This window comes from Ranitomeya variabilis, chromosome 1 (genome assembly GCF_051348905.1).
Source record: "Ranitomeya variabilis isolate aRanVar5 chromosome 1, aRanVar5.hap1, whole genome shotgun sequence".
NCBI lineage: Eukaryota > Metazoa > Chordata > Amphibia > Anura > Dendrobatidae > Ranitomeya > Ranitomeya variabilis.
In genome coordinates, this window is record NC_135232.1 from 1,065,269,130 (window position 1) to 1,065,413,308 (window position 144,179).

Genomic DNA, 144,179 nt, shown 5'->3' on the forward strand with positions numbered 1-144,179 from the left:
CTGTGTACTGCTCGGCTCTGCGCTGTGTACTGCGCGGCTCTGCGCTGTGTACTGCGCGGCTCTGCGCTGTGTACTGCGCGGCTCTGCGCTGTGTACTGCGCGGCTCTGCGCTGTGTACTGCACGGCTCTGCGCGGTATACTGCGCGGCTCTGCGCTTTATACTGCGCGGCTCTGCGCTCTGTACTGCACGGCTCTGCGCTGTCTACTGCGCGGCTCTGCGCTGTGTACTGCTCGGCTCTGCGCTGTGTACTGCGCGGCTCTCCGCTTTATACTGCGCGGCTCTGCGCTTTATACTGCGCGGCTTTGCGCTGTGTACTGCATGGCTCTGCGCTGTGTACTGCGCGGCTCTGCGCTGTGTACTGCACGGCTCTGCGCTGTGTACTGCACGGCTCTGCGCTGTGTACTGCACGGCTCTGCGCTGTGTACTGCACGGCTCTGCGCTGTGTACTGCGCAGCTCTGCGCTGTGTACTGCACGGCTCTGCGCTTTATACTGCGCGGCTCTGCGCTGTGTACTGCGCGGCTCTGCGCTTTATACTGCGCGGCTCTGCGCTTTATACTGCGCGGCTCTGCGCTGTGTACTGCGCGGCTCTGCGCTGTGTACTGCGCGGCTCTGCGCTGTGTACTGCACGGCTCTGCGCTTTATACTGCGCGGCTCTGCGCTGTGTACTGCACGGCTCTGCGCTGTGTACTGCGCGGCTCTGCGCTGTGTACTGCACTGCTCTGCGCTTTAAACTGCGCGGCTCTGCGCTGTGTACTGCACGGCTCTGCGCTGTGTACTGCGCGGCTCTGCGCTGTGTACTGCGCGGCTCTGCGCTTTATACTGCGCGGCTCTGCGCTGTGTACTGCGCGGCTCTGCGCTGTGTACTGCGCGGCTCTGCGCTGTGTACTGCACGGCTCTGCGCTTTATACTGCGCGGCTCTGCGCTGTGTACTGCACGGCTCTGCGCTGTGTACTGCGCGGCTCTGCGCTGTGTACTGCACGGCTCTGCGCTTTATACTGCGCGGCTCTGCGCTGTGTACTGCACGGCTCTGCGCTGTGTACTGCGCGGCTCTGCGCTGTGTACTGCGCGGCTCTGCGCTTTATACTGCGCGGCTCTGCGCTGTGTACTGCGCGGCTCTGCGCTGTGTACTGCGCGGCTCTGCGCTGTGTACTGCACGGCTCTGCGCTGTGTACTGCGTGGCTGTGCAATATACTACGTGGACATGCATATTCTAGAATACCCGATGAGTTAGAATCGGGCCACAGTCTAATAATCATAAGACTACGGATAGTGGTTTGGAATTGTGCTGTACTGTCACTTTAAGAGCTGATATTATCTGACAAAACTTGTGACCTGGTGAGCTGATGTAGATTTCATAGGAGTTGGCATAGTAACTGTGTCTGACTGCGCATATCAATGAGCTAATCAGCCAGGTGGCAGTTATTTTTAGAAATTGCCTCAGAAACCAGCCCATTATAAACGTATGGGAAAATTTCTCCATTGAAACGCATTGAAAGACTTTTTTCAAACACAAATTGCGCAAAAACTACAAATCCGATCGACACGAAAAATACTTAGCACACCTCTTGGGGACGCTGGCTTCGAAATGACACCTCACTGGAGTCTGTGAGTTTAGCGGTTCGGGCCGCATTACGTGCGGACTGAATAATAAGAATAAGAAGAAGTTTACCACGGTGGAATAACAGTATAGTGCTTTGTTCCAAAGCACTATAATAAGAAGAAGTTATCCACGGTGGAATAACAGTATAGTGCTTTGTTCCAAAGCACTATAATAAGAAGAAGTTATCCACGGTGGAATAACAGTATAGTGCTTTGTTCCAAAGCACTATAAATATATACAGAGAGAGAGTATGCCCATATATCGCAGCACATTCTCTAGTGGTTAACATAGACATCAGATAGAAGATGCAGACTTACATAGTAATAATGCGGAGCCCTGTTAGGTGTGTAGCCCTGTGCTCCAACTCGTGTTTCACCCTGCTTCATCAGGGTGCGTGAAATGATAAAATACTGTAGTACAGATGGGTGCTGAAAATCCAAAAATGATACAAGTCTGACTGCTGGGAGAAAACTGTCAGAACAGAACAGATCAGAAGATGCCCCCGACACTCATATCTGTGATGTCCAGTTACTGAACATGTGTGCATTCACTATAGGGGAGGAGTAGGAGGCTCCCAAACTTGCAGCCTTTGATGTGGAAAAGTGGGGGCTCAATTCATGGCTCGTCTCCACCTCTGTGACAATGAAAAGGAAACCTATCTTTCAAGGAACTGAGGGGGGATCCGAAGAAGACGTATGGAGGATAGGGCATACTTCTGTATGTGGCTCAGGTGAGGTTCTACTGTACTAACATCAGGGTAGCATGGTATATGGCAGAATCTGTTCAGATCTGTGTGTAGGTCATCAGGAGTCTCGGTGCCTTAGTGATGCCATAGACAACCATCTTATCATTCCATCCTACTGCATATGTATACGATGCTGGAGCGACTTTGGCCGTCACACATCCAAAAGATCATTTTATGCCACTGCTGCCTCTCGGCACAACGGATGTGGCTGCATTGTGCTGGTATCGTGAATTGCAAAAAAAAAAAAAATACAACTGGTTCCAGCTTCTATCACTTTGCCGGAGGTAATGCGACCATTTACTTGCATTATGCTGTGATGTAGCAGCGGTTTTGAGTGATTTTTAGCTACAACAGCTGTGTTGTGGCCAAAGTTGTTGTGCAGCCCCAACCTATGTGATAAAGCAACAAGAACTATAAATCACACAAACGAGAAAACCACAGGATTGTCTTCTGTGAAACTGACTTTAATGAAGCTTCTCATATAGTTACAATATTATACAAACCAAAGTACTGTTAAGACTATATACAGAAGAACGCGGGGAAGAATGTAAAATAAAGTACACCTGGGAAAAGTGCTAAACAATCGCCAGAAAGTAGACTGAATTGTATATACTAAAAAGCTAGGTGTGTGGAGTCCTTCCCTACGACTGTACACTTTACGGGAAGACTCCTCATGGTCTGCCAGTCTTCTGCACGGTTCAATCCCGTTCCCGGATCTGGTCTGGCCGCAGTACTCCTCTGTCTCGTACTTCACTTCTTACTCTGCTTTTTAGCTTTTGCTTTACCTGGCTTTTTGTCTCCACCTTTTTCAACCTTAGAAGACTTTGAAGGTTTTGCTTTTTTTGTCTAGAAATGAAAAAAAAAAAAAAAAAGTTATTTTGTATCTTAAAGACATCTCCAAGCAAAATCTATGAGTTTGCTTTAAATCAGCACATGAAAAGCAGCTATCCTGTGAAGATGCAGAATGACTGTGTATTCCTATGCATGAAAAGTCCTGTGCAGTAATGGCACAGCGCGCAGATGCCGTGGTGGCAAGTGCTCTTTAGTGTCTGCTGCTGTCATTTTCAGGCTAATGCATAGAAAATTATATAAAAATTATCTCAACAGTCTTTGGACCCTCAAAAGCTCAGATTTTGTGTTAGTCAGTGATGGTTTCATGTTCTCTCCTCCAACACGCTTATACGCTAAAGTCTCTTCATCATGCTTTCTCCATTATTGATTATTAACACTCCATCCGTTTTGTTCTATTTGACATTTTTGGATCTTTAAAGCCAATCTAGATAATTTTACAACTACACAGAACATTAGATTAAAGATGGCCAAAACAACCAATTTTGGCTGTATTTGCCAACCATGTAATGATCACGAACGAAGTTTCCAACTTTAACTAATTAAAGCAATTTAACAACTTAATTTAATACCCATTTATAATGCATGAAAATAAGTAGATTTTGGTTCTTACTGTAAAATCTTTCTCGGAGCCTTCATTGGGGGACGCAGCACCCATGGTTTCCTGTGTCCCCCAATGAAGCGATAGAGAAAAGCAAGTTTGCAATTGATTTGCTTTCTCTATCTGCTGTTATTCTCCTGCAATGAGAGCTTTTGTCTTACATAGTATACAGCTGGTTTCCATGGCACATGGCCACTAGACCTTGGCTGAGACTGCGCAATAGTTACGTGAGTGAGGTTTACTCAACATCCCAGTCAAGTTCTCTCCAGTGCACGGATTTCTATACAGCAGCTTACAAACATGGAAAAAATATAGAAGGGCTTCACTCACTGTTTCCTGTGGTTAAAAGAAGTCCTTTATTTCAATTCATACGGACATCCAAAGCGGCCCTTCTATATTTTTTCCATATTTGTATACTAGTTGACTACTGCACCAAAAGCATCAAAAGTTTCCTGTACAGCTGTTATTGGTTTTTAAAACAGTTTATCCACTGGTGCGTACATATTCCTCACCTGTTCTGAATCTATACAGCAGTTAGCTTCTCACTTCCTTCCTCATCATCTTCTGAAGAGATGCAGTTATAAATCACCAGCCCCACAGTTTTCAGAGCAGGTCTCCCAATCACAGCTTTACCTCTCTGTTCTCCTTGTCAAGAGCTGTGAGCTTGTACAAATATTATCTCTATGTGTACATACAGTGATAACCGTTTACACTCCAGAATAAACCACTAATAGCTGAAGTTCTATTCACCAGAGCAGTCAGATGAGGAGGAGAGCCCACCCTGCTAGAGATCAGAAAGTGACACAAACAGGACAGCTGTGCTGCTCAAGAGACAACTTGAGAATAACCATTAAATCGATGACAGATCTCAGGGTAATGAAGGTTCAAGCATGTGCGATTCTTTTAATCACAGAGAAAATAAGCCACCACCAGAGGTGACCGACAGTTGCATAACCCTCTCCTTATTAAGAACACATGCATGCTCAGTTGAGCCAAATGGGCACGTGTATTGGAGAAAGGAAGGGTTGGGGGTTTGGGAGGGATATTTGGCCAGTTGAACAGAGGGTATGGACAACTTTGGGCCACGTGACTGGATTAATGAGAAACAAACCAGGCATGGCAAAATACAATGCTCAAAAAAATAAAGGGAACACTTAAACAGAACATAACTCCACGTAAATCAAACTTCTGTGAAATCAAACTGTCCACTTAGAAAGAAACACTGATTGACAATCAATTTCACATGCTGTTGTGCAAATGGAATAGACAACAGATGGAAATTATTGGCAATTATCAAGACACCCTCAATAAAGGAGTGGTTCTGCAGGTGGGGACCACAGACCACATCTCAGTACCAATGCTTTCTGGCTGATGTTTTGGTCACTTTTGAATGTTGGTTGTGCTTTCACACTCGTGGTAGCATGAGACGGACTCTACAACCCACACAAGTGGCTCAGGTAGTGCAGCTCATCCAGGATGGCACATCAATGTGAGCTGTGGCAAGGTTTGCTGTGTCTGTCAGCGTAGTGGTCCAGAGGCTGGAGGCGCTACCAGGAGACAGGCCAGTACACCAGGAGACGTGGAGGGGCCCGTAGGAGGGCAACAACCTCCGCTTTTGTGCAAGGAGGAACAGGAGGAGCACTGCCAGAGCCCTGCAAAATGACCTCCAGCAGGCCACAAATGTGCATGTGTCTACACAAACGGTTAGAAACCAACTCCATGAGGATGGTCTGAGTGCCCGACGTCCACAGATGGGGGTTGTGCTCACAGCCCAACACCGTGCAGGACGCTTGGCATTTGCCACAGAACGCCAGGATTGGCAAATTCGCCACTAGCGCCCTGTGCTCTTCACAGGTGAAAGCAGGTTCACACTGAGCACATGTGACAGGCGTGACAGAGTCTGGAGACGCTGTGGAGGGAGATCTGCTACCTGCAACATCCTTCAGCATGGCCGGTTTTGCAGTTGGTCAGTAAGGGTGTGGGGTGGCATTTCTTTGGAGGGCCGCACAGCCCTCCAAGTGCTCACCAGAGGTAGCCTGACTGCCATTAGGTGCCGAGATGAGATCCTCAGACCCCTTGTGGGACCATATGCTGGTGCGGTTGGCCCTGGGTTCCTCCTGATGCAGTACAATGCCAGACCTCATGTGGCTGGAGTGTGTCAGCAGTTCCTGTAAGATGAAGGCACTGAAGCTATGGACTGGCCCGCCCGTTCCCCAGACCTGAATCTGATTGAGCACATCTGGGACATCATGTCTCGCACCATCCACTAATGTCACATTGCACCACAGACTGTCCAGGAGTTGGCAGATGCTTTAGTCCAGGTCTGGGAGGAGATCCCTCAGGAGACCATCCGCCGCCTCATCAGGAGCATGCCCAGGCATTGTAGGGAGGTCATGCAGGCACGTGGAGACGCCACATACACTACTGAGCATCTTTTCCTTGTCATGAGGCATTTCCACTGAAGTTGGATCAGCCTGTAATTGGATTTTCCACTTTGATTAGTGGGATTCCAAACCCAGATCTCCATTCGTTAATAAATTTGATTTCCATTGATTTTTGTGTGATTTTGTTGTCAGCACATTCAACTATTCAATGAGAATATTTCATTCATTCAGATCTAGGATGTGTTATTTGAGTGTTCCCTTTATTTTTTTGAGCAGTGTACATCCTAAAATGCCATTGTTAATTACTTGAGGACCTGCGTGCATAACTTGGAGCAATATAAAGTGAAGTCAAAGGTTAAGCAGGAAGCTTTTAAAGGAACATCATCGCTCCCCCTCCTCTCACCTCAAGCCAAAATTACACATTTATTTCCAGATGTTTTAGCTAAAGAAGCAGCAATTGATTTCCCAACGGGGAGGGAGCCATTTTAACTCTGAATGTTATTAAAAAAACTAAACAGATCGCTACAGGCACAGTAAACTAATTACTGGCATATGATAAGGAAAGAGATATCTAATAAACATTATTTCTAAGCTCTGTGCACAGTAATAACCTGCTACATATCAGACCACATGGAGCTTTACCACTTATGCTATGTGCACACGATGCGGATTTAGTGCGGATCCGCAGCGGATTTTTCCGCGCAGAAACACTGCAGATGCGCACTGTGATTTACAGTACAATGTAATGTAATGGGGGAAAAAAAGCTGTGCAGATGGTGCGGAAAAATCAGCGCGGAAACGCTGCGGATTTAAAAGAAGTGCATGTCACTTCTTTTGTGCGGATCTGCAGCGTTTCTGCACCCTTCCATTATAGAAATCTGCAGGGGTAAAAAACGCATGAAATCCGCACAAAATCCGCATCAATTCTGCATAAAAAACGCACAAAATTCGTGGCAAATCTGCACCTGCGGTTTCTGCCAGGAGATGCGGATTTTGTGCAGAAAATTCTGCACCCCATTCCGCAATGTGTGCACATAGCCTTAAAGGGAAAGTGTGTGCAAATGAAAAAAAAAGTTAATTTTCACGGTTTTAATGTTTGAAAAATAAATATTTCGGAGCGGAACAGACGTGGCCGACATGAGCTCCCCAGATCTTGTTACCTGGGGACCCCAAAACCGCTTCCAAACCCCTTGGAACCCTCCAACTTCGAGCACAGGGAACCCCCTTACCGGCGCCACCTGAAGCCTGCTCCGAGGGAGACATTTCACGGCGAGGACGCCTGCACAGGCACCCAGCGCCATACCTGGACGGTGCCATCGTTGTTCCTCCGTGGTGCCCCCTGCAGTGAAGGAGCGGCAAACGGCAGAAACCAGGAGCGGACACACTACAGAGAGGCAAAGAGGGGGATTGCGGCGCATCGCAGCAGATCCGGTGAGTCGGGGATCGTGAGCAGCACGGGGGAGGCCACCCGTCACCCCCCGCAACCAGCGCTGCCCAGAGGTCGCGCGGCTCAGTCCAGTCATAAGGAGGACTCCCACGCTGCCCATCCCTGTCGTCCCCTCGCACTCACCGCTGCCTCCCAGGCTCAGGAGAAGAGCGGAGGTCTGTGAGGGGCTGGAGCGGAGTTAGTCCTCGCTCTCCCTCTCCCCCCCTCGGGTCCCTCATTTTGGCGCCAAACGCCGCCATTACAAGCAAGCAGGAGCGGGAACAGCTCCTCCACAGTGACGTTACACCACCTCTGGTCACAGTTAACCTGGAGAGTCTGCCCTGCACTGGCAAAGCCCCGGTTTAACCCCCAAAACCCAAAAAAGGGGAAGTCTTTCTGGGGAGGGGTTCTAGCTGAACGGGGAATGGGATACGGCATGTAGTCCCGCGGATCTCCTGTGTGCCCCCCTCGGCCATTTATCAGCTTATAAAATCATTTAAGTTCATGGGCAAACCCAAAAAACGCCCAGAGGTACTCCTGGACTCTGCAGCCCACTCCTCAGACATGGATCGCTACTTAACCAGTAACAAACAGCACAGAAACACCAGGTCCCAGTCCTCCATTAAGGTCTCTGGGGATCGTTCGTCCTCACAAGGCTCACTGACCCCTCACAATTCACCTGAAAGAGCATCTGAGGAAGGTGACGACAGCAATGATCTCCTCGATGATATGAATGTGCAGGACCTTAGCAAATTAATAACAACCCTTCCCACCAAAATAGACCTGGAGAAATTTGCCTGTAGAATAGAAAATTCCTATAAAAAGGAGCTCCATGCCTTAAAATCAGAATTCACAACAAGAGTGGAGGAGGTAGAGAAAACCCAGGATATTGTACTACAAGAACTACAAACCCACAGAGAGGTCATAACAAGTCATACACTGAGACTGGAAGAACTAGCAACCGGAATGGAGGATCTAGAGAATCGTAATAGGCGTAATAATATCAGGATACGTGGTTTGCCGGAGTCCATAGGCCCAGCTGAACTAGACCCCACAGTACAGAAGTTATTTCTTGAAATATTAAATGAAGCTGAGTCGGGCTGCATAGAATTTGACCGAATCCACAGGTCCCTCGGCCCGAAACCACAATCAGACTCCAGACCCAGGGACGTCATCTGCAGAGTACACTATTATAAAGCTAAGGAATCTATAATGCTAGCGGCTAGGCAGAAGGGCACAATTCATTTTTGTGGAACACAGATCCTAATACTATCAGACTTGTCTAGACGGACCCTGCAGCTGAGAAGAGCTCTACGCCCACTTCTGTCCCTACTCCAGGGAAAGGATATCCCTTATAAATGGGGTTTCCCATTTCAATTGATTGCCTTCAAAGGTGGGAAAACAGCTACCTTCCGCAACCTGGGGGACCTGCCCAATTTCCTGGTACTTTTGAACTGCCGATGACTGCCCTACCTGACTGGCCTAGCTCTCCTCTGCTTCCTGATATTTCACCGAGATGGTCAAGGGTCCAGTGAGCTAAGCAATACAAGAAACACGATTTGTCCCCTGACCAGACCTGAGAACTTTCTCTGGATGTTCTACCTACCCTTATTGCGATTCAAATTGTTCTACTACACTCCATTTAACCTCTACTCCTGGGCTTTTATGCTACAGGAATTAACCAAGTTTCGTTATATAATTTGTCTCCACATAAGTTAAATTTATTTGTCTACTATGAATGTTTCATATAATATTGGAGTTTAATTAATCTAATTCCTTTCTGCACCAATTATACCTTCTGGTTAGAGTTCCAGCTTAACCTAAATGGGTTTAGTTACTAAATACTTGATGTTTGCTTTTATATAATGTTACACAACTGTTGATTTACCCTTTAGGCCGGGGGGGTGCCCTGGAGACCGGGCCTCGCTTTTGGCTCCAGCTCACCCAAATTGGTGCGAGCGGTGATATCTTGGTGCGCTGCCCCCCCAAGACTTCCTCATCTAGGTGTTCAATTTCTATCCCCTCATTCTCCTTTCTTGACCTACACTCACCGGCCACTTTATTAGGTACACCATGCTAGTAACGGGTTGGACCCCCTTTTGCCTTCAGAACTGCCTCAATTCTTCGTGGCATAGATTCAACAAGGTGCTGGAAGCATTCCTCAGAGATTTTGGTCCATATTGACATGATGGCATCACACAGTTGCCGCAGATTTGTCGGCTGCACATCCCAAAGATGCTCCATACAAGGCAGGATGGATCCATGCTTTCATGTTGTTTACGCCAAATTCTGACCCTACCATCCGAATGTCGCAGCAGAAATCGAGACTCATCAGACCAAGCAACGTTTTTCCAATCTTCTACTGTCCAATTTCAATGAGCTTGTACAAATTGTAGCCTCAGTTTCCTGTTCTTAGCTGAAAGGAGTGTTACCCGGTGTGGTCTTCTGCTGCTGTAGCCCATCTGCCTCAAAGTTCGACGCACTGTGCGTTCAGAGATGCTCTTAGGCCTACCTTGGTTGTAACGGGTGGCGATTTGAGTCACTGTTGCCTTTCTATCAGCTCGAACCAGTCTGCCCATTCTCCTCTGACCTCTGGCATCAACAAGGCATTTCCGCCCACAGAACTGCCGCTCACTGGATTTTTTTTCTTTTTCGGACCATTCTCTGTAAACCCTAGAGATGGTTGTGCGTGAAAATCCCAGTAGATCAGCAGTTTCTGAAATACTCAGACCAGCCCTTCTGGCACCAACAACCATGCCACGTTCAAAGGCACTCAAATCACCTTTCTTCCCCATACTGATGCTCGGTTTGAACTGCAGGAGATTGTCTTGACCATGTCTACATGCCTAAATGCACTGAGTTGCCGCCATGTGATTGGCTGATTAGAAATTAAGTGTTAACAAGAAGTTGGACAGGTGTACCTAATAAAGTGGCCGGTGAGTGTATACTATATAGGTTCCTCTCTCCTCCTTTTCTTGGTCCTCTTCTGCTAATCCTCTACCCCACTCTCAGCCCAAACAACACACATGGATCCCCCATGGGCCTGGTTTCACTGTCCTCACGGTTGGCTGTTTATCCAACACCTTGATTATGGCTAGAATTAAATTTTGCTCCTTTAATGTTAAGGGGCTCAACATACCGGAAAAAAGAAGACAGGTACTATACTCTAGCCATAAGCAACGTGTCTCAATATTATTGCTACAGGAGACTCACTTTAAGTCAGGAGTGACTCCTAATTGTACATCGTACCACTACCCAAAATGGTTCCACAGCACTAATCCCCACTCAAAATCTAAAGGGGTGTCTATTGGTTTCCATAAGTCCTTCCTCCCGGAGATCCTCGACTCCATAGTTGACACAGAAGGGAGATTTATCTTTTTGAAACTGGCTTGGAGATCTCGTGAACTCATATTGGCAAATGTTTATTTCCCTAATCAGGGTCAGCACAAATTCGGCTCCACATGTAAACAGCTTCTAGAAAAATTTGCTGGAGGTGCACCGATAATCCTCAGAGGTGACTTCAATCTCCCAATGAATCCTCTACTTGACGTGTCGTCAGGTAAGTCCTCATACCCTGTATCCTCTATCAAAAAAGTGAAGGGGCAGCTGAGTGATTTGCGGTTGATGGATGTGTGGAGGGCGCTGCACCCAGGCGTGACGGACTATAGCTTCTATTCCCCAATGTACTCTACATATAGTAGAATTGACTACTTTTTTGTCTCTCACTCCCTGCTGGATAGCGGGGTGGAGGCTGACATGGGGTCGATCTTGCGGTCTGACCACGCACCCATCTACCTTACGGTGCAACTGGATCCCTTTGCGAGATCCAGATTCTCCTGGAGATTAAACGAAAATCTCCTACAGGATCCGACCTGTGTTTCAGAAGGGAAGCGTTCCATTAATGGATTTGTGGTGGACCATGTTAACGATCCCACGTCCCCCTCGATCAAATGGGAGACTCTAAAATGTATCTTAAGAGGTGTGTTTATATCACATGGTGCTCGTCTTAAAAGAGAGCGCACCGCAGAAATTGCGGAGCTGTCTTCCCAGATTCACAAACTCGAAGCAAAACACAAACAGGACCTTTCCCCGTCCACTCTGTCGGACCTGTCCACGGCTAGACAAAAACTACTTACTATCCTAGATCAGAAGTCCCGGTGCTTGAGAGAAAAGATAAAGAGTCGCTTCTATCATCTGGGCAACAAAAGTGGCAAATTTTTGTCAAGGGCCCTACATCCCCGAGGTCCCCAAACATTCATCCCATACATTAAAAACGCTGGGAATAAAAAAGTTTACAGTACACAAGACATACTCGCTAGCTTTCATGACTATTATAGCTCTCTCTATAACTTAAAGGGCCATTATAATGATCTCTCCCCGCACTCACTTCGAGATAAAATTAAATCGTATATCCAATTAAATCGGCTGCCTACCGTCTCGGAGGAGTGCTTGACGAGATTGGAGGACGATTTCTCCCTAGAGGAGATTTCCTCGGTGGTTGGGGACCTGAAGCCGGGTAAAAGTCCTGGACCTGACGGCTTCACAGCTAGTTTTTATAAACAGTTCTCAGATTCACTGTGTACTCCGCTCTTAACCTCTTGTAACTATGTGGCCTTGGGGGGGTCCTTTCCTCCACAGGCCCTGGCTGCGCATATAACAGTCATCCCAAAGCCGGAGAAGGATCTTGCGCTCTGTAGCAGCTATCGTCCTATCTCACTTATTAATATAGACGTCAAAATCTATGCTAAAATGATAGCCAAAAGGCTAAATAGTCTTTTGCCCCATCTGATTAATCAGGACCAGGTTGTTTTTTTTCCTGGAAGAGAGGCAAGGGATAATACCATAAGATCCATCTCTCTGATTGATAGGATCGCCTCCTCTATTAGCCCTATGTGTATACTTTCAATTGACGCAGGGAAGGCATTTGATAGGGTGGGATGGGAGTTCATGCACGGTGCCCTGGAGGGTATTGGGCTTAAAAAGAAGATGCTGAGGAGTATCATGGCACTCTACGAGGCTCCCTCGGCACAGATCAAAGTGAATGGGTCTCTGTCAAACCCTATACAAATTCGCAATGGTACTAGGCAGGGGTGTCCTCTCTCACCCTTGCTATATGTTTTAACCATGGAGCACTTAGCCAATGCGATCCGCAACAATCCATCCATAAAGGGAATAGAGATTCAGTCAGAAGAACACAAACTGGCCCTGTTTGCTGACGACGTACTTGTGTACATCACCTCTCCTATAACCACCATCCCCAATATCATCTCAGAGCTTCAGAGATTCGGGCTCCTGAGCAATTTCAAGATAAACTCACATAAATCGGAAGTTCTAAATGTCTCTCTCTCGCCCTCCCTGGTCTCCCAATTGAGCTCCTCTTTCCCGTTCAGGTGGCGAACAGATTCACTTAAATACCTGGGCATTACATTGACCTCTAAATCAACACAATTATACGAAGCTAATTTTGGACCGGCCCTTCGCAGAGTAGAGATGGATCTGGGAAAGTGGAATAAACTTCATTTATCTTGGCTAGGCAGAATAAATTCCACCAAGATGGATCTGCTGCCACGTCTCCTCTACTTTTTCCAGACCATCCCTATGGCCCTCCCACCCTCCTTTTTCTCCAGGCTTAAGGCCATGATCACACGGTATATTTGGTCTGGCAAACGCGCACATATATCACACCTACTCTTGAGCAGGTCTAAACGGGTGGGGGGATTGGGCCTTCCAAACTTCCAACTTTATAACTATGCATCCCTGGGTACCTGCGTTATGGACCTCTTCCATCACGCCCGCAACAAAAAATGGGTGAACTTAGAACTTAAACTCTCGGCAACCAATCCTATCACCAACATTTGGCAAAAGAAAAACGCACATGAAAGGAGAGAGGACCTTCCCCTCCTCACAAGAAATTTAGCGCTTTTCATCAAAAATGGTAGCCAAAAACTCAATATCTCATCGATACCTGGTCCCATGACCCCGATTATCGATAACCTAGACTTTCCGGCCGGACAGGGTAAAGCCTTCTTTTTGCACAAGCACAGAGACAGTCATCCGATAGTCTATGATTATATAACCCAATCTACAATAAAAGCCCTTCGGTCCCTCTTTGCTGAATCAGACCCACCTCCTGGCTCATGGCTTTTATATGAACAGATCAAAAGTTTCATTAATGTGATTTCTAGACAGGCCAAAATATTTAGACCCCTCACTCCCTTTGAGTCGGCATGCCTGGGTGCGGGCCCTCCTACGTGTTCGGTTTCATTCTTATATAGGATGTTCCAAGATCATCAGGTATCCGCGTTTGGCTCCCCTGCTTTCTTTGCGAAATGGGAGAATGATCTAAACAAAACTTTATCATTAGAGGATAGATCCAAGTGTCTCCTTCATACTTTCAGATTTTCGCTGTGTGCCGACCACCATGAGAGAAGTTACAAACTACTGTACGGTGGTATAGATGCCCGGACAGTATCCATAGTATGTTTCCATCCACCCCAGATGTATGCTGGAGACGTTGGACAGAAAAGGGAACATATTCACACATTTGGTGGTCTTGCCCCCCCATTCATAAATTCTGGAAGGATGTTTTTGATTTACACAACAAATTATCCTTCTATAGGATGCAGCCGACTATGGAGCTGGCCTTGTTATCGATATGCGATCTCTCCATTGCCAGATTTAAGAGAAGTCTTCTTAGACATTTCCTCACAGCCGCACGAAACCTAATACCTAGGTATTGGAAACAATCCAAATCCCCATCACGTGCTGATCTTGTTTTAGAATTGAACCATATATACAGAATGGAGCAGTTGATGGGGCAGGATACAGGAACCCTAGACAAAGTGCTGAATATATGGTCTCCGTGGATCATGTTCAGAGAGACTTCAGATTTGACTTCTTGGATAGGGCACGGTTGACCACGGACGGGAAGCCAGGAACCCAATTCCCCCCTCTTGTTCCCCCCATCTTTCCCTTTTCTCTCTTCTTTCTCTTTCCTCCTCTATATCTTCTTAAACATAATTAAAGTTTAAGCTATCTCATGGCTATCACTCGATGTTAAGTTATAGCTATCTCGGCTCTTAAAACTCAGTCGATTCCATGTGCTTATTCAAGGACGTTAGAAATAATTGTATTACTCAAGTTTCATCAAACCTTAATGCATTTTATTGTTTAAAATACCTACATCAAAAGTTATTTACTTGCATTTATGTCTATTAATGATTTGAACTATAATGAATATATGTATACAATTTGCTTCAATAAAAAGATTTACACAAAAAATAAATATTTCAATGGTATAAAATATGAAAAATAAGTTAAACACCTTTGATATTTTCCACTTTTAAACACTAGTGCAAAGTGATACAGACATGTGGGACATTGTCCCCAAGGACAGACAACAGCACGGATTCTGTTAGTTGGTGCTGTTCGCAATATCACGGGCTGGGATTAGATACGCGGACTGTGTCACAAACTGGGATTAGGTAAGTGGACTATCATGCGCTGGGATTAGATATGTGGATTATGAGCTGGGATTAGATACGAGGACTATCCCAAACTAGAATTAGACACATTGACTGTATCAAGTGCAGGGACTAGCAACGTGGACTATCACGTGCTAGGATTACATACGCGGACTGTATCACGCGCTAGGATTAGATACGCGGACTGTATCACGCGCTAGGATTAAAAACGCAGACTGTGTCACGCACTGGGATTAGATACACGGACTATCACAAGCTAGGATAAGATACGCTGACTGTATCAAGTGCGGGGACTAGAAATGTGGACTGTATCACGCACTGGGATTAGATACGCAGATTGTCATGCGCCGGGATTAGATACGCGGACTATCATGCACTGGGATTAGATACGTGGATGGTATCACGCATTGGGATTAGATACGCAGACTATCATGCACTGGGATTCGATAATGTGGATTGTATCATCATGTGCTGGGATTAGATACGTGGATTGTATAGCGTGCTGGGATTAAATACGCGGACTATCATGCACTGGGTTTCGATAACGTGGATTGTATCGCGCTGGGATTAGATACGCAGACTATCATGCACTGGGATTAGATACATGGACTGTATCACGAGCTGGAATTAGATACTGGGACTACGTCACGCACAGTGATTAGATACTAGGACTGTTTCAAGTGCAGCGATTAGATGCGAGGAATGCATCACTTGGTGGGATTAAATATGCGAACTTTATCACACAGGATGGGATTAGATACAGGGTGTAGTGTATCATAAATGATGGATTTGATACAGGACTAAGCAGTGTGTATCACACTAGATGGAGTTAGATACATGGAGTATCACATATGATGCTCTGCTGGCTGTATCACACATGATGGGATTAGATACGCGGCTCTGCAGGCTGTATCACATATCCTTGCATTAGATGCACTGCTCTATGTCAGGGTAAAGCCTCCTTCAGGTGTCTGTAATGCAGGAACAGCTGAATGAGGTTTACCACGATGTAGAGCTCAGGCAGTGATCAGAGCACAGCAGCTGTGCGCCGGTCAGAAGCCTGGTATTGTACTACAAATTTCAGGCTGCAGAGCTGTTCTCATCACTAGTAGAAGTCTCCGCTACCCGCAGTGCTTACTGCTCAGAGCAGCCCTCGGCGGGGACTTCTTCCAGTGGTGAGAACAGCTCGGTAGACCAGTACTAGCCGCATCCCAGCATCTGTCACCACTCACCACTGAACGGTGACAGGGGGAAATTGTAGCACACAGAACAGCTCAGGCCTCAACAGCATGGCGCCCGGCTACCCCCACAGCTAGCCCAGCTCAAGGGTGAGATAGCCACAGTGTAGGAGATGTGTTACATGTGTTTTTGATGTGTTTCAGCTGCGGAACTGAACTAAAAACACACGTGCGTTTTTTACCTGCAGAATTTCCGCACCTAATATAAGTCTATGAAGAGATTCTGCACAGAAAACTCAGAGTACCCGCAAGAGAAATTGACATGTTGTGAATTTGAAAAGGTGAATGTATGCAGCATTAGAAAGCAGCACAACGGGCAGGAGATTTCTATAAATCCCAGACACTTTGCTAGAACTGTAAGACGCTGCGTTTATGATGCAGAATAAACGTTCAGCATCAAAAAATGCTGACAAAAAATAAGACTGTGAAATGAGCGTCCCACGTCCCTTACCTTTATCATTGCGTCCACCGTGTCATCATCTTCCTGATTCTCTTCACCCTGTGTGTCGTCGGTATTTGCCTCTCCGCCATATTCAGACTGCAGCGCAGAAGGAGCATCTTTTTTGGAGGCTTTAACTATTTGCAGAGAGTACGGTGTGAGATGGGTCTCCTTGTTGTAGCCGCGTGTGAACGCTGCTTTCACCTGAAAGACATTTCAGCCTGTTAGTCTTTGCCATGGAGAAGGACGGGTCCCACAAATGCCTAGTGGCCCTTGTTTTGTGCTGCAGTTTCTGGGCCTAGAATTGAGAATCTCTATGGGTTTGAGATACATTTTTTGTCCACAGCTTCTGATGTAAAAGCTCTTGTTTCACCAGGAAGTGTTGTGGTGCCAAATGCTGATCACCGGCAAAGTAGCACGAAACTGGCTCCATTTCAGAATGGGTGAAGGCGCCTTAAAGCTGCCATACACGTACAATAATGGACAGCTGAGTGCTCAGTCGGATTTTGGCGGTCTCTCCCGACTTCCCCATTGTCTTCGCTTAATGTTCATGGGTTTTCAAAGGAGAGAGCAGAGAAAACCGTTGTTAGTTGACGAACAAAAGGACCGGGCACTTAAATTCTAAGTGCCCGACTCTTATCTCCTCCGACATCATCTGTTGGGGAAGAGTCGAGGACCTCATGTATATTAGGCTGTTAGATGATATGTAATGCGTATGGTGGCCTTAAGCCTCCAGAAAACAGTGCGGTGCTGTACAATCAGTAACCGATTTTACAATTAAAGAAGCGACATTCAGAATTGTGTCATTAATCCACAAGGGCCCAACATACCAGATATCTTCAATATACCTTGGAGTCCAGTTTGGAAAAAGAAGTGGGTTTTCCTCCCCAGCTGCAGATGTCCATTATGTTATCATAATCCTCCTTCATCAAGTAGTATGTGTCCATAAGATCCACAACTTCTTGTACGCCGTCTGACCCACGTGTGGCCAATGGCTGCACCAGCTTGTCCCTCATATATGACAAGTAATCCAGGTTCAGTGCGCACTTACTGGTTCTAGTTCTGAGAGAGAGAGAGAATGTGAACCGGGTCAGTATCCTCTCATGTGATCATGCCATACCTACCGTGTTATCCCAAAAAGAATACCTACCCAGAAAATAAGCCCTAGCGTGAATTCACAGGATTTTGGAGTATGTTAGAAATATAAGCCCTACTCCAAAAATGAGTCCTAGTTACAGTCAGGGCCAGCGTTAGGGGAAGTCAGACTAGGTAATTGCCCAAGGCCCCAGTGTTTCTATTCTGAGGTTAAGACTGCTTAAGATCCATTGATGACATCACGGTCACATGATTATCTTTTGAATAAATGTTGATTTTTTTTTGTTCGAGAATAAATGTGGATTGTTGTTGAAAAAATAAATAAATTACACCCTCTGAAAATAAGCCATAACCTAGCTTTCGTAGCAAAAAATAATATAAGACCACGTCTATATTTTGGAGACACGGTAGGCTGGGGCTACATGATGACTTCAGCGGTGACAAAAAATCAGAAACAGACTCACTAGGATTACTAGTACTAGGATTATGCTACGTGTAGCAGAAGCATACATGGATACTTGGCTATGCCACCTGTCGCAGACAAATGAGCCTAACGATAACTACTGTTATGTGACAAAACCGTCTTTCCCGGATAGTCCGGTATTTCAGATCACCGGCTGGTTTGGGTCAATGATTCCACATAAACAGATAGTTTAAGAATCTATGAAATACTTAAAGAAGAGCTCTTACCTAAGGGATGTGTGCATGGCCAGCTCCTGGGTGATGCGCTGATGTTTGCCCGTACTAGAGAATTTCCCCAGCCAACTAGGAAAACTTGGAAACTGTGACATGTAGCCCCTCATCAGCTCTCCAGGAAGGACGCTGGCATAAATCGCCTAAGCAGAGAATTACACAGGCAATAATCAGTATTTGAGTAAGAAGATATTTGCCAAACGTTTTCTCCCAGCCGATGGTCTCAAACACTAACATGTAGTATTCAGCGTCACATTGCTGGCGTGCTCAGGAGATGTGCGAGAACTTGTTTCTTGCATCGGGAGCTGACATTTCTATTTGTACCTTATTGCCATAGAGAACATGTTTAGATCGCTTTTTATTGGCATTTTAGCAGAAGTTTGGTGATCCAAAAACAGCAATTCTGGAGATTAACCTGTTTCTTCATTCTGGTATTTACCGAACGGTTTAAATAATTCTAGATTTTGATAGCGTTTTATGGACATCAAATTTTTTTTTTTATAGTATTTGTGGTTTTATTTTTTAATAAGGAAAAGGGTGTGATTTTTTTAAATAATTTTTGTTTTCTCTATTTTGACTTTATTTTAGTTCCTCTAGGGGACTTGAACCTGCAAGGATTTGATCACATATATATGGCAGTATACAGTTAAATTCGTGTTCTCCAAAGTAGAACCAACATGGCAGCTATGGGGCCTTCAGCACTGGTGGATGCTGGCTGAGTGACACAGCTGGCATCTGCCAGGTATAGTGCAGACTCACTTCCTGTGCCCGCTCCATACACCTCCGGCGCCCATGTGAGATAAGTTTACATTAAATAATGGTACAGGGGTTAAATTAAACGTACATGCAGTCCTTAGAGGTGCCCGTGTTACTGGCAGCTGCATGCAGTGAGCAGGTTCTCTCTTAAATCCTTGTCTATACCAGTGAGTGCTCTGTATCCGAGAACTGGGGCCTCGATTGCATTTTTCCTCTAGTGAACATACTGCTGCGCTTCCACTAGATGGTAAAAACCTGTAGGTGGAATCTTATTCTACAAATCTCTCGTTAAACTTGAATACTTCTGACCCTCATAGGCTCATTTTTTTTGCTAATTTAAAAAGGTGAGCATGGAGTAATTTGCTGTTAAAATAATTTACCTGTGTAGGTAAGAGGCTCCAGACCTGCTTACTACGAATAGCCCTGTCTACAAGATCCCCATCACATATGCTGTCCGCTGCCTTGCTCAGGAGCAGCAAGTGTTTCTTCAGATTTCCGCTAAGAAGCAAAATAAGAGATTAGGCTTGTTAGACAATCGTGTCTATGCGAAAGTCACGTCCAGCAAGTCATCAGATAAGAGGCTCTTACCCGGCAGCTGCAGGTTTCACATGAACATAATTCTCTTGAACAAACAGAGGAGCCATCGAGTAGTCATGGAAGAAGAGATCCGATTTGTCTATCAGGGTCATGTGAGCAGTTTCTTCACCGCTAACAAACACCTTACGCACAACATCAAAAGGACCCTGATAACATCAAACATATATAACCATAATAAAGTACCAGCCAACAGAGAAAAGAAGGACAACAGATACCAGCCAGCAAACAAAAGGAGGATCAGAGATACCAGCCAGCAGAGAAAAGGATGACCAGACACCAGCCAGAAGAAAAAAGGATGACCAGAAAAACCAGCCAGGAGAGAAAAGGAGAACCGGAGATACCAGCTGTGAAGAATATGGGGGTTAGCATTTCATGACAATCAACTGTATCATATCCGGAAAGAGATTATAGATATCCTTCAAAACGTGAAGATGAAACAAAACACATGGCTCAGCAGGTGGTCCAGTTTCAAAAGCTCAAAGTGGAAAAACTCACACCCCTAGCAGCCTAACTGAGAACAAGGCCTTTCTGGCAGGGTGGACCCCTGCTGGGAGCCCAAGCTGCTTAATTGCTTTAAAGAATTCCCCCAGACGGACAGGAGCCGATATTTCATAAGAAGTTATGGAGTTATCGTACATCCTAGCCTATACTGGTTACATTTTCAAGATCTCAGGAACGGGACGAATGCCTGCCGGGGTCTCGGTCCATTTTAGAACCCTGGGCTGAGGGATGTATGTAGAATGGCTAGCAAAAGCCAGGTAGCGGAGCTGTGTTTGGTCTACAAGCAAACAGGGGACCTGGCCGGATCCTGTGGAACCAATATCTACCGTAATTAACCTTGGGCTGCACTTTTATCTTGATCCACGAATCCAGACGTTCGTGTTCTCGATTTAACGTACCATGCTACCGGGGCTGGTTTCTGGCCTGATATAATCCAGCTAATGGACCAGGCTTATATCTAACAAGGAACTTGCGGCTGTCCGACCGGGCTGGCAAGGCTGTTTCACTGGTGCAAGTGAAAGGGGTCTCTCAGCTTGTCAGGGTTATGAGCGACTGTTGTGCCACATGATGGTCGTGTGGGCCACCCTCTCTCACTCCCCGTGCCTGTGTGGACAGGGGGTGTCTGTGTAAATCTGTGTCAAGCTGACATTACATGTCCCTAGGAGGAGCGGAACATCACATAGGTGAAAGTGGGGAGAATGTACCGTGTTACCCCCAACGTATTAAAGACGTCAGGCGTGGCTGTGAGGTATGGTTCTTCACACCAGCCAGCAGAAAAAAGGAGGACCAGAGATACCAGCCAGCAGAGAAGAGAAGGACCAGAGATACCAGCCAGTAAACCAAGCCAAGTTAGACCCCCACTAATAAACAAGTTAATACTTATCCTGTGGATAAATGATAACTTGTTTTAACTGATCACCCCCTTTAATGTACATATTCTCAGATATCTTCAAAGTTTCAAGTAAAATTTGAAGACCATGCTATCCATCTATAAGTGTGAAAATAATCATGTAATAGAAACCCAAAAGAATCTTTATTATTAAAATGAGAGGCAAACCATGGCAGGCAGGTGTCATCTAGGAGCTGGTTGAGGGATTGCTAGCTATATCCCATAGCTTTTAACAGGGTGGAACACGTTTTTTTCACGTTTTTGTTTCAGTTTGGTCACTTTGTGGTGGCATGGTTTGCCTCTCATTTTAATAATAAAGATTCTTTTGGGTTTCTATTACATGATTATTGTGACTTCAAAAACCCAGTAATCCATTATAAACGTTATATTCCATCTATAAGTGTGACCAGTACATGACATATGTAAGGATAATCTCCGTAGCTGCTCACCATTTTAATGTCCTTTTTGGCATTGTTGGCATTACTCTTGGCTTCGTCGTAAGTCAAGGCTTTGCTGCTAGCACACCACATGCTTAAATTATGCAGGACCTTAGAAAAGGAAGAAAAACACATCAGAACAAGAAGTTTCTACATGTAACCCAACACATCATGTGCAATGTGTCTCACCTGCCGAATATCTTGGTTTGCCCCAAGAATGACTTCATTCATAGCTGGTGGAGGAATCTTTAAACCCTCCTTAAATGCTACAGACATCATGGCACCCTGAGAAAAACAGGAAATACTTGTTACTTTAGGTTAAGATCAATGGAAAAAAAAGGTACAAACACCAAAACACCATTTAAAAAAAAAAAAAAATACAAAACTGCACCAATGTCAGGTAGCCTCACCTTTATCTGTTCTAATCTTGGCCTCTGGAAGCGAAGGTCAAAACAGTAATTTGATAGTGATCGTATTTTAGGATGATTCCGGTCATTGCACATGCAGATAATGGGAATCTTTGAACCTTTAATCAAAGAAATCAGCTCCTAAAATAGAATAAATAAAAGTCTCAATGAATTACTGCAAGCAAGTATGGGTGAAAAGGAAAGTGCTGGACAACATACAGTTTTTTTTTTTCTTTTTACTAATTACAATGGTCCTCTATTAGCAGAATGGCATTCTCAGAATTAAGCTGATCATATGCAGACGTTGGCTGAAAAATCATTCACTCCCGATTTTTCCATACAAAGGAGCACTCTGCTTGGTCGAGCGCTCCTGTGTTTGCTATGAAAGAGCTGCTGTCAGACTCCTCTCTGTTTATCTTTTTGCCGGATGAAAAAAAGAATCATTGTAATTTAGCAGGCCGAATCCTTCTCTCCCCCAATATCATCCTTCTGGGGACAGCTGGGATTTTTATTTAAATGTGTATGGGGGGGGTGAAGAATATTGGAGATATATTTTCACGTCAATCATTTGTTTCCCATTTGGCATGGGATTATTAAACCCCCTTCCTTTGTGCAGCTGTAACAGGATACCTGGATCAGTAGGGGGCCCGGCCTTGTCAGATTCAAAGAAATTTACACCCCCACCAGCTAGTATCAAGTTCCTACAGGAAGACTCTCTGTAGATACCATGCGGTCTAATTGCTTTGTAGAGTCATCTATGACTTGATAAGGAGAATATGGACTTATCATATGTCCTGGTCACACAATGGTTAAATTTTTGAGATCTCTGGAAGGGACCAAACACCTTCCAGGGTCTCGATCTATTCTAGCACCACAGGGTGGGGAAATATGTAGAATGGCTAGCAGGAGCCAGGTAGCAAAGCGCTGTTTAATCTCAACGCGTGGAAGGAGTCCTGCTGGACCGCTTCCCTAGGACCATCCATTAAGGAGTTATGACCTATCTTCGGTTTTGGAGTTTTAAGCTGCTAGAGGCAAGGTGAAGGGATTTTGGTTCAGCCCAGAAGGCAGGAGGGGACTGACCCAAAAGAGAAAAAGGCTAGAGTAAGGACATGTGGTCTCTTTTTCTGTTATGCTTGCAGTTCACGTCGAAAGTGGGGGCCACGTCGAGTAACGTGCTAGAAGGAATTAGGAACCAACTGGCAGCCCATGCCCCCAGGGCACACATGGTTGAACATCAAACCGGGAATTGACCTGATCCATCTGCTTATATCTTTTGTACTTCACCCATATTTGCATATCAGACCATTGTATATGTATAACCATTGTGTATATAGTGAATTGTCTAGTGTGCCCTTAAGGCGATTAAATATATAACTTAACCTTGGGCTGCTTTTATCTCGATCCACATGTCCATATTCTCAGTTTAACTTTCCATGCTACCAGGGCTAGTTTCTGGCCTGATATAATTTATTTAGCGGATCGGTCTTATATCTAACGAGGAACTGGTGGTAGTCCTACCGCTCTGGCAGCGGTGCTAGCGAAAGGGGCTCAGCCTGTAAGGGTTGCGAGTGGGTTGCCACCTCAGCGACTGCGTGGGCCACATCCTCTCAATTACCCATTCTCATGTGGACAGGGGGTGTCTGTGTAAAACTGTACCAAGTGTCCCCTGGAGGTGCGGAACGTCACATTGGTGAAATTGGGGAGACCACACTATGTGATCCTTCTGATGTAATAGTGACTTTAGGAAGGGTGGCGAGATGCGGGTTCATGACAGGGGGCCATTAGTATATGGACCCCAACTGCTCAGTATACATAATGAGGGCCATTAAAAATAACTACATGTTTGAAATACGATGCCTTGTGTAATGCAAGTGAGATGGACTTCTATATACCTCATTATGAGAACATCTCATAAAGGGAACACAAAGGAAGTCTCATACAGAAAGTGCACTCCTATGGGTGAAAATGTCCATTCTGTGTGAAGGTGGGCACTTGCAGAACCCCACTACATCATGACTTAGCAGAGAGTAATGTGGGCAGCAGCGTAGGAGGCACTGATGGGCAATGTGGCTTTAGTAGGGGGAACTTGTGGCAGTCTAGAAAGATATGTTGTTCAAAATTAAGCAGTCTATATAGTGAAATATCTGCAGAGGTGTGCCACGGGCTGGAAGAACCCTGATCCTGGCCAGATGGAAAGGGCTGGGCATGAGCAACAACCCCCTATCAGCTTATCCAGTGCCCCACGTCTTATCAGAATCAGGAAATAATGATGTGTAGAAGCAGGAGTAACAATCACTAAATACTTTAATGGTTGGGCAGTGACTGGACTGTAGCCCCCCGTATCAGGGGAACCATTAATGGATATGGAGTACAGTACCAGAAGCAGCGTACCTGTACTCCCCCTCGGTCTTCGTTTCCTGCCATCCCATCCACTTCATCCATGATCAGGACATGTTTAGAGTTTACAACTTTGCTGGTCCCTGGTAAACAAGGTGTAATGAAGTCAGTTTTCTGCCAGAATGTACAATAAAAGCTGGCGTATGGAATAACCTTACCTGAGTAAAACCCTTTAATGCTGGTGTTATTTAAAGACTCCGCCACCACGTCCTTCATGCTGTTTTTGCTGCGAGTGTCGCTAGCGTTCAACTCCACATAATTGTAGCCCAGTTCCTAGTGAACCAAGACATCACATCTTTAGTGGCCCGTTCCCCTTCATGGTCTACTGCATCAACAATCTGCACTCACTGATCAAGTCAGAAATGTACATTTGTACCGACTTCCCAAACTAGCAAAAAAGCAGAAAGCAAGTATCTGGAAACAGGTGCAGGAAAACAAGGAAAAACAGAGAAAAGGGTGGGTAGTGGTAACCCTGGAACACAGCCTAAAACGGGGAACCACCAAGAATGGATCATGAGAAGCACTGCTCAAATAGATCACAATGCGGTCACCCCCACAGCGTGCAGGGGATCTTTAGCAAATAACCCAACCGCTGTAATTATTTTACAAAAAAGGAAAACAATATACTCAGTCCCCCTTTCCTAAGATCCAGCAACGCCTCTGACAGCGTAGTGACATTGTTGAACAATTTTGCATTCCCGAACATGATGCCACTTTTCAAAGTTTTTTTTACGCTACAAAAAACACTGATGAAGTGGGCCACAGATTTTCTATTGAGCTCGTCCAGTGGAGATGAACTTTTTTGTCACTGGAGGCCTCAGGACCTGGATCAGCACCCATCTGTAGGACATTTAAGGGCTAAAAACATTTAAAAAATGAATAAAAAAACAAACATGCATATATCAACAAAAGAATAACTATTATGTTTAAACAGTGTAGGGGTTATCCATGCCAATATCAGAAAGGAAGAAGCACTACTGAAGTTGAATCAATGGCCGTGTGCCCCGATCTGGCAGGTATCGGGCAAGCGTCCAAATCCAAGTACTAGGACAAGAGCACAATACCTGTCAATAACTGGCAGGTGGCCGGTCAATGCCAAGTCAGAAATGTCACATATCAGAAAATCTAAAGAAACAAACACTAATTTACCTCACAAACCAAGACTGCTGTTGTGGTTTTGCCAACACCTGGTGGTCCAGACAGCAGGGCAGCTTTATAGGATGACCCATCGTCTTTGCCCCCAAATTTGTTATACTTTACTGAAATGATAGGATAATGACATTTAGTTGCTGGATCTGTCAAATATAACAACAGGGTAACTCCACCAAAGCACCAGAACAATGTGAAAGATGAGGTTGATGAGATTACTGACCAGCGGTTCATAGAAAAGGAAGATTAAAGGTAAAATTAGCTGTCAATTTGATTCTTCAGGTCAGTATGATTACAGCGATATCAAGCTTAATGAAGTTGTCCTCTACTTGGACAACTTCTTGTCATACCCCTCGCTTGGCCATGATAAAATAATAAAGCTTATACTCCCATCCTGTGCTGGCGTCGTTCCCGCTGCCCAATCGGCGCTGGGGTCACTGTCCCGGCCTCCTGTCGAATTGAGCAGGAAGAGGAAGTCATAGATCAGCTGCAGCCCAGACTTCCTCTTCATGTTCGATTTGTCCGAAGACAGTAACGCCATCGCTGATTGGATGCCGGCATCACGTCACAATACCGCACAGGAGCCCCGGGACCGCGGGTGCCGACACCGCAGGAACCGCGCCAGCACAGGAGGGGAGTATAAGCTTTATTATTTTATGGGGGCCAAACATATAGTAGTGAACAACGCCTTTAAGAGGATTTTTTTGGTATGAAGTTTTGATAGCTTTTAACTCCAATTTTTAAGGGAGGTTTAGAGGACTGAAAAATATGTCAATTCTGTAATTAAAGATTTGTTTTCTTTTTTGGGTTGAAAAGGAACCCATCATGTCAAGATACACAGTTTTACCTGCTGATATAGTGTTAATCTACAGGTAAATGGCATTAAACTCCTGCATGGCTGCCTTACTTGTAGATCAGCTACAGGGAGAAACTAATATCCTCCCTGCAGCCGCTTGTTTCCAGTTATCGGGATGCTGCAGGAAGCAATTGCAGTCAATACTGACTATAAAGTGAGCATGCAGTAATCACTCCGGGCAATGTGGCAGCCCACTCTGCGCATACACACACTGTAGAATAGGTTGTCAGAGTGACGGGTCGCAATTACGGTGCACTGCCTGTGTAGTAAATGGTAACTGTTACAGCCCCTTGCATGCTTTGATGACGGAAAGCAAGCAGCTGCAGGGAGGATATAACTTCATTTTCTCCCTGTAGCTGTGCTTCCATTAAGGCAGCCAGGCATGATTCTAATGCTTTTTACCTGCAGACTAATCCTAGGCACGACAGGTTCCCTTTAATGTACACTTTAACTACACTCCACAACATTGAATTTGCAATACCAAGAAAGAGAAATCGTGGAATTATAGAAGTGACGGTAACAAGTTAAATGTTAGTAAAAGTCTTTTAGGAAAACCATAAGCAAAGATAAAACATGACTCCGAATGTCTGCACAGGAGACAGATAATGGGGGAGATTTCTAAAACTATCGAAAAGAAAAATGGTCTTTGTTGTCCATAGCAACCAATCATTGCACAGCTTTCAACTAATACTGTGTTGTTGAAAAATGAAAGCTGCACTGTGATTGGCTGGCACTGGTCTGGTTTCTCTTAAGACGTTCTAATACATTTTCCCTTATATTTTTACATTGAATATATTCCACATGCAGTATTGCAGCAGACATTGTGTGGATTACCAGCAGGTTTCTTCTCATCTGTCGCGTGGTTCTTGTGCCAGTCTCTTAGCCACCTGATGAGTTTGTTGGCACAGCTCTGTTCTCCCTGCTGTCCTATGATGGCCTTCACAGAGGTCGGCTTGTATTTATCGACCCACAGTATACTTTCTGTCTTGCCGCTGACTCGCACCAAGTCCAATGTTTTAGCAGAGCTGGGCTTTTCTTGTTTTCCGCCCGTCTTCCAGTCATCAGTGGTCTTCTCCTCCACTGCTAGTTTCTTAGCTCTTGGTGACTGTCTCTTTTCTGGGGTTAGCTTCCTCTTTGCCGGGCTAGGCTTTTTGACCACCTTTTCCGGGGTTTTTTCAACTTTTACTTTGGCTTTCATCTGAATAGTGGAAAAAAGGCGACTTGATATTATGGCAGGGCATGATAAATAAGCCAAGAATTCACAATGGCGGCATGTTCCTCTAACCAGAACAAGAGACTAGATGTGTTCTCTCATGATGACGATGGACTGAATGAGTCTGACCAGCCACGCAGGCAGATATGGGGCGTATAAAGCAGTCCTATTCATCTGGCAGCGGCCATTGCAATGGGAAGGTCCAAAAACGTTGGCTCTGGTGACTGATTTATGACGAGAGCCTTGCTACGTCTTAAAGGGACTCTTGTCAGCCCAGAATGACCGTTCCAACCAAGTACAGGCGCTCGGTGCTTCATGGTGGGGCCAATCATTTATATACACCTTCCCACCCCCTAGGTGTCCCTCAGTTTCTGCCCTTCTCTGGCTCTATGAACCAAGATCTGTCAATCAAAGATGAGGGGGGTGGAGATAGATGAAAACCAAGCAGGTGGGAAGGTGTATTTACATGACCGGCCGCGCCATGAAGCCCCAAGCGGTTGGACAAGGATGGGCTGCCATTTGAGAGGGGGACATTTTATTACATTCTTGGAGACCCCTTTAAGTCTATATTTACAAAAATATAATATATACATGAAGGAGACCGCTTACATTATCCAGTCTGCACTAGAATTCTGATAATCTGATTGGATGAAAAGGGCAAATTGGCTTCTCTGTAGCAGCTACATAAAAGATAGGTTAGAACAGCGGTGCGCTTCTGCCACACTTACCTCAGCTTCGACTGCTAGAACATACTTGGATTTTTTCCCAGGTAAAGATCGGATTAAACCAAACAGACCGTCCTCATCAATAACCTTTGTTCCTAAACTTTCTGCCTGTACAAAGACATTAGCAAAAATGAATTAAATGTGAAAACAATTGAGGCATGTAGAATGTAAAGTATTACTCAGAAGCAATGAACCCCTTCAGTCTGCGATGTCCCAGCTCATCATCAAAACCCGTCACCAGACGCCACATTCACACAGGTGATCGATAAACTAAATTTCTGACTGAGACGAAAGGTAAAATAACACACAAATATTCAATTACACATCTTAGAATCTTAAAATATTGCGTAAACATCAGGTATAGTTGTGGGTCCCATGCCCAAACTTGTTGCTCCAAAACAACTTTTTATCAACATTTATATCAGCCCCCCCCCCACACACACACACAAAAAAAAAAAGTCAATGCACAAACTCAAATTTTACAATGTATAAAAGAATAAATCTAAAACCATTCTGATAGCATGCTGGGAGGGTGTCACCTTTTAAACCATATTATACTATGACAAATGTCATGGTCGATTGCTGTGTGACCCTATCTGGTGATTATTAGGGATGGGGGGGACCCGTGGATGTTTAGCTTACTGTACATGTACTTAGCTAATAAATACAGAAATAAAAGGCGTGGAGTCCCCTTTATTTTTAATAGCCAGCTGAGGGAAAGCAGACAGCTGGGGGCTGGGGGCTAGTGTTATTATTTTGGGAACAGGCTAAAATCCATGGAGCTTTCCAGCCAATTAATACAAGCTCACCGCTGTAACATTTACTGGTTATTAAAAAAGGTGGACCTAAAAAAAAATGTAAATAAAAAAATGTGGTGTGCCCCCTATCTTTAATAACTAGCAAAGTCTAAGCAGACAGCTGCAGGCTGATATTAATAGGCTGGGACATGGATATTCCCCCTTCCAGACTAATAACACCAGCCCTCAGCTGCCCCACAAATGGCGCATCCATTAGATGCGCTAATTCTGGCTCTTATCCTTAGCTTTTCCTGCTTGATCTAGTTCATTGGCAAGCGGGGTAATGGTTTTGGGGTTGATGTCAGCTGTGTAGTGTCTGCAGACATCAAACTTAGGGGTTAGTAATGGAGAAGCATCTATAAGACATCCCCATTACTAACCCTGCAGTCAAAAACAATAAGCACACACACAGTCCTTTAATTGTACAAAACGCAGTATTGTGACCGCTTAATAGGGCAGCTGTAACACAATGACAGTAGTGTGTGATTCCTGCTGTTGCAACGAGCGCTGACGTCACTACGCTTATCACAGTTGGTAGCCAATAAACTGCGGTAACCTTAATGACATCACCGTTTGCAGTTACAATTAAAGGACTTTTCTCCGTGTGTCTGTTTATTGCTTTTGACTACGGGGTTAATAATGGGGTGTCTTATAGACACCTCTCTATTATTAACCACTGGGCTTGATATCAGCGGACATTACACAGCGGATATCAACCCCAAAATATTACCCCGCTTACCAAGGGACTAGGGAAAGCAGTAAGAGCCAGGCAAAGCACCAGAATTGGGGCATCTAATGGATGTGCCTTTTCTGGGGACGCTGATGGCTGCTATTTTTAGGCTGAGGAGGGACAAATATCTATGGACTTTCCCACCCTGATTACCAGCATCCAGCTGTCTGCTTTACCTTGGCTGGTTATCAAAAATAAGGGGGACCCCACACCAGTTTTTTTTATTTTTTTATTATTTAACTAATTTAAAAAAAAGTCAAGGGGGCCCCCTATTTTTGATAATCAGCAAAGATAAACCAGACAGCTGAGAGCTGCAGCCCGCAGTTGTCTGTTTACCTGACTTGTTATCAAGAATAGAGGGGACCCCACGTCTTTTTTTATTATATTTTACATATTCTACCAGCCAATCACAGCCATGCCAATACATTGGCATGGTTGTGATGGAGCCGGATGTCCTCACACCAGAAAAGCTTGTTGAACGGATGCACTGCAACAAGCTTTGTTTGGGCCACCGAACCCAAACAGTAACACAGACTTTCGTGAGAAGTCCTTGTTCGGGGTCTGTGCACTGACACTAGGTATCCGATACAAACCCCGAACTTTACTGATTGGGTATGTGTCCACTGTCTGGATTGACGGCGCTTTAGACGGAGCGGAAAACCTGCTCCGCCCAAAGCGCCGCCCCCTTCTGTACGCGCGGTGATTCCGGATGTGTTCATTGCACACATCCGGAATCTCCGCACCCTATACATAGGACCCTGTTATTTACCTTGCGGCGACACTAGGTATACAGACATGCTGCGTTCTAAAAAGACGTGCTGCATGTCCGGAAACGCAGGGCCGCCGGACGCGTGTTCGCACGCATAGTGGAGACGGGATTTCATAAAATCCCCTCCAATATGCTGTAACATCTGGACGCTGCGGTTGTACGCAGCGTTCAATCCGCAGCTAATCCGGCCCGTGGACGCATACCCTTTGGGTTCACCCATCACTAGTGTTTATACATTCTCACCAGCACATCTGCCCTGGAGGTCTCATCTTTGTATCATACCTTCTCACGTTTGGACTCTCCGCCATCACGGCCCAGGATGAGATAGTTGGTCTTTTTGCTGACATTTCCAGTTACTTTGCCTCCATAGCGCTCCACTAATGACTTGGCCTCATCTCGTTCTATGGACTCCATGACCCCAGTGATGACAAACGTCAGACCCTCCAAGCAGTTATCTGCCCCCTACCAAGAAATGAGAAGCATCTCAGGAATCACTGACATGTCACATCTCAGGAATGCGCTCAGAAGTGACATTATTAGACACTGAATAACTTCTACTACACAAATAGTAACCTATTATATATCGATAGTGACTACGGCGGCAGGTCTGGTGCGAGGGTCACTCCTGTCTCTCAGCGGGGATCTACAATACATCAATGACTGGATCTGGTACAAGTAGAGTGCTATAGAGGAGGGTCATAAAATCCACATTTCAATAGTAAGTTAGTGACTCCAGTCAATAGTAAAGCAGAACTATATAGCTGAGGGGTACACAACCTCAATGGTCAGAAGGCTGCATAGTTAGGTGAACTACTTAAAGCCATAAAATGACATAGCATGTGAAGCTGGGAGGAAAAATCAAGAGCGGTATTTGCAGCCGTGATGAAAATATAGCTTTAGGCTGTTTTCACACAAAGCATTTTGTCGTGTTTTTTGTTCTTCTACAGGGTAATATCAACAGCACTACAAAACAATAAAATGTGGTGGTGTATTTGGTGGCTTTTTTGGCAAATGTTTTTTTCTTTGCAAAGCGAAGTATGGTGTTCTTTTAGGTGCTTTGTTAGCATGTGAAAAGATAAAAAAAAACCTTACAAATGTAATGAACTAAGGAAGCGACATAAAAAAGGCTGACATACATGCAATGAAAACCTATTTGAAATTAAAAACAGTTTTTTTCTGCCCCAGAGCCTCTTGTTACATTGAGACATAATTGACCAAACATGAAACCTTTATTTGCGCGAATCTGGTGCTGTGAGCTCTCTAGGTTTTACGTCCCCCACCAGCACATGACATGTCCCATCAGTCAGATCCCACCGATCTGTAAGTAAGTTGTTTTCACAGCTCAGCCCCTTTAAAAGGTCTGATAGCACATTTTTCTGTTTCCATATTCCTAATATACTGCACCTCCACCTTCACTTCTCCTCTGGATAATGGATCATGATTAGTTTGGGTGAGGAGTCTTGGTGATTGGAATCCATGGATCAAACAATTCGTGTGTATCAGATAGCTATTCCATGGAAGCCATTATATTGGCAGTGTCTCTCGCTTACCTGGGGAATCTCCTTGGAACCAAGAGCTTTAGGGCCTTCCCGATTCAGGTAATTCCTATATGCGGTATAATTACCTCGCTTCTTCTCGGAGTCTTCAGGACTGGACTGTGCAACAAAGAAAACTTTCATTTTACAATGTACAATGACAACCAAGACACATATGACAATGCTGCCTCTTCTGCAGATTCTTTTTATTAATTTGCTCAGCAACATGTTGACTTCCTAGAAACAGAAAAGATCATACACTAATTGATAGCGGACGTTATCAAATTTGCATAAAAAGGTGACAAAATGCTGTGGGTCCCACCCTTGGGATCCCTACTAATCTCGCGACCTTGCTCTGAAGCGTCCTGCTTGAAAGAGGCAATGGCTGTGAGTGAACACAATGCTCAACGGACTGAACTGCACTTGGCTACCTTCAGCAATCTTAAGGTCATAAATGGAGCAGCGGTCGCATTCAAGGCATTTGCTCCATTTAAATGGGTAACTTCAGAGCCCGATTGGAGGCTCAACAGTGGAGACTCCCAGTGATCAGCAAGTGATCTGTAACTTTACTAAGTTGGCACAACCCCTCTAACATTTACCTTGGAGTTACAAGGTGGTTTTACCTGGATGGGTTAAAAGTTCTTTATACAAAACCGCTTTATAATTTCCTTAGATGACTAGGCATCGCCTGTAAGCAGCCACCAGTGACTTATGAAAGCGAACCTGTCAACATGATTGTAGACTGGCAGTGTTATATTGATTAAAGTGATACTTGAGGTGAAGAAATTCCTCCTGTAGTTCTTGTGTAATCAGTGTGATAAGTTTTTAGTTAATGATATGCTCGTGGGCAGGTCTTTCCTTGGTTTCTCTGGCTTAGAGCAGGAAGATAAGACTCTGCGTACAGTCCCGCCCAGGAACACGGCATATCATTAATGGAGAACTTCTAACACTGATTACACAAGAACCACAAGACAGATTTCTTCACCCCAGGTATGATTTTAATCAGTTTAACACTGTCAACCTAACAGTGCCTGTAGTTTACTTAGCAAAATCCTGCTGTCAGGTTCACTTTAATTGTGTAAAATTCATACCTCAGATATTTTAGATGTTTTGATAGGAGTGATGGTTTCATTCTTTGGAGATATGACTTTGCTTTTAGTCCCAGGGCTGGATATCTCCTCCTCTTTGTGTAGAGCCTCAGATCTCTTTTTCATTAGCGCTAGCTTAGAGCTGCTCTTCACTGGAGAAGTCTTGTCTTTGGTTGAAGATGAACTTTCAGACTGCGAACGTGAAGTCGTTTTGGTCGCCTCTTCTATATCCTTCTCTTTCTTTGCTGTTGCCTCTGACTGACTCATTGTCCTGGCTAAAAAAGTAAAAAGTCATTTAATAAACACTAGATGAAGATCAATTCTCATTCCAAGATCTCTTTGGACAGTGGGGTCTACTTTTTCTCCGCTTTCTGAAAATCTGGGACATAAAAATACAAACCGAGCTATACTCACCGTCTCTTGCGCTGTTCCCGATGTCGAGTATTGATTGTGGGGCTGACTTCACGTTGACAAGACAGCAACCAGTGAGCTCAACGCTGTGCTTAACCCCTTAAGCCCCAAGGGTGGTTTGCACGTTAATGACCGGGCCAATTATTATAATTCTGACCACTGTCCCTTTATGAGGTTATAACTCTGGAACGCTTCAACGGTTATGGATGATTCTGACACTGTTTTCTCGTGACATATTGTACTTCATGATAGTGGTAATATTTATTTGATATTACATGCGTTTATTTGTGAAAAAAATGGAAATTTGGCGAAAATTTTGAAAATTTCGCAATTTTCCAACTTTGAATTTTTATGCCCTTAAATCACAGAGATATGTCACACAAAATACTTAAAAAGTAACATTTCCCACATGTCTACTTTACATCAGTGCAATTTTGGAACCAAAATTTTTTTGGGGTAGGGAGTTATAAGGGTTAAAAGTTGACCAGCAATTTCTCATTTTTACAGCACCATTTTTTTTTAGGGACCACATCACATTTGAAGTCATTTTCAGGGATCTATATGATAGAAAATAACCAAGTGTGACACCATTCTAAAAACTGCACCCCTCAAGGTGCTCAAAACCGCATTCAAGAAGTTTATCAACCCTTCAGGTGTTTCACAGGAATTTTTGGAATGCTTAAAAAAAAAAAATGAACATTTACGGTAACTTTTTTTCACAAAAAATTTACTTCAGCTCCAATTTGTTTTATTTTACCTAGGGTAACAGGAGAAAATAGACCCCAAAAGTTGTTCTGCAATTTGTCCTGAGTACGCCGATACCTCATATGTGGGGGTAAACCACTGTTTGGGTGCATGGCAGAGCTCGGAAGGGAAGGAGCGCTATTTGACTTTTCAAACCAAAATTCACTGGAATTGAGATGGGATGCCATGTTGCGTTTGGAGAGCCACTGATGTGCCTAAACATTGATACCTCTCACAAGTGACACCATTTTGGAAAGTAGACCCCCTAAGGAACTTATCTAGATGTGTTTTGAGAGCTTTGAACCCCCAAGTTTTTCACTACAGTTTATAACGCAAAGCCGTGAAAATAAAAATTATTATTTTTTTTCCACAAAAATTATTTTTTAGCCCCCAGTTTTGTATTTTCCTAAGGGTAACAGGAGAAATTGGACCCCAAAAGTTGTTACCCAATTTGTCCTGAGTACGCCGATACCCCATATGTGGGGGGGACCACCGCTTGGGCGCATGGCAGAGATGGGAAGGGAAGGAGCGCCGTTTGAATGCAGACTTAGATGGAATGGTCTACAGGCGTCACATTGCGTTTGCAGAGCCCCTAATGTACCTAAACAGTAGAAACCCCCCACAAGTGACCCCATATTGGAAACTAGACCCCCCAAGGAACTTATCTAGATGTGTTGTGAGAACTTTGAACCCCCAAGTGTTTCATAACAGTCTATAACACAGAGCCGTGAAAATAAAAAAATCACTTTTTTCCCACAAAAATGTTTTTTAGCCCCCCAAATTTTTATTTTCCCAAGGGTAACAAGAGAAATTGGACCCCAAAAGTTGTAGTCCAAATTGTCCTGAGTACGCTGATACCCCATATGTTGGGGTAAACCCCTGTTTGGGCGCACGGGAGAGCTTGGAAGGGAAGGAGCACTGTTTTACTTTTTCAACGCAGAATTAGCTGGAATTGAGATCAAACGTCATGTCGCGTTTGGAGAGCCCTGATGTGCCTAAACAGTGGAAACCCCCAATTCTAACTGAAAGCCTAACCCAAACACACCCCTAATCCCAACCACACCCCTAACTCCAACACACCCCTAACCCTGATCCCAACCATAACCCTAACCACACCCCTAACCCTGACATACCCCTAACTCTAATCCCAACTGTAAATGCAATCCAAACCCTAACTTTAGCCCCAACCCTAACCCTAACTTTAGCCCCAGCCCTAACTGTAGCCCTAACCCTAGCCCCAGCCCTAGCCCTAATGGAAAAATGGAAATAAATACATTTTTTAAATTTTATTATTTTTCCCTAACTAAGGGAGTGATGAAGGGGGATTTGATTTACTATTTATAGCGGGTATTTTAGCGGATTTTTTGGATTGGCAGCTGTCACACACTAAAAAACGCTGTTTATTGCAAAAAATAGTTTTTGCATCTCCTCATTTTGAGAACTATAATTTTTACATATTTTGGTCCACAGAGTCATGTGAGGTCTTGTTTTTTCCAGGACAAGTTGACTTTTTATTGGTACCATTTTCGGGCAACTGACATTTTTTGATCGCTGTTTAATTCCGACTTTTGTGAGGCAGAATGACCAAAAACCAGCTATTCATTAATTTCTTTTTTTTTTTTTGGGGCGCATTTATACCGTTCCATGTTTGGTAAAATTGACAAAGCGGTTTTATTCTTCGGGTCAGAACGATTACAGCGATATCATATTTTTTTTTTTAAGTTTTAGCGCTTTTATACGCTAAAAACTTTTATAGAAAAAAAATATTTTTGCATCTCTCTATTCTGAGGACTGTAACTTTTTTATTTTTCCGCTGATGATGCTGTATGGCGGCTCGTTTTTTGCAGGACACAATGACATTTTCAGCGGTACCAAGGTTATTTATATCCGTCTTTTTGATCGTGTTATTCCACTTTTTGTTCGGTGGTATGATAATAAAGCGTTGCTTTTTGCCTTGGTTTTGTTTTTTTTGTTTTTTTTACGGCGTTAACTGAAGGGGTTAACTAGTGGGACAGTTTTATAGGTGGGGTCGTTACGGACGCGACGATACTAAATATGTGTACTTTTATTTTTTTTAATTATTTAGATAAAGAAATGTATTTATGGGAACATAAGAGAAAGAGATTTTACGGTAAGAACCAAAAATCCCTCTTTCTTTCTCACCTCATTGGGGGACACAGGTAAGGCTGGTTTCACACTTGCGTTTTTTGCCGCTGAGTTTTAGTGCTAAAAAACGCATGCTTTTTTTTCTATACTTAACATTAAAAACGCATGCGTTTTTTTGCATGCGTTTTGAAGCGTTTTTGGCAACGCATGCGTTTTTTTATGCTTGCGTTTTGTTGCAGAAATGCAACCTGTAGTAATTTCTAGCTGCGTTTTTTTGCCGCAAAAAACGCATGCGTTTTTCGCGGCAAAAAAATGTATTGTTGTCTATGTAAATGCATGCGTTTCTATAGAAAAACACAAGAAAACACAAGAAAAAACAAGAAAACCCTAGGGTTACTAGGGATCCTAACCCTAAGGTTAGGATCCCTAGTAACCCTAGGGATCCTAACCCTAGGGATCCTAACCCTAGGGATCCTAACCCTAACCCTTAGGGTACCGTCACACATTGAAATTTCCATCGCTACGACGTTACGATTCGTGACGTTCTAGCGATATCGTTACGATATCGCTGTGTCTGACACGCTACTGCGATCAGACACCCTGCTGAGAATCGTACGTCGTAGCAGATCGTTTGGAACTTTCTTTCGTCGCTTGATCACCCGCTGACATCGCTGGATCGTTGTGTGTGACAGCGATCCAGCGATGTCTTCGCTTGTAACCAGGGTAAACATCGGGTAACTAAGCGCAGGGCCGCGCTTAGTAACCCGATGTTTACCCTGGTTACAAGCGTAAACGTAAAAAAACAAACCGTGCATACTCACCCGTCGGTGTCCTTCAGGTCCCTTGCCGTCTGCTTCCTGCTCTGACTAGTGCCGGCCGGAAAGTGAGAGCAGAGCGCAGCGGTGCTGCGATCTGCTCTCACTGTACGGCTGCACTCAGAGCAGGAAGCAGACGGCAAGGGACCTGAAGGACACCGACGAGTGAGTATGTACTGTTTGTTTTTTTACGTTTACGCTGGTAACCAGGGTAAACATCGGGTTACTAAGCGCGGCCCTGCGCTTAGTTACCCGATGTTTACCCTGGTTACCCGGGGACTTCGGCATCGCTCCAGCGCCGTGATTGCAACGTGTGACCGCAGTCTACGACGCTGGAGCGATATTCATACGACGCTGCGACGTCACGAATCGTGCCGTCGCAGCGATGAAAATTTCAATGTGTGATGGTACCCTTAGGGTTAGGATCCCTAGGGTTACGGTTAGGATCCCTAGTAACCCTAGGGATCCTAACCCTAACCCTAGGGATCCTAACCCTTATCCTAACCCTAACCCTAGGGATCCTAACTCTAACCCTTAGGGTTAGGATCCTAACCCTTAGGGTTAGGATCCCTAGGGTTAGGATCAGGATCCCTAGGGTTACTAGGGATCCTAACCCTAACCCTAGCTATTTCTGTTTATAGTGGGTTTTCTAGTTGATTTTGATGATTGTCAGCTGTCACACACTTGTCATCATGCGTTTAAAAAACGCAAACGCAGGAAAAAAACGCTTGTAAACGAGTCAAAACGCCGCTTTTTTTTACCACATGCAAAAACGCATGCGTCTAAAAAACGCAGCGTTTAAACGCGTTTACATGCGTTTTTGCACCAAATGCGTTTGCGTTAAAAACGCTGCGTTTTTAAACGCAAGTGTGAAACCAGCCTAACCATGGGATGTCCAAAAGCAGTCCCTAGGGCGGGATATTCTGCAGAAAAAGAGGAGTTAGGTCGGCCGGTGAGAAACCGCCGCCTGCAGTATCCTCCTATCCAGGCTCGCGTCCGCAGAAGCCTGAGTATGCACCTTGTAGAATTTGACAAAGGTGTGAATGGATGACCACGTTGCGGCCTTGCAAACCTGCGAGGCCGAAGCTTGGTGACGAACTGCCCAGGAAGCTCCCACAGCCCGGGTAGTGAGCCTTCACCCCCGAAGGAGGCCGTTTGTCTTGGACACGGTATGCCTCCAGAACCGCCGAACGGATCCAACGAGCAATAGTGGACTTGAAGGCGGGGAGCCCATTTCGCCGTCCTTCCGAGACGATGAACAGATGATCGGCCTGACGAAAAGAGGCAGTTCTGGAGAGATAAACCCGGATAGCCCTGACCACATCCAACTTGTGAAGAGATTTCTCCAAGGGATGAACCGGGGAAAGGCACAGAGAAGGGAGGACAATGTCCTCATTGATGTGAAAAGCCGAAACTACCTTCTTTAGAAAAGAAGGAACCGGACGAAGAACCACTTTGTCCTGATGCAGGACCAGAAAGGGAGAAAGACAGGATAATGCCGCCAGCTCCGACACTCTTCTAATGGAGGTGATGGCGACCAAAAAGGCCACCTTCCAGGATAGAAGTGAGAAGGAAATGTCCTGAATTGGTTCAAAGGGCGCACGCTGGAGAGCGTCTAAGACGAGGTTGAGATCCCAAGGCTCGACAGGAGGACGATAAGGGAGAGCTATATGAGCGACCCCCCTGGATGAAGGTCCTCACCTGAGGCAGGGAGGCCAGGTCTCTTTGAAAAAGAATGGATAGAGCGGAAATCTGACCCTTCAAGGTGCTAAGGGAAAGACCCGAATCTAGACCCGTTTGAAGGAAACTGAGAAGGGATGGAAGGGAAAAGGTCATAGGAAACATATTGTTGTCCTGACACCACCGGAAAAAGGCCTTCCAACATCTGTGGTAAATACGCGAGGAAGCCGGTTTTCTTGCTCGTATCATAGTTTGGATGACGCTATGAGAAAAACCTGCGTCCTTCAGGACCGCGGCCTCAACGGCCATACCGTTAAATTCAGAGACCGAGAATTCAGGTGGAAGAGGGGCCCCTGCGAAAGAAGGTCCGGAAGATCCGGAAGCCTCCACGGAACGTCCGATAGCATGTTCACCAGTTCCGCATACCAGGCCCTGCGAGGCCAATCTGGAGCTACCAAGAGTACGGGGACACCTTCCGTCTTGATCTTTTTTACGACCCTTGGGATCAAGGGGAGGGGTGGGAACAGATAGGGCATCTGGAACTGGGTCCACGCGATCACGTGAGCGTCGCATCTGACGGCCATCGGATCCCGAGATCTGGAGAAGTACTGGGGAACCTCGTGGTTCACCCGGGAGGCCATCAAGTCGACGTCTGGGGCGCCCCCCCGCTGGCAAATCTGGTTGAAGATTGCGGGAAGAAGAGACCACTCGCCCGCCACGATGCCCTGGCGACTTAGAAAGTCGGCTTCCCAATTGTCCACCCCGGGGATGTGGACGGCTGACCGAGGGAACGTGACTCTCCGCCCAACGCAGAATCTTTGCCACATCCGTCATGACTTGTCTGCTGCGAGTCCCTCCCTGATGGTCTATGGAAGCCACAGCTGTGGCGTTGTCCGACTGAATGCGGACCGGTTTTCCTGAGAGGAGGGACTCCCAGCGGATGAGGGCTAGGAAGATGGCTCTGATCTCCAAGAGGTTGATTGGGAGGCGCGCCTCCTGAGCAGTCCAGAAGGCCCTGGGCCGTGAGGTGGAGAAAAACCGCTCCCCAACCTTGGAGACTGGCGTCGGTGGTGATAACCTGCCAGCGGGGAGGGAGAAATGACCTCCGGCGCAGAAAGGAGGTGGACAACGTCCAAGAGAGAGACTGTTTCACCCTGGGAGAGAGGCGAAACGGGCGATCCAGGGAAAGTGGGTTCCTGTCCCAGGCAGTCAGAAGGGCCAGCTGGAGGGGACGAGAATGGAACTGGGCATAGGGAACCGCTTCCATAGAAGCGACCATTTTCCCCAGAACCCTCATGGCGAGGCGAAGGGACAGAGGATTCGGGCCCTTTAGTGCTCTGACACTCCAACGAAGAGAAAGGAACTTCTCCTTGGGGAGGAAGACCTGAGCCTGAGAGGTGTCGAATTCCATGCCCAGGAACTCCAGACGCTGGGTTGGAATCAAGGAAGACTTCTGGTAGTTGATTATCCAGCCGAGGCGAAGAAGCGTGTCCAGAGTAAGCCATCAAGTCGACGTCTGGGGCGCCCCCCCGCTGGCAAATCTGGTTGAAGATTGCGGGAAGAAGAGACCACTCGCCCGCCACGATGCCCTGGCGACTTAAAAAGTCGGCTTCCCAATTGTCCACCCCGGGGATGTGGACGGCTGACAGAGGGAACGTGACTCTCTGCCCAACGCAGAATCTTTGCCACATCCGTCATGACTTGTCTGCTGCGAGTCCCTCCCTGATGGTTTATGGAAGCCACAGCTGTGGCGTTGTCCGACTGAATGCGGACCGGTTTTCCTGAGAGGAGGGACTCCCAGCAGATGAGGGCTAGGAAGATGGCTCTGATCTCCAAGAGGCTGATAGGGAGGCGCGCCTCCTGAGCAGTCCAGAAGGCCCTGGGCCGTGAGGTGGAGAAAAACCGCTCCCCAACCTTGGAGACTGGCGTCGGTGGTGATAACCTGCCAGCGGGGAGGGAGAAATTACCTCCGGCGCAGAAAGGAGGTGGACAGCGTCCAAGAGAGAGACTGTTTCACCCTGGGAGAGAGAGGCGAAACGGGCGATCCAGGGAAAGTGGGTTCCTGTCCCAGGCAGTCAGAAGGGCCAGCTGGAGGGGACGAGAATGGAACTGGGCATAGGGAACCGCTTCCATAGAAGCAACCATTTTCCCCAGAACCCTCATGGCGAGGCGAAGGGACAGAGGATTTGGGCCCTTTAGTGCTCTGACACCCCAACGAAGAGAAAGGAACTTCTCCTTGGGGAGGAAGACCTGAGCCTGAGAGGTGTCGAATTCCATGCCCAGGAACTCCAGACGCTGGGTTGGAATCAAGGAAGACTTCTGGTAGTTGATTATCCAGCCGAGGCGAAGAAGCGTGTCCAGAGTAAGCTGGAGGCTCTGGCTGCAATCCCGACGGGATGGACCCTTGATCAAGAGGTCGTCGAGGTATTTGATTACCAGAATCCCCTTTGAACGTAGAATGGCCATGACCTTCATAAAAACCCTGGGCGCAGACGCCAGACCGAAAGGAAGAGCCATGAACTGATAATGATGTTCTTGGATCGCGAACCGGAGGAATCTCTGATGCCGTACGCAAATAGGAACGTGAAGGTACGCATCTCGGATGTCCACGGACGCGACCACAGAGTGTAGAGATTCCATCCTGAAGCGCCGAATCCGGAGATGGCGGTTCAGCTGCTTGAGATCCAAAATTGGATGGAGAGAGCCGTCCTTTTTTGGAACCAAGAACAGGTTTGAGTAAAAACCCGAAAACCGCTCGCGATAAGGTACCGGAACTACGACTCCTGATGCGAGGAGCGAATCGACAGCCTGGAGAAGCCCTGAGAGATGAGAGGGCTGTTTGGGAGGACGAGAGAGCAGGAAACTACTTCCTGGGGGCGAAGAAAATTCTATTTTGTAGCCTGACGTGACAATCTCCCTGACCCAGGCGTCATCGACTACCGATAGCCAAACCTCTGAGAACTGAAGAAGCCGGCCTCCCACCCTGGAGGGATTTCCAGGTGGGGGCGACCCGTCATGTATTAGAAAACCTGTGGCCCCGAGGATCCAGATGGTTTTGAGGGGTGGCTCTTAGCTCTCCAGCGCGGGGGAGGCCTTAAAGAAGGCTTCCTTCGGTCCCCTTGTGAGGAAGAACGGTCCTGGTTGGGGTTTCCTGTGGAGGCGAAGGACCGAAAGGGACGAAAGGACTGGGGGCCCCTCCTGTTGAAGGAACGTTTAGGCTTGGACTGGGGTAAGGAGGTACGCTTACCACCCGTAGCGTCCGAGATCATTTGATTCAGCTGCGTGCCGAAAAGTCTAGAACCCTGGAAGGGCAGACCAGTGAGGGATTTTTTTAGAAGCGGGATCCGCATTCCATGCTTTTAGCCAAAGAATCCGGCGAATGGCTACAATGTTGCTGTTAGCCCGAGTCGAGCAACGCGCCACATCAAGGGAGGCATTCATGAGGTATTTACCCGCAAGAGAAATCTGATCCGCTAAATCAGACAGTTCCTCCGCAGGAGCAGAGGCCAAAATGCTTCTGCGCAGGGTTTTGGCCCAGGCTAACACAGCCTTGGCTACCCAGGACGAGGCGAAACTAGGGCAGAGGGAGGCTCCGGAGGCCTCAAAAGCTGATTGTGCTAATGCCTCGATTTGTCTGTCTGTGGGGTCCTTAAAGGAAGCCACGTCCGGAATAGACAGAACTGTCTGAGAGGACAGCCTGGACACAGGCGAGTCGACCTTAGGAGGCTCGGACCATTTGTTGACAAGGTCGGAGTGAAAAGGGTATAACACGTCTAGCCGTTTCCTGCCAGGGAAACGCTTAGCAGGGTTTTCCCAGTGTGTAGAGGTAGTGATGTCGAACTCCCTGTGATTAGGAAAAACCCTAGAGGGACGTTTAATCCGTTTAAACGCAACGGGAACTTCCTGAGAGCTTGCCTCATCTTCCTTAAGTTCAAGCGTCTGAATAATAGCTGAAATACGGCTATCGACCATCTCCTGTGTTCCGGAAGTCTGATCTGCATCAGAGTCAGATTCCGACAGAGGATAGGTCAGACCCGACGTCCGCCTGCGAGGAGGGGGAACGGGCAGATAGGGGAATCCCGGAGTGGTCCAGGGAACCGGAAGAGGATCTAGAGAAGGTCTTTTTTCTGTCTCTTGTCCGGTCTGCCTTTGTGAGGGTCTTGGACAGGTGCGATCGAATCGCCGTGTGAGGCGTTCGTGGCACTGGCGGCATTGGAGAAAAGCGGGATACGTTCAAGTGCCTGGACCAGGGACTGAGACACCTTAGTCAGGTCAGACACTGATTGAGACATTGCAACAGCCCACTCGGGGGGAAGGGGGGATGCACTCATCCCGAGACCTAGGAGCTTCCTGAGGGACTGACATGATGGGAGGAACGCAGGACGGGCAGAAAGGAGAAGGCTCACCTGAGGCCCACTTTTTCTTACAGTGAGCGCAGGCTTAATGGATGGCCGTAGTGGCAAAGGCCGGAGTGGGGTCGGACATAGGTAGAGATATTACCTTGTCCAGGTGCGGAGAAGTACTGCCGGGAGGAGTAGAGCCCGAGAGAGCAGTAGTGCTGAGCCTGGTGACAGGACAGCGACAGCGGAAGCCGCAGGAGTCTGTGCCTGTGTTCCCCCGAGATCCCTCTGTCCACGCGGTGAGGAGACGCTGATGGAGCGCCCCCACGTTAAGGGCAATGGGGTACTCGGTACCGGGTCCCTCTGGGTTCTGGGGATGTCACGGTGGCCTGACCCGGTCCGTGGCCTTTCTGAGGGGCGTCCAATTAAAGGTGTAGTTTGTCTGGTGATCGTGACGCCACCTGTGGCATTCGGTCAGGGTGACCGACGCTGCTAGGGGTCCGCTGGGGTGATGGAATGGCAGCTAGATGGTATACCTTCCCACAGGTGAAGTGTACCCCCAGGGCTTCCCAGATGTGTAGGTGGTGATGGTGGACGATGTAAGGCGCAGTGAATAACGAGGACACAAAGGTTGCAGTCTCTTTACCTTTTACTCAAGACTTCAGCATCCGCAGTCCAGAGGCAAATCCAGAGTTCTCTTATCCAGGTGGAAACCAGTAGCCTTCCTACTAGCGCCTGTGTGTTGTAGTACCTCCCTGCTGAGCACCACGGGATAGTCCTCACAACCTTTGTAGATGTTCTAGATGTTATTTCTTCCTCTCTGTCCCCCAGATGGTATGGATAGGACATACCCGTATGACTGATGGCCTGAGGCTTGTTTATAGGGACCCTAGAGATGCCCCGACCCCCACAATTTGCCACTGTGTCTTCTTAGGTTTTAAGGTCGGGCAGCCAACTTGGAATTGACGGTCCTGCCGGTCTTTGAAGCAATGCGTAGAGTCAATTACTCCCTCGGTATTCCGGCAACCGGCTACGCGCCTCAGAAGGAGGCAGCCTCTTACATGACATAACTCCTTCTGGTGTTGTCTCCTTGTGCTGTAACTTCATTTCTCACTCCCTGCAACACAATTCCTTTCTTGTCCTTCCTTAGGATGCTGCTGCACGTGGGGCAGGCGCAGCTCCGTGTCTTTCTGTCTCGTGCTAGGCCTCTGTCAGGATCCCACCCCTGACAGGGACCCTCTGTCTGCAGCTCCGATGTTCCTCCTCTCCCCCTGTCTGCCTGACAGGTCTTGCCTGGGCCGAGCCCAGTCAGCTTCTCTCTAACTTTCTATCCAGCCCATCAGTTTTACCCTAATGTGAGGAGTGTCCTAATAGATAGAAACAAGGCTCCCCCTGGTGGACCGGCGTGTGAAGTGTAGTGTCTGTTTTGTGATACCTGGAAAGATGAACTCCTTTAGTACCACCAGACGTAATATCACTCCCCCCCGTGCAAGAGCGACATTACTGCAACGACCAGGACTCTGGGGCGCTGCACTGACAGGGAGCAGGAAGTCAGCTGAAAGAGCGCGGGAACAGCGCGACGCCGTGGGCGTGCACAGGCGCCGAAGGGAGAAGCAGAAGAAACGCCCCCGAGAGCACTGAACTCCTAGCCGCAGTAATGCAGGGGGCGTGTAAGCCGGGCGCCGAATGAAGGAAAAATGGCGGGCGCGCGCGCACGCAGGTTTGAGTTAAAAGGAGGGAAAAGAAAAAATGCCTGCGTGCGATAACGAATCCCGACGCCAGAACAAGGAGCACTGCAGCCCACTCCCCTATTAAACAGAGGCCCTGGTAAGCTCTGTGACGAGATCGCTTGCAGGGAGGGAGAGGGAGAGGAGGTACATGTTGCTTGAAGATTCCCTACCTGGAGTTGAGGAACACATCAGGATCCCTGGTAGAGTAGAGGATCCTGGAAGAAGTCCTCCTTCCCGCGACAAGAACTTCGGCGCAGAAGACGGCGTCGACCCCTAAACAGGGGGAGAGGGTCACTGGAAGTGACCGCCGTCTTCCTCTCAGCCCTCTCCGAGGAGAGGGATGAGGAGGGGAAAACGGGCAGGACTGGCCACTGAGAAAAGAGTCACCCTGAACACCCGAATGGGTGACAGGGGACAAAGTCCTGCCCAGCGGGTCCGAGAGGGTGCGATGTGGGAGATACCACACTGCTCTCTCGGTCGCTCAAAGTGGGGAAAACAGGGTGAGAAAACTGCACCCTGTTACCCTGAAGAAATTATCTGAAAATGAAAGGAGAAATGGTTAAGAAACACAACAAATCCCTGCAAAAGAAATGCGGATCTGGTGTAAGATCCAGGTCCGCCTCCTACAGACACTAAGCAAAAACTGAGTTGCCTGGTGGCTGTCGGAGGGTGTATACTGCCGGGGAGGAGTTACTTCTTCTTTATTTGCATAGTGTCAGCCTCCTAGTGACAGCAGCATACACCCATGGTTACCTGTGTCCCCCAATGAGGCGAGAAAAAAAAAGTTCAAGGGGACGTTTTTTCGTACGTCCCATCCGCCATTTCCTACCGCGCATGCGCGGCCGGAACTCCGCCCCCTCCTCCCCAGACTTTAGAATGGGCAGCGGATGCGTTGAAAAAACTGCATCCGCTGCCCACGTTGTGCCACATTTTCACAACGTGCGTTGGTACGTTGCACCGACGCTTAGCGACTGACCCGTACCGACGCAAGTGTAAAAGAAGCCTAAGCCACCTCCCTGCAGGACCCGGAAGTAGCCCCGCGGCCATTTTGGATCCGGGGCCTGCAGGGAGGAGAAGCTCGGTACAAGGTGAGCACATCGCCTTGTACCGAGGGTCTCAGGGAAGCACGCAGGGAGCCCCCTCCCTGAGCGATGCTTCCCTATGCCCCTGGAACGCTGCGATCATGTTTGATCGCAGTGTTTCGGGGTTAATGTGCCAGGAGCGGTCCGTGATCGCTCCTGGCACATAGTGCCGGATGTCGGCTGCGCTCCACCCGTGAACGTGGCCGATTGCATATGACGTACTATCCCGTCACTGGGAATTAAGTCCCAGGTCACCTCGACGGGATAGTACGTCATATGGGATTAGAGCCACTAAACACACAGTTTTGCTGCCGTGTTGTCGATGTGACGTCAGCGACGCAGCCAACACTAGGCCCCAGTAGTAGCACCAAATCCCCCGGAATGGCGAGTGTGTCTTTTTATGTGTAACTAGATGGCAGCCCGATTCTAAAGAATCGGGAGTCTAGAATCCATATATACTTCATTTATTCAAATGTAAGAATAATACAATTAATAAATAATAGTAAGAAAGAACAAAAAATGGCTGCACTCACCAGCTCTTGACAGTACGGCACATTTCTGATTGGTCGCTCGCGGCAGGCGGCAACCAATCAGAAAAGTGCCGCGCACCACGAAGGCATATATCTTTGTCCACCCTGAGCGGGTGTAGGACGCTGGTGACGTCACTTATCTCCGGGCATTATCTCCGGACAAAGCCACGGAAGTTGGCACAAATTGCCGGAAGTAGTATTCTAGGCAATTATATATTAGATTTTAATGTTATCAGTGTTTACCTTTGAACGTTTATATTGTATTGTCCTGTCACCAGCCATGTGTACGATTATCGGCCGAAAGCCTCTCTGGAACCAATAATCACCCCATGTAAAGGTATCTTTATAAGTTAAAGATTCAGAATACTATGACTTTTATCATATCCTGAACAGTCAAGTTTTTTATGAACCGTTAAGGTTTTCTGGTTGAAGTAAAAAAAACTCTGAGTGTTTACAGTTTGAAACCATAAAATGTTGAAAAATTATGTAATTCTTGAGTATATCACTCAATGGTGCTCATAAACGTGTCAAATTTGATCTATAATATACTTTAATATACGTTACTTTAATCTTTAATATACTTAAGAACAGGGCCCCAGACATCACACAGGGGGTCTGAAACACCGCACAGTGGTCCAAAATATCGCTGTGCTCTGCCTGGGGCCCCATATGCTGCCTGGGGCCCCTGTGCTCTGCCTGGGGCCCCATATGCTGCCTGGGGCCCCTGTGCTCTGCCTGGGGCCCCATGTTCTGCCTGGGGCCCCTGTGCTCTGCCTGGGGCCACTGTGCTCTGCCTGGGGCCCCATATGCTGCCTGGGGCCCCTGTGCTCTGCCTGGGGCCCCATATGCTGCCTGGGGCCCCTGTGCTCTACCTGGGACCACTGTGCTCTGCCTGGGGCCCCATAGGCTGCCTGGGGCCCCTGTGCTCTGCCTGGGGCCCCATAGGCTGCCTGGGGCCCCTGTGCTCTACCTGGGACCACTGTGCTCTGCCTGGGGCCCCATATGCTGCCTGGGGCCCCTGTGCTCTGCCTGGGGCCCCTGTGCTCTGCCTGGGGCCACTGTGCTCTGCCTGGGGCCCCATAGGCTGCCTGGGGCCCCTGTGCTCTGCCTGGGACCACTGTGCTCTGCCTGGGGCCCCATATGCTGCCTGGGGCCCCATATGCTGCCTGGGGCCCCTGTGCTCTGCCTGGGGCCCCATATGCTGCCTGGGGCCCCTGTGCTCTGCCTGGGGCCCCATATCCTGCCTGGGGCCCCTGTGCTCTGCCTGGGGCCCCTGTGCTCTGCCTGGGGCCCCATGTTCTGCCTGGGGCCCCTGTGCTCTGCCTGGGGCCCCATATGCTGCCTGGGGCCCCTGTGCTCTGCCTGGGGCCCCATATGCTGCCTGGGGCCCCTGTGCTCTGCCTGGGGCCCCATATGCTGCCTGGGGCCCCTGTGCTCTGCCTGGGGCCCCATAGGCTGCCTGGGGCCCCTGTGCTCTACCTGGGACCACTGTGCTCTGCCTGGGGCCCCATATGCTGCCTGGGGCCCCTGTGCTCTGCCTGGGGCCCCATAGGCTGCCTGGGGCCCCTGTGCTCTACCTGGGACCACTGTGCTCTGCCTGGGGCCCCATATGCTGCTTGGGGCCCCTGTGCTCTGCCTGGGGCCCCATGTTCTGCCTGGGGCCACTGTGCTCTGCCTGGGGCCCCATAGGCTGCCTGGGGCCCCTGTGCTCTGCCTGGGACCACTGTGCTCTGCCTGGGGCCCCATATGCTGCCTGGGGCCCCTGTGCTCTGCCTGGGGCCACTGTGCTCTGCCTGGGGCCCCATATGCTGCCTGGGGCCCCTGTGCTCTGCCTGGGGCCCCATATGCTGCCTGGGGCCCCTGTGCTCTGCCTGGGGCCCCATGTTCTGCCTGGGGCCCCTGTGCTCTGCCTGGGGCCACTGTGCTCTGCCTGGGGCCCCATATGCTGCCTGGGGCCCCTGTGCTCTGCCTGGGGCCCCATATGCTGCCTGGGGCCCCTGTGCTCTGCCTGGGGCCCCATAGGCTGCCTGGGGCCCCTGTGCTCTGCCTGGGACCACTGTGCTCTGCCTGGGGCCCCATATGCTGCCTGGGGCCCCTGTGCTCTGCCTGGGGCCCCATAGGCTGCCTGGGGCCCCTGTGCTCTCCCTGGGACCACTGTGCTCTGCCTGGGGCCCCATATGCTGCCTGGGGCCCCTGTGCTCTGCCTGGGGCCCCTGTGCTCTGCCTGGGGCCCCATGTTCTGCCTGGGGCCACTGTGCTCTGCCTGGGGCCCCATAGGCTGCCTGGGGCCCCTGTGCTCTGCCTGGGACCACTGTGCTCTGCCTGGGGCCCCATATGCTGCCTGGGGCCCCTGTGCTCTGCCTGGGGCCCCATATGCTGCCTGGGGCCCCTGTGCTCTGCCTGGGGCCCCATATGCTGCCTGGGGCCCCTGTGCTCTGCCTGGGGCCACTGTGCTCTGCCTGGGGCCCCATAAGCTGCCTGGGGCCCCTGTGCTCTGTCTGGGACCACTGTGCTCTGCCTGGGGCCCCTATGCTGCCTGGGGCCCCTATGCTGCCTGGGGCCCCTGTGCTCTGCCTGGGGCCACTGTGCTCTGCCTGGGGCCCCATATGCTGCCTGGGGCCCCTGTGCTCTGCCTGGGGCCCCATATGCTGCCTGGGCCCCTGTGTTCTGCCTGGGGCCCCTGTGCTCTGCCTGTGGCCCCATGTTCTGCCTGGGGCCCCTGTGCTCTGCCTGGGGCCACTGTGCTCTGCCTGGGGCCCCATATGCTGTCTGGGGCCCCTGTGCTCTGCCTGGGGCCCCATATGCTGCCTGGGGCCCCTGTGCTCTGCCTGGGGCCCCTGTGCTCTGCCTGGGGCCCCATATGCTGCCTGGGGCCCCTGTGCTCTGCCTGGGGCCCCTGTGCTCTGCCTGGGGCCCCATGTTCTGCCTGGGGCCCCTGTGCTCTGCCTGGGGCCACTGTGCTCTGCCTAGGGCCCCATATGCTGCCTGGGGCCCCTGTGCTCTGCCTGGGGCCCCATATGCTGCCTGGGCCCCTGTGCTCTGCCTGGGGCCACTGTGCTCTGCCTGGGGCCCCATAGGCTGCCTGGGGCCCCTGTGCTCTGCCTGGGACCACTGTGCTCTGCCTGGGGCCCCATATGCTGCCTGGGGCCCCTGTGCTCTGCCTGGGGCCACTGTGCTCTGCCTGGGGCCCCATATGCTGCCTGGGACCCCTGTGCTCTGCCTGGGTGTAGGACACTGGTGACGTCACTTATCTCCGGACATTAGCTCCGGACATTAGCTCCGGACATTAGCTCCGGACATTAGCTCCGGACATTAGCTCCGGACATTAGCACCGGACATTAGCTCCGGACATTAGCTCCGGACATTAGCTCCGGACAAAGCCACGGAAGTTGGCACAAATTGCAGGAAGTAGTATTCTAGGCAATTATATATTAGATTACACAACCAACCAAGTGGGCAGCACGGTGGCTCAGTGATTAGCACTGTTGATTTGCAGTGCTGGAGTCCTGGGTTCATTTCCCACCAATAACAACATCTGCAAGGAATTTGTATGTTCTCCCCGTGGTTTTGGGGCTTTCCTCCAGTTTCCTCCCACAATATACAAATACATACTGATAGGCAATCTAGATTGTGAGTCCCAATGGGGACAGTGCAGATAATGTTTGTAAAGCGCTGAGGAATTAATGGTGCTTTATCAGGGAGTAACATAATTATACTCAGACAGAAGGTGACAAACTAGAATTCAAAACTGCAAACATTAGAAATCAATCTGAAAGTCTGAAAAAGTAACAGTAGTAAAAAAAGAAAATATCAATCTTTAGTAAAACAATTCTGTATAATACAATGGCCATGTGCTGCAGCTTTTAATGGGAACATTAATATGGCCTTAATGGGGACTTTCTAATTTATTCAAGTAGAAAATGTAGACATGACTGACCGTACACATTAATTGTACATACACAATATTTGATACAAAAGGTGCAACTGCTAAGTAAAAGTTTTCTATAGGAAATATATATATCTTGGTACCGTGTTAGCCAGTGGATAGAAAAATACGTAGAATTGAGAGTCCTCAGTGGTTGATACCTTTTAATGGCTAACTGAAAAGATCGTAACAAATTGCAAGCTTTCGAGACTACTCGGGTCTCTTCATCAGGCATAGACTAAAAGAAATTCTGAAGAATCACATATTTATGCACAACACAGCACAGAAATAATGCCATAGACAAGACAGGTGACATGAAGCAGAATTACCATTATGTGAGTGATAAACAGTTATGTCCATAAATATTGGAGGAATGCATAGATAAGGAATGTTTTATTGTCCTCTGATTGGGGTCTGGTTCTGTAATGATGACCCCACATGGTCTGAGGAGCAAATTCCTTAGTTGATGTAAAAGACATAAATCCATGCGACACATTCATTCCTGCACTGAGAGTGTCAAAGGTCATCATCAGCTTATATTCCCAGACTCTTCTGTCTCTCTTAGATTTGAAGTTACCTTTTAATACAAGTAATTTCATGTCCATAATGTTATGATTGGGGAGAAAAAAATGTATTGCCACAGGTAGATCCATTCTTTTTTCTCTTATTGTATGGTGATGAGAGTTCATCCTTGTTCTCAGTTTCTGCCCTGTCTCCCCCACATACAGACCCCCAGTTGGACATTTAGTACAAATAATTAAGTACACCACATTAGAAGTGACGCAGCTGAAGGTACCTGGCATCTTGTAGTACTGATGTGAATTGGGGATCTTTATCTTGTCCGTGGTCATTATAAATGGACAGGTTTTACATTTTTTCTGGTTGCAAGGAAAGGTTCCTGCAGCTGTTGGAGAGGACAGCGAGCTTCTGACAATGATGCTGCTTAGATTTGGGGGCTGCCTAAAACACAGTAGTGGGGGGTCTGGAAAAATGGATTGTAAGAGGGCATCTTTTTGTAGTAAAGGTTGTAATTTCTGTGCAGCTCCCCTTAGCACCTCCAGTTTTGGATTGTAGGTGTCTGGAAATATAAGCTGATGATGACCTTTGACACTCAGTGCAGGAATGAATGTGTCGCATGGAATTATGTCTTTTTACATTAACTAAGGAATTTGCTCCTCAGACTACGTGGGGTCATCATAACAGGACCAGACCCCAATTAGAGGACAATAAAACATTCCCTATCTATAAACTTCTCCAATATTTATGGACATAACTGTTTATCACTCACATAATGGTAATTCTGCTTCATGTCACCTGTCTTGTCTATGGCATTTTTCTGTGCTGTGTTGTGTATAAATATGTGATTCTTCAGAATTTCTTTAAGTCTATGCCTGATGAAGAGACTCGAGTAGTCTCGAAAGCTTTCAATTTGTTACCATCTTTTCAGTCAGACATTAAAAGGTATCAACCACTGAGGATTGTCAATTCTATTCATTTTAATACAGCCTCAGATATTCTTTTGTGTATTAACTGCAATTAATATATGTAAGCTGCCATTTATGTATAGGATGAGAAAAAAAAATAATAAAGCAGGTATGAAGCCCCGGGGATTAAAGAGTAGTAAGTGGTCAACCCTGCCCGGGCTGATAATTATCCCAGGGTTAGAGGCTCTTCCAAGTAACACTGTAAATGGGTAACTTCATTGCCACATTTACGATCCTTCTTGATGTGTCCAGAGATCATTACCTCTTCCTAATGTGTTTTATTATAGTAATATCAAGAGACAGTGGCACTTACTGCAGGTCCCATTTGCGACACCACAATAGCTTCCAATAGTAGTCACACTTTCCACCCCACCCAATATCCCCCATTACATGTTATAGGATTGCTCAATGGTTTTCATTGTTAATTCTTTGGTACCTGCAGGTTTCTCAGACTTTGCCGGACTTTTCTTAGAAGCTGGAGAGGTGGTGGGCTTATTTTCACGGTTTCTGTTTGTCTAAATAAATAAATGTTAATTAACCACACAATTAATAAAGATTATTTGATTTAGGATTTGTCTAAACAACCAATTTGAAAACTCGTTCTCAGAATAAACTTATATGCACATTTGTGGAAATAATAGAACTATTAGTGATTACAGTATATTATATTGCTGACATGCCACAAGACATATTTGGAAAGGGGGCACAAGCTGGCGCTCATAAACTGGATGCACGGTGGGTAACTAGGCAGCATCTCCTTCAGTTTTTCCAAGACATCAGGTCTATTATCAGGAGAGGAGCAACCACCGTTAACGGTCACACAAAGGGGAACGGTAAGTATATATTGGTTTCCTGTTCTAGGGTTTGAAATCATTTTAGGGTCTGAAGGCATACCCTCGCCCGGTCCGCCTGACTGCTTCCCGATGTTACCACTATCAGCAAGCCCAGGATGTAGACAGCAGTGAATATATTGGTGGATGAGGGACCACCAGCTGCTTCTTCCAACAATCAGTGTATGAGACAGCAGACACAATGACGTCATTATATCGCGTCTGGTGTGCGGAGAGTCCGTGAGAACGGAGCGCCGGGGAACAGGAGCAAGGCGAGTATGTGTTGTTTTTTTCCATATGTGTATGGGATGTTTGCTTGTATATTATAGGATGTCGTGGGGCTCATGCTGTATATATGAGGCTATGTGGGGGCTTATACTGTATATAAGGCTATGCAGGGGCTCATACTGTATATAGGGGACTATCTGGGGGCTCACTGTATATAATAGGCTAAGCTGGGGGCTCATACTGTATATACAGAGGCTATACAGGGGCTCATAACGTATACGGAGGGTTATGTGGGGCTCATGCAGCATATAGGAGGCTATGCGGGGGCTTATACTGTAAATAGGAGGCTATGCGGGGTCTCGTACTGTATATAGGAGACTACGTGGGGGCTCACTCTGTATATAACAGGTTATGCTGGAGGCTCATACTGTATATACAGAGGCTATTCGGGGGCTCATACTGTATATAGGGGCAGTTTGTGGGCTCATACAGTACATAGGGGGATGTTAGTATACTTAATTCTGCTCAATATTAAGTGATATTAGTATAAAATAATAATTATAATATATTATTATTAGTATTGAGCAGAATTAATATCAGCCTTATGGTATTCCCTTCCACAACAGTCATGGTCTCATGTGGCCCCTCGGGAAAATTAACTTCCCACCCATTTTAGAGGGTTTGCAAAGGTGAAGATAAAATTACAAGGAAGTGATAGGTGTACATGTGATTGCTTATGTCACAAGTTTGGAGCATTTTATAAACTTTGAAGGAAAGGTGCCAACCCCTTCACCAACGCAATATCATTACTGTTTGTGTCTAGGTAAAACCTTGACTTGATAGACTCGGGTAAGTAGACTTTTAATAAAACTAGTTAAGTTACCTGCCAAATATGTCATTATCCAGTCATTAATCAGTAGAAAAATAAGTTCAGCCGTTGCAAATGAAAACTGGCATAGTTAAAGGTAACCTGTCATGTCAACCTGCAGACATGGGGTTAAACTGCAGGCTAATAGCATTCTGAAAACGTGCGGCCGCCGTATTGATAGCCCCGCTGCTGAGAGAAAACAAACTTTATTTCTTCCAGCAACCTTGGACTTTCAGTCAGAGGTATGATTGTGTGGCTTCAGTCACTGCTCAGTAGATAGTGAGCAGCAGCAGCAGCTGTCACCGCAATCCGGCACCGACTGACAGCCATCTCTGTAGTGCAGTACATAGTGAGCAGTGGCGGTAAGCACAACCAGATACTATGTGCCAACCGGTGACTGAAGCCGCACCTCTATGACTGAAAGCTGAGGATACAAGATCATTTCTAACTGGCAGCTGGGCTTTCAGTCCAGTGGCGATATGGTTTTAGAATGCCATTAGCACTTTAATAGCATTTTTTTTTTGTTTGTTTTTTTTACACAACAGGTTTCCTTTAAAGCTATATTAACATCTGTACTTCTCAATGGCAGGGATGATACAACATGCAGGGCTATTCTTGTCAACAAAATAAGGAAAACCTCAAAGGTTCCTGACAGACCCCACTATGTCTACATTTCAGCATCAAGGCTACCATTATAAGAAGAGGGCATGATGCCAGTATGAATAAACCCCAAACCGTCCAATTCTCCAACTGATGTACAGTCGGTATGACTAAAGAATAACAATCTGCTGTTTTACCTAGGGGAAATTAAATTGCCCATAACACAATAAAGGTTGGCTGAACTAGCCAATATCATTGGGATCAGCTAACAGTCTAATGTGTATGTAGGCCTCTAGACTCTTCCCAGAGAGGATTTCGGGGAAAGGAGGCTACAGCCTGCGGAATTTCAACAGCAGATCCTTTTGTTCTCTGTGAGATAAGACCTTGCAAAAGAAATCTATTAAGGTACCGTCACACTCAGCGACGCTGCAGCGATATAGACAACAAGCCGATCGATGGAGCGTCGCTGTTTAGGTCGCTGTAGAGACGTCAAACACAGCAACTCCAGAACGATGCAGGAGCGATCCAGTGACGTAACGGCGACTCACTTCTCGTTCTCGCTGGTCGTTAGCTCCATTACATCCATTGTTAGCGTCGTTGCTTTTGATGTCAAACATGACGATACACGCCGACCTGGCGACAAAATAAAGTTCTGGACTTCTAGCTCCGACCAGCGATGGCACAGCAGGATCCAGATCGTTGCTGCGTGTCAAACACAACAAGATCGCTATCCAGGACGCTGCAACGTCACGAATTGTTGTCGTTCTCTTTGCAAAGTTGCTGAGTGTGACGGTACCTTTAGTGATTATTGTAGAGCGGGGGATTCAGAGATGGCGGAATGACCGTTAGGCCAACAGCCATCTAATGTGTATAGGGGCCTTTAGATACGCACTGGAAAAATGCAACATGATCCATTATCCCCCAATAGGCTATAAGTGAGATACCTTATCTGTGGGTACGTCATCTATCATTGCCAGGGTTTTAGCAAATTCTTCATCTTCGTGGAGCTGTCTTTCCAACTATGACAAAAAAAAAAGAGACAAAGTTTTATATCCTATTAATTAGAACACATTTTTATCCTTGCAGAAACCTGAGCCACAATGTAGTTGCATTGTGAATAAAGTTTAGTCTAGTCCAGACCTAGACGAGATTATAGAATAAGAGATAACCCAGCTCTCCTGCTATGAAGCGCACATAGTACATCACCCAGCTTTGCACACAGACTTTCCTCTGCTCCTAGCAATTTCATGGTATGCCTTTCAGCTAACCCCAACTTACCCTGTGATATTTATGACCTTGTTTACTTAGGCTTGATTGTATGCATCTGGTCCACCCTTAATTCTCTGACCAAGATGAGCAGAGACCACTCCTCTCTGCTCCACACCTGAACGCACTTAGTTTTCCATATATTGCATAGCACAAGTCTGCATGACTTCAGTCTGCAGTGTGATTTCTAGAAGTGTGTTCTAAAAGTGTGGATTACATTAGAATTAAAACCTGAATTGAACGGAAGGTAACTGGCCAGTCACTGCAAACAATGTTTCTGTTTGTTGTCACTTTTACCCCTATAATCTTTCACTTTCAGCTACCTCCCCCAATCCCCACACCAAGTAAGGAACTGTTCATCTCCTCTTCCATCCTCCCCATCCATCTCACCTCCTCCTCCTCAGAACCGTTCCTTAACATACAATCCTCTGTCTCAAAGCACAGGCAGCCCCCTCATGCCCTCTCCTGCTCCCACCTGCTAACACTATCTCTGCTCCTTCTCACTGCTGGTGATATCTCTCCAAATCCTGGTCCTCCTCACCACATTCCCACAGTCATTTCTACCTCCCATCCACGCTCCATCACAAACTTCCGTAACCTCTCTAACCTTATACCCATTTGCCCAGCCCCCGCTTTCCCAGTCCCACTAACAGGAGCTCTGTGGAACGCTCGCTCTGTCTGTAACAAGCTTTCCTACATCCATGATCTCTTTGTTACTACCAAACTTTCCTTCCTCGCCATCACCGAAACCTGGCTCACCCCTTCTGACACAGCCTCCCCTGCTGCACTCTCTTACGGTGGCTTCCACCTTTCTCACACACCCCGCCCCAGCAGCAAGCATGGCGGAGGTTTTCTCCTGTCAGATAACTGCTCCTTCACCCCAATCCCACTGCCACCCTCTGTTACCCTCCCTTCCTTTGAGGTGCACTCTGTGCGCATCTACTCCCCCTCCAACTGGCTGCCATTTACCGCCCCCCAGGGCCAGCCACCACCTTCTTTGACTACTTCACCACCTGGCTACTTAATTTCCTTTCTGCGGACATCCCCACTATCATCATGGGCGATTTTAACATCCCCATTGACACTTCCCTCTCAGCTGCCACTAAACTTCTATCTCTCACTTCCTCCTTCGGCCTCACTCAATGGTCTTCTGCAGCCACTCACAAAGATGGTCACACACTGGACCTCATCTTCACCCGCCTCTGCTCCCTATCTAACCTCTCTAACTCATCTCTTCCACTCTCTGACCACAACCTTCTCACATTCTCATCTCTCTCCACTCCATGTCTACAATCCCCACCCCACAAACTTCACCCTCGCAGAAATCAAACATCTTGACCTACATTCATTCTCTGAATCCCTCCTCCCTTTCACAGACATAAGTTCCATACACAATGCGGATGACGCTGCCCCTCTATATAACACCACAATAGCTGTAGCTTTGGAATCTGCTGCCCCACTTACACATACCAAAGTTCGCAAAATCAACAGACAGCCCTGGCACACCAGCCTGACCAAAGAACTGAGGCGAGCGTCCAGGGCTGCTGAGCGCAGATGGAAAAGATCCCACTCCAACGACCACTTCATCGCATTCAAACAGTCCCTCACTACTTTCAAGATCACACTCGCCACAGCTAAACAAACCTACTTCTCCTTCTCATCTCTCATATCCTCCCTGTCTCACAACCCTAAACAGTTATTCAACACCTTCAATTCTCTCCTCCGTCCCCCAGCACCTCCTCCCTCCGCACTTATCTCAGCTGAAGACTTTGCCTCATTTTTCAAGCAGAAGATTGATAGCATCAGAGACAGTTTTGGTCAACAAGCCCCAGAGCCCTTCCTCCCAACTTCCCAGCCCTCCACCTCCAAAACCAACTTCTCCACCATTACAGAAGATCAACTCTCCACTCTACTCTCAAGATCGCATCTCACCACCTGTGCACTTGACCCACTCCCATTCCACCTCATCCCAAACCTCACCACAGTCTTCATCCCAACCCTAACCCATCTCTTCAACCTATCACTAACAACTGGTGTTTTCCCCTCAAGCTTTAAACATGCCTCCATCACACCTATCCTCAAAAAGCCCTCTCTTTACCCATCCTCTGTATCTAGCTATCGCCCTATATCACTTCTCCCTTATGCCTCCAAACTACTGGAACAACACGTCTATCTTGAACTGTCCTCCCATCTCTCTTCTTGCTCCCTCTTTGACCGCTTACAATCTGGCTTCCGGTCACACCACTCCACTGAAACTGCCCTAACTAAGGTCACCAACGACCTCTTAACTGCCAAGAGCAAGCGACACTACTCTGTTCTCCTCCTCCTCGACCTGTCGGCTGCCTTTGACACAGGGGACCATTCCCTATTATTACAGACCCTCTCATCCCTTGGCATCACAGACTTGGCCCTATCCTGGATCTCATCATACCTAACAGGCCGGACATTCAGCGTCTCCCACTCACACACCACCTCCTCACCTCGCCCCCTATCTGTCGGAGTCCCGCAAGGTTCAGTCCTTGGGCCCCTGCTCTTCACCATTTACACCTTTGGCCTGGGACAGCTCATAGAATCTCATGGCTTTCAGTATCACCTCTATGCTGATGACACACAGATCTACATCTCTGGACCAGATATCACCTCCCTACTAACCAGAATCCCTCAATGTCTGTCCACTATTTCATCCTTCTTCTCCGCTAGATTTCTGAAACTTAACATGGACAAAACAGAATTAATCATCTTTCCCTCATCTCACGCGACCCCCCCCAACGAACCTAACCATTACAGTAAATGGCTGCCCACTCTCCCCAGTCCCACAAGCTCGCTGCCTCGGGGTAATCCTTGACGCTGATCTCTCCTTCAAACCACATATCCAAGCCCTTTCCACTTCCTGCCGACTTCAACTCAAAAATATTGCACGAATCCGTTCATTCCTCAACCAAGAATCTGCAAAAACCCTAGTCCATGCCCTCATCATCTCTCGCCTTGACTACTGCAACCTCCTGCTCTGTGGCCTCCCCTCTAACACTCTCGCACCCCTCCAATCTATTCTAAACTCTGCTCCCCGACTAATCCACCTGTCCCCCCGCTATTCCCCGGCCTCTCCCCTCTGTCAATCCCTCCACTGGCTCCCCATTGCCCAGAGACTCCAGTACAAAACCCTAACCATGACATACAAAGCCATCCACAACCTGTCTCCTCCATACATCTGTGACCTCGTCTCCCGGTACTTACCTACACGCAACCTCCGATCCTCACAAGATCTCCTTCTGTACTCCCCTCTTATCTCCTCTTCCCACAATCGCATACAAGATTTCTCTCGCATATCACCCCTACTCTGGAACCCTCTACCACAACACATCAGACTCTCGCCTACCATCGAAATCTTCAAAAAGAACCTGAAGACCCACCTCTTCCGACAAGCCTACAACCTGCAGTAACCACCGATCAACCAAACCGCTGCACGACGAGCTCTATCCTCACCTACTGTATTCTCACCCATCCCTTGTAGATTGTGAGCCTTCGCGGGCAGGGTCCTCACTCCTCCTGTACCAGTTATGACTTGTATTGTTTAAGATTATTGTACTTGTTTTTATTATGTATACCCCTCCTCACATGTAAAGTGCCATGGAATAAATGGCGCTATAACAATAAATAATAATATTATTATTATTATTATTATGTGATCTGGATGGGCTCATCTAGACAGGTAGATAATAATAGAATGAGCATTCCTAGGAACACTCAGATAAGCGGGCAATCACCTAATCAACGAGCAAAACACTAGTTTTTCAGATGAAATAATTTTTAAATTTGTTAAAGGGAGTCTGTCACCCCAAAACTCGTATATGAGCTAAGGCACCGGCATCAGGGGCTTATCTACAGCATTCTGTAATGCATTCTGTAATGCTGTAGATAAGCCCCCGATGTAACCTGAAAGGTAAGAAAAACAGGTTATATTATACTCACCCAGGGGCGGTCCCACTGCGGTCCAGTCCGATGTGCGTCGCGGTCCGGGGCCTCCCATCTTCTTACGATGACGTCCTCTTCTTGTCTTTCTGCTGCGGCTCAGGCATACTTTGTCTGCCCTATTGAGGGCACAGCAAAGTACTGCAGTGCGCAGGCGCCGGCAAAGGTCAGAGAGGCCTATAGCCTGCGCACTGCAGTACTTTGCTCTGCCCTCAATAGGGCAGACAAAGTACGCCTGCACCGGAGCAGGAAAACAGGAAGAGGACGTCATGGTATGAAGATAGGAGGCGCCGGGCCCGGACTGCGACGCCCACCGGACCCGGACCACCACTGAGTGAGTATAATATAACCTGTTTTTCTTACCTTTTACATCGGTGGGCTTATCTCGAGCATTTCAGAATGCTTTAGATAATCCCCTGATGCCGGTGGCCTTAGCTCATATACGATTTTTGGGGTGACAGATTCATTTAAAAGTCATCATTCTCGGCAGCGCATCATCCTCTGAAAGCAAGACAAGTGCTACCGAAAACAATGACACTCAACAAGCACAGAACGATCTATCAACGAACTATCAATGGTCAACTCATCCATAAAAATAAACACTGTCTATGCAAAGATCAATTTATCAGGAAGCACACAGGAGAGCAGGTAGGGGCCTGCAGTATTGAGAAGCAGGGTGCTGCTGGGAAATATAGTGTTAGCAAATAAATATAGGACAACCCTTTAAGCTCTGTGAAGCTGGATGCACAAAGAGGAAGAAGGAGATGAAAAAAAAACCCACAAAAGTACAAGAAAGAAACTATATTGGGCTTGTACGGTATATTAACAATAGTCAAGCAGATAAGATGGGGTCCCTGGATGCAGGCGCAGTGTGCTGGCCCATTGCTGGGAGCTGCAGAATGCTGCCTGTACAGGCCCTACCTGAGGTGTCTCAACCTAATGCCCCCAGAGGGGGATAGGGAGGGTGCTGTTGTCACACCTTCAGGGGCCTTTATCCTCGCCTCGACCTCAACCCAGAAACCAAAAGGAATTGGGGAAGGAGGGGGGTCTCGACTTCGAACCAGAACCCGAGGGACTGGGGAAAGAGCAACATAGGGAATAGCCATCTCTACTTCAACTGGGCACCCCATAATAGGGGGCCGAGGAAGGAGCCATGCCGGGAGTCTCACAGGAGACCCTCTTTTCTTCATCTGTAATCCCGTCGGAAAAAACGGAGTAAAAATCTTTTAGGTGTGCCTCCTATGCGACACTAAGCAAAAACTGGAGAAGGCTGATGCCGTCCAGGGGTGTATACTGCACAGGAGGAGCCACAGTTAATCTTTTTCAGATTATGCATAGTGTCGCCTCCTAGTGGACAGCAGCATAACACCCATGGTCCTGTGTCCCCCAATGAGGCGACAGAGTAAAAACCCACAAAAGTACAAGAAAGAAACTATATTGGGCTTGTACGGTATATTAACAATAGTCAAGCAGATAAGATGTTTTGTGAAAAATATTGCCTTTGTGGGAATAACCCTTTAGGCAGATACGTCTTTACTAGGTTTGATAAATGATTCATTGGCTTAAGCATTGGCTGTTCCACGTCAGCCGAGTAATTTACTTTTCTAATCAGATTGACGATTTAGAAGTGCTAACAAATCTATATAGTGATGCCCCAATCATGACCCATCGAACAGCTACTCTGCCCGATGAAGAATGTCCTAGCTCCGGGCCATCAACATGGAGATCTCAAAGTCGCTGCAAGATGTAAACGTGTTAAGTCTTGGCTGAGGTTTATCACATCTTTAATCACCAGGAAATGACACGGGTCTGTGAAAAGAACTAACCTACTTATTCCAAAAGAGATTAGGACGTAGTTTGCAGAGGGTACAATAAAGACAGAGAAATGAGAGTCTGTCCAATTTAGATGAGCAAGAGTATGGGCCCCTTCACACTGGTCGATTCTGCTACGATTACGACGCATTTGCGTCATATTCGACATCGCAGTACGAGCTCGTAGCCAGCGGTCACACTCTACGATGTTAACGCTTTTTCTGACGTAGTTGCGATGTGAACGTCACGCGTCGCAATCGTACGCTACCCTTCACACCGCCATAGTCCTACGACTCCGAGCGTGACGTATTACCAGCATGGGCGTGCTAAAACGTCACGCCCAATCAGGAGACAGGTATGCGGAAGCCCAACCCACGTAGTCGCATTACGAGCTCGTATGACCGCCGTCACATACTACGATTTCGACCGCCACAGCGAGACATTTACGACGAAAGAAAGTTCTGCTCTTTCTTTCACATCGTACGATGCTGGGCTGCGTCGCAAATCGTAACGCCATGTCACACTTTGCAACCTCGGAACGAGGACGGATAAACGTCACAAATCGAACGCTCGTTCAGACTTTGATTGCACAGTGTGAAGGGGCCCTATGTGGACATCCTCTGGACAGGGTTATTTTATCAGCCCCAATTGTCCAGCAGATAGTTCAACCCAAGTATTTATTCTATTCTTCCCTTGTCATACATCGTACCTTTAGTATTTATTAATGCCGACCATGGCCATGACCCATAAATATTACCCAGCAGAACAGTAACAAGCAGTGATGGTACTAAAATGACAAATAGTGGCATGTCTTCTGGACATACTTAAAAATGTTGGGACCCTATTTAGAGAGGAAGCTAGAAGCCCTTGACCACCACAATGTCAACCCTGGGCACCCACTTCCTCTCATTAAGTCACAGTTATTAAATAAAACAACAGTTACTCGCCTACCACAGCGGTACTGATGTCGGCACTGGGTCTGCTGGGGTTCACGTGGGATTCCTTTGCCACGTTAAACCTGCAGCCAATCACTTTCCTTGGACAAGCAGAAGAAGTGAGAGCGCAGCAGCTCAATAACAGCTGTACAAGGTTATGCCATGTGAGCCCTGCAGTCCGTGCCTCACGTACCCTCGGCAGACCCAGTGCCGACATAGCCGAAACAGCGCCAGTGCAGGAATAGAGTATCGGTTGTTTTTATTTTATAAGGTGGGTCTACTCTATTTAAAACGGGGTTATCCAGGTAGTGACTAGTGATGAGCGAATTTGCTTCGGTTCCCTCTTATTTGGCAAGCTGCAGAGGGAACCCAGCTTCCTGGATCGCAACGGCCGATCAGCGCCACAGCTGTGTCACATTCACGACACATGCATGGAGAACCCAACAAACAGGCTCTCCATGCATGTCGTGACTGGCACAGCCGCGACACATGCAGCTGTGGCGCTGATCGGCCGGTGCGATCCAGGAAGCCGGATTTCCTCTGCAGCTTGCCAAACAAGAGGGAACCCAAGCAAATTCGCTCATCTCTAGTAGTGACAACCTCTTTAGCCATTTTAGAAATTCCATCCCAAAATACCCTATATAAGGGAATGCCATCCAAAACGCTCCATATAAGATGTAAATGCTATTATTGCTAAAAGTTCCAACTCACTTCTTCATCCTCAGCAAGCTGCAGCTGTCTAGCGATAGCTTCATCATCCAGCGTGGAGTCATCTGTGCTTTTACGAGGCTATTAAAAGAAAAATATACAGTAACATGTTGAAAACCAAACAATCTCCGCCCAAGTCCAGCACACTAGACACATGCTACTCGTAGGACTATATCTAGTTTACAGGACTGACTTACTTCTCCTTTCTTGGTTTCCACAAGCTTTTTGTTAGATCGTTTAATGCTCCCTGTTCCAAAAAAATCTTCCATTGACGTACAGACCCGTTTCTCTGGCGTTTTAACCTCGGCGGGTGCACGGATTTTACTGGCAGCGATGGGGCTCTTTGATGGAGGAGAAACAACAGTAGTTCCATTCTCTTTGGGTTTCTGGGGCTTTTTCAAAAAAGCAAAATCCTCTTCATCTGAAAGGAGAAGAAAGAAAGATGATACTACTTGGCATCCTGGCCCATAAAGACAAATATGGGTTACGATAGCAGCATAGTAATATGTGGATTTGTATAGAAGTGTCTACCTCCACACAAAGGGAGAATGCAGGGTGCTGTATTTACGGGGACAGAGGTTGCTAGGGTGAGAGATATCGGGAACCCTAGAGCCTCATAGTCTTTTTTTACAAGGATTAATAAGGCAAACATCTAGACACTTTTATGTTATGCGTCTTCCGTTTAAGTTACGTTTTATGATACTTCTCACAACTGGCTCGTTATTATGGTTAAAAAAATTTTTTGAAAATTACTTGGAAGGAAAATCGGTCAATGAGCGCTTGGCCAACAGTGATCTCGGAAGTCTAGCCCGCTTTGATCTTCATCAGAGCCCTGGAAAGCACGGTATGCAACAAATACTTGTACTACAGTCTATGGAGACGGCCTGGAATCACTCTTTAATTAGAGCCCGATACTGAAAGATAACAAGGTCTAAGTAGCTGAGAAACCAGAAGAGAGCACAAGACGTAAACAGCCCAACATCTCATTCCTTGGTCTTGACCTATTTTCCTAGCAATAAATACTCATTTTCTAACCAGAGGGATAAACACAATTTTCTTGAAAAACAGGATAATAATGGTAATGCATGAAGTAATATTGTGTACAACATTTATTCTATTAATCTGGACGGTGATATCAGCCATGATATCTTAATTAATGATGCATCACTGACAGATACACGTAATGCAGTCCTCAGGCTGTGCACCTTGTCTGCTATATTAGATCAAAGTGATGGCAGACAGAGAGAACAGAGATCAAAGATCAATGTTTTAATACAGGAACTGCTAAATGATAGGGAAAAAAACAAAAAACAAAACACGACCTAGAACTGCAGCCCAAGGACGTACTTTACTCAGAGGAAAATTCAGCTCCATAAATCATGGGAAGTAAGTGTATGTGCACACGTTCAGGTTTTTTCGCTTTTTTTCGCGATAAAAACGCTATAAAAACTCATTAAAAACGCATACATTATGCATCCTATCATTTAGAATGCATTCTGCATGTTTTGTGCACATGGTGCGTTTTTTTCCGCGAATTCACTGACTGTGAATGTTACTAGTGACAATGATTGTGAGTGTCTGATCTTTTTGGGCATTCTATTTTATTCTTTAGGTATGGTGTGTTTAAGTTCCAGGTGGGACAGCTCTGTGCTAGAAGATATTTTTGCTGTATACTTATACAGTGATTAAAAGATATAAGAGGAAATATGGAGATCAACAGAAGAGCTAAGCAGTTCTGCAAAAGGACCAGCAGGGAAGATGAAACAAATATACTTTTTTTTATTATTGCAAAACATACATGAAGATTCACCACTAAGTGCAAACCATTAATCAGCATTAAAAATACAAATGCAAGATTAGACTTTGCCAAAAAAAAGTCTAAAGAATAAGCCCAGATCTGGAAAAGCATTCTTTGGACAAACGACACAACGATAAACCTGTACCAGAATGATGGGAAGAAGAAAGTATGGAGAAGGCTTGGAAAGGCTCATGGTCCAAAGAACACCACATCCTCTGTAAAACATGGTGGAGGCAGCGTGATGGCGCAGGCATGCATGCAGGCAGTTTCCGAAGGCGATGGGTCACTAGTGTTTATCGATGATGTGACTGAAGCCAGAAGTAGTCGGATGAATCCTGTAGTGTACAGGGCGATACTTTCTGCTCACATTCAACCAAATACAGCAAGGTTGGTTGGACAATACTTCACAATACAGATAGACAATGACCCAAAACATACTGCAAAAGCAACCCGGGGGGGGGGGGGGGGGTTCTCATTAAATTTTTTTATTGTTTTTATAATACACAACAAAAACAATCATATCAACAGGTTCATACGAACACACCATATTAGCTACTGAAATAGAGAATTGTTTAGTTACATGGAAACAAACAACTCAACACGGTATTACCAGTAGTTTGCAAAAGGCAATTGACAACCTGTTAACCCCGGGGGTTTTAAGGCAAAAAAGAGGAGTATTCTGCAATGGCCGAATCAGTCACCAGATCTCAACGCCATCAAGCATTTCACATGCTTAACCCCTTAGTGACAGAGCCAAATTTTTTAAATCTGACCAGTATCAATTTATGTGGTAACTCTGGAACACTTCAACAAATCCCAGTGATTTTGAGATTGTTTTTTCATGACACATTATACTTTATGATAATGGTAAATTTAGGTTGATATGTTTTGTGTTTATTTATAAAAAATATCAGAAATTTGAGAAAAATGTTAAAAAATTAGCAATTTTCAAACTTTGAATGATTATCCCTTTAATCAAGATAGTCATACCATAGCAAAATATTAATAAATAACATTTCCCACATGTTGGCTTTACATCAGCACCATTTATAAAATGTTCTTTATTTTGTTAGCATTTTAGGAGGTTTAAAAATGTGGCAGTAATTTTTCGTTTTTTCAAGGAAATTTACAAAATTTATTTTTTTAGGGACCAATCCATGTTTGAAGTGCCTTTAGGGATCCCATATATTGGGAACCCCCCAAAAGTGATACTATTTTAGAAACAGCACCCCCTGACATATTGAAAACTGCAGTCAGGTAGTTTATTAACCCTTCAGGTGCTTTTCAGGAATTAATGCAAAGTGGCAGGACAGAAATGAAAATGTCTATTTTTACCACCTAAATGCCTCTAACTTCTGAACAGATTACTACAGCCGTCAGACTGTAAAGCCGCTATTTGGTCGTGAATTGCCACGGCAAACATCAGCACCACACAATCATGACCTGAGGGCACCAATTGGGATAAAGAGGAAACCCCCACACTCTGTTAACCATTTATAATGAAGTAGTCACTATAGACAGCAGCATCTAAGGGGTTAAACAGATTTGGACGGTGCAAGCACTGATCATGGCTGATACAGCAATTTGTCAACTATAGTGGACAGTTGCTGGATTGTCACCTGTATGGGGAGGCTATTTCCTAATATCTCAGGTCAGTTAAAAGACGTATTGGCGGTCATTAAGGGGTTAAGACATCTTAAGGCAGAAAGACCCACAAACAAGCAACAACTGACGTCAGATGCAGTAAAGGCCTGATAAATCATCCCAAAGAGGAAACGCAGCGTTTGGTGATGTCCATGGCTTCCAGACGTCAGGCAATGATTGCCTGCAGAAGATTCTCTGCAAAGTATTAAAAATTAACATTTTATTTATTGTAAAGTTAATTTGTCCAATTACTTTTGAGCTCCTGAATGAGGCGGCCTTGTAGAAAAATGGCTGCAACGTTTCACACGATATTATATTTTTGTTCAACGTACAAAGATTTGGTCACTGTTCAAATATTTCTGGATGAAATCCGATTCAGCATACCACCAACTCTGTAGCGCCAGCCTTTACACTCTTTTTACAGAACAAGCCAAGTGGATGAGATTTTACCACACAGGATGGAATGACCGGCAGATTTGACACCAAGTGTCAGAAAAATTGAAATGTAGAGCCCCAAAAAAACCCGCTTCCACAGAGGCTCCATATAGAGTTTGCTCACGCTCCTGTGAGATCTGTATATTCAGTATTTGGTCAGTATTTTTCCTCAGTATTCGTAAGGCAAGAACAGGTGAGGAACAATCAGAGAAAAGGTATAATAGAAACACGTCACCACTTCTGCATCTACCCACTCCTGGTTTTGGCTTACAAATACTGACAGCGTGACCGTAACCTTACATAGAGGGGGAATCGATACTTACAGTATAGGGCATTAAGCCAGTTATTTATATTTGTAAGCCATATCCCACTACTTTTCATAGTCTCCTACCCTACTGCTTAGGTATACACTATATATATATGTGTATGTATGTATGTATGTATGTATGTATGTATGTATGTATGTATGTATGTATGTATATATATATATATATATATATATATATATATATATATATATATATATATATATATTTTAATAGTAGTTAATAGTAATGAAATCTTATGTACCGTACTTGTACGATTTATCCTATGATGGTTTGGTTTGTACAATTTCCCAATTTTATTTCATACTTTTATTATTCTTCATGAATAAAAAAAAAAAGATCAATTTGTATATTCTTTTGTTGTTGAAATAGTTTTTTGGTTTAATATAAAAGTCCTGAGTCGGACACAACAGCCACTGACGCTCGCTCTCCTATAGGTGCTTGGTTATTTATAGATTGCCTATAAGCGAAAAGCCAGGCAAAAATATCTGGAAACCCTAAACTCTACACACATTGGAAAATAAAAAATAAAAAAATAAAAAAATCACAAAACAAGTGCGCACATACAAATTAGACTTCAAAAAAGGCGCAAATGTAAAGATGAATTTGGTGCAAACAACAACAAAAAAGGCAAAAAAAAACCACAAAAAAAAACTCAACAAAAAAGAAAAGGTGCAAATGCAAAAATGAATAAGGCCCATAGTTTAAAGCAGGGATGCACAACTCCAGTCCTCAAGGGCCACCAAGAGTGGATGTTTTCCGGATCTCTTTAGCATTGCACAAGGTGCTGGAATCATCGACAACCCCCACAGCCCTACCTCCCTACCCAGCCCTCCACCTCTAAAACCAACTTCTCCACCATTACAGAAGATCGACTCTCCACTCTACTCTCAAGATCGCATCTCACCACCTGTGCACTTGACCCGATCTCTTCCCACTTCATCCCAAACCTTGCCACAGTCTTCATCCCAACCCTAACCCATCTCTTCAACCTATCACTAACAATTGGTGTTTTCCCCTCAAGCTTTAAACATGCCTCAATCACACCTATCCTCAAAAAGTCCTCTCTTGACCCATCCTCCGTATCGAGCAATCGCCCTATATCACTTCTCCCCTATGCCTCAAAACTACTGGAACAACACGTCCATCTTGAACTGTCCTCCCATCTATCTTCCTGCTCCCTCTTCGACCGCTTACAATCAGGCTTCCGGTTACACCACTCCACTGAAACTGCCCTAACTAAGGTCACCAATGACCTATTAATGACCTATTAACCGCCAAGAGCAAGCGACACTACTCTATCCTCCTTCTCCTGGACCTGTCCTCTGCCTTTGACACAGTGAACCATTCCCTGTTGCTGCGGACCCTCTCATCCCTTGGCATCACAGACTTGGCCCTATCCTGGATCTCATCATACCTAACTGACCGGACATTCGGCGTCTCCCACTCACACACCACCTCCTCACCTCGCCCCCTATCTGTCGGAGTCCCACAAGGTTCAGTCCTTGGGCCCCTGCTCTTCTCCATCTACACCTTTGGCCTGGGACAGCTTGTAGAATCTCATGGCTTTCAGTATCACCTCTATGCTGATGACACACAGATCTACATCTCTGGACCAGATATCACCACCCTACTAACCAGAATCCCTCAATGTCTGTCCGCTATTTCATCCTTCTTCTCCGCTAGATTTCTAAAACTTAACATAGACAAAACAGAATTCATCGTCTTTCCCCCATCTCATGCGACCACCCCAACGAACCTATCCATTACAGTAAACGGCTGCCCACTCTCCCCAGTCCCACAAACTCGCTGCCTCAGGGTAATCCTTGACACTGATCTCTCCTTCAAACCACATATCCAGGCCCTTTCCACCTCCTGCCGCCTTCTACTCAAAAATATTTCACGATCCGCACACTCCTAAACCAAGAGTCTGCAAAAACCCTAGTCCATGCCCTCATCATCTCCCGCCTCGACTACTGTAACCTCCTGCTCTGTGGCCTCCCCTCGAACACTCTCGCACCCCTCCAATCTATTCTAAACTCAGCCGCCCGACTAATCCACCTGACGCCCCCCTCCCCCCCCCCCCCCCTGCTATTCCCCGGCCTCTCCCCTCTGTCAATCCCTGCACTGGTTCCCCGTTACCCAGAGACTCCAGTACAAAAGCCTAATCATGGGAACATTATCTGTAATAAAACCTTTGTAACATCTAATATGTACAAGTAATGCACATTCTAAACACGTATGAAAAACATTCACAAGAACATTTATCACATGGGTATATTGCATTAAATCTGGATATTAATGTAAAAATAGAAACAATTATATACAATTAGATTTTATTGCTAAATTAGGACTGAACTGACAGTACGGAGCACAGGAAAAATTGCCATTATACAGTAGGGTCCTAATAACATCAGATAGTTGCTTCTCACATTTTGCCTCACAGAAGTTACCTAAGAACTGTGTAAATGCATTACTGTAATATGAATGGTTTTTGCGTTTTTTGCTGTTCAATAAAATGTAGAAACATAACCGTAAGTAAATGTATAACAGCCCGGGGCTCACAAGAGGATAATAAGAAATCTGCGCCTGCACACGGGTCACCAGTGTCAGGAGATGGGGCCGCGCTGTCGTCATTGTGAAACTACGGATTCTGCAGTGGAAAACGCATGGTGGATGAGTGTAATACATGTGTAGCCCAAGATATGGATTGTAAGTGGGTGCACACTCAGGTCTACAGGAACTAAATGGGGCGCGGAGACAAAAGTGGTTCTGGTGAACCTTTAAAGGGGTTTTTCCCTATTATTTGGTCCCCCTCCCTTTTTATGTCTTGACTCTTCAGAATAATCACTTTTGTATGATATTTGCATTACGTGCGCTCCTATGAGCACATCTCCATGCGGGTAACAATTCTCTGACATGCAGGCACTGCTTCCTGCCCGTTATGTCCGGTTCGCCCCCATCTGGGCACAGGATTCGCACAGAATGAGAAGAGCACGTCACTCTGCTATTTCTGGTGCCTCCGATCTTTTGGAATTTTATGCTTTTCTTCAGACAGAATTACCAATGGTGCATGAGAATTGTTCACTGATTCATAAGAATATAGGTTAAAAGGTAACCTGTGAGGTGTCCTGTGCCCTCCAACCCAGGAGCATTCAGCTGTGCCTGATTCCTCCTTCCCTAAAAAACCTGTATGACGTAATAACCAGCCCTGTAGAACGTAATAACCAGCCCAGAATAACGTAATAACCGGTCTAGTATAACGTAATAACCGGCCCAGTATAACGTAATAACCGGCCCAGTATAACGTAATAACCGGCCCAGTATAACGTAATAACCGGCCCAGTATAACGTAATAACCGGCCCAGTATAACGTAATAACCGGCCCAGCATAACGTAACAACCGGCCCAGCATAACGTAATAACCGGCCCATTATAACGTAATAACCGGCCCAGTATAACGTAATAACCGGCCCAGCATAACGTAACAACCGGCCCAGCATAACGTAATAACCGGCCCATTATAACGTAATAACCGGCCCAGTATAACGCAACAATCCGGCCCAGTATAACGTAACAACCAGCCCAGTATAACGTAATAACCGGCCCAGTATAACGTAATACCCGGCCCAGTATAACGTAATAACCGGCCCAGTATAACGTAATAACCGGCCCAGTATAACGTAACAACCGGCCCAGCATAACGTAACAACCGGCCCAGCATAACGTAATAACCGGCCCATTATAACGTAATAACCGGCCCAGTATAACGCAACAACCGGCCCAGTATAACGCAACAAACCGGCCCAGTATAACGTAATAACCGGCCCAGCATAACGTAATAACCAGCCCAGTATAACGTAACAACTGGCCCAGCATAACGTAATAAACAGCCCAGTATAACGTAATAACCGGCCCAGCATAACGTAATAACCAGCCCAGTATAACGTAACAACTGGCCCAGCATAACGTAATAAACAGTCCAGTATAACGTAATAACCGGCCCAGTATAACGTAACAACCAGCCCAGTATAACGTAACAACCAGCTCAGTATAACGTAACAACTGGCCCAGTATAACGTAATACCCAGACCTGCATAACGTAATAACCAGTCCTGTATATCATAATTCAGTTAAAGGGAACCTGTCACCCCCAAAATGGCTGGTGAGGTAAGCTCACCGGCATCAGGGGCTTATCTACTGCATTCTGTAATGCTGTAGATAAGCCCCCGATGTTACCTGAAAGAGGAGAAAAAGACGTTAGATTATACTCACCCTGCGGTCAGGTCGGATGGGTGTCTCCGGTCCGCTCCGGCGCCTCCCGTCCGCTCCAGCGCCTCCCATGTTCATTCCATGGCGTCCTCTTCGGGTCTTTACGCCGCGGCTCCGGCGTACTTTGTCTGCCCTGTTCAGGGCAGAGCAAAGTACTGCAGTGCGCAGGCGCCGGAAAGGTCAGAGGCCCGGCGCCTGCGCACTGCAGTACTTTGCTCTGCCCTCATCAGGGCAGACAAAGTACGCCTGCGCCGGAGCCGCGGCGCGAAGACCCGAAGAGGACGCCATGGAATGAACATGGGAGGCGCTGGAGCGGACCGGAGACACCCATTTGACCGGACTGCAGCGGGACCGCCCCTGGGTGAGTATAATCTAATGTCTTTTTCTCCTCTTTCAGGTAACATCGGGGGCTTATCTACAGCATTACAGAATGCAGTAGATAAGCCCCTGATGCCGGTGAGCTTACCTCACCAGCCATTTTGGGGGTGACAGGTTCCCTTTAAGTAAAAGTTTTAAAAAACATACATATATATATATAATAGCTTGAGAAAGTATTGTATCTGAAACGTCGCCACGCCATTTGGGCAATAAACATGACTTTTTTGTCTTAATGTTTTATAAAAATTATTTTTTTTGCAACAGCTATTTCAGTTTCATATATCTAATAACTGTTGGACACAGTAATGTTTCTGCCTTGAAATGAGGTTTATTGTACTAACAGAAAATGTGCAATCTGCATTCAAACAAAATTTGACAGGTGCATAAGTATGGGCACCCTTATCATTTTCTTGTTTTAAATACTCCTACCTACTTTTTACTGACTTACTAAAGCACTTTTTTTGGTTTTGTAACCTCATTGAGCTTTGATCTTCATAGCCAGGTGTATGCAATCATGAGAAAAGCTACTTAAAGTGGCCACTTGCAAGTTGTTCTCCTGTTTGAATCTCCTCTGAAGAGTGGCATCATGGGCTCCTCAAAACAACTGTCAAATGATCTGAAAACAAAGATTATTCAACATAGTTGTTCAGGGGAAGGATACAAAAAGCTGTCTCAGAGATTTAACTTGTCAATTTCCACTGTGAGGAACATAGTAAGGAAATGGAAGAACACAGGTACAGTTCTTGTTAAGGCCAGAAGTGGCAGGCCAAGAAAAACATCAGAAAGGCAGAGAAGAAGAATGGTGAGATCAGTCAAGGACAATCCTCAGACCACCTCCAGAGAGCTGCAGCATCAACTTGCTGCAGATGGTGTCACTGTGCATCGGTCAACTATACAACGCACTTTGCACAAGGACAAGCGGTATGGGAGAGTGATGCGAAAGAAGCCGTTTCTGCAAGCACGCCACAAAGAGTCGGCTGAGGTATGCAAAAGCACATTTGGAGAAGCCAATTTCTTTTTGGAAGAAGGTCCTGTGGACTGATGAAACCAAGATTGAGTTGTTTGGTCATACAAAAAGGTGTTATGCATGGTGGCAAAAAAACACAGCATTCCAAGAAAAACACTTGCTACCCACAGTAAAATTTGGTGGAGGTTCCATCATGCTTTGGGGTGTGTGGCCAATGCCGGCACCAGGAATCTTGTTAAAGTTGAAGGACGCATGGATTCCTCTCAGTATCAGCAGATTCTTGACAATAATGTTCATGAATCAGTGATAAAGTTGAAGTTACGCAGGGGATGGATCTTTCAGCAAGACAATGATCCAAAACACCGCTCCAAATCTACTCAGGCATTCATGCAGAGGAACAATTACACTGTTCTGGAATGGCCATCCCAGTCCCCAGACCTGAATATCATTGAACATCTGTGGGATCATTTGAAGAGGGCTGTCCATGCTCGGCGACCATCAAACTTAACTGAACTGGAATTGTTTTGTAAAGAGGAATGGTCAAAAATACCTTCATCCAGGATCCAGGAACTCATTAAAAGCTACAGGAAGCGACTAGAGGCTGTTATTTTTGCAAAAGGAGGATCTACTAAATATTAATGTCACTTTTCTGGTGAGGTGCCCATACTTATGCACCTGTCAAATTTTGTTTGAATACAGATTGCACATTTTCTGTTAATACAATAAACCTCATTTCAAATTTCAAGGCAGAAACATTACTGTGTCCAACAGTTATTAGATATATGAAACTGAAATAGTTGGAGCAAAAAAAACAATTTTTATGAAGCATTAAGCTTAAGATTAATAGGGGTGCCCAAACTTTGTCATGTCATAACTGTGTGTGTATGTATAATATATATATATATATATATATACACTCACCGGCCACTTTATTAGGTACACCTGTCCAACTTCTTGTTAACACTTAATTTCTAATCAGCCAATCACATGGCGGCAACTCAGTGCATTTAGGCATGTAGACATGGTCAAGACAATCTCCTGCAGTTCAAACCGAGCATCAGTATGGGGAAGAAAGGTGATTTGAGTGCCTTTGAACGTGGCATGGTTGTTGGTGCCAGAAGGGCTGGTCTGAGTATTTCAGAAACTGCTGATCTACTGGGATTTTCACGCACAACCATCTCTAGGGTTTACAGAGAATGGTCCGAAAAAGAAAAAAAATCCAGTGAGCGGCAGTTCTGTGGGCGGAAATGCCTTGTTGATGCCAGAGGTCAGAGGAGAATGGGCAGACTGGTTCGAGCTGATAGAAAGGCAACAGTGACTCAAATCGCCACCCGTTACAACCAAGGTAGGCCTAAGAGCATCTCTGAACGCAGAGTGCGTCGAACTTTGAGGCAGATGGGCTACAGCAGCAGAAGACCACACCGGGTACCACTCCTTTCAGCTAAGAACAGGAAACTGAGGCTACAATTTGTACAAGCTCATCGAAATTGGACAGTAGAAGATTGGAAAAACGTTGCTTGGTCTGATGAGTCTCGATTTCTGCTGCGACATTCGGACGGTAGGGTCAGAATTTGGCGTAAACAACATGAAAGCATGGATCCATCCTGCCTTGTATGGAGCATCTTTGGGATGTGCAGCCGACAAATCTGCGGCAACTGTGTGATGCCATCATGTCAATATGGACCAAAATCTCTGAGGAATGCTTCCAGCACCTTGTTGAATCTATGCCACGAAGAATTGAGGCAGTTCTGAAGGCAAAAGGGGGTCCAACCCGTTACTAGCATGGTGTACCTAATAAAGTGGCCGGTGAGTGAGTGTATATATATATATATATATATATATCTACTATATAATTGTCTAAGGATCACTTCCGTCTGTCTGTCTGTCTCGGAAATCCCGCGTCGCTGACGGGCAGTTTGACCGAGAATTTGTCCCTACCTATTCCCCAGCCGTCAGTGCCCGCTCCATACTCCCCTCCAGTCAGCGCTCACAAAGGGTTAACGCCAGCATTAACGGACCGCGTTATGCCGCGTTGTAACGCAGTCCGTTAACGCTGCTATTAACCCTGTGTGACCAAATTTTGACTATTGATGCTTCCTATGCAGCATCAATAGTAAAAAGATCCAATATTAAAAATAATAAAAAAAAAAAAAAATCGTTATATATTCACCGTCTGTCGGCCCCCTGGATCAGGAACGGGCCTTTCCCGCTCCTCTTGACTCTCCGGTGACCACTCCACGCATTGCGATCTCGCGAGATGATGACGTAGCGGTCTCGCAAGACCGCTACGTCATCATCTCACGAGACCGCAATGCACTCTTCGGACAGGAGCGCGCGAGGAGCATCGGTAAAGGCCTCGCTTGGATCCGGGGGGCCAACGGAGGGTGAGTATACAACTATTTTTTATTTTAATTCTTTTTTTAACAGGTATATGATGCCCACATTGCTATATACTACGTGGGCTGTGTTATATACTACGTGGGCTGTGCAATATACTACGTGGGCTGTGCAATATACTACGTGGGCTGTGCAATATACTACGTGGGCTGGGCAATATACTACGTGGCTGTGCTATATACTACGTGGCTGTGCTATATACTACGTGGCTGTGCTATATACTATGTGGCTGTGCTATATACTACGTGGCTGTGCTATATACTACGTGGCTGTGCTATATACTACATGGCTGTGCTATATACTACATGGCTGTGCTATATACTACGTGGCCAGCCGTGAACAATCAGCGACAGGCGCAGTCCGGCCACGAATTGGCGCGGGATTTGAACCACGATTCGCTAATTGGTCGCGCCCGGCCGGCCGAATCCTGTGTATTCAATGTATTATTCTAAAATCTTCATAAATAAACTACATATATATTCTAGAATACCCGATGCGTTAGAATCGGGCTACCATCTAGTATATATATAATTGTCTAAGGGGTACTTCCGTCTGTTTGTCTGTAACTAACTTCAGTAACGGAAATCCCGCGTCGCTTAGTCCGGCCGCAAATTGGCCCCTCCCTACTCTCCTCAAGTCAGTGGCCCCTCCCTACTCCCCTCCAGTCAGTGCCAGTGTGTAGCCCCATCCCGGACCAACTTTTTACTATTGATGCTGCCTATGCAACATCAATATTAAAAAGATATGTTAAAAATAATAATAATAAAAAAAATTGTGCTATTCTCACCTTCCGCCGTCCACCGATGCGCGCGATGCTGCCGCAAGCTTCCATTCCCAGTGATGCATTACGAAATTACCCAGATGACTTAGCGCTCTCGAGACCGCTAAGTCATCTGGGTAATTTCGCAATGCATCACTGGGAATGGAAGCTGGCGGCAACATCGCGTGCATCGGGACAGCTTCGGTGGACGCCGGAGGGTGAGTTTATAACTATTTTTTATTTTAATTTTTAATTTATTTTTTTTTAAACAGGGATATGGTGCCCACATTGCCATATACTGTGTGGGCAGTGATATATAAGGCGTGGGCTGTGTCATATACTGCGTGGGCTGTGTTATATACTGTGCGGCCTGTGTTATATACTATGTGGGCTGTGCTATATATTACGTGGCCTGTTTTATATACTGCCTGGCTGCTATATACTACTTGGGCAGTGTTATATACTACGTGGCCTGTGTTATATACTGCATGGGCTGTGCTATATATTACGTGGGCTGTGCTATACATTACGTTGGCTATGTTATATACTACGTGGCTGTGCTATATACACTATGTGGCTGCTATATACTACGTGGCTGCTATATACTACGTGGCTGTCCTATATACTACGTGGCTGTCCTATATACTACGTGGCTGTGCTAAGCGCGAAGTACATACATACATATTCTAGAATACCTGATGCGTTAGAATCGGGCCACTATCTAGTATCTGGTATATATTTATGGGCAATATGCAAAAAAAAAAAAAAAAAAGCAGCAATATGTAGATGTATAGATGTTTATTTATTTTTTTTCAAGTACCCAAAAGTATAATCTGTACAAAACCCTTATGGTATGTGCACACGATGCAGATTTAGTGCAGATTTAGTGCAGAATTGGTGCAGATCTGCAGCAGATTTTTCTGCAGCAGAAACGCTGCAGAACTGCACTGTGATTAAGGCTATGTGCACACGTAGCAGATTTTTCGCTATAAAAACGCGGAAAAAAAACGCTCACATTAAGCATCCTATTTAATAGAATGCAATCCGCATTTTTTGTGCACATGCTGCATTTTTTTCCTGAGCAGAATCGCATTCCAGAAAAAAATGCAGCATGTTCATTAAATTTGCGGAATCGCTGGGATTCCGCACACATAGGCATGCATTGATCTGCTTACTTCCCACATGGGGCTATGCCCACCATGCGGGAAGTAAGCAGATCATGTGCGGTTGGTACCCAGGGTGGAGGAGAGGAGACTCTCCTCCACGGACTGGGCACCATATAATTGTTAAAAAAAAGAATTAAAATAAAAAATCGTGATATACTCACCCTCTGATGGCCCCGGAGCCTTCCCACCTCTCAGCGGTGCACGTGGCCGCTTCCGTTCCTATAGATGGTGTGTGTGCAGGACCTTCGATGACATCGCGGTCACGTGACCGCAACGTCATCGAAGGTCCTGCACACACACCATCTATAGGAACGGAAGCCGCTGAGGAGATCGGCTGTTTGCGGAAGGTGAGTATAATCATTTTTTTTGGTTTTTTTAATTATTTTTAACATTCTATATTTTACTATTGATGCTGCATAGGCAGCATCAATAGTAAAAAGTTGGTCACACTTGTCAAACACTATGTTTGACAAGTGTGACCAACCTGTCAATCAGTTTTCCAAGCGATGCTACAGATCGCTTGGAAAACGCTAGCATTCTGCAAGCTAATTATGCTTGCAAAATGCTAGTTTTCTGCGGGAATATGCATGCCAATTCCGCATGCGATATACCCGCGGCAGGAGCTGCAGAATTGCCGCAGAAATTCTACAACGTGTGCACTTAGCCTTACAGTACAATGTAAATCAATGTGAAAAAAAAAAAAGCTGTGCACATGGTGCAGAAAAATCTGCGCAGAAACGCTGCAGATTTCAAAGAAGTGCATGTCACTTCTTTTGTGCAGTTCTGCAGCGTTTCTGCACCCCTCCATTATAGAAATAAAATCTGCCCAAAAAATGCACTAAAACCGCATTAAAAAACGCACCTGCGGATTCTGCCAGGAGATGCAGATTTAGTGCAGAAAATTCTGCACCACATTTCCTATGTGTGCACATAGCCTTAAGATAAACAAAAGCATTTTGCGAAAGACAAACACCATCAAGCATACAAACATTGGTTGGATAAAATAACCTTGAGCGAATAAATCAACAAAATAGATCCATCCCTCCTCCGCCAGACGACCTTGACCAATGCTCAAACTGCTGTTACCTAATAACTATCAAGATTAACTCTGTGAACCCCTCGCTGGGAACATTGAGTGTCGTCGTGTAGCTGAACACGACGTAGCGCAGTGCAGGCGGCTGTACAGGTAGCTCACCATCAATATTGCTACATGTCACATTGCTATAGCGTGACCTTGTCCTTCAGAATAAAGAGGCACACCACACTACAGAGCATGGTGTGATGCAAACACGTCATTCAAGGTCCCGGAAAAGTCCTACTTTTAGGATGTGTCATTGTATTTTAACCCCTTCCCATCACAAAGTTTTTGTGCTTAATTTTTTTTTCTATTCTGCTTCTTTAAAGAGCCATACATTTTCATTTTGTCATTGACAGCTATATGGGGGGGGAGGCCTTGTTTTTTGTGGGGTGAATTTCGTTTTTAAAAACGCAATTTGTTTTACTAAATAATTTACTGGAGAAAAAAAAAAATCTGAAGTGCTATGAAATTTACAAAAAAAAAAACCTCAATTCTGCTATTATTTTTTGCCCTTATGGTTTGGTTAAACTAGCAACATAAGGCCATGTTCACACTTTGCGGCATCCTCTGCGGGTTCTCCCGCAGCGGATTTGATAAATCTGCAGGGCAAAACCGCTGCGGTTATCCCTGCAGATTTATCGCGTTTTGTTTTGCGGTTTCCGCTGCGGGTTTACTCCTATACTATTGATGCTGCATATGCAGTAATATGCAGCATCAATAGTAATGTTAAAAATAATAAAAATTGGTTATACTCACCCTCTGATGTCCCGATCTCCTCGGTGCTGCACACGGCGGTCCGGTTCCAAAGATGCTGTGCCGAGAAGGACCTTCGTGACGTCACAGTCATGTGACCGTGACGTCACTGTCATGTGACCGCGACGTCACCGCAGGTCCTGCTCGCACAGCAACCCAGACCGGACGGCCGCGTGCAGCGCTGAGAGGTGAGTATATCATTATTTTTTATTTTAATTCTTTTTTTTACAAACAAATATGGTTCCCAGGGCCTGGAGGAGAGTCTCCTCTCCTCCACCCTGGGTACCATCTGCACATTAACCGCTTACTTCCAGGGTGGATTGATTTAAATCACGCCGATTTAAATCATGATTTAAATCACGATTTAAATCAAAAGATTTTTTTCTATTTAAATCGGATCGATTTAAATCATGATTTTAATCATGATTTAAATCACTGATTTAAATCAAAAGGTTTTTTTTAATATAAATCACGATTAAAATGAGAAGTGAGAGCAGTGCGCATGTGCGCCCATAGTTACACGGACGAAACTAGGGGCAACGATCTAACGCCAGGGTGAGGGGGGGACCCCAAAGTAAGTAAAAATCTTTTTTGTTTTACTATATGGCAATAGGTAGGTGTTTAAAAGCAGCATGTCTTAATTGTATAAACTATTAATAGCCTCCACATTTTGTTCATACTGCCCCTTTAATTCCACACTTCTAGCTTGGTTTCACTTTTGGTTTAGTTTCTTTTTCCATTCAGTTGACATGCCCAAACTTGTTGGATAGTCAGCATCCTACAGAAACCTCTGGAAGAGCATGGCATTGTGAATGTTACACATATACAGCCTTTATTCTACTGAGTTAAACAACTCAGCTTTATCTCATGATGGAAGAACCTTTGGATGGTAAAATATTTTCCTCAAAAAGCAGTTTATTGAAAAAAATCCGATTTAAATCAAAAAAATCCGATTTTTTTGATTTTTTTAAAAAAACATTGATTTTTATCCACCCTGCTTACTTCCCGCATCGTGGGCACAGCCCCATGGGGGAAGTTAGCGGATCAATGCATTCCTATGGGTGCAGAATCACAGCGATTCTGCACAAAGAAGTGACATGCTGCGGGTTGTAAACCGCTGCATTTCTGCGCGGTTTTTCCCGCAGCATGTGCACAGCGGTTTGCGGTTTCCATAGGGTTTACATGTAAATGTAAACGCTATGGAAACTGCTGCGGACCCGCAGCATCAAAATCGCCGCGAATCCGCGGTAAAAACCGCAAAATGTGAACATGGCCTAAATCTTCAGGTGAGTACAATTACAAAGACACTACATTAGCAATTTTTTTTTCAATTTAAAAAGCTTAAAAATTCAAATATTGGTTGCCATTTTCTGAGTCCCATAACTTTTTTTATTATTATTCTGCATTCGTGAAATGTGCGCTATAGTTTTTATTGATTCTATAATGGGTTACATATGACCATTGAATCGATATTCACTGGACCCTGTGGGGTTTGAAAAAAAAAAAAAAAATTGTCTATGTTTACCATATAGGTCAATTCATTTTATATTTTGACAGATCAAACTTTTACAAATGTGGAGATACCAAAGGTTTTCGTTTTTTATTTTTTTTATTTTTAGATATGGAAAAGGGAATTTTTACGATTTTTTTTTCTATGTTTTAAAACTTTTTTTCTTCTTTACTACTTTATTTTTTAGCCTTTTCAGGAGACTTGCACCTGCATTGGTCTATACACGAAGGTGCCTTCAGCAGCCATCAGCACCCCACGATTTGTGGTGCTACGGGCGATGGAAGCTGGTCTGACTGTGCATCGGTAATGGTGTCATTTTAACGTTTTTATCAGTGATTGACATTTAAATGATTAAAAAATAGCAGCAAACGAAGCACGCTCCGGCCGCCACTGTAACAGGCAAATGCCTGTTGCGTAACACAGCTGGCACTTGGCGTGTACAACCCTCTCCATACCAAGGACATACTGCTACATCCTGCTTCTGGACAAAAAAGTTGTTCGAGATTAGAAGAAAAATGGCCGGCTTTATTTTCCTTAGAAATGGGAACACTTTTGTCCATTAGTTGTGTTTGGTATTGCAGCCCAGCAACATTCATTCAAATGGGGGGGGGAGGGGGGATTTTTGGTACTCACCCTAAAAAATTTTTCTTGGGAACATCATTGGGGGACACAGGTAACCATGGGGTGTATGCTGCTGTCGCTAGGAGGCTGACACTAGGCAAAAAAATAGGGATTTTTGTGTACTCACCGTAAAATCCTTTTCTCCGAGCCATTCATTGGGGGACACAGACCGTGAGAGTATGCTGCTGCCACTAGGAGGCTGACACTAAATGATACAAAAAAGTTAGCTCCTCCCCTGCAGTATACACCCTCCTGCTGGCTTCTCAGCTAACCAGTTCGGTGCAAAAGCAGTAGGAGATCAATAACAACATATGAGCGCATAGCATGTCATATTATATATGAGAGTATAGCATGTCAGATAATAAAACAAGCACAAGCTAATAACAGGGTGGGAGCGGTGTCCCCAATGAATGGATCGGAGAAAAGGATGTTACGGTGAGTACACAAAAATCCCTATTTCTCCTTCGCCTCACTGGGGGACACAGACCGTGGGACGTCCCAAAGCAGTCCCTGGGTGGGGACAACAATAGATCAGGCCCTGTGTAACCGCTACTTACAAGTGCGCCACCGCGGCCTGCAGAGTCTGCCTGCCCAGACTCACATCTGTGGAAGTGTGGGAATTATAATGCTTCAAGAATGCATGCGGACTGGACGAATCCGCAAGCTTGCAGGCGTGCTTTACCATGCTTTAAAGCATGCCTGGTGCCTAGAACCCACGATAGACAGGGAGATAGGCTGACATCTTACACGGAAGGACTCCTGGATGGTGAAACGAATCCACCAGGCTAACATGGCCGATGAAATGGCTAAACCCTTCCTGTAAACGTCAGGAAGCCTTCCTCATACCGTCAGGAAGCCCAAGATAAAGTGTCCAACCTTCGGAAGGACGCCGTCCTCGAGACATACCTACTCACAGCACTCACTTCATCCAGAATATGGGGAACTCATTCCATTTTGTGGACTGGTGCTGAAAGAGATGAGGGAAGAACGATGCCCTCATAACAGTGGTAATACAATACCACCTTGGTAACAAGGGATGGGGATGGCCTGAGGACAACCTTGCCTTGAAGGTAATAAGGAAAAAAAAGTCTGACAGAACAGAGCAGCTAGCTCCGACGAATCGTCAGGATGAGGATATCGCAGAGAAAAGAGGGCGAACTTCCCTGATAGTGAAGTCTGTCCGGATCAAAAAGGAGTCTACTGTAAGACTCCTAGGACCATTAAGGTCCCAATGATCTAACGGTATGCGATAGGGAAGAACTACGTGTGAAAACTCCCTGAGAGAAAGTCCCTACTTGCAGTTTTGTTGCAATAAGGCGTAAAGATACTAGCTCTGCAAACAAAAAACTGACGTGGTCAGTGCGGCTCTTCGAGGATCACTGGGGCCCTTTCTGCTTCCGAAAGGCTTTCGGAAGTAGTGGAAGGGGAGTTATGAAAACTGGTACCACGGAAGAACCAGAGCATGCAGTGCGATGGCTCTTGGATCTCGAGGCCGAACCATGAACTCGAGTACATTGGCGTTCAGTCTGGACGCCATCCGATCTACAACTGGAGAGCTCCAGTGAAGGCAGATTTGATGGAAGACTTCCGGGTGAAGTTCCCACTCACTTGAGGCGGAACCCTGACAGCTGAATATGTTTGCTGCCCAGAGTTCTACTCCTGGGATATGTACTGCTGAGATCACCGAATGATAGATCTCGGCCCATCAGAAAATGTGAGGTACCTCGGCCATGGCACCTGACCGTGGGTACCTGCTAGATGATTGACGTATAGCACAGCCGTGGCATTATGCAATTGAATTTGGATGGGGTGACCCGCCAGAAGGCAGTGGACCTGCTGTAGGACTACCGTTCAGATCTCCAGAGCAATGATCGGGAGAAGACTGGCATTGGTAGTTACTAATAACCACTGAACCGGAAGAAAGGCCCTGGATGAAGAAGGAGCTCAGAGATTATCGTCTGAAAGTCTGTTTGACTTGCTGAAAACGAGCTGAGTGAAGGAAACTGCTTCCATTGTCGTCACCATTTTTCCTCAGAACCCTCCTAGCAAATTGAATGAAATGAGGGGATGAGTGATGAAGTGCGCGAGCTCCCTGTTGAAGGGCCATGACCTTGTCTAGAGGGAGAATTACCATCCTTCTGGAAGTGTGCAGGATCATCCTCAAAAAGGATATCTGCTGGGCTGGAAATGAGGAAAACTTGTCTATGTTTAGCTGCCAGCCCAGGTGAGAGGGTATCGCAAGTGATATAGACTACTCAGCGTAGTCCTGGAAGGGCAGCTAGACAGTCGACCAAACAGGGCAGGACGACCACGCCTCTAGTGTGCAAGAGGAATATGACAGCCGCCATGAGCCTTGCAAACACTCTGGGTGCGGTAGCAAGGCCGAAGGACAAGGTCGTGACTTGAAAATGCTGTTCACGAATGGAAAAGTGAAGGAATTTTTGAAGAGGGGAAAAATAGGAATGTGAGGGTAAGCATCCCGAATGTCGATTGGATGCCAGAAACTGCACCTTTTTCTGTTGAAGTAATGGCTGAGCGGAGGAACTCCATTCGAAGAAGGAGGACCTTGTCAAAGGTTGTTAGAAGTTTGAGGTCCAGGATCGGTCTTACTTTTTGCTCCCCTTTTTGAAACCAAGATCCCTTAGGGTACTGTCACACAGTACCATTTTGATCGCTACGACGGTACGATTCGTGACGTTCTAGCGATATCGTTACGATATCGCCGTGTCTGACACGCAGCAGCGATCAGGGATCCTGCTGAGAATCGTACGTCGTAGCAGATCGTATGGAACTTTCTTTCGTCGCTTGATCACCCGCTGACATCGCTGGATCGTTGTGTGTGACAGCGATCCAGCGATGTGTTCGCTTGTAACCAGGGTAAACATCGGGTAACTAAGCGCAGGGCCGCGCTTAGTAACCCGATGTTTACCCTGGTTACCAGCGTAAACGTAAAAAAAACAAACAGTACATACTTACATTCCGGTGTCTGTCCCCGGCGTCTCAGCTTCTCTCCACTGTGTGAGCGTCTGCCAGCCGGAAAGCGAGCACAGCGGTGACGTCTGACGTCACCGCTGTGCTTTCCGGCTATGGCGCTTACACAGTGGAGAGAAGCAGAACGCCGGGGACAGACACCGGAATGTAAGTATGCACTGTTTGTTTTTTTTACGTTTACGCTGGTAACCAGAGTAAACATCGGGTTACTAAGCGCGGCCCTGCGCTTAGTTACCCGATGTTTACCCTGGTTACCGGGGACTTCGGCATCGCTCCAGCGCCGTGATTGCAACGTGTGACCGCAGTCTACGACGCTGGAGCGATAATCATACGATCGCTGCGACGTCACGGATCGTGCCGTCGTAGCGATTAAAATGGTACTGTGTGACAGTACCCTTAGATCTAGACTGTCCTGGACAACCCTTCCACTGCTGGTTGGGGCTGTAGGAAACATACGATCCTTTGTTAGTCTCCCACGCAAAAGATTTGATTGGCCAGATGTACTGTCTTCGGGAAAAGGTTACTGGTGTGAATCAAAGTAGTTAAGGTCTCCAGCCAGGAGACCATTGCTCTAGCAATCCATGTGGTGGCTAGGGAGGGTAGAGCGCTGAACCCAAAAAGGCAAGACGGGACGAATCAGATTTGCTATCTGACAGTCCGTGGTATTTTTAATTGATGATACATCGGGCAGGGATACTGGTAGGTATACCACAGGAGATTCTACCAGGTTAATCTGCCAAGTGGCTGAATGCGCGGCTGCATCCAGCAGGTCATAGTCTCTTGCCATCGCCGCTCTCTTTTGACGGTCCAGAGTTAAAAATTAGGAACCCTCGATCCACCATCCTCTTAACAGGGAAGTGGAGAGGGACCATCCGCCTTCTTGCATCCTCTGCTAAATAGTGGTGATGCAGAGGGGGGTGCCTCTGTACATCCACAGAGTTCAGGTCTCCGGGTGGACAAGACAGGTTGTCTGGTGTTAGGCCTGGATGCAGAAGAGGATACACAGAGGCGACACTCCGTGTGCTCGTCTGTTGATGGTGTGGGGAGATCGGTGCCCTTTAAAGGACCCATCGCCCTTAAAAATCAGACCAGGTGTGGCATCCCACGTAGAGGCTTCTGTCCAGTAAATCGCTTAAACGGATTGAATGGCAAATGCTCTACGAGGGAGTTTAGTCTAGTTTAGACCGGAGTCCTCGTTAATGTACAGAGATTGGTTGATGATATAAATAGGCGAGTTCATCCTTTACTGAAGCTCTGGCAAGTCCAGGTCCAAGGCATATTCAGAGTCTAGTTCTCAGCAAATCCTTGGGGAGAGAGATCATGAAATGAAAACGTCCGTTTTCTAGATGCCTGTACGTTTCTAGAATGCTCGCAGCCCCTACTAGCCGACGGCTCCCCTGTAGGAGAGGGACCATGTATATCGGTCCTGCGAGCATTCCGAGCCACAGAGGGATCACGGAGGGATTCAGTCTCTTAGAGAAACCATGGGTTGCGGTAGTGACGAAGTCAACTGAGGGAACTAGGTAATCTGGGATAAACTGAGATCAGCGGCGGAGGGCTCCTGAGCTCATTTAGGGTGACCGGCTTCGGATTGGTAATGTGCCTTTAAGACCAGGGAATACTGGTCGTGTGCCTTTAAGACCAGGGAATACTGGTCGTGTGCCTTTAAGACCAGGGAATACTGGTCGTGTGCCTTTAAGACCAGGGAATACTGGTCGTGTGCCTTTAAGACCAGGGAATACTGGTCATGTGCCTTTAAGACCAGGGAATACTGGTCATGCCATGTTGCAGACTCGTTGTGCCCCTTTAATGCAAAGTCGTCGCCCCTGTGTGAGCCGGCTGGGTGGACATGATGGCCACCGGGAGTTGCAGAGGTGATAAAATCTCGCAGAGAGCGACAAGCGCCAATTCGGGGGCGGAGCCACAGGCACGATGTGGGCAGAGCCTCAATACTTCCATGAATAGGCCCAAGCCGGGGCCTAAATTTCTGCAGCCGGCGGGAGCGATACCAGCGGTAGAAGTGAGGGACGTCGCAGTGGCCGAGAAAACTGAGCACTTCCGTGCCAGGCGAGAAGCCCCAGAAAAGCGGGCAAAGCCACCTTAGGGCGCCATAGTGTGCTTCCGGAGTGCGGCCTACACATCGGCCAAAGCCAGGGGCTAAATTTTAGCAGCCGGCCACAGCGTTACCTCAGGGAGGTGGGCCACAGGGAAGCCTGAGACTGCCTGTGAGCATGTGAATATCCCACTGCAGAGGCCCGCCGCTGACAGGATCCACTCACCATCGGTGCGCGTCCCGGCATGGAGCCGCCGCGGATGACTGCAGGTCAGGTATTGCAGCGTTGACGGTGCAGGGATAGAGGGATAAACCTCAATTCATCATCCCTTTGTTAGGGAGGTGGAGAGGAACCGTCCGCCTCCTTGTGCCATCCGCTTTCAGAGGTGGGACAGTGGGGGCTCCTCAGACGCCAAAGAGAGGGGCCTCTGTACAGCCACGGAGTTCAGCCCCCGGGGTGGACAGGGCCAGTTGTCCGGCATTAGGCCTGGCTCCAGGAGAGGATACATAGAGGCGACACTCCATGTGACCACCTGTTGCTGGTGTGGGGAGATCGGGACCGTGAAGGAACCGTCGCCTCTGAAGTGAGCTCAGGCATGGCTTCCCACGTCGCGGGAGAGGGTATGGGGAGGTATACTCCGCGTGCTCGTCTGTTGATGGTTCAGGGGAGATCGGAACCTTGAAAGGATCCGTCGCCCCCTTCACTCCATTAATTAAAAAATAAAAGTTTACAGAAAAGTACAAAATAAAATAAAAAGTTGGGGTCTGAACCAGACCCAAGTGCCTCCTGCAGACACCAAGCAAGAACTGGTTAGCTGAGAGCCAGCAGGAGGGTGTATACTGCAGGGGAGGAGCTAACTTTCTTTGTATCACTTAGTGTCAGCCTCCTAGTGACAGCAGCATACACCCACGGTCTGTGTCCCCCAATGAGGCGAAGGAGAAAAAAGACAAATAGCTCCTCCTCAGCAGTATACACCCACCGACAGGCACAACACACATCACTTAGTGTCAAAGCAGTAGGAGAAGCCAAAAAACAGAACCATGTACAAGCCCAACAAAAAGACGCATAGGCCCAACATAGGCACAAAACCAGGGAGGGCATGGTGTCCAATGAAGGCTCCAAGAAAGAGATTCTACGGTGGGTACCAAAAATCCCTCTTTCTTTATTGCTTCATTGGGGGACACAGGTAACCGTGAGATGTCCCAAAGCAGTCCCTGAGGGTGGGAAACAGGGTAAATGAAAAAGAAACGGACATACAGTACAGACCAAAAGTTTGGACACACCTTCTCATTTAAGGATTTTTTCTGTATTTTCATGACTATGAAAATTGTACATTCACACTGAGGGCATCAAAACTATGAATTAACACATGTGGAATTATATACTTAAAGGGAACGTATCACCCCCCCCCCCCCCAGGCGTTTGAGGCTAAAAGAGCCACCTTGTGCCTTGTGCAGCAGTAATGCTGCATTCTGACAAGGTGGCTCTTTTAGTTATTGGTGCTGTAACTGCAGAAATAATCTGTTTTGTAATTTGTCCTAAATATCTTTCTTCAGTCCTGGAGGCAGGCCTTTCCCCCCCTGCTGGAGACGCCACACATCCGTCACTCAAGTCTTCATGGCGCCGGGCACCGCCTCCTCAGTGCTGTTTTGAAATGAGCCGGCGCCTGCACTCTTGTCATGCCTTGGGCAGGCGCAGTGAGCGCTGCCCGTCCTCTGTCCTCATATGTAGTCTAGCTGACTGCGCCTGTGCGGCCGCCCTGCCTGTGAATCCCCGCCCCGCAGTGTCTTCTGATTTATTCTCACTGCGGGGCTGGGATTCACAGGCAGGGCGGCCGCACAGGCGCAGTCAGCTAGAATGCATATGAGGACAGGCAGCGTTCACTGCGCCTGCCCAAGGCATGACAAAAGAGCGCAGGCTGATTTCAAAACAGCGTTGAGGAGGCGGCGCCCTGCGCCAAGAAGACTTGAGTGACGGATGTGTGGCGTCTGCAGCAGGGGGGGGGAAAGGCCTGCCTCCAGGACTGAAGACAAGGTATTTAGGACAAATTACAAAACAGATTATTTCTGCAGTTACAGCACCAATAACAAAGAGCCACCTTGTCAGAATGCAGCAATACTGCTGCACAAGGTGGCTCTTTTAGTTTCAAACGCCTGGGGGGGGGGGGGTGACAGGTTCCCTTTAACAAAAAAGTGTGAAACAACTGAAATTATGTCTTATATTCTTATATATTAAGTTCTTTAAAGTAGCCACCTTTTGCTTTGATGACTGCTTTGCACACTCTTGGCATTCTCTTGATGAGCCTCAAGAGGTAGTCACCGGGAATGGTTTTCACTTCACAGGTGTGCCCTGTCAGGTTTAATAAGTGGAATTTCTTGCCTTATAAATGGGGTTGGGACCATCCGTTGTGTTGTGCAGAAGTGTGGTGGATACACAGCTGATAGTCCTACTGAATATACTGTTAGAATTTGTATTATGGCAAGAAAAAAGCAGCTAAGTAAAGAAAAACGAGTGGCCATCATTACTTTAAGAAATGAAGGTCAGTCAGTCCGAAAAATTGGGCAAACTTTGAAAGTGTCCCCAAGTGCAGTGGCAAAAACCATCAAATGCTACAAAGAAACTGGCTCACATGAGGACCGCCCCAGGAAAGGAAGACCAAGAGTCACCTCTGCTTCTGAGGATAAGTTTATCCGAGTCACCAGCCTCAGAAATCGCAGGTTAACAGCAGCTCAGATTAGAGAGCAGGTCAATGCCACACAGAGTTCTAGCAGCAGACACATCTCTACAACAACTGTTAAGAGGAGACTTTGTGCAGCAGGCCTTCCTGGTAAAATAGCTGCTAGGAAACCACTGCTAAGGACAGACAAGCAGAAGAGACTTGGTTGGGCTAAAGAACACAAGGAATGGACATTAGACCAGTGGAAATCTGTGCTTTGGTCTGATGAGTCCAAATTTGAGATCTTTGGTTCCAACCACCGTGTCTTTGACAGAAAAGGTGAACGGATGGACTCTACATGCCTGGTTCCCACCGTGAAGCATGGAGGAGGTGGTGTGATGGTGTGGGGGTGCTTTGCTGGTGACACTGTTGGGGATTTATTCAAAATTGAAGGCATACTGAACCAGCATGGCTACCACAGCATCTTGCAGCGCCATGCTATTCCATCCGGTTTCCGTTTAGTTGGACCATGATTTATTTTTTTAACAGGACAATGACCCCAATCACACCTCCAGGCTGTGTAAGGGCTATTTGATCAAGAAGGAGAGTGATGGGGTGCTACACCAGATGACCTGGCCTCCACAGTCACCAGACCTGAACCCAATCGAGATGGTTTGGGGTGAGCTGGACCGCAGAGTGAAGGCAAAAGGGCCAACAAGTGCTAAGCATCTCTGGGAACTCCTTCAAGATTGTTGAAAGACCATTCCCGGAGACTATCTCTTGAAGCTCATCAAGAGAAAGGCAAGAGTGTGCAAAGCAGTCATCAAAGCAAAAGGTGGCTACTTTGAAGAACCTAGAATATAAGACATAATTTCAGTTTCACACTTTTTTGTTAAGTATATAATTCCACGTGTTAATTCATAGTTTTGATGCCTTCAGTGTGAATGTACAATTTTCATAGTCATGAAAATACAGAAAAATCTTTAAATGAGAAGGTGTGTCCAAACTTGTGGTCTGTACTGTAGGTTGGAGAGTGGGTAACCGCCGCCTGCAGTACCTTCCTTCCTAGGCATTCATCAGACGAGGCATCGGTATGAACCTTGTAAAACCTCACAAAAGTGTGCAATGATGACCAGGATGCAGCCGACCTGGAAGCTGGAAGTTCCTTAGGACGACTCTCAAAAATGAGAAACAAGGCGTCAGAGTGACAAAAAGAAACAGTTCTCGAGATATAGTTCTGAACAGCTCTGACCAAATCCAGATTGTGGAGAGATTTCTCCAGAGGATGGACTGGAGAGGAACAGCACGAAGGAAAGGTAATTTCTTCATTAGTGTGGAATGAAGAGACCACCTTAGGCAAGAAGGATGGAACGGATCTGAGAACCACCTTGTCCTGATGTAGGATAAGGAACGGGAACAGCAGGATAATGCCACTAATTCAGAAACTCTCCTGATGAACATAATGGCAACTAAAAAGGCAACCTTCCATGACAGGAGAGAAAACGAGATGTCCTGAATGGGTTCAAAGGGAGGGCGCCGAGAACAAGGTTAACATTCCACGGCTCTGCTCTACCAGAAAAAAAAATTAATAAAACACAACAGGTTATCTGAAAAGGAAAAGATGGATCTGGGAACAGATCCAGGTCTGCCTCCTACTGACACTAAGCAAAAACGGACGTGCTTTGTGCCTGTCGGTGGGTGTATACTGCTGAGGAGCCATTTTCCTTATGTTCTGCATAGTGTCAGCCTCCTAGCGACAGCAGCATACACCCATGGTTACCTGTGTCCCCCAATGAAGCGATGAAGAACATGTTTTTTTTCTTTTCTACAAGTGTGAAGCGGACCTATCCACTGCAGAAGTTCCACAACAGAAGATCAGTCGGTGATTGTAGGCAACGGGCACCAAGCCATCCTGCTGGAAGAAGATGTGGAGACTGTCCAGGAAACTACACAGCATTAAAATAGCAGCATTCACCCTTAGGCTATGTGCCCATGTTGAGTTTTTGTTTGTTTTTTTAAGCGTTTTTGCTGTGATTTTCCTTGGCGGAAACGCTTAAAAACCGCTTACAAACAGCATCCCATTCATTTCTAATGCATTGCGCAGTTCTTGTGCCCATGCTGCGCTTTTTCCACGGCGGAAAAGCATTGCGGGAAAATGTTCATTATTTTTGCGGAATCGCAGCAATTCTGCACCCTTAGACATGCATTAGAAATCCGCTTGTAAAACACGGTAAATACGCAGTAAAAAGACATATAAACCACGTCTAAATCCGCAGGCGTTTTTCCTGCCAAAGGTATGTAGAATTTGAAGCAGAAAATTCTGCTTCTTTTCTGCAACGTGGGAACATAGCCTTAGGGTTCCTTTTAAGGACTTTTCTTGGGCCGAGAACACTACATAACATCAATATAATAATGGACATTACAAAGAGAAAAACAGACGACAACAATAAAATATAGTCAATATATTTAAGCATCTCTTCCCAAGTAATGAACAAATAAGTCTTCAGTAATAGCAGTCTGGGTAAATATACATATACCATCAGCAACAATGGAAAAGTGGAGGTGGGAACCTGCTGTATCCAGCAAAAACAATGGCAGTAAACAGACCTTAAAGAGCACATAAGTGTTAGTAGCCATTTGCAATACAAACCATCAAACAATTTAAGTCTATTGATGTTTAGGCCAGCTTAGGAACGGCTAATTTCCTAAAGGGTAAAAATGGTGATAACGAGGACAGAATATTACCCAGGAAGGCAGTCAGATGAGATCGTGAGTGGAGGAAGGCCAATCACACAATTCACTAGACGTTTAAAGAAGCTTCTCCATATAATGGCAGTTGTACTATAATCACTGTGCTATATATAACATTTATCTAGGGAAACAGAAAGATGCCGTAAATCATAATTTTGCTTAATTATAAGTCCCAACCAAGGCTGTGGAGTCGGTGTCCATTTTGGTGGGGTCGGTATAAAATGGACCGACTCTGAAAATATATAATAAATTGGGTACAGTAGTATAATGCAGGATGTGCTGTAAATGTGTTCATAATTTGGGAAAGTTACAAAATGTCCTATAAAAATCTGTTCTGTTCCTGATCTACGGATCTTGGCTTTTAGCAGAGATGAATCTGTGCTGCACTTTATGTAAATGCTCAGTAGCAGTAAGTTAGGGCTGTGAGATCAGAGATGGAAGTCAGGGAAATTGAGGAGTCTGAGTCAGAGTCGGTGGTTTGGCTTACTGACTCCATAGCCATGGTCACAACAGATGATGAGAGTGGTCCCCACTCATAACTATTTGCCTTTGGGGAGAGTGGTAATGATGTTTTCCATGAGTTTATCCAGTGTACGTGGATGGTTGACGCACACCGTAAGAACTGCATGTGGACAAGTCCAGGGAATGTGGTGGCCACAACCCTTTGCTCCTCCATAAATAGCTCATGAACCCATGCCAGTGAGTTGCTGGAAGTATGGCATATTGCCCCATCGTGTTGAAAATAACAGGACTTTTTTTTTTTTCCTTCAGTTAGTTGGTCACAAAACTGTTTAAGATGTCCAAGTAATCTCCGTATTCATAGTTGATTTGAAGAAAATTGGGCCCCACTATTCATATTCTTGACACCAACCGGTAATTTTCTGGTAATGAAGAGGCGTTTTGTGAGACAGAAGGGAATGTTTCATGGACCAGTACCTCAAAACCTGGGAATTTACATGATAACATAAGTAATTTATGTTACATGTTTTGCTTTGTTGGGCTCTTTCAGTTCCTGGACACCAGGTCTGTGGAGTCGGTATAAAATGGACCGACTCATAAAATATGTAATAAATTGGGTACAGTTGTACAATGCAGGATGTGCTGTAAATGTTTATATAATAATTTGGAAAGTTATGAAATGTTCTATAAATGTCTGTTCTGTTCCTGAGATAAGGATTTCAGCTTTTAGTTGAGATGAATCTGTGTTGCACTTTATGTACATGCTCAGTAGTGACCAGTGCAGTGGGGTCATAGTGGAGATGAATCTGTGCTGTACTCGATGCACATACTCAGTAGTGACCAGTGCGGTGGGGTCAGAGTTGAGATGAATCTGTGCTGCACTCTATGTACATGCTCAGTAGTGACCAGTGCTGTGGGGTCATAGTGGAGATGAATCTGTGCTGCACGTTATGTACATACTCAGTAGTGACCAGTGCGGTGGGGTCATAGTGGAGATGAATCTGTGCTGCACTTTATGTACATGCTCAGTAGTGACCAGTGCTGTGGGGTCGGAGTTGACATGAATCTGTGCTGTACTTTATGTACACGCTCAGTACGGTGGGGTCGTAGTTGAGATGAATCTGTGCTGCACGTTATGTACATGCTCAGTAGTGACCAGTGTGGTGGGGTTGGAGTTGAGATGAATCTGTGCTGCACTTTATGTACATGCTCAGTAGTGACCAGTGCTGTGGAGTCATAGTGGAGATGAATCTGTGGTGCACTTTATGTACATGCTCAGTAGTGACCAGTGCTGTGGAGTTGGGAGTCAGGGAAATAAGGTATCGGAGTTATGGAGTCGGGAGACAGCGTAAGGGAAATAAAGGAGTTGGAGATTTGGCTTACTGACACCACAGCTATGCTGGACACATTATTTGATACCGTTTAAAGTTCAGCAATTTCAGCACTCGCTGACACATTTTTCACGATACACCAAGTTCAACAGAAGGACGGAACAGGAAAGCAAAATAAAGTTGGAACACTGAACACAGGGCGACACCACGTGCCAGACAGAGAGCAAGGGGCTACGGCCTCCTCCAAAGAGAGCGGCACTGGTATTGGAGGTGGACTACTTTTCCATGGGGCACCCTAGATGTATACATGTATAAAACCTGGAGGGGCACCAGAAAAAAAAGTATGGGTGCAAACGCCTCCCAGGTAAAGACCAAACCTTCCAAACATAAATAATAAATGGAGGCCACACACCAAAAAGATGAAATATATAATTAGCTTATAATGGCCTGTTGTGTGACATTTTCTGTTCACGGTCTGATATGTGTGTGTATCTACACAGAATACAGCAACATGCAGAGTTATGCCTTACCCCCCATGGAGCATAGAAGGGTGCCAGACACATAGTAGGTTCAACCCTGGCACTTTTTCAGTTTACCCAGCAACACCAATGGAAAAAAGGACACATAAAAAACAACCCTATGTCATCTTCAAAATAAATCTAAAAAAAAAAAAGGCGTTCCAGTTTTAGCAGTGCAGAGCTTTGCTGTGTTACCAACTATAAGACCATGATGTGCCCAAGGAAAGATGTAAGATTTGTATCTATTCAGACTTATTGAAAGGAATAAAGCAATGAATGCAACATCCAATGAAAGGAAGCAGAGATGCTGAATATGTGAGTTTTTAATAAAGAGATTTATTAGCCACTGGTGTCGGCCCATCCCATAGTCCTTGTGCAGAGTATAAGCCAGGCTGACACATTACCACTCCAACCCTTTAACAACTAGCGCTATGCTATTTTTTGCATTTTTTTTTACGCCTTCTTCCAAGAGCCGTAACTTTTCAAATTTTCCATCTGAACAGCCGTAAAAGACCTGTTGTTTTTTTTTTTGTTTTTTATGTCGGCCAAGTTTTAGTTTTGATTGACACCATTTATGTTATCAAAACAATGGAATGAAAAACAAGAGAGAAGGTTTCCAAGAGGGGTGAAATAAAATGCAATTCCACCTTTGCTTTTTGCTTTATTCTGATAACTTTCACTGAGGCAAAATGATCTGGAAATAAATCATGCTGACCCGGATGATCTCAAGTCATACCAAAACTTAAAGGGGTTTTACACTACTAGGACAAATCCTTTTTCATCAAAATGTTTGGTCCCACATAAAATAATAAAGCTTATACTCCCCTCCTGTGCCGACGTCGCTCCAGTGGTGTTGGCACTCGCTCTCCCACGCGGTTGTGGCGCAAAATCAGCGCTGGCATCACTGTCCCCGCCTTCAGACAAATCGATCACAAAGAGGAGTCTGGGCTGCAGCTGATCTCTGACTTCCTCTTCCTGCTCAATTCGACAGGAGGCCGGGACAGTGACCCCAGCGCTGATTGGGCATCGGGGTCACGACAGCACGGGAGCCCTGGGAGAGAGAGTGTCGGCATCGCGGGAATGGCACCAGCACGGGAGGGGAGTATAAGCTTTACTATTTTATGGGGGCCAAGTGCGGGGTATGAGAAGAAGTTCTCCAAGTAGAGGACAACTTTTTTAAAAAGGCTGAACAAAATTTTTTAATTACCAAAGTATTAAATTATTTAATTTTTTCTTTTTCCATCGATGGATCTGTAAATTTGTTTTTGGTGCACAGCGATTTTTACCTATGCCACTTTGGGTTATATATAAAGTATTGATTACTTTTTATTGTATTAGGGAGATTTAACATTTTAGATTTTTTTTTTTTTTTACTTTTTTCCCCCCTTTGTTTTTCAGTCCCCATACAGAACTTTTACCTGTGATTATTAAATTGCTTGAGCAATAAGACAGTCACCCAGACACAGGCTTCATAGGAGGACCAACCAAGAGAACAGTGACGGGGACCTTTAGCAGGCCCCTGTCTGCCATGTTATCCCAACAGTGCCCCCTTATTATTATAATAATAATAAATCCCTTTATTTATATAGCGCCAACATATTCCGCAGCGTTTTACAGTTTGCACACATTATCGTCGCTGTCCCCGATGGGGCTCACAATCTAAATTCCCTATCAGTATGTATTTGGAGTGTGGGAGGAAACTGGAGAACCCGGAGGAAACCCAAGCAAACACAGGGAGAACATACAAACTCCTTGCAGGTAATGTCCGTGGCTGGATTTGAACCCAGGACTCCAGCGCTGCAAGACTGCAGTGCTAACCACTGAGCCACCATGCTACCCGTTTATAAAACATCGCCAATGTCAGTCACTTGGCCCATTGGTGCAGATTGCACTGCAGCAGGGAAACTCTGCGATCGAGAAACCACAACATCCAGACATGAGCTGCAACAACGGTATGTGCTGGAGATCCCGCTGTACCATCTGCTCTAGCTACAGAGACTGGGGTAATGGCGAATAAACCACTAAACAACACAGCGAGTCCATTACAGGAGGGATCATTGATGTCATCTCCCTGGGGTCAGTGTCTAAAAGACAAATATGTAGCCAGTGTAAATAGTAACCAAGGCCGCGGCAGAACTGAAGGCTGTGTCAATTACATGTGTGATTAGCAAACAGGGTAAAAACTAACCTGCGCTTCAAGTGTAGTAAAGAATTAAAAAAAAAAAAAAAATTGTACTATAGGCCATCCAAAAAGACAAGCCAACGATGGGTCTTATAGGAATCTAGTCTACTCTTATTATTATTATTATTATGGTAAATGAAACTTAAAGGGGTTGTCTAGCACTAAACGCTATGATCAGTAGAGGTCACCCACGGTGGAGAGGCGTCAGACATCTACCAATCTCATATTGATGACCTATCACATGAATAGGTCATCAATAATTTAGTTCTGAACAGCCCCTTTAAAGGTGATGCCATTTAAACGGGCCCGACGATAACAGCTGATTGACAAGGGTCTATAGTCAGAGCATTTTTCATGGCAGCAGCCCAAATATTACACGTAATACCATGACTGGGATGGCCCTGTTTTTTCCCCTGTAATAAAGGGGTTATTTCAGCAGGAGGACCTCCAACTCAGAATTCATTTGTCATATTATGGGAGAATTTTCAACATACAATTAAAGGGATTATCAGAAGGACTGGTCATCAATATCAAAGTGGTGGAAAACTCCTTACAAAAGCAGCTGTACTTACCTACTTAACCCCACAACATTCCCGCTGTGTGTATCCGGTCCTCCTCATGGTCTTTTGTTTACTTTGGCTGCAGAAATAATAATCCATATACCAGGGGCGTACCTAGAGATGGGGGAGGGCGCAGTCGGGCCGCCTGATTCGGCAGTCCAACAAGTCTCCCCAGCGGCTGCATTTTCGACTTGGTTGCTCTCTGTTGCCAGCTGTCAAGCTAATAGCGGACTCAGAGAAGCAATCAGTTATAATCTGGTATCTCAGACACAAGTACAATTGAAGCTCTGAACACCGGCACTTCATGGGTCAGGACGACGTCAGCAATGCGACCAGGTCATCTGATCACGCTGCCGACGTCCCTCTCCATCCAGCATCGCAGAGGCACGGTGAACGGCGGTCTGCTAAGCGCTGCCCTGGAGCTGAAGAAACCAACAATTTATTGTAATTGGAGGATGGTACTATGGGGGGGTACTATGGAATTGAAGAAAAAAAGAGGAACAAGACCAAAACGGACAGTATATGGAATGGGGTATAGGGATTGATGCGGACACACTCTAAGGAGTGGGGTGAGGACTGTTGCGGACACACTGAGAAGGGTATTTCAGAGGACAGCATGAGGAGTAAGTGGGTGATTTGTGCAGAAACACTAAGAAGTGGGTTGAATGGTTGCGGACACACTGAGGAGTGGGGGGCAGGGGGATTAGTGCGGACACAGTATGAGGAGTGGAGGGGATTGTGCAGACACAGTATAAGGAGTGGGTGAGAGGGGCATTAGAATGGACACAGTAAAAGGCAGGAGGGAGGGATTGGAGCCAACACATTATGAGGATTGGGGGAAGTATTGCTGTGGACACAGAATGAGTAGCCAGAGGGGGATTGGTGAGGACACAGTATGAGGAGCAACGTGTGGAATTGGAGAGGACACTGTATAAGGAGAAGAATATGGTGTGGGCACAGTATAAGTGGTGTGGATTTGTGCACAGACACAGTATAAGGAGGGGGGTGCAAGGGATTGGTGTGGACACAGTATGGTAAGCGAAGGAGACCTGTGATGAGACAGTATGGGGAATGTGGAATATGTGAGGAAACCGTATGGAGGAGGGGGCGGAATGGGTGTGGAAACTGTATAGGAAGTGGGGATGTATGAGGAGACAGTATGGTGAGTGAAGAGGGAAATGTGTGGAGAGACTATTGACAATAGTGCTAGGGGACAGTGTTTGGGGAGAAAAGTGTGAGGGGGCACAGAATAGGGACTGGGTAGGATGGTGAGTAGTAGAGAGATTGGGGCAGGGTGAGGGCAGTATGCAGAGGGGACAGTGTCTGTGAGTAGAGGCGTGCAGACCTCCAGGGTGAACCCGCACTACTGTATGGACTATTTACTTTAGGTTTTCACTTTGTACCGGAAAAGGCTGTTTTTCTTCTATTATCCTGAGCAGTTTATGGAGTTTTTAGAAACCAGCCTGGACATTTTACTGAAACTACTTCATGTGCCTACCTCAGAACGCAACTGAGAGAGTAGAGACCCTACACCATGCATTAAGTAATCTTACAAGTTATGGATGCTACATGTGTACAGGATCAGAACCATTAACAGAGTAAGAATACATCACCAGAAACACCATCAGTACAGAAATATGTCACCTAAACCACCATTAGTAGAGAAATACATCATCAGAACCACCATTAGTACATGACTACATCACTAAGCCTAGTACAGCAATCAATTGCTTTAAAGTAAATACACAAGCCGCCCTTCCAGAATGGATAGTATTGCCTACTTGGAAGTAAAGGAATTTTCGAGACACAGATATTCGCTGCATAAAGGCCAAATGGGTTCATAAGTCAACAGTTTTGAAATCCTGAACATTTGCCTAAGTGTATGTGCACATGTTTAGTTTTTACAGCAGAAAAATCTGCTGTGAATTCTAAGTGTTGTAAAAAAAAACAAAAAAAAAAAACACACAACTTGCATGTGTTTTAACCCTGTTCTTTTTAAATAAAAGAATTGTCATGCTAGAGATGAGAAAAAAAACACCATGAAAATTCAAATCTGCCCAGAAAAGCAGCATTTCAGATATTTAATTCACTCGAGTGTACTGTAAAATAAGGTGTTCTTATTCCACAGCAATAACACAGTGGTGGAAAAGGGGGGGGGGACACACAAAAATTGCGACGTGTGAACAAGCCCCAAGTATACAGTACTTGAATTGAAGCGGTTTTCCCACGAACAAACTTAATTTTAAAGCTGTTTTTAATGAATAGATCTTGTAATAATAATAAGTTCTACGATTGGATGTGTTTAAAGAAAATGTTCCTGTGCCGAGATAATCTTATACATGTGCCCCTGCTGTGTACTGTGTAATGGCTGTTTCTGACCGTACAGGGACATGGTCTGATCATACCACAGCTCCTGGGCAGGGGGGGAAGCAAAAGAGAATACAGACATTACAGCACAGGATCATAGCTGATTCTTTTTGTGAAGCAAAAACACTTCCCTGCCTATTTTTTTTTTTTAAAGGTGTTACCTCAAAGAAACAAATATTTGCAATCCTATGCTGTAATATCTGCATATTTGTTTGCTTTCCCCCCCCCCCCCCCCCCCGCCCAGGAGATGTGGTATGATGATCAGACCATGTTCCTGCACAGTCAGACATGGCCATTACACAGTACACAGCAGGGGCACATTTATAAGGTTATCTCAGCACAGGGACATTTTATTTAAACACATCCAATTGTGAAAGTTATTATTATTCCAAGATGCATTCATTAAAATAAACTTTTGTATGTGGGAAAACATCTTAAAATGATTGTTTAAAATAATATAACTGGCAAAACATTCACCTTGCTGTCCTTAGGGTACCGTTACACAAAACGATTTACCAACGATCACGACCAGTGATACAACCTGGCCGTGATCGTTGGAAAGTCGTTGTGTGGTCGCTGGGGAGCTGTCACACAGACAGCTCTCCAGCGACCAACGATGCCGAGGTCCTCGGGTAACCAGGGTAAACATCGGGTTACTAAGCGCAGGGCCGCGCTTAGTAACCCAATGTTTACCCTGGTTACCATCGTAAATGTAAAAAAAAACAAACAGTACATACATTCCGGTGTCCGTCAGGTCCCTTGCCGTCTGCTTCCCGCACTGACTGACTGCCGGCCGTAAAGTGAAAGCAGAGCACAGCAGTTACGTCACCGCTGTGCTGTGCTTCCATTTACGTCCGGCAGTCAGTCAGAGCGGGAAGCAGACGGAAAGGGACCTGACGGACACCGGAATGTGAGTATGTACTGTTTGTTTTTTTTTACATTTACGATGGTAACCAGGGTAAACATCGGGTTACTAAGCGCGGCCCTGCACTTAGTAACCCGATGTTTCCCCTGGTTACAAGCGAACGCATCGTTGGATCGGTGTCACACACACCGATCCAACGATGACAGCGGGAGATCCAGCGACGAAAGAAACGATCTGCTACGACGTACGATTCTCAGCGGGGTCCCTGATCGCTGCTGCGTGTCAGACACAGCGATATCGTATGGATATCGCTGGAACGTCACGGATCGTACCGTCGTAGTGATCAAAGTGCCACTGTGAGACGGTACCCTTACTGTACGGCCTGAGGCGATGGTACACAAAACAAGGATTTGCTTTGTCCTGTCCACCACGAGGCCGGCCAAGGACAATACCTAAAGCTTCAGGTCCTCGATGCAAAATCTGTAAGAGAGCATCTATCCTACTATGTGCCATTTATAATATTGCTCTCTTCCTATGCGGCAGATGGGTCTTGGCCCCCCTCAGGCACAGGCCTCCTACTCATAGCTATGCCCCTGGCCATGGCATCTTACAATGTATGTTTGGCAGCTTCAGAGCAGAGATTCAAAACAATAACATAGCGGACAGGAATAATACAGTTTACATGAATCCACGTTACCTGTATCTGAGACAAAGTCAACGGGATCAGGTTTTTTAACCTTAAGAGGCTTTAAAATTGGTGTCGATACTTCCAGTGTCTTTTTTGATCTTTTTACTACTGGCGTGTCTTCTTCAGAATCTGAAAAGAAATAACCAGTCAGAATCAGAGACAAAAAAAAATAAATAAAAATATAAATAAATAAATTTAAAAAAAAATATATATATATATATATATATATATATATATATATATATATATATATATATATATATATATATATATATATATATATATATATATATATATATATATATATATATCTCTATCTACACCATGATTAATATAATTTATACATTGTGACTTCTTGTGTTCGAATCTAACTTTCAAAGCTGCATGGCAAATGTTTCTCGCTCATGGCCTTTTCAGTAATTCCCATGACTTGAATTTAATGGGCAATATTTCCATTTTCAAAATCAGACACTATCACACTTAACAAGAAGGAAACTAAAATGTTAGCACTCCTTTTCAGCATCTCTATCTCCATTACATTACTAAGCAGATCTCTCAGACCTAGCGAGTCGGGCGTATTTATTTTTAAATGTCAGAATGGCTGAATAATCCATTGTGAAAGTAACTCATTCTCAGTCCACCTAGCCTGACTGCTCCTCAGAGTACCTCCTCCATGCGGAGATCTCATGCTGCTCAGTACAAGCTGCAGTTGTCAGCAGAGAGGAACGACACTGAGGAGTTGTCAGTCACACTGGTGTTGGTAGAGATGCTCATGAGCTATTTCCTTCTATAGCTGGATACTTATCAAATGCTGATCTTAATATCAGGATTATACAGCCGCTTGGACATGGATTTTCACAGTAAGTACACCAGGCTTTCAGGTCTAATAAGAAATCTTTGTAATAACGTAAGCAGGATTGTGTAATCTAGTGACAGGTCACTAAGCATTTGCCCAAGAAAATAGTTAAAATAGCTTCAACCAATTATTTGGATGAAAAATAATAGTAAAAGAAAACTAAATGGCCCCAACTATTAAAAAAAAAAACCTGTGTATGCACTTTGTCATATAGGACTTGCTGTTGTCTGTCGCTGGTCTTTAGCTTCATAGTTTATTAGGAATGATTCAATAAAATGTCAGGTCGATCATTGGCCACCACATTGATTCCTTTTCTAGTGTCGACACCAAAGCAAGCATGCGGTGATTGGCGAGGGTGCGCATACAATGTCTCACCAACGGGCCAGAACACTGACATGAAAGCAAACATGTGGCAGGGGATCTCTAGAGCACCAGCAACGGAGTAATAATGAAGACTCATTTATGCAAAGAAAACCAATGAGATACCTGAATCATAGATTATCCTCTTCTTCTTGTTACTCTGCTGCTTCTGCTTCTTCAACTGATCATCACTGCTGGAACTCTTCAAAAAAATAAAAAATAAATTAGCTATGAAAAGAATGGAAATGACAACAAATAGGCACGCCACACTGCACTATGAGTGCAGGAGACCGAGAGAAGTCCCAGAAGACTGGAGAAGAGTGAATGTTGTCCCTATCTTCAAAAAGCGGAAGATGGTGGACCCAGGGAACTATAGGCCAGTGAGTCTTACTTCTAAACTAGGAAAGATCTTTGAACAAATTATTAAACAACATGTATGCAAGTACTGGGATGAGAATAAGGTAATTAACCAGAGCCAGCATGGGTTTGTAATTAATATGTCATGCGAGACTAACCTAATTCCCTTTTCAGACAGAATCACTGACTGGGTGGATCCAGGAAATGAGGTAGATAATAAATCCCCAAGTTCAAAGAGCGACCAGAATGGTGACCGGTCTGCAAACAATGTCCTATGAGGAACGGTTAGAAGATTTGGGAATGTTTAGCTTGCACAAGAGAAGACTGAGAGGAGGCTAATAGCGGTCTACAAATATCTGAAGGGCTGTCAGTGTAGACTGATCATCCTTATTCTCATTTGCACATGGAAACACGAGAAGCAATTGAAATGAAACTGAAGGAGAAGATACAGATAGCAGGGAAAAAAAAATGTTGACAGTGAGGGTGATCAATGAGTTGAACAGGCTGCCATGAGAGTTGGTGAGTTCTACTTCAATGGAAGTCTTCAGAGGCTGGACAGACATCTGTATGAGATGCTTTACAGAATCCTGGCGTGCTTGGAGATTTAGTTTATGTCGACGCAGCTGAATTATTTGTGGCTGCTAGACAGCTTGAATACATGTGGGAGTTGCCTGTTTGTTAGGGAATCCTCACATCTATTCAAGCTGTCTAGCAGCTGCAAATCATGCAGCTGCATCAACAAACTAAATCTCCGAGCACGCCAGGATTCTGTAATGTCGACGCAGCTGCATGATTTGCAGCTGCTAGACAGCTTGAATTCATGTGGGGGTTGCCTGTTTGTTAGGGAATCCCCACATGTATTCAAGCTGTCTAGCAGCCGCAAATCATGCAGCTGCGGCGACATAAATTAAATCTCCGAGCACATCCAAATACTTGGGAGACAACCCCAGCATGCTCGGAGAAACTCGAGTAACGAGTATACGCCCTCATCACTAGTCAGGAGGAATCTGGAGAAGTCAGACAGTAACCATGACCAATCAGGGGACCAGCACTCGGACCTACGCTGATCTGCCCTTTTAATGTATATAGAGGCTGCTTGCTTGCCCGGTAGTTCTTCTAAAACCTGAAAGGGAATTCGCCCCTATGAATAACCAGAAAAAATCCATTTTCTCTGAAGTTATTACAGGAAATATGTTCATTTGGAAATGGCTTTTCTGGCAAAATCAGCTGTGGCTCCTCCATTCTAACAGGAATCGTCTCTTTTGCATAAATCGTTTTTAACCCCTTTCCAACGTCCGCCGTTCATATACTACTTTATATGCATATGTGCACAACTTACCTTACTGTCTTTTGACTTCTTATGTGTACTAGCTCCATGAGAACTTTTCACATTCTCTTTTTTGTCTTTCTCATTAGCAGATTTCTTGGCAACTGGGCTGACTCCAAAAAACTTCCGAATATCCTGAAATGCATAAGAAAAAATAGTTTAAAAAAATGAATGCTTCATTTAAACCAGCTCAGGATCGGGGCAATGTCTTCTGTTTTTGACCAGACACATTTTCTGATTTTATCATACACGCGCTTTTAGCAGCTGTAAGAAAAATTATCTCATTTGGATATCCAAATAGTTTTTGCCTCTTCTGCTTCATTTTTATATACGGTATTTTTTCTGTTGTTGTAGTTGAAACCGGGGAATAATATAAAGAAAAATAGGAAATATATATACAGCATATTTTTCACATTTTATATATTTTTTTTTACAACCACAAAGGACTGCTTTACAAAACATTTTAAATTGTGTTCCCTTTCCCATAGATGTTATTTTTATATATTGGACATAATTTTTTAGAGGGGAGTGAGGCTATAAAACACAATTCTAACTGGCAGTGTTTACTACCTTACTTTTTTATTTATTTCACACACTCTCCACTTTGGAAGTCCTAAAAGACCTTTGAGAGGACATTTGAGCATATCAATATACTAATTTATAGCCAATTTCCCCTGTAACTGGGGCTGGTGTATTCGTCCCAGTTGCCGCAGAAATTCAGCTTCCAGGTTGCATAGCAGAGTTGATGGAGTCTCCGAGGACCCAGCAGCTCCTGCTCTCTCCCTACAAACACAGATCACAGTCACTGGGTCCAGAGGAGGAAGCGCTGACAATGCTTCCTAATCAGCATACACTGCAATCAGAAAGGCAAATATGAGCAATCATGTATGAAGAGTCCGGCTGTGTCTGACAGCAGACTCCGCACCCACAGCAGCACAATCTCCTACAAACAGCATACACTGCATTAACGTTTTAGAACGTCATGGAGAGCACAGAATGGACCACCCGGCCGTGTATAGTCTATGGGCAGTCCAGAAGTTTTTATTCAACGCAATACATAAATAGTAGCAACAATTGATATTTTCCACAATCTCCATACGGAAGCGTGAAATCATACAGGTTCACCCTCAAACTGACTGTAGACCAAGAGTGGCATAGTATTTTGTGCAGTGCAGCTAGTCAGTGTCTGCCCCACACCGCCATTATCCTAACTGGGTAATAACAAAAATTAATTGTGAATATACTCTTATGCCAATTCTGCTCCAAGATCCAGATCAAAAACTCAAACTCTGATTCTAATGGGAAACCACATTGCTAGTCATACAGGATGTCGATTTTGGACACGTTTTGAATACCACATTTTACTTCTTTGCAAATTACTCATGGAAATTGCATCAGATATGACACTAAAGTTAAAGGATGCAAAGAAATGCATAAACAAAAGTTTAAAGGGAATCTGTCATCAGGCTTTGTTATGTAATCTGAGAGCAGCATGATGTAGGGGCAGAGCGTCTGATTTCAGCGATGTGTCACTTCCTGGGCTGTGTGTTGATGTTTCACTAAAATCAGTGTTTTATCAGCAGGAGATTATCACTACAGGACTAGGTGTCTCATACCTCCTAGTTAACTGCTCTGTGTAACCATACCCCTCCAATGATTGGCAGCTTTCGGTCAAGATAAGGTATACACAGAAAGCTGCCAATCAGTGGTGTGGGTGGTTTTATACTCAACTCAGCATTTAGAGAACTGGTAAATCAGCTGCAGAAAAAACAGGGATTTTATCAGAACACAGAGATAACTAAGTGATACAGAGCTGGAATCACAGTCTCAGCCCCTACATCACGCTGCTCTCAGATGAGATAGACAAATCTTGGTGACGCACTCCCAAAAACCGACATGGAATTCTGGTGCGGATGTTACTTGAAAGCCAAATCAGATGTTTTCATCTAAAAAGAAACAAACCCGGTGTAAGCGTGCCTTTAGGACTCTTTAATGGCATATTTATTCAAGGCTGGGTTCACACAAGGATATAAAAGAACAGTCCAATTTTCATTAAAGAAGAAAATTGTCCGTTTTGTTTATCTGTATGGTGGTTGTATGCTACCTGTATGACATCCAATGCTTTACATCACCCGTTATTAAACCCTTAACCCCGGAGGTATTTTTGTTTTTGCGGTTTTGTTTTTTGCAGGACGAGTTGTACTTTTGAACGACACCATTGGTTTTACCATGTCGTGTACTAGAAAACGGGTAAAAAAAAATTCCAAGTGCAGTGAAATTGCAAAAAAGGTGCAATCCCACACTTTATTTTTTGTTTGGCTTTTTTCCTAGGTTCACTAAATTATAAAACTGACCGGCCATTATGGATCTTCAGATCATTACGAGTTCATAGACACCAAACATGTCTAGGTTATTTTTTTTAACTAAGTAAAAAAATGTCAAACATTGTTAAAAAAAAAAAAAATGTGTGCCATTTTCTGATACCTGTAGCGTCTCCACTTTTCATGATGTCTGGTTGGGTGAGGGCTTATTTTTTGTGTGCCGAGCTGATGTTTTTAATGATAGCATTTTGGTGCAGATACGTTCTTTAGATCGTCCGTTATTGCATTTTAATTCAATGTCGCGACGACAAAAAAAAAACATAATTCTGGCGTTTTGATTTTTTTCTCATTACGCCGTTTAGCGATCAGGTTATTTTTTTATTTATCGGGCGATTCTGAACGCAGCGATACCAAATATGTGTAGGTTTGATTTTATTTTTATTGTTTTATTTTGAATCGGGCGAAAGGGGGGGTGATTTAAACTTTTATATTTTTTTAAAAACTTTTTTTTTTTTTTTTAACTTTTGGAATGCTTCAATAGTCTCCATGGGAGACTAGAAGCTGCCATAACCCGACCAGCTCAGCTAGATACTAAAGATGATCAGATCGCCTATATGTAGCTGAATTACTCATTTGCTAGAGGAGTCGACCACTGAGTGGTGCTGACAGCAATCCGGCACTAACAACCATAGCGGTCTGCAGGAGACCTCTGGTTGTCATGCCAACACACCGGTGACCCGCAATCATGTAACAGGGCTCACCTGTGGGCAGATTTCCGGTGCGATTGCCGGAAGCACTTGTTAAATGCCGCTGTCAGCTTTTGACAGCAGCATTTAACGGATTAATAGCCGGGGGTGGATGGCAATTCCACCCTCAGCTGTTCCGGGCACGTGTCAGCTGTTCAAAACAGCTGACATGTGCCGGAAAAGTTGTGGGCTCACTTTCGGAACCCACATCAAAAGCAGGGAGTCCAACATCGGTGTAAATGTATGCCCAATGTCAGAAAGGGGTTAAGATTTACAAGACAAAACACAGTTTTCTACATTATGATTATGCAAATTGCCTCTTCAGAGAAAGAGAGGACTTAAACTCTATAGCGCCACCTGTTGGAAGTAGCGATCCTACAAGTCACAATCAACCCTTTAAAGGGACTCTGTCACCTGAATTTGGCACGCTATGTAAATGCCCTGTGTCCAGTCCGATGGGCGGTGTTTCTTCTTTTTTCCTCCATCCCACCCTTCCCTGCTGTCCGCAATATTTTCCGGAATTGGAGTAGGTGTCCTCCATAGTTCGCACGTGCGCAATGCAATCTTGTCTCGCGCAAGCGCAGTATGCTTTGCCCATCTGCGGGCAAAGCCGAAAAGCATTACCGCGCATGTGCCGGCGCACTATGTTCCGAAAGTATTTCTCTGTGTTCTGGAACATAGTGCGCCGGCGCATGCGCAGTAATGCTTTTCGGCTTTGCCCGCGGATGGGCAAAGCATACAGCGCGTGCGCGAGACAAGATTGCATTGCGCACGTGCGAACTATGGAGGACACCTACTCCAATTCCGGAAAATATTGCGGACAGCAGGGAAGGATGGGGTGGAGGAAAAAAGAAGAAACACCGCCCATCGGACTGGACACAGGGCATTTATATAGCCTGCCAAATTCAGGTGACAGAGTCCCTTTAAAGAGTCGTGCAATATGACTTAGGATAAAAGCCAAATAAGTATCTCAATTCGCAGACATTATGATTGCAATTTATCAGTAAAGAACGGATGCTACAAGGCTGATCCGTGTGGGAGCTGCTTTTTTTGGACACCCATAGACTATAAGGGCTCATACTCACTTGCGCAACACTCGGATGAGTCTCGCATGGCAATACCCGGCACTCCACCTGGCACAGAGGAGCGGAGCGTGCGGCTGCATGTATTCCTATGCAGTCGTACGCTCCGATCTGAGTGCCAGCAGCAGCACCGGGTATTAACATGTGAGACTCATCCGAGTTTCGAGCAAATGAGTATGAGCCCTAAAGGTACCTTCACACTAAACGATATCGCTAGCGATCCGTGACGTTGCAGCGTCCTGGATAGCGATATCGTTGAGTTTGACAGGCAGCAGCGATCAGGATCCCGCTGTGATATCGCTGGTCGTTGGTTAAAGTTCAGAACTTTATTTGGTCGTCAGATCGCCGTGTATCGTTGTGTTTGACAGCAAAAGCAACGATACCAGCGATGTTTTACAATGGTAACCAGGGTAAATATCGGGTTACTAAGCGCAGGGCCGCGCTTAGTAACCCAATGTTTACCCTGGTTACCAGTGTAAAATGTAAAAAAACAAATAGTACATACTCACCTTCGCGTCCCCCGGCGTCCGCTTCCTGCACTGACTGAGCGCCGGCCGTAAAGTGAAAGCACAGCACAGCGGTGACGTCACCGCTCTGCTGTTAAGGCCGGCACTCAGTCAGTGCAGGAAGCGGACGCCGGGGGACGCGAAGGTGAGTATGTACTGTTTGTTTTTTTAAATTTTACACTGGTAACCAGGGTAAACATCGGGTTACTAAGCGCGGCCCTGAGCTTAGCAACCCGATGTTTACCCTGGTTACCCGGGGACCTCGGCATCGTTGGTCGCTGGAGAGCGGTCTGTGTGACAGCTCTCCAGCGACGCTGCAGCGATCGGCATCGTTGTCTGTATCGCTGCAGCGTTGCTAAGTGTGAAGGTACCTTAAGAGTGAAGTCTTATCCAACAATCAACAGATTGCCAAATCACGACAGTCTGCAAATGCCGAATAGTCTTACCTGCTTCTCTCAATAAATCATTGACGTGATTGCAGATACAGGTGCTTCTCACAAAATTACAATATCAAATAGTTAATTTATTACAGTTCTTCAATACAAAAAGTGAAACTCGTATATTATATAGAGTCATTACAGAGTGACGTATTTCACGTGTTTATTTCTGTTAATGTTGATGATTATGGCTTACAGCCAATGAAGACCCAAAAGTCATTATCTCAGTAAATTAGAATACTTTATAACACCAGCTTGAAAAATTATTTTAAAACCCGAAATGTTGTCCTACTGAAATGTATGTTCAGTAAATGCGCTCAATACTTGGTCGGGGCTCCTTCTGCATCAATTACTGCATCAATGCGGCGAGGCATGGAGGCGATCAGTCTGTGGATACTTTCACACTAGCGTCGGGAACAACCCGTCGCTGTGCGTCGGGCCGACGTTCCCGACGCTAGCGTGGTCTCCGCCGCACAACGGGGGCAGTGGATGCATTTTTCCCACGCATCCGCTGCCCCATTGTGAGGTGCGGGGAAGTGCGGGGAGGTGGGGGCGGAGTTCCGGCCACGCATGCACGGTCGAAAAAAGCGGACCGTCGGGAGCAAAAAACGTTACATGTAACGTTTTTTTCTCCCGACGGTCCGCTACCACATGCCCAAGCGTCGCAAAACGGACGCAACGTTTGGCAATGCGTCGCAAATGCGTCGCTAATGTTAGTCTATGACGAAAAAACGTATCCAGCAAGAACTTTTGCTGGATGCGTATTTTCGGCAAAACGACGCATTTGCGACGTATTGCAGTTAACGCTAGTGTAAAAGTAGCCTGTGGCACTGCTGAGGTGTTATGGAAGCCCAGGTTGCTTTGATAGCAGCCTTCTGACGAAGAAGCGAAACGTGCGTTGGGGCGGTGAGGACACCGTATAAACACAAACATCCAATCACGTAAGTGCCTTTCCTATATCTTTTCTGCCTGATATGTTGCACTATTGGGAACACTGTATCCCTTGTACTTATGTTGGCAGTATCAGCCTAGCTCTAATCAGGTTCAATATATACTTTATGTATTCCTGCCCCCCCTTGTAATACGTCGTCCCTGCTCGGTTAGCAGCAACCCTGTTTAATATTTTTTATTGTTATTTATTTTATGGAATAATAAACTTTATAGTCTTTAACTGGTAATTTGTACTGTCATTCCCTCTTGGTAAATTTGAAAAAGATAAACGGGCCTAAACTTTTTTTTTTTCCCATTATATAGGGCTAACTGGTGAAACGTTCCCTTTAATAGCAAGAGCCATACTTGAAGACTACACATGGAGTTGCCATTTACAAGTGCGGCTCCTGCCATCAAAGGGAACATTTCACAAGTTAGACCTATATAATGGCGTTCCTGCTACCCCTTGATATGAGCCTAGGTGTGGCGCCAGTTCAGTCACTGTTCTGAGTATACAAAGCGGCGGCTGTAACCGTGCCCCAGCCCTGACACTGGCAGCCGCCCGACCTCTATAGTCAGAGCGGTGACTGAACCTGTGCCGGGCTCATGTCAAGGGGTAGCAGGAACGCCATCATAAAGGCCCAAGTGGTGAAATGTTCCCTTTAAGGCCACGTTCACATGTTCAGTATTTGGTCAGTATTTTACATCAGTATTTATAAGCCAAAACCAGGAGTGGGTGATAAATGCAGAAGTGGTGATGTGTTTCTATTATACTTTTCCTCTGATTGTTCCAATCCTGGCTTTGGTTTACAAATACGGATTAAAAAACCTCACCAAATACTGAATGTGTGAATGTGGCCTAAAGGTAAGAGCTTCATTAGGATGTGGCAGCCGCAATGCAAAACAGCAGTCAAAGGACCGCCGTTCTCTAATCTAACACCAATAAACTGCTATTCCTCAACCTCTCCCCTCTGACAATCCCTTCACTGACTCCCCATTAGGCCGGGATCACATATACGCGAGATACAGCCGAGTCTCGCAGGTGAAAACCCAGCTCTGGCGCCAGCACTCCGGAGAGAAGTGTGCAGCCACACAGCAATACATGGAGCTGCACGCTCCGCTCTGGAGTGCCAGCGCCAGAGCTGGGCTTTCACATGCGAGACTCGGCCGTATCTCGCGTATGTGTGATCCCGGCCTTACCCAGAGACTGCAGTTAAAAACCCTAACCATAACATACAAAGCCATCCACAACCTTTGTCCTCCTTACATCTGTGGCCTTGTCTCCCGGTACTTACCTGCACGCAACCTCCGATCCTCACAAAATCTCCTTCTCTACTCTCCACAATTGCAAACTAGATTTTTCCCGCGCATCTCTCCTACTCTGGAACGCTCTACCTCAACATATGAGACTGTCGTCTCCCGAGGAAACCTTCAAAAAGAACCTGAAGACAAGCCTACAACCGGCAGTAACCACCAAACGCTGCACGACCAGCTCTACCCTCACTACTGTATCCACACCCATCCCTTGTAGACTATTGTACTTGTTTTTATTATGTATACCCTCTTCATATGCAAAGCGCCATGGAATACATGGTGTTATAATAATAAATAATAATGAGGATTTGGAAGAAGTAACTGGATGCAGATGCGCCTGCACTCCACAGCCTATTGTACTGACATCGATTGCCCGCAGCAGCGCTCGCAATCACAACTGCAGTGCCCTCAGGACGCACCAGCCACGTCATCTCCTTGTGCCCACAGTCCTGAGAATCCGAAGCCTGTGGCCCCAATGCAAAACCTCCAACAAGACCCCGAACCATCAGGGATAGTACTGTTTTTTTTCATATAGGACAAAGGGTCCTTTTGGGCCCCCTAGGCTCCTGGACCCCTGTGTGACTGCAATTCCTGCACCCACTGTAGTTACTCCCCTTGTGGTGAGCACAACGATCTAACTAGGGGATCAGTGACGATGGCTGTAGACTGGAACACCCCTCGAAGACGCTCTGTATCGGGACTATTGTAAAGAAGCGCCCTAATTATTTGCCAGTGCCCTAAGTATCACGCCAGCGCCCCATCAACCACGCCAGCGCCCCAACAACCACGCCAGCGCCCCATCAAGCCAGTGCCTGCACTTCTCTTTTCCTGCTACAAGTCGTGGCAGTTTTGCAATATTCTATTAAACATGTATGACATATGGGGTGGGGATGTAATGGCGGCCACAATGGTGGTCACCCCGCATTTCCTCGTACAGGTAAGCGGCCATGCTGGGGTCACCACCAGCTCCTGTACCAGCAGGCAGCTCTGCATTATGGTCCAGGCCGCCATTACCCACCTCCACACTAGAAGCCCCGGGACACATTAGTGCTGGAGCGATAGTTACCATCATTAGCTGCCACCAGAGACAAACGAACTGATAAAGTTTTGTTGACTAGTTAAAAAAAAGTAGAAGCTGTTTACATCTGACGTCACGTGGTGGCCGCGTCTCAGCCAATGAGCGTGGAGCGGAGCGTTCACGCAGATGACAGCCTGATTTGACCAATCAGTGTCTCCCCGCGAGCATGCAGCCCAAGTGAGGAACTACAAGCCCCAGTATGCAGCCGAGGAGACCCTGGCATCACCGCCATGAGACCTGGTCACCTGTAACCAGGGTCACGTGTGCCGGGCTCTCCGCTCCGGTGTGTGACACCTGTACGACACGCCGCTCATCCCCGGGCCGATCACACGGCGCAGCCGCTAATGCGCCACCTCCAATCCGGTGCACCGCAGCCAGAGCGGGCGGCCTGCACTCACCATGACCGGGAGCTGCGCTCTCCTCTCCCACCACTGTCGGTCCCCTGCACCCCGCACTTGGCGCCAACTCTCTACGTTCAAGCGCCCGCCGGGACCCTCCCACCATCTCCGCCTCGTGTGTGAGTGACATGCGCAGGGGAAGCGGGGTCACTGACCGCCCCCACCCAGCCTGCAGCGGAGTGTACTAGTGATGGGTAAAATGCGATTTTTGGGTGAGCCGACTCTTTTGGATCGGCTCACCAAAAAGAACCGGTTCTTTTGGCTCCCAAAATGGCTCTTCATTTTTTACCTTTGCATTTTAACCCCTTAAGCCCCGAGGGTGGTTTGCACGTTAATGACCAGGCCAATTTTTACAATTCTGACCACTGTCCCTTTATGAGGTTATAACTCTGGAACGCTTCAACGGATCTTGGCGATTCTGACATTGTTTTCTCATGACATATTGTACTTCATGTTAGTGGTAAAATTTCTTCGATATAACTTGCGTTTATTTGTGAAAAAAACGAATATTTGGCGAAAATTTTGAAAATTTCGCAATTTTCCAACTTTGAATTTTTATGCCCTTAAATCACAGACATATGTCACACAAAATACTTAATAAATAACATTTCCCACATGTCTACTTTACATCAGCACAATTTTGGAACCAAAATTTTTTTTTGTGACGGAGTTATAAGGGTTAAAAGTTGACCAGCAATTTCTCATTTTTACAACACCATTTTTTTTTAGGGACCACATCTCATTTGAAGTCATTTTGAGGGGTCTATATGATAGAAAATACCCAAGTGTGACACCATTCTAAAAACTGCACCCCTCAAGGTACTCAAAACCACTTTCAAGAAGTTTATTAACCCTTCAGGTGTTTCACAGGAATTTTTGGAATGTTTAAATAAAAATGAACATTTAACTTTTTTTCACACAAAATTTATTTCAGCTCCAATTTGTTTTATTTTACCAAGGGTAACAGGAGAAAATAGACCCCAAAAGTTGTTGTACAATTTGTCCTGAGTACGCTGATACCCCATATGTGGGGGTAAACCACAGTTTGGGCGCATGGCAGAGCTTGGAAGCAAAGGAGCGCCATTTGACTTTTCAATGCAAAATTGACTGGAATTGAGATGGGACGCCATGTTGCATTTGGAGAGCCCCTGATGTGCCTAAACATTGAAACCCCTAACAAGTGACACCATTTTGGAAAGTAGACCCCCTAAGGAACTTATCTAGATGTGTGGTGAGCACTTTGACCCAACAAGTGCTTTACAGAAGTTTATAATGCAGAGCCGTAAAAATAAAAAATCATATTTTTTCACAAAAATGATCTTTTCACCCCCAATTTTTTATTTTCCCAAGGGTGAGAGAAGAAATTGGACCCCAAAAATTGTTGTGCAATTTGTCCTGAGTACGATGATACCCCATATGTGGGTGTAAACCATTGTTTGGGCGCAGGGCAGAGCTCGGAAGGGAAGGAGCGCCATTTGACTTTTCAATGCAAAATTGACTGGAATTGAGATGGGACGCCATGTTGCATTTAGAGAGCCCTTGATGTGCCTAAACATTGAAACCCCTAACAAGTGACACCATTTTGGAAAGTAGACCCCCTAAGGAACTTATCTAGATGTGTGGTGAGCACTTTGACCCAACAAGTGCTTCACAGAAGTTTATAATGCAGAGCCGTAAAAATAAAAAATCATATTTTTTCACAAAAATGATCTTTTCACCCCCATTTTTTTATTTCCCCAAGGGTAAGAGAAGAAATTAGACCACAAAAGTTGTTGTGCAATTTGTCCTGAGTACGACGATACCCCATATGTGGGTGTAAACCATTGTTTGGGCGCATAGCAGAGCTCAGAAGGGAAGAAGCGCTATTTTACTTTTCAATGCAAAATTGACTGGAATTAAGATGGGACGCCATGTTGCGTTTGGAGAGCCCCTGATGTGCCTAAACATTAAACCCCCCCACAAGTGACACCATTTTGGAAAGTAGACCCCCTAAGGAACTTATCTAGATGTGTTTTGAGAGCTTTGAACCCCCAAGTGTTTCACTACAGTTTATAACGCAGAGCCGTGAAAATAATTTTTTTTTTTTTTTTTTCACAAAAATGAAATTTAGCCCCCAGTTTTGTATTTTCACAAGGGTATCAGGATAAATTGGACCCTAAAAGTTGTTGTCCAATTTGTCCTGAGTACGCTGATACCCCCTATGTGGGGGGGAACCACTGTTTGGGCGCATGACAGAGCTCGGAAGGGAAGGAGCGCCATTTGGAATGCAGACTTAAATGGATTGGTCTGCAGGCGTCACGTTGCATTTGCAGAGCCCCTGATGTACCCAAACAGTACAAACCCCCCACAAGTGACCCCATATTGGAAACTAGACCCCCCAAGGAACTTATCTAGATGTGTTGTGAGAACTTTGAACCCCCAAGTGTTTCACTACAGTTTATAACGCAGAGCCGTGAAAATAAAAATTATTTTTTTTTTCACAAAAATGATTTTTTAGCCCCCAGTTTTGTATTTTCACAAGGGTATCAGGATAAATTGGACCCTAAAAGTTGTTGTCCAATTTGTCCTGAGTACGCTGATACCCCCTATGTGGGGGGGAACCACTGTTTGGGCGCATGACAGAGCTCGGAAGGGAAGGAGCGCCATTTGGAATGCAGACTTAAATGGATTGGTCTGCAGGCGTCACGTTGCATTTGCAGAGCCCCTGATGTACCCAAACAGTACAAACCCCCCACAAGTGACCCCATATTGGAAACTAGACCCCCCAAGGAACTTATCTAGATGTGTTGTGAGAACTTTGAACCCCCAAGTGTTTCACTACAGTTTATAACGCAGAGCCGTGAAAATAAAAATTATTTTTTTTTTCACAAAAATGATTTTTAGCCCCCCAAATTTTTATTTTCCCAAGGATAACAAGAGAACTTGGACCCCAGAAGTTGTTGTTCAATTTGTCCCTAGTACGCTGATACCCCATATGTTGGGGTAAACCCCTTTTTGGACGCACGGGAGAGCTCGGAAGGGAAGGAGCACTGTTTTACTTTTTCAACGCAGAATTGGCTGGAATTGAGATTGGACGCCATGTCGCGTTTGGAGAGCCCCTGATGTGCCTGAACAGTGGAAACTCCCCAATTCTACCTGAAACCCTACCCCTAACCTCACCCCTAACCGTTTACTGAACATTTTCTGACAGTCATAAGTGCCACGTATATAAGTGCCACGTATATAAGTGCCACGTATGTAAGTGCCACGTATGTAAGTGCCACGTATGTAAGTGCCACGTATGTAAGTGCCACGTATATAAGTGCCACGTATATAAGTGCCACGTATATAAGTGCCACGTATATAAGTGCCACGTATTTAAGTGCCACGTATTTAAGTGCCACGTATTTCAGTGCCACGTATTTCAGTGTCACGTATTTCAGTGCCACGTATTTCAGGCACTGAAAAATACGTGGCACTTAAATACGTGGCACTTAAATACGTGGCACTTAAATACGTGGCACTTAAATACGTGGCACTTAAATACGTGGCACTTAAATACGTGGCCACTGAAATATCGTGGCACTTATATACATATATAAACGTATATTTCAGTGCCACGTATTTCAGTGCCACGTATTTCAGGTTAGGGGTAGGGTTAGGGTTTTTTGTTTTTTTCTTGTTTTCTTGTGTTTTTCTATAAAAACGCATGCGTTTTACCGCGTTTACATGCATTTTTTCACACATGCGGTTTTTTTAAAAACGCATGCAGATAAAAACGCAAGTGTGAAACCAGACTAAAAGACGCTTTTTATAGCAAAAAAGTTTTTGCGTCTCCACATTTTGAGACCTATAATTTTTCCACATTTTGGTCCACAGAGTCATGTGAGGTCTTGTTTTTTGCGGGACGAGTTGACGTTTTTATTGGTAACATTTTCGGACACGTGACCATTTTTTATCACTTTTTATTCCGATTTTTGTGAGGCAGAATAACCAAAAACCAGCTATTCATGAATTTCTTTTGGGAGAGGCGTTTATACCGTTCTGCGCTTGGTAAAATTGATAAAGCAGTTTTATTCGTCGGGTCAGTACGATTACAGCGATATCTCATTTATATCATTTTTTTATGTTTTGACGCTTTTATACGATAAAAACTATTTTATAGAAAAAATAATTATTTTGGCATCGCTTTATTCTCAGGACTATAACTTTTTTATTTTTTTGCTGATGATGCTGTATGGCGGCTCGTTTTTTGCGGGACAAGATGACGTTTTCAGCGGTAACATGGTTATTTATATCCGTCTTTTTGATCGCGTGTTATTCCACTTTTTGTTCGGCGGTATGGTAATAAAGCGTTGTTTTTTGCCTCGTTTTTTTTTTTTTTTTCTTACGGTGTTTACTGAAGGGGTTAACTAGTGGGCCAGTTTTATAGGTTGGGTCGTTACGGACGCGGCGATACTAAATATGTGTACTTTTATTGTTTTTGTTTGTTTTTTTTAGATAAAGAAATGTATTTATGGGAATAATATTTTTTTTTTTTATTATTATTTATTTAGGAATTTTTTTTTTTTTTTTTTACACATGTGGAAATTTTTTTTTTTACTTTTTTACTTTGTCCCAGGGGGGGACATTACAGATCGCTGATCTCACAGTGTGCACAGCACTCTGTGAGATCTCCGATCTCACTTACAGCCGTGCAGGCTGCAGCTTTCATCTGCAGCCTGCTCCGACCCGGAAGTGCTCCCTGCAGGACCCGGATACAGCCCCTCGGCCATTTTGGATCCGGGGCCTGCAGGGAGAAGACGTTCGGTACGAGGTGAGTACATCACCTTGTACCGATCGTCTCAGGGAAGCCCGCAGGGAGCCCCCTCCCTGCGCGATGCTTCCCTGTACCGCCGGTACACCGCGATCATGTTTGATCGCGGTGTGCCGGGGGTTAATGTGCCGGGGGCGGTCCGTGACCGCTCCTGGCACATAGTGCCGGATGTCAGCTGCGATATGCAGCCGACACCCGGCCGCGATCGGCCGCGCTCCCCCCGTGAGCGCGGCCGATCGCGTATGACGTACTATACCGTCACCGGGAATTAAGGCCCACCCCACCTCGACGGTATAGTACGTCATACGGGATTAAGGGGTTAATTTACAGCCAAATTCTGGAATGTTTTAATCCATCATTTTAGCAAAAATCTTCACACATGGCCATTTATGACATAAAAGAGTATAATTTCCAGAATAACCAGATTTTATATTATTTGCTGTAAAAAGTAACAAACACAAAATCAACCTGCAAATCAGCAACAGAATACGACTTTGCACGTAGCCTTACAGTGACACATTTTAGGCCATGTTCACACTGGGCGGAATTGATGGTCTCAAGATGTGATAGCAACTTTAAGAATTGACACATACACTAATTCCAACAGTCTGTCACATAGAGTACAGTTTGTTTTTGTGAACTTTAATGTGAATGGGCAGGCAGGCTTGAGGGCAATGGGGGAGGCTAGGCTGTGAGTACTGCATGCATGCAGCAGGTGGCCGCAACGGGCAGGAGGATGCATTGTCAGTCTCCGCTTTGGGGTTGTGGCTAAATAGGATCAGTGACTGTCTGTGGAACTGGCAAGGAGCCGTTTAAAATTTATATGGCTCCTTGCCAGGAGCCGACTCATATGGTTCACTATAAAGAGCCGGCTCATTCAGGAGCTACCCATCACTAGAGTGTACGCAGCTCCCCTGCGCGGGAGGTGTCCTGTCACCGGGTACAGCCGCGCTCCGCTGTGAGAAGGCGGACAGGATTTATTATTTTTATTTTCCTCTTTACAGTTGTAACAAACTAACATAAAAAAGAATTAACACATCCTGATAGCTGCAGCCAATCACCTCACCTAGATGCACCTCAGTCCCTGTGACCCGTGCTACCTCCGTCCCTGTGACCCCCGTCACCTCCGTCCCTGTGACCTCCGTCCCTGTGACCCCCGTCACCTCCGTCCCTGTGACCCCCGTCACCTCCGTCCCTGTGACCCCCGTCACCTCCGTCCCTGTGACCCCCGTCACCTCAGTCCCTGTGGCCCCCGTCACCTCAATCCCTGTGACCCCCGTCACCTCAGTCCCTGTGGCCCCCGTCACCTCAATCCCTGTGACCCCCGTCACCTCAGTCCCTGTGACCCCCGTCACCTCCGTCCCTGTTACCTCCGTCCCTGTTACCTCCGTCCCTGTGACCCCCGTCACCTCCGTCCCTGTGACCCCCGTCACCTCCGTCCCTGTGACCCCCGTCACCTCCGTCCCTGTGACCCGCTCCACCTCAGTCCCTGTAACCCGCTCCACCTCAGTCCCTGTGACCCGCTCCACCTCAGTCCCTGTGACCCTCTCCACCTCAGTCCCTGTGACCCTCTCCACCTCCGTCCCTGTGACCCCCGTCACCTCCGTCCCTGTGACCCCTGTCACCTCCGTCCTTGTGACCCTCTCCACCTCCGTCCCTGTGACCCTCTCCACCTCAGTCCCTGTGACCCTCTCCACCTCAGTCCCTGTAACCCGCTCCACCTCAGTCCCTGTAACCCGCTCCACCTCAGTCCCTGTGACCCTCTCCACCTCAGTTCCTGTGACCCGCTCCACCGTCCTTGTGACCCTCTCCACCTCAGTCCCTGTGACTCGTTCCACCTCAGTCCCTGTGACTCGTTCCACCTCAGTCCCTGTGACCACTCCACCTCAGTCCCTGTGACCCTCTCCACCTCAGTCCCTGTGACCCGCTCCACCGTCCTTGTGACCCTCTCCACCTCAGTCCCTGTGACCCTCTCCACCTCAGTCCCTGTGACCCTCTCCACCTCAGTCCCTGTGACCCGCGTCACCTCAGTCCCTGTGAAGAATCACCATATATGATGGCCCATCGCTATGGAGGAGTAATCCGCTAGTTATCACATTCCTGCCACAGACAGTTTTCTTCTCTTTTTTCTTATGTCACTTCTTCATTCCGTTTTTTCAAGAGACATCACTTTTTTAAATTTTCCTGTCAGCTTGTTTTTCTGCTGGACGAGTTGTCGTTTTGAAAGCCACTAATCGTTTTACAAATAAAGGGCCTGATTCATGTAGGCATGTACGCCAGAATCCTTGTGTAAGACACTTTAAAGGGAACCTGTCAGCAGGTTTGGCTGATATGAGACACGGCCACCACCTTTCAGGCCTGATATACAGCATTCTATAATGTTATATATCTGCCCCCAGCCTGACCTGTAAGAGAAGAAAAAGGGCTTTTATTATACTCCCCTGTGGTCTGAGGAGTGTTGCTAGTCTTGGTCTGGCACCTCCCCTCTTGTGATGTTGCCCTCCCTCTTGCCTTATGTGGTTGACGCGTCCATACGTCATCCACACAGTCTCCCCGACGCCGCGCTCCTGCGCAGGCACACTTATCTGTCCTGTTGACGGCAGAGTAAAGTACTGCAGTGCGCAGGTGCTGGGCCTCTCTGCCCTTTCCAGGCGCCTGCACACTGCAGTCCTTTGCTCTGCCCTCAACAGGACAGATAAGTACGCCTGTGCAGGAGCGCGATTCCAGGGAGACTGTGGATGACGTATGTACTCATCATCCACACGAGTCAAGAAGAAGGGAGTAGTAAGGAGTAGTCTGTCTCTTTTTGGTGATCTGACTCTGCTCACCAAAAAGAGCTGACTCTTTTGGATCCTTATTAAATATGTGTTCACAATTGGTGAACATAAATTTAAAATTACGTTAATGTGTCCGAAACCCCACACTTATGGCAAAACTGTGCCTACTTACGGTTAGCCGATTAAATTGAGTGGACAGAGTTAGGTTTCGGTGGGCGGCGTTAAGTCCGTTGAACACCAGAATTCTACACTCAGTGAAAGCCATTCAGAGAATTCAGTGTCTCTCACTGAGGTGTCGGCTCCCATCGTTCACAGCAGAGAGCCGGCTATTTGTCACAGTTCGTTCGCAAACGACCCATCACTAGAAGGGAGACGCTGGACCAAGCCCAGTGACACCCCTAGGAACGGATCGCCCCACAGGCGAGTATTATAAGGGCTCTTTTCCATTTGCAAGAAACACGTCCGTGTCTCGCATGTGAAAACCAAGCTGTGACCCCGTCACTCCAGAGCGGAGCGTGCGGCTGCATAGCAACACACGGAGCTGCACGCTCCACTCCAAAGTGCAGGCGCCAGAGCTTGGTTTTCACATGCGAGACACGGACGTGTTTCTCGCAAATGGAAAAGAGCCCTAAAAGTTGTTTTTTTTTCTGATCATGCAGGTCGGGTTGAGGGCAGATATACAGCATTATAGAATGCAGATACAAATATTACAACTACAACGGAAAGGAAACCACTTACGTGTGCTGACATGCTTCACAAACATCACAAACACATCTGGCAAAACTAACCACATCCTCTGAACATCACTTTCACTCACAATATGAGGTCAATCATCATCTTTATAGTCAATGCAACTTTATGGTAGTCAGCAGTGACAATGAAAGTTGTGTAACAGAAACCTTCTCAATTCTCCCAGGGAACAAAAAGACAAAAAAGTAACTCTGTAAAACTCCTGTTATAGAAGGCAAACTGCCCAAATAATACCAGTCTTTGGCCATTCATCAGGTGCAGTTATTTCTATTTTAAATCACTCTTCTTTGTTGTCTTGTGGCATTCATTACTATTTTGTTTTGCACGAAGTTGTTCAAAATAGCGCACCTTTATAGTTATTAAAGTTGAAGGAAGACTTTAAGTCCATCTAGTTCAACCCATAGCCTAACCTAACATGCCCTAACATGTTGATCCAGAGAAAGGGAAAAAAAAACCATGTGGCAAAGAGTAAGCTCCACCTTGGGGAAAAAAAATCCTTTCCGACTCCACATACGGCAATCAGACTAGTTCCCTGGATCAACACCCTATCAAGAAAGGTATCCAGTCCCCTCTTAAATTTTAGTAATGAATCACTCATTACAACATCATACGGCAGAAAGTTCCATAGTCTCACTGCTCTTAAGGTACCTTCACACTGAGCGACTTTAGAACGACAACGATCCGTGACGTTGCAGCGTCCTGGATAGCGATATCGTTGTGTTTGATCAGGATCCTGCTGTGAGATCGTTGGTCGGAGCTAGAAGGCCAGCACCTTATTTCGTCACTGGATCACCCGCTGACATCGCTGAGTCGGCGTGTGTGACACCGATCCAGCGATGTCTTCACTTGTAACCAGGGTAAACATCGGGTTACTAAGCGCAGGGCCGCGCTTAGTAACCCGATATTTACCCTGCTTACCATTGTAAATGTAAAAAAAAAAAAACAGTACATACTCACATTCCGGTGTCTGTCGCGTCCCCCGGCGTCCGCTTCCCTGCACTCCTCCTGCATCCTGTGTCAGCGCCGGCCGGCCGTAAAGCAGGGCACAGCGGTGACGTCACCGCTCTGCTTTCCGGCGGCGCTTACACAGGATGCAGGAGGAGTGCAGGGAAGTGGATGCCGGGGGACGTGACAGGCACCGGAATGTGAGTATGTGTTTTTTTTTTTACATTTACAATGGTAACCAGGGTAAACATCGGGCTACTAAGCGCGGCCCTGTGCTTAGTAACCCAATGTTTACCCTGGTTACCCGGGGACTTCGGCATCATTGTCTATATCGCTGCAGCGTCGCTTAATGTGACAGGACCTTTACAGTAAAGAATCCGTTTCTGTTATTATGCTGAAACCTACTTTCCTCCAGACGTAGAGGATGCCCCCTTGTCCCTGTCTCAGGTCTACGATTAAAAAGATCATCCGAAAGGTCTTTGTACTGTCCCCTGATATATTTATACATTAAAATAAGATCACCCCTTAGTCTTCGTTTTTCCAAACTAAATAGCCCCAAGTGTAATAACCTATCTTGGTATTGCAGACCCCCCAGTCCTCTAATAACCTTGGTCGCTCTTCTCTGCACCCGCTCTAGTTCAGCTATGTCTTTCTTATACACCGGAGACCAGAACTGTGCACAGTATTCTAAGGCTGGTTTCACACTTGCGTTTTGATCTGCAGCGTTTTTACCCAAAAAAACGCATGCGTTTTTTTCCTATACTTAACATTAAAAACGCATGCGTTTTTTTCCTATACTTAACATTAAAAACGCATGCGTTTTTTGACGCGTGCGTTTAGTTGCAGAAATGCAACCTGTAGTAATTTCTAGCGGCGTTTTTTTGCCGCAAAAAAAAACGCATTGCTGTCTATGTAAACGCATGCGTTTTTAAGCACATGCGTTTGCTTGCGTTAAAAACGCATGCGTTTTTATAGAAAAAAACAAGAATACACACTGACAAGCCACCCCCCACCATCAAGGTGATAAAGGGATCCAAACCCTACCCCTAACCCTGACAAGCCACCACCCACCATCAAGGTGATAAAGGGATCCAAACCCTAACACTGACAAGCCACCACCCACCATCAAGGTGATAAAGGGATCCAAACCCTAACCCTACCCCTAACACTAACACTATGACAGTCAATACTGTACGAGTTTATATTTTTAGTACTCTATAGCATTACCGTATATCTTGGGGTGTCCACATTGAACAAAGCTTTTTATTAGAAGAATGTCCTGGTCACCAGGTCAACATAATAGCCAATTCCTATGGATCTCTAGGATCCCTAGGGTTAGGGGTAGGGTTAGGGGTAGGGTTAGGGTTTGGATCCCTTTATCACCTTGATGGTGTGGGGTGGCTTGTCAGGGTTAGGGTAGGGGTAGGGTTTGGATCCCTTTATCACCTTGATGGTGGGTGGTGGCTTGTCAGGGTTAAGGTACCGTCACATTAAGCGACGCTGCAGCGATAGCGACAGCGATGCCGATCGCTGCAGCGTCGCTGTTTGGTCGCTGGAGAGCTGTCACACAGACCGCTCTCCAGCGACCAACGATGCCGAGGTCCCCGGGTAACCAGGGTAAGCATCGGGTTGCTAAGCGCAGGGCCGCGCTTAGTAACCCGATGTTTACCCTGGTTACCAGCGTAAAAGTTAAAAAAACAAACAGCACATACTCACCAGCGCGTCCCCCAGCCTCTGCTTCCTGACACTGACTGAGCTCCGGCCCTAACAGCACAGCGGTGACGTCACCGCTGTGCTTTCACTTTCAGTTTAGGGCCGGCGCTCAGTCAGTGTCATGAAGCAGAGGCTGGGGGACGCGCTGGTGAGTATGTGCTGTTTGTTTTTTTAACTTTTACGCTGGTAACCAGGGTAAACATCGGGTTACTAAGCGCGGCCCTTCGCTTTGTAACCCGATGTTTACCCTGGTTACCAGTGTAAAATATCGCTGGTATCCTTGCTTTTGCTGTCAAACACGGCGATACACGGCGACCTAGCGACCAAATAAAGTGCAGACCTTCTAGCAGCGACCAGCAATTTCACAGCGGGATCCAGATCGCTGCTGCGTGTCAAATACAGCGATATCGCTATCCAGGTCGCTGCAACGTCACGGATCGCTGGCGATATCGCCTAGTGTGACGGTACCTTTAGGGTTAGGGTTTGGATCCCTTTATCACCTTGATGGTGGGTGGTGGCTTGTCAGGGGTAGGGTTTGGATCCCTTTATCACCTTGATGGTGGGGGGTGGCTTATCAGTGACCTGGTGACCAGGACATTCTTCTAATAAAAAGCTACCCCTACCCCTAACCCTAGGGATCCTAACCCTATCCCTAACCCTAGCTATTTCTATTTCTAGTGGGTTTTCTATTTGATTTTGATGATTGGCAGCTGTCACACACTTCTCAACATGCGTTTTAAAAACGCAAACACAAGAAAAAACGCATGTAAACGCGTAAAAACGCCGCGTTTTTTTTCCACATGCAAAAACGCATGCATCTAAAAAACGCACCGCTTACACGCGTTTACATGCGTTTTTTCACCACATGTGTTTTTTTAAAAAACACTGCAGATCAAAACGCAAGTGTGAAACCAGCCTTAGTGTGGTCGAACTAGTGACTTGTATAGAGGTAAAGCTCATGGTCTTTTCTGTCTTTAATATTTTTTTTTATTTATTTTTTTTTTAGTTGCAGGTTTTGTAAAATGGCACAAAATTATCTGGCATACATAAAATCAGTCCAGGGAGGGACTGCAGTACTCTTGAAACAAGAGGCATACATATTTGGAAATCCTAAACGCTACCTATAGTGGCAAAATAATAATAAAAAGCACATATACAATCCATTTTAAACAAGTGCAAATTAAAAAAAAGAATAAGGCTCAAATTAAAAATAGATGAAAAACTAGACAAAAATCAGGTAAAAATGCAAAAGCCGGGGTCACACTTGCGAGTGTGATGCGAGAAACTCGCACAAGTCTCTCACCTCAATACCCGGCACTGCGGCCGGCACTCAGACCGGAGCGTGTGGCTGCATGTATTTTTATGCAGCCGCACACTCCGGTCCCGAGTGCCAGTAGCAGTGCTGGGTATTGAGGCAAGAGACTCGTGCGAGTTTCTCGCATCACACTCGCAAGTGTGACCCCGGCCTTATTCACAGACTCTTCCTCTCAGACACCTACACCAGCACAAAACGAGCCTTGGGCTGAGCAATCTATCGACTCGGGTGCTATCCTGGTCATAGCCAGTCTTGTTTATTGCCAGACTAGTCATTCCTGAATGTGTACTAAATTCTGTCCAGATACCCAGCGTCAGACTGGGGTGCCAATAGCCCACTAGTAACATTGACTTTGTGGTTCCACTTTGCAGCTTCATGCAAATATTCCATTACCATCATTCATGTCTTTGTACCGCTCATACAGTATTGGGAAGTAGGGAGCCCACTCCTGCACAGGGGCCTACTGGGGCATTCACCTGTTCCGCTGTGACAAGTCTGAGCCCGGTGATATCTCAGATGTATATAATTTTACAAAACTAGATTTGGCCTTGGGTTTGTTGGCAGCCTGTTCAGTAACTTATAAGGACTCCCTGATGGTTCACTTAGTGCCCAAATAAAACAATAGAGTATAGTAAAACTATAACACTGCCAGACAGGTCACTAATGGGAATCTGCCAAGGGGACTCACCACTGTATTAGGAGTTGCTTTATCAGGTTCCTTATAATATTTGTAATTACACCTTTATATCTAGGGGTTGTTGCAGTGCATGTAAACATAGCCTTATATCTCAGTGCTTGTGTACCTGGACTAGTACGGTAATGTCGTCACTCATCACTACTAGTGATGAGCAAGTATGTTCGTTACTCGAGTTTCTCGGAGCACGCTCGGGTGGTCTCTGAGTATTTTGACATGCTCGAGAGATTTAGTTTATGTCAATGCAGCTGCATGATTTGCGACTGCTAGACAGCTTGAATACATGGGAATCCCCACATGTAATCAAGCTGTCTAGCAGCCGAAAATCATGCAGCTGCGTCGACAGAAACTAAATCCGAGCATGTCAAAATACTCAGAGACCACCCGAGCGTGCTCCGAGAAACTCGAGTAACGAGTACACTCGCTCATCACTAATTCAAACTATAATACGCACACCTATTTGCCTCCCAAATTTTTGGGGAAAAAAGTGTGTCTCATAGTCCGAAAAATACAGCAAATACCTTATACATAAAATGTTGTGAAAACAGATGATAATATCAGAGAAAATTACCACATGTAGTCATCATTTTTTCTTTTTGACTTTTTTTTGCTTTTGACTTTGCAAAAACCCTTATTGCTTTGATTCATTCTCATCTGGACTATTGCAACTCTACTCATCAGTCTCCCTCTCATTGCACTGTTCCCTCTCCAATGTATCATGAATGCAGCAACCAGGATCATATTTCTGACCAACTGCTACACTTATAACCCCACAACATCCGCTGCAGAATCCAATATAAACTTATCACTCTTACACATAAAACTCTCTACATCTCTTTCCTCATCTCTGTCTACCACTCTACCTTCCTCTTCTTTCCTCTAATAACCTAAGACTCCTCTATAATACAAAACTGACACTCTCGTCTCCAGGACTTCTCTCCTGCTGCATCAGTTTTCTAGAATGCTCTATCCGTGACAATCCGGTTAATCTCCAGTATCCACAGTTTCAAGTGTGCCCTAAAAGCACAAAGAACATGTCTGTAGACTAGCCTACCACCTCACTAATCTAACTAATTATCCCCTGTTCTCTCTTCCGTGCACTCAATAGCATTTTCTGTACCTGCACTTTTAAAGATAATGGCTGGTGACTGGTTCTTGCAATGTTATTTCAGTACCCGAATTATTATACTGATGGCTGGACCTTACACAACAAGCACTTTATTTTTACCTTTCGTTCTACCCCTATTTCCTCATAGACTGTAAGCTTACAAGCAGGGCCCTCGCTCCTCTTGGTATGCGTTGAAATATGTGCTACTCTGTAATGTCTTTATTGTTAGTACAGGTCCCCTCTGTAATGTAAAGTGCTACAGGAATATGTTGGAACTGTAGAAATAAAAATCATTGTAGGTTTATGATTTTTCAACACATTGCAGTATCAGTTGTAATAAAGGTATGGTTAAATATGCTGCCACATCCTTTGTACACCGCCAATTCTCCTGCTTTGTTTAGCTCTGTATTTCGAATCTTCTGGTTTTTGGTTCCTGACTTCCACTTGTATTTTTTACTACAAAACTGTCTTATGATATTGTCCCTGACCTTGAGGCTATGTGTCCACGTTGCAGAAATGCTGCGGAAATGACTGCAGCATTTCTGTAACTCCCTGCCATGGGTAAAATGCATGCGGAATTCGCATGCGTTTTCCCGCAAAACACAAGCATTTTGCAAGTGTTTTTAGCTTGCAGAATGCTTGCGCTTTTCGAAGTGATTTGAAGCATCGCTTGGAAAAGTGATTGACAGTTTGGTCACACTCGTCAAGCATAGTGTTTGACAAGTGTGACCAACTTTTTACTATTGATGCTGCCTATGCAGCATCAATAGTAAAAGATAGAATGTTAAAAATAATTTTAAAAATATGGTTATTCTCACCTACCGACGGCCCCCGATCTCCTCAGCAGCGCTCCCGATACGCTCCATTCCCAGGGATGCTTTGCGCGAAGGACCTTTGTGACGTCATCCCAGGTGATTTGTGTAATGCATCCCTGGGAATGGAAGCCACCGGGTGCACCGCTGAGAGGCGAGAGGACTCCGGGGGCCATCAGAAGGTAAGTATATCCCTATTTTTTATTTTAATTCTTTTTTTTTATACAGGAATATGGTACCCAGGGCCTGGAGGAGAGTCTCCTGTACTCCTGATTCAAGAGGGCTTTATAGAGTTTAGGGTCTTTGCCTGATGTTCACATGTCCGTTTATCATCCATTAGAACAGATCCAGCAGCAATCCGTTGACAAAAAAAGTTATAACTTTTTTTACCCACCTGAAAAAATCTGATTTCAACTGGATACATTTTTATAACATTGAAGTCTATGGAAAACAGATCTGTTAAATAGCCATCCTTTTTTTCCCATTTGAAAAGGATACGTTTTTATGTTTGAGACAGATGGAGACACTGTGGATGCCGTCTGACATGTGATCCGGTGGTGTCCGTCTTTTTAAGACTGCATAAGGCTGTGTGCACACGTTCTGGAATTTTTCAACTTTTTTTTGCGTTTTTTCCGCTATAAAAACAAACTGCCAAAAAAACGCTCACATTAAGCATCCTATTAAAAGAATGCAATACTCATTTTGTATGCACATGCTGCATTTTTTTCCTGAGCGGAAACGCATTCTGGAAAAAAACGCAGCATGTTTATTAATTTGCCGAATCGCGGGGATTCCACACACATAGGAATGCATTGATCTGCTTACTTCCCGCATGGGGCTGTGACCACCATGCGGGAAGTAAGCGGATCATGTGCGGATGGTACCCAGGGTGGAGGAGAGGAGACTCTCCGCCACTGACTGGGCACCATATAATTGTTAAAAAAAAAAGAATTAAAGTAAAAAATAGTGATATACTCACCTTCTGATGGCCCCCGGAGTCTTCCTGCCTCTCAGCGGTGCACGTGGCGCCTTCCATTCCCCGGGATGCTGTGTGCGAAGGACCTGCGATGACGTCGCGGTCACGTGACCGTGACGTCATCGCAGGTCCTTCGCACACTGCATCCAGGGGAACGGAAGCCGCCGCGTGCACCGCTGAGGAGATCGTAACGCCGGAAGGTGAGAATAACCTTTTTTATTTTTTTATTACTATTTTTAACATTAGATCTTTTTACTATTGATGCTGCATAGTCAGCATTAATAGTAAAAAGTTGGTCACGATTGTCAAACACTATGCTTGGCAAGTGTGACCAACCTGTTAATCAGTTTTCCAAGCGATGCTACAGATCACTTGGAAAATGCTAGCATTCTGCAAGCTAATTACACTTGAAAAACGCTAGTGTTTAGCAGGAATAGGCATGCTAATTCCGCATGCGATATACCCGCGGCAGGAGTTGTGGAATTGCCGTGGAAATTCTGCAACGTGTGCACTTAGCCTAAAAGTGCCGTTGGCCACAGTTTTGTGCACTTCTGAAAAGAAGGACGTCGCTGAACAGAGTCCAGAGTAATTTCTGCTGCCTCATTATAGTGAATGGATCCCTCGGGGGTTTCATCTGAATCACGTCACTCAGATATTTAGATGGAAGCCCCAAAGTAAGTGCTCAGCGTAGAGTGCCGGATAACTGTGATCCAAAACGTTATGCAAAATGTTCCCAATAATAAAAGCTTCAACTCAATTTACAAAAAAAGCAAGTCCCTACTCAGGTCCGTCATTTGTTAATTGAAATATAGGGGGCTTCCATGTTACTGGTAGTACAAAGGCTCTGGAAAAGGGAAATGGCTTCTCACCCGCCAGAAGAAATTCAGCAAACTCTGTGCTCGAAATCCAAATGCCCCCTCCCTTCTGAGCCCCACAGTGTACCTAAACCACATATTGCATCCACGTTTGGCAATTCTGAAGCAATGAGAGGCCACCTAATGTATGGGTGCATGCCTCCAGAAGCACGAGCTGAGCATAATGTACTGGTGACTCCAATGTACTGGTCACTACAGCGTACTGGTCACTACAATGGCAGTTTGCAATTTTCACTCAGCAACATTCATTGCTGCTTGTTTCTGGAAAACATCCATGGAGTCAAAATCGTCACTACACCTTTAGATAAATTCCCCAAGGGGTATAGTTTCCAATATGGTCTCATTTGAGGGGGATTCTGCTCTTCTAGCAATTACGGGCTCTGTATATGGAGTCCACAAGCTGTTCTAGGAAAATCTGCACTCCTGGAGGCAAATAGTGCTCCATTCCTCCCGAGTCTCTTCTGTATGGCTAAATAGTACTGTACAGCCACATATGGGGTATTGCCATGTTCAGTAGAAATTGTGGGACAAATTTTAGTGACATTTTTACCAACGTCTTGTGTGAAAATGTAAAATCTGGGTAAAAACAAAATTTTGATGGTAAAAATGTAGTTATTTTTTCTTCACTGCCCAATGGTATAAAATTCTGTGACACATCCGTGGTGTCAATATGATCACTGCACCCCTATAAAAATTAATTGAGAGGTGTAGTTTGTAAAATAGGGTCACTTATGGGGTGTTCTACTGTTCTGGCACCTCATGGTACCCTCAAACCATAATATTAAAATCTGGCGCTCCTTGCCTTCTGAGCTTTGCACTGTGCCTGAAAAATATTTCCCAATTACATGTAGGGTATTGGCGCACTAGGAAAAAATGGACCTCAGTTTGTTGTAAAAAAAAAATCCTATTAGCCCTTAGAAAACTTAAAAACTTGGGGCTAAAACAACATTTTAAGGGTAAAAATTTAATTTATTCTTTCATCACCGCTCAATGGTATAAAATTCTGTGAGGCACATGTGGTGTCAATATGATCACTGCACCCCTAGATGAATTCATTAGGGAGTGTAGTTTATAAAATAAGTTCACATATAGGAGTTTTCTGTTGTTCTGGCACCTCAGGGACTCTGCCAATGTGACATGGCACCCCCAAACCTTTCAAGCAAAATCTGAACTCCAATATGGCGCCTCTTCCCTTCTGAGCTTTGCACTGTGCCTCAAAAGTAGTATTCCCCGACATATGGGATATCGGTGTACACTTGTGGGGGGTTTCCACTGTTTAGGCACATCAGGGGCTTTCCAAATGGGATATGACGTCCGCGAATGATTCCAGGAAATTTTACATTCAAAAAGTCAAATGATGATCCTTTCCTTCTGAGCCCTGCCGTGCACCTAAACAGTAGTTTTCTCTCTCATATGGGGTATGAGCATACTCAGGAGAAATTGCACTACAAATTGTATGGTGCAATTTCTCCTGTTACCCTTATGAAAATGCAAAATTTGGGGCTAAAATATCATTTTTTGTGATGAAAATGTGTTTTTATTATTTTCACGGCTCAACATCATAAACTTCTGTGAAGCACCTGGGAGTTCAAGGTGCTCACCACACATCAAAATACATTCCTTGAGGGGTCTAGTTTCCAAAATGCGGTCACTTGTGGGGGTTTCCACTATTTAGGCACATCAGGAGCTCTTCAAATGTGACATGTCCAAAGACATACTGATAGGGAATTTAGATTGTGAGCCCCATCAGGGACAGCGATGATAATGTGTGCAAAATTGTAAAGCGCTGCGGAATATGTTAGCGCTATATAAAAAAATAAAAAGATTAAAGACATGACATCCGCTAATGATTCCAGGAAGTTTTACATTCAAAAGTCAAATACGCTCGCTCCTTCCCTTCCAAGCCCTGCCGTGCGCTCAAAAGGTAGTTTTCTCCCTCATATTGGGTATCAGCGTACTCAGCAGAAATTGCACAACAAACTGTATGGTGCAATTTCTCCTGTTACCCTTATGAAAATGCGATATTTTGTGCTAAAAACATTTGTGAGGAAAATTAAATTTTTATTTTTACGGCTCAACGTCATAAACTTCTTTGAAGCATCTGAGGGTTCAATGTGCTCACCACACATCTAAATGAGGGGTCTAAATTCCAAAATAGTGTCACTTGTGGGGAATTTTCTTTGTTTAGACTCATCAGGGTCTCTCCAAAAGTGATATGGCATGCGCCAATTGTTCCAGCAAATTTTGCACTCAAAAAGTCAAATGGCGCTCCTTCCTTCCCAAGCTCTGCCATGCGTCCAAACCATGCTTTTCTCCCTCATATGGGGTATTGGCATGCTCAGGAGAAATTACACAACAAATTTTGGGGTCCATTTTTTCCTGTTACCCTTGTCAAAATAAAAAAATGTATATCTGAAGTAAATTTTTTGTGGAAAAACGTTAAATGTAATTTTTTTTTTTCCAAAAAAAATTCCTGTGAAGCACCTAAAGGGTTAATAAACTTTGTTTATGTGGTTTTGAGCACCTTGAGGGGTGCAGTTTTTAGAATAATGTCACTTTTGGTTTTCTTCTATCATATAGACTCCTCAAAGTGACTTCAAATGTGAGATGGTCCTTAAAAAATGTTTTTGTAAATTTTGCTGGAAAAATGAAAAATTGCTGGTCAGTTTTAACCTTTATAACTTCCTAACAAAAAAACATTTTGGTTAAAAAATTGTGCTGATGTAAAGTAGGCATGTGAGACATGTTATTTATTAAATATTTTGTGTGACATATCTCTGTGATTTAAAGGCATGAAATTCAAAGTTGTGGAAAATTGCAAAACTTTCAAAATTTTCACCAAATTTCCTTTTTTTTTTTTACAAATAAACGCAAGACATACCAAAGAAATGTTACTATTATCATGAAGTACAATATGTCAGGAAAAAAAAAAGTTTAAGACTCAGTGGGATCAGTTGAAGTGTTCCAGAGTTATTACCACATAACGTGACAGTGGTCAGAATTGTAAAACTTGGCCCAGTCATTAATGTGCAATCCACCCTCGGGGGTATGCTACTGGACATGTGAACTTTCAAGTAATCTTCCATTTGAAACTGATACAGTAAGCAAAAAAATGGCTCCTTTTCAATTGCAATAAAAACAGATAGCTATTTGACAGATCAGTTTTCCTTATTTATTTATTTTATTTTACTCATTTATATAGCGCCAGACTTCAATGTTTAAAAAACAAATCCAGTTTTTTTCAAGTGGACAGCCTAGGGGGGGGGGGAGGTGGGGTCACGCGGAAACCACCACTGATACCAGTTTGTCACAGATGACATTGGAGAGATTACCGCTGCCACCAGTTGTCATATGAATGCAACTCCACTTACTCCAATCGTCAGGACAATGGCTCTGAGTCCATCCACCACATCACTGTAGCTGTCATGAGGTTCATGTTGGAGGGCCCGGAACTTTTTCCGGTACACCTCAGGAGTCAGCTGGTAGTTCCTTATCAGGGCCTGTTTGATGGCCTCATAATCTCCATCTTGATCTTGAGGTAGAGAGGCAAACGCCTCTAGACCTTTGCCTCATAGCCCTAGGGTTACATATTGGGCCTACTGGTCCTCAGGTACCTGGTAATGTCTGTAGGCCTTTTCAACTCCCAGCAAAAATGTGTCTAGGTTTACGTCCATGACAGGAAAATGCTCAGAATCAGAATGGGATTTAAAGGTGGAGACATAACTGGACTTTCTGTTCAGTGGGGTAGATGGTCCTTTTGGAGTCGGATTAATTCCAGCTGGTACTCTCGCTTGGCTTGTCGCTCAGCAGCCTCTCGCTTGGCTCTCTCAGCCTCTCGCTCAGCTTGTCATTCAGCAGACTCTCGCTCTTGATATTGCTGAGTCAGCTTCAGTCGTCTGTCACGATTGTCTGCGTCGAGTAAGGCCATCTGCAGGTGGGGGTCCATGCTACTCTGGTTACTGAAAACTATATAGTTACTGTTTTTACAGCCCATCTTTGTGGGTTTTAGTTTTGTGGCAGCGATGGAAGGTGTTCTTGTGAGGATTGCGAGTTTGGTATGACGTAATATTTGAGACGAATTGCCTGGATATCATAGTGATAGGATAGGATAGGATATGATAGGATAGGATAGGATCCTAGGATAGGATAGGATCCTATAGCATAGGATATCATAGCCCAGGCCAGGTTTATATAGATTTGGGGGTGTCTGGCCAATTGGCAACAAAATCCAGCTTCTGAGCATGCTCAGTGTAAAAAAACGTATTGCAGCTCTGTATTGCGTCGTACGACGTGTCCCGACGCATCCGTCGCTCATAGGCTTCCATTGTAGCCAACGACGCATGCCGCAGGATGCGTCGCAACACGTTTTTTAGGCGGAGACAAAAAACGTTACAATCAACGTTTTTTGCCGACGACGTGTCGCCAAATTTCGACGCATCCGTCGTACGACGTACACGACGTATGCCAATCCGTCGCAATACGTCGCCAATACAAGTCTATGGGGAAAAAACGCATCCTGCAAACACTTTTGCAGGATGCGTTTTTTCTGAAAAAAAGACGTTTTGAGACGGTTTGCAGTTAACGCTAGAGTGAAAGTAGCCTTATTGAAAAAAAATCACATATAATTACAATCCTAATATCATATACAATAGTTAAAATCTTAAGAAAACATTTCTTTTTATCAGCTCATGAAGAAGAACTACATTGTGTTCTTCCCTTTTTATACAGAACAAAGGTAAATGCTCCACAATCCAGCCGGCGTTAGATTAATGAATGACCCCCACAGTGCACATTATCTATGCTCCAGAGCAAATAAAATACAACAACTCCACCCCAAGACTAAATCCATTACCCAGACCATTGGTCCAAGCGTACTTGAGGATTGTTATTTTTCAAATTGTCATCTGCAATCAGCAGAAGCCATTTGTCATAGTCCTATAGCTAAAAAGCTGAAAGAAAAGGGGGAAAAGAACAAGAAAACTGCATAAATAATTATTGATTTATTGGGGATGCAGCTTGACTATGATTGATGCATTATTATTTATCAGGTTAGTTTATCTATATTGTTTTTAACAATAAAAACCTTTCTGTCTGTATCTCAGTCACAAATCACCTTTAGTCTTTGCTGCTATTTAGGGCAAAATAGCAAATAAGATGATTTAAGAGAACAATTTGCTGCATACTCCTGCACTATGATGGTTTTTATGGAAATCTGGAGGCACACATTAAAGGGCTTATCCACTACCCAGACAACCTATTTTTAAATTAAATAGTCCTCCTTTTAAAAAGAAAAAAAAAAACATCTGCTCACCTTCTATCCTTCTATACCAGTGCTGTCCCAGTGATGTCTGCACTGGTCTCCCGGGGATCGCGTGACATTGTTATGCCCTACAGCCTATCGGCCTATCAGCGGCCATTATTGGGCTGCTCCGCTCTTACTACTTCTTATTCAGTATATTTTCCCCTTTTACATGGGGCATTTAAAAAGGGGATGTCCAGGTAGTGGATAGTCCTTTAATCTTCAGTTAGTCACGCCAAAATACTTACATTATTAGTCACACGGGATCCATGGGACCCCGATATTCAAATAGAAAAATAAATTAACTAAGAAACTTAAGGTACAACAGCTATGATATAACATTTTTAGTATACAGTCAGAGCATTGCACTTGATTGAAATGATATCTGTGGTCTGGTCATGTTGTGTCAGGACCACAAATTGTGGCTGTAGCTCTATTACGTTATATGACATAAGACTTCTTGAAGATAATAGTTGTTAAAAAAAAAAGTAGATGCAAATGTTAGGAGCAAGTGTAAGAGTCACCATCAAAGAATTTGAAAGAGTAGAGGCAGAGTTGAAAGATGTAATGAAGGAGAATGATCATTTTAGGGTGATTCATCTCACCTGGAGTGGTGAATCCTCAAAGCAAGACTCAGAGTGGCCCACTGGAAACTGTTGAATCCCCTGGAGGGCCCCTGTGCAGTAGTGGGCCCCCAACCTCTGCATAAGCAGTATATGGCACACTACACTTAATGCAACATGTAGAAACAAGAATATCATGTCATCATTCATTTAAGAAACTACCCAGTCTGTTACTATACGGAAGCATAGACAAATGTGGGAACAATAGTCGGGTAATATTGCATGCAGCTGAACAGTTGGCCCCCAATCAGTGTTACTCATGCACACTTGGCACTGCAGTCCAATGCTGCTTGAAGCCCTTCGTCTGGTTGAGCAGCTCCAATGCAGCAAGGACAGGGGGCGATTGTGCCGCAAGGACAGGCGATGGTCCAACAAGGACAGGTGGCGATGATATAGCAAGGACAGGTGGAAATGGTGCAACAAGGACAGGTGGAAATGGTGCAACAAGGACAGGTGGCGATGCTGCAGCAAGGAAAGGTGGAAATGGTGCAACAAGGAGAGGTGGCGATGATGCAGCAAGGAAAGGTGGAAATGGTGCAACAAGGACAGGTGGCAATGATGCAGCAAGGACAGGTGGCGATGGTGCAGCAAGCACAGGTGGCAATAGTGCAGCAAGGACAGGTGGCGACGGTGCAGCAAGCACAGGTGGCAATAGTGCAGCAAGGACAGGTGGCAATGATGCAGCAAGGACAAGTGGCGATGGTGCAGCAAGCACAGGTGGCGATAGTGCAGCAAGGACAGGTGGTGATGATGCAGTAAGGGCAGGTGGCAATGGTGCAGCAAGGACAGGTGGCGATGATGCAGCAAGGACAGGTGGTGATGGTGCAGCAAGGACAGGTGGCGATGATGCAGCAAGGACAGGTGGTGATGGTGCAACAAGGACAGGTAACGATGGTGCAGCAAGGACAGGTGGCGATAATGCAGCAAGGACAGGTGGCGATGGTGCAACAAGGACAGGTGGTAATGGTGCAGCAAGGACAGGGGGTGATTGTGCAGCAAGGACAAAGGGAAATTGTGCAACAAGGACAGATAGCGATGGTGCAGCAAGGACGGGGTGATGGTGCCGCAAGGACAGGTGGCGATGGTGCTGCAAGGACAGGTGGTGATGGTTCAGCAAGGACAGGGGGTGATTGTGCATCAAGCATAGGGGGCGATGGTGCCACAAGGACAGGTGGTGATGGTGCAGCAAGGACAAAGGGAAATGGTGCAACAAGGGCAGATAGTGATGGTGCAGCCAAGACAGGCGGGGATTTTGCAGCAAGAACAGGTAGCAATGGTGCAGCAAGGACAGGTGGCGATGGTGCAGCAAGGACAGGGGGCGATTGTGCAGCAAGGACAGGTGGCGATGGTGCAACAAGGAGAGGTGGCAATGGTGCAGCAAGGACAGGGGATGATTGTGCAGCAAGGACAAAGGGAAATTGTGCAACAAGGACAGATAGCGATGGTGCAGCCAGGACAGGCGGGGATTTTGCAGCAAGAACAGGTAGCGATGGTGCCGCAAGGACAGGTGGCGATGGTGCTGCAAGGACAGGTGGTGATGGTGCAGCAAGGACAGGGGGTGATTGTGCATCAAGCATAGGGGGTGATGGTGCCGCAAGGACAGGTGGTGATGATGCAGCAAGGACAAAGGGAAATGGTGCAACAAGGGCAGATAGTGATGGTGCAGCCAGGACAGGCAGGGATTTTGCAGCAAGAACAGGTGGCGATGGTGCAGCAAGGACAGGTGGTGATGGTGCAGCAAGGACAGGTGGTGATGGTGCCGCAAAGACAGGTTGTGATGGTGCCTCAAGGATAGCTGGCAACAGTGCAGCAAGGATAGGGGGCGATGGTGCAGTAAGGCGATGTGGAGTAGCTGAACTGAAACAACAGCAGTAGGGCTGGTGTTGTGTATCCGCTTTTTGGGCTCCCCTGGTGGTTGCTGGTGGTACTGGTGACTTGTTTGCACTTTGCTGCTTCTGTTCACCTGCTTCCATCAGTGTTTGGGAGTTTCCTATTTAGCCTTGCTCTCCAGTCATTTCCTTGCCGGTCATCATTGTAACCAGAGCCTTCGGTTGCATGTTCCTGCTACTAGTCTGCTGATCAGCTAAGTGGACTTGTCCTTTTGTTTTGTACCTTTTGTCCAGTTTGCAGTTTTTGTAATTCTCTGTAGCTGGAAGCTCTTGCGGGCTGAAATTGCCACTCCTGTGTCATGAGTTGACACAGGAGTCTTAAAGTAATTTCAGGATGGTTTTTGAAAGGGTTTTCAGTTGACCGTGAAGTCCTCTTTTGTATCCTTCTGCTATCTAGTAAGTGGACCTCTCTTTGCTAAATCTACTTTCATACTGTGTATGTTTTTTCCTCTTAATTCACCGTTATTACATGTGGGGGGCTGCTATCATCTTTTGGGGGATTTCCCTAGAGGTAAGCCAGGTCTGTTTCTTCCTCTACCAGGCGTAGTTAGTCATCCGGCTGGCGCGTGGCATATAGGAAGCCGTAGGTATGCTCCCTGGCTACTGTTAGTTGTGTGGTAGATTTAGCTCACGGTCAACTCGAGTTTCCATCACCCGAGAGCTCGTTCGTTACTTATATGTTTCTTACGTTCCCTTGCCATTGGGAACCATGACAGTAGAATTTCAGGCGGATTGGTTCTCTAAGATTGATCTTCGTGGGGCGTATAATTTGGTGCGAATTAAGCAGGGGGATGAGTGGAAGACCGCATTTAATACGCCTGAGGGCCATTTTGAGTATTTGGTAATGCCTTTCGGCCTTTCTAATGCACCTTCTGTCTTTCAGTCCTTAATGCATGATATTTTCCGTGAATATTTGGATACATTTATGATTGTGTACTTGGATGATATTTTGATTTTTTCTGATGACTGGGAGTCTCATGTTCAGCAGGTCAGGAGGGTTTTTCAGGTTTTGCAGGAGAATTCTTTGTGTGTAAAGGGTTCGAAGTGTGTTTTTGGGGTTCAAAAAATTTCATTTTTGGGGTATATTTTTTCCCCTTCCTCTATTGAGATGGACCCTGTCAAGGTTCAGGCTATTTACGACTGGACGCAGCCTACTTCTCTGAAGAGTCTCCAGAAATTGGGCTTTGCTAATTTTTATCGTTGATTTATAGCTGGTTTTTCTGGCGTTGCTAAACCTCTGGTGGATTTGACTAAAAAGGGTGCTGATGTTGCCAATTGGTCCCCTGCTGCCGTGGAGGCCTTTCGGGAGCTTAAGCGCCGCTTTTTGTCTGCCCCTGTGTTGCGCCAGCCTGATGTTTCTCTTCCCTTTCAGGTTGAGGTCGATGCTTCCGAGATCGGAGCGGGGGCGGTTTTGTCGCAGAAAAGTTCCGACTGCTCAGTGATGAGACCTTGTGCGTTCTTTTCGCGAAAATTTTCGGCCGCCGAGCGAAACTATGATGTTGGTTATCGGGAGCTTTTGGCCATGAAGTGGGCATTTGAGGAGTGGCGTCATTGGCTTGAGGGTGTCAGACATCAGGTGGTAGTTTTGACTGATCACAAGAATTTAATTTATTTGGAGTCTGCCAGGCGCCTGAATCCTAGACAGGCACGTTGGTCGTTGTTCTTTTCCCGGTTTAATTTTGTGGTCTCGTACTTACCGGGTTCTAGGAATGTGAAAGCAGATGCTCTTTCTAGGAGTTTTGAGCCTGACTCTCCTGGGAATTCTGAACCTGCTGGTGTCCTTAAGGATGGAGTGGTTTTGTCTGCTGTCTCTCCAGATTTGCGACGTGCTTTGCAAGAATTTCAGGCGGATAGACCTGATCGTTGTCCGTCTGGTAGACTGTTTGTTCCTGATGAGTGGACCACTAGAGTCATCTCGGAAGTTCATTCTTCTACTCTGGCAGGTCATCCGGGAATTTTTGGCACCAGAGATTTGGTGGCTAGATCCTTCTGGTGGCCTTCCCTGTCTCGAGATGTGCGTGTTTTTGTGCAGTCTTGCGATGTGTGTGCTCGGGCCAAGCCTTGTTGTTCTAGGGCTAGTGGGTTGTTGTTGCCCTTGCCTATTCCGAAGAGGCCTTGGACGCACATCTCTATGGACTTTATCTCGGATCTCCCTGTTTCTCAGAAGATGTCTGTCATCTGGGTGGTGTGTGACCGTTTTTCTAAAATGGTTCATTTGGTGCCATTGCCTAAGTTGCCTTCCTCATCTGAGTTGGTCCCTCTGTTTTTTCAAAATGTGGTTCGCTTGCATGGTATTCCGGAAAACATCGTTTCTGACAGGGGTACCCAGTTCGTGTCTAGATTTTGGCGGGCAGTCTGTGCCAGGTTGGGCATTGATTTGTCCTTTTCGTCTGCATTCCATCCTCAGACCAATGGCCAGACGGAGCGAACTAATCAAACTTTGGAGACTTATTTGAGGTGTTTTGTGTCTGCGGATCAGGATGATTGGGTTGCCTTTCTGCCGTTGGCGGAGTTTGCTCTTAATAATCGGGCTAGTTCTGCCACTTTGGTTTCTCCTTTCTTTTGCAATTCAGGGTTTCATCCGCGTTTTTCATCTGGTCAGGTTGAATCTTCGGATTGTCCTGGAGTGGATGCGGTGGTGGATCGGTTGCATCGGATTTGGGGACAAGTGGTGGATAATTTGGAATTGTCCCAGGAGAGGACTCAGCAGTTTGCTAACCGTCGTCGTCGTGTTGGTCCCCACCTTCGCGTTGGGGACTTGGTGTGGTTGTCTTCCCGTTTTGTCCCTATGAGGGTTTCTTCTCCCAAATTTAAGCCTCGGTTCATCGGTCCTTATAGGATTTTGGAGATTCTTAACCCTGTTTCCTTTCGTTTGGACCTCCCGGCATCTTTCGCTGTCCATAATGTGTTCCATCGGTCGTTGTTGCGGAGATATGAGGTACCGGTGGTTCCTTCTACTGAACCTCCTGCTCCTGTGCTGGTGGAGGGTGAATTGGAGTACGTCGTAGAGAAGATCTTGGACTCCCGTATTTCCAGACGGAGACTTCAATATCTGGTTAAATGGAAAGGCTATGGTCAGGAAGATAATTCTTGGGTAACTGCCTCTGATGTTCATGCCTCGGATTTGGTTCGTGCCTTTCATAGGGCTCATCCAGATCGCCCTGGCGGTTCTTGTGAGGGTTCGGTGCCCCCTCCTTAAGGGGAGGGTACTGTTGTGTATCCGCTTTTTGGGCTCCCCTGGTGGTTGCTGGTGGTACTGGTGACTTGTTTGCACTTTGCTGCTTCTGTTCACCTGCTTCCATCAGTGTTTGGGAGTTTCCTATTTAGCCTTGCTCTCCAGTCATTTCCTTGCCGGTCATCATTGTAACCAGAGCCTTCGGTTGCATGTTCCTGCTACTAGTCTGCTGATCAGCTAAGTGGACTTGTCCTTTTGTTTTGTACCTTTTCTCCAGTTTGCAGTTTTTGTAATTCTCTGTAGCTGGAAGCTCTTGCGGGCTGAAATTGCCACTCCTGTGTCATGAGTTGACACAGGAGTCTTAAAGTAATTTCAGGATGGTTTTTGAAAGGGTTTTCAGTTGACCGTGAAGTCCTCTTTTGTATCCTTCTGCTATCTAGTAAGTGGACCTCTCTTTGCTAAATCTACTTTCATACTGTGTATGTTTTTTCCTCTTAATTCACCGTTATTACATGTGGGGGGCTGCTATCATCTTTTGGGGGATTTCCCTAGAGGTAAGCCAGGTCTGTTTCTTCCTCTACCAGGCGTAGTTAGTCCTCCGGCTGGCGCGTGGCATATAGGAAGCCGTAGGTATGCTCCCTGGCTACTGTTAGTTGTGTGGTAGATTTAGCTCACGGTCAACTCGAGTTTCCATCACCCGAGAGCTCGTTCGTTACTTATATGTTTCTTACGTTCCCTTGCCATTGGGAACCATGACAGGCTGGCACAGCAGTGTAGCAGAGTTGACTTAGCAATCAGGAACTGGTGTAGCAGTGCTGAGTTTGCAACTGAGACTCAATGTAGCAGTGCCGGCATCATGAAATGTACAGCAGGATTTCATGGATCAGTGCTTGAATCACAGAACAGCAAAATAGAACAGTGGGATTTGATGTAGAACCATGATGGCCAGAATAGCATAGTTGTCTTTACAGTGGCGGTGTAGTATATGGCATGAGAGGCATCTACCTGAATCTGAACCAATTTTATGAGCATGTGACAACCTGGAGTATAAGAGAAGACACAGGACCGATTTAGTGAACAGTGTGAGGGGTGGGGCCAATAGTGATAAGACATGAATTAAACATCCTGATGGTAGGTGAGAAATGTCCATTGCTGCAAACCTCTTTAATGCAAATATAAAACATATATGGGAATTTTTCAGCAATAAAAACAATTCCTAGATTAAAATATGTTTAATAACAGTACAAAAATTTTAAAAAGGATGTAAAATGGATCAGTCAGCTGAAATAGACCTGTTGAGGCTGATGCACTTGTTCTGCAAATAAATGTCATAACTGCTACAAGATCCTGTATGAAAGTTTAACTCATCCTTCACTCACCTAGCCTGACTGACACCTCTTCATTATCCCTCCACCCTGCTGAGATCTCACACTGATCAGTACAAGCTGCAGCTGTCAACCAGGCTGGGTGGATGGAAACTGATTACACTTGGACTTATGAGCTATTTCATTTTAGAGCTAGACTTTAAAAAAATGTTCCTTTTAGTTTCAGAACTATCCAAATATTTTGACAGATTTTCAAAGTAAATTGTCTGACAGAGGTATTTAATAATGTATGTATTTTGCAGATTCAAATTAATAAACTTGACAGTGGACACTAATTATGTAATGTAAATCCAATAGTAGTTTGAAATGGGACTGAGCATTTTGTGGCAGATAGGACAGGTCACTTTGGCGTCTGACTTTATCAGTTTACAAGTTAACACCAAAGGGAGATTAATCTGATGGCAAATGAACAAAGATAGCAGGACAAGCATTTGTTATCATCAACCAATTAGATAGTGCAAAGAAAACAAAATGTCAGTGTTAACCAGTTGCTTGGAGATTATGTTAGCGCAATGTAACAATAGAAATCTATAAACTGTGCTTGCTTTTTCTCTTTTGCCTCTTAAGGCCCCGTCTCATATAGCGAGATCGCTAGCGAGATCGCTGCTGAGTCACAAGTTTTGTGACGCAACAGCGACCTCAGTAGCGATCTCGCTATGTGTGACACGTACCAGCGATCAGGCCCCTGCTGTGAGATCGCTGGTCGTGTCGGAATGGCCTGGACCGTTTTTTGGTCGTTGAGGTCCCGCTGACATCGCTGAATCGGTGTGTGTGACACGGATTCAGCGATGTCTTCACTGGTAACCAGGGTAAACATCGGGTTACTAAGCGCAGGGCCGCGCTTAGTAACCCGATGTTTACCCTGGTTACCAGCGTAAAAGTAAATAAAAACAAACAGTACATACTTACATTCCGGTGTCCGTCCCCCGGCGTTCTGCTTCTCTGCACTGTGAGCGCCGGCCGGCCGGAAAGCGAGCACAACGGTGACGTCACCGCTGTGATTTCCGGCTGGCGCAGACACAGTGGAGAGAAGCAGAATGCCGGGGGACAGACACCGGAATGTAAGTATGTACTGTTTGTTTTTTTTTACTTTTACGCTGGTAACCAGGGTAAACATCGGGTTACTAAGCGCGGCCCTGCGCTTAGTAACCCGATGTTTACCCTGGTTACCTGGGACCTCGGCATCGTTGGTCGCTGGAGAGCTGTCTGTGTGACAGCTCCCCAGCGACCACACAGCGACAAAACAGCGACGCTGCAGCGATCAGCATCGTTGTCTGTATCGCTGCAGCGTCGCTGTGTGTGACGGGGCCTTTATTCTGTGTATACATGAACATTAAATTAGGTAAAAAGACATACTTCGCCCACAGGATAATATTTTGTTATTATTTTTTGTGCACATATTTTAATATAATAATCTCAACCACGCACCAAAAAACAGGTTGAATTCAAAAGACTGAATCATGCTCAGACCACAATTTCTGGCCCACCCATAGGTTTCCTGACCCGATCTAACAGCCTCTTATATGCTTACATTGGATCTATATACAGTGCCTTAAGAAAAATTCATACCCTGTGAACTTTTCCACCTTTTTCACGTTACAACCACAAACTTAAATGTATTTTACTAGGATTGTATGTGATATATCAACACTAAGTATCAAGTATTTGTAACTTGTAAAGAAGATGATACATGGTTTTCTAATTATTTTAAAAATATAAATCTGAAAATTGTGATGTACATTTGTATTCAGCCCCCTGTAGTCTGATATCGTAAATAAAACCCTGAGTGACTCATTGCCAACAGAAGTCACATAATTAGTAAATTGAGTCCACCTGTTTGTAATTTATTCTCAGTATAACTACAGCTGTTCTGTGAAGGCCTCAGAGGTTTGTTTGAAAACATTAGAGATCAAATAGCATCATGAAAACCAAGGAACACACCAGTCAAGTCAGGATAAAGTTGTGGAGAAGAGAAAAGCAGGGTTAGGTTATAAGAAATAGCCCAAGCTCTGAACATCTAATGGAGCACTGTTCAACCCATCATCAAAAAATGGAAGGAGTATGGTGCAACTGCAAAGCTACCAAGACATAGCCATCCACCTAAATTAACATCCCAAGCAAAGAAAGCACTAATTAGAGAAGCAGTCACAAGGCCCATTGTCACTCTGGAGGAGCTACAGAGATAAAAAGCTCAGGAGGGATCATATGTCCACAGGACAACTATTAAGGTACCGTCACACTCAGCGACGCTGCGGCGATATAGACAACGAGCCGACCTAAACTAGATCGCTGGAGCGTCGCTGTTTAGGTCGCTGTAGAGACGTCAAACACAGCAACTCCAGAA

The 144,179-nt window shown here is 45.7% G+C and overlaps 1 protein-coding gene across 2 annotated transcripts; it reads right to left on the bottom strand.

Moving 5' to 3' along the window:
* Window positions 1-2,790: 2,790 nt before the first annotated feature.
* On the bottom strand, window positions 2,791-112,875 carry RFC1 (replication factor C subunit 1). Of its 2 annotated transcripts, none has more exons than XM_077279893.1 (25): window positions 112,705-112,875; window positions 103,905-104,027; window positions 102,335-102,410; window positions 101,002-101,121; window positions 63,663-63,886; window positions 63,469-63,546; window positions 55,720-55,794; window positions 52,686-52,764; window positions 33,406-33,677; window positions 32,330-32,434; window positions 31,062-31,241; window positions 28,487-28,591; window positions 27,380-27,743; window positions 25,690-25,799; window positions 24,699-24,813; window positions 24,535-24,623; window positions 22,147-22,284; window positions 21,926-22,021; window positions 21,749-21,847; window positions 19,901-20,055; window positions 19,693-19,810; window positions 18,554-18,699; window positions 17,617-17,830; window positions 16,781-16,972; window positions 2,791-3,193 (listed from the first exon to the last, which is right to left on the bottom strand). In XM_077279893.1, the coding sequence occupies exons 1-25, from the start codon at window positions 112,705-112,707 to the stop codon at window positions 3,098-3,100; spliced, it is 3,372 nt and encodes a 1,123-aa protein (XP_077136008.1). In that variant the 5' UTR covers window positions 112,708-112,875; the 3' UTR covers window positions 2,791-3,097. The 2 variants fall into 2 exon arrangements, with proteins under 2 accessions (XP_077136008.1, XP_077136007.1); XM_077279892.1 differs by lacking the exon at window positions 112,705-112,875 and adding an exon at window positions 112,295-112,365.
* Window positions 112,876-144,179: the final 31,304 nt, after the last annotated feature.

Excerpts from the sequence above, each read along its gene's own strand:
- RFC1 (XM_077279892.1), bottom strand. Across the intron at positions 63,547-63,662 it reads TGGAAACCAAGAAAGGAGAA|CCTCGTAAAAGCACAGATGA; the intron begins GTAAGTCAGTCC and ends TTCTTTTAATAG. Across the intron at positions 22,022-22,146 it reads CAAGATTAGAACAGATAAAG|GGTGCCATGATGTCTGTAGC; the intron begins GTGAGGCTACCT and ends TGTTTTTCTCAG.